Source organism: Toxotes jaculatrix, chromosome 13 (assembly GCF_017976425.1).
Source record: "Toxotes jaculatrix isolate fToxJac2 chromosome 13, fToxJac2.pri, whole genome shotgun sequence".
In the NCBI taxonomy this organism is placed as follows: domain Eukaryota; kingdom Metazoa; phylum Chordata; class Actinopteri; family Toxotidae; genus Toxotes; species Toxotes jaculatrix.
In genome coordinates, this window is record NC_054406.1 from 8311404 (window position 1) to 8433299 (window position 121896).

General features: G+C 40.6%; 5 protein-coding genes across 8 annotated transcripts; 2 read left to right on the forward strand and 3 right to left on the reverse strand.

The window, feature by feature from the left end:
* Window positions 1–31476: 31476 nt before the first annotated feature.
* On the reverse strand, window positions 31477–43840 carry zgc:63863 (uncharacterized protein LOC393372 homolog). 2 transcript variants are annotated; one of them, XM_041052945.1, is made up of 10 exons: window positions 43627–43840; window positions 42454–42508; window positions 41195–41325; window positions 40999–41079; window positions 40360–40546; window positions 40092–40193; window positions 38396–38537; window positions 37283–37467; window positions 36180–36289; window positions 31477–34702 (listed from the first exon to the last, which is right to left on the reverse strand). In XM_041052945.1, the coding sequence occupies exons 1-10, from the start codon at window positions 43694–43696 to the stop codon at window positions 34521–34523; spliced, it is 1245 nt and encodes a 414-aa protein (XP_040908879.1). In that variant the 5' UTR covers window positions 43697–43840; the 3' UTR covers window positions 31477–34520. The 2 variants fall into 2 exon arrangements, with proteins under 2 accessions (XP_040908879.1, XP_040908880.1); XM_041052946.1 differs by lacking the exon at window positions 31477–34702 and adding an exon at window positions 35092–35647.
* Window positions 43841–45393: 1553 nt separating this feature from the next.
* On the forward strand, window positions 45394–57704 carry dgat1a (diacylglycerol O-acyltransferase 1a). The gene is made up of 17 exons (XM_041053595.1): window positions 45394–45921; window positions 47519–47606; window positions 50979–51019; window positions 51406–51491; window positions 51676–51728; window positions 52353–52458; window positions 52763–52891; window positions 53232–53306; window positions 53403–53506; window positions 53635–53673; window positions 53834–53875; window positions 54044–54088; window positions 54242–54354; window positions 54694–54759; window positions 54948–55035; window positions 55325–55387; window positions 55549–57704. Exons 1-17 carry the CDS (start codon window positions 45614–45616, stop codon window positions 55693–55695), a joined length of 1593 nt encoding a protein of 530 aa, XP_040909529.1. The 5' UTR covers window positions 45394–45613; the 3' UTR covers window positions 55696–57704.
* Window positions 57705–58693: 989 nt separating this feature from the next.
* Window positions 58694–61077, reverse strand: cfap20 (cilia and flagella associated protein 20). Its single transcript, XM_041053605.1, has 6 exons — window positions 60897–61077; window positions 59736–59815; window positions 59529–59640; window positions 59206–59394; window positions 58975–59088; window positions 58694–58858 (listed from the first exon to the last, which is right to left on the reverse strand). The coding sequence occupies exons 1-6, from the start codon at window positions 60978–60980 to the stop codon at window positions 58853–58855; spliced, it is 585 nt and encodes a 194-aa protein (XP_040909539.1). The 5' UTR covers window positions 60981–61077; the 3' UTR covers window positions 58694–58852.
* Window positions 61078–66950: 5873 nt separating this feature from the next.
* LOC121192247 (G-protein coupled receptor 20) lies at window positions 66951–69118 on the forward strand. Its single transcript, XM_041053839.1, has 4 exons — window positions 66951–67136; window positions 67405–67661; window positions 67770–67902; window positions 68531–69118. Exons 1-4 carry the CDS (start codon window positions 66951–66953, stop codon window positions 69116–69118), a joined length of 1164 nt encoding a protein of 387 aa, XP_040909773.1.
* Window positions 69119–73179: 4061 nt separating this feature from the next.
* Window positions 73180–121488, reverse strand: LOC121191566 (solute carrier family 45 member 4). 3 transcript variants are annotated; one of them, XM_041052754.1, is made up of 16 exons: window positions 121358–121488; window positions 120090–120171; window positions 102537–103971; window positions 84823–85011; window positions 81704–81883; window positions 81253–81443; window positions 80959–81145; window positions 80362–80823; window positions 79948–80219; window positions 79456–79617; window positions 78880–78979; window positions 78655–78735; window positions 78434–78564; window positions 78218–78286; window positions 77950–78104; window positions 73180–77714 (listed from the first exon to the last, which is right to left on the reverse strand). In XM_041052754.1, exons 3-16 carry the CDS (start codon window positions 102865–102867, stop codon window positions 77534–77536), a joined length of 2691 nt encoding a protein of 896 aa, XP_040908688.1. In that variant the 5' UTR covers window positions 102868–103971; window positions 120090–120171; window positions 121358–121488; the 3' UTR covers window positions 73180–77533. The 3 variants fall into 3 exon arrangements, with proteins under 3 accessions (XP_040908688.1, XP_040908689.1, XP_040908690.1); XM_041052755.1 differs by having other exon boundaries at window positions 121342–121476; XM_041052756.1 differs by lacking the exon at window positions 121358–121488 and adding an exon at window positions 121124–121334.
* Window positions 121489–121896: the final 408 nt, after the last annotated feature.

The window sequence follows — 121896 nt, forward strand, 5'->3', positions numbered from 1 at the left end:
GTTGTGACCTGTGTGACACCTTTGTGTGAGGAACAGCCTGAAGCCAGACTTGACTCTTTGTCTGTCGGTAACAAAGTCCATTTTAAAAAGAATCACAGTCGAACATGTTGCCCCATATTTGAAAGAATGTAAAGTCACATAAGGTCGTGTATAAACAGCAGCAAAAAAAGATTGCTGGAGGAAGCTGAGATTTAGCAACACTGTAAGTTATGAAAAAATAGATTTCCTCTGACAAACTCGAGAGGATGAGCTCTACGACAATTTGTCCTCCCAAGAAAATCAACAGCATCAGTCGTTTCAGCAAATATCTCTGAACAGCAAGTGAGCGCTCAAGAGGCAAAGACTTCTAGCAGGCCAAGTAATTATGACTCTTGTATGTTTGTATCAAAGAAGTAAATATTGTGATGTTATAATAGAGCCATAAAGCCTGCAGACTTGGCCAAGTATTTTTTTTGTTTGTTTTTTTTAACCATGACAAAACTGATGAACAGTGATTAACCATTTTGGAAGGCACAGATGTTGTCATCCTTCGAACAGGGACATCAGATTGTTCTGGAGGGCAATTACAAATGATTTATTTTGTCATTTCATTTGGCAGACTTGTTCGTTAAACATGAGCTGTTAACAGAGAGAAACAAAAGCACTGAAGAAGGAAATGTGAAGGTAGAACAAACCTAGAAAATTTAGGTTCTCCTTTTTTAAAACAAAGGTAAAGATTTTATTCACCAATGAGTGGAAAGTGCACAGAAAAAAATAGCGATGTCATACTGTCTATGAGTTTCTGTGCTAAGAGCAGTTTCACATGTGTCTAAAAGACGCTGGTGCAATATGCAGGGATATGAGGAGAGTAAAAGTAGGTCTGTAGTGCTGCAATGCCTCTAAAAAAAGAAAGAAAGAAAGAAAAGCTGACAGGGCAGAAAAAGCAGCACTCTGATCCATATTCATATTTCCATTCATTTTACAGAGAACTCTCCGCAACTGTTGATTCACTTTGAAGAATCACTTGTTCGTTTTCAGGAGCGTGCGAACACGCTTTCTTTTGCATAATTATACAGAAACAGGTAAGGTTTGTGTCTGTACTGTACCCCCCCACACACGCGCTCAATGGAAATTACACATTCAGTTTAAGGGCCCGTTTTTCATCAACCTTTATTTGTCTTGGTTAAGCTGGCTGAGCAAACGCGCTGTTTTTTATTACTTTCTGTTCATACACATTCACACGGCTGAGCCCCACTAAAGGAAAACCTCAGATATTTCAAGCAACAGTTAATTTATTTCCAGTTTTAGTCCCTTTAAGAAGTCTAAAACACACAAGACTAGCAGAGGATGAATTTGGTGACTTTAGTAGATGAATTGCAGCTCTGGGTTTTATCTAAAAATACTGAAAGGATCCACACCTCTAGCTCAAAGCTGCCCTTTAAATAATAAAAGATTTAAACATCCGATCAGTGTAAGGAGCTACAATCCTAAAAGTTATTAAAGCAAATTATTGAGGCAACCAGGGAGTTAGCTGTTGCTTTTTAATGCTTTCTGCTGAGTTTAATGAGTTCAGGGTGAATTCCTAACTTTGCAGAAACATTATGAAAGGGCCATAATTTTTCTGTCCTCCATGATTAAAGAAAAGCTCCCTCAGTTACTGTTGTTACACCTGTCAAGCTTTCTGATCTTGCAAGGCACATATGAAGTTTCACAATGATAACAGCAGCAGATTTAGCACAAACAGAGCTGCTAACGTTAGCGTAAACTCTGATAGCATCCAGGAGCAGCTTCCCCAGTGAGGAGATACTACACAGTGGATGTGCTGGTCATGAACAAGCCTTTTTTTAATATAACACAAACATAATCTAGCTTGTTCATGATCTGTTCCTTGGCCCTTAGAAGTAGATCCTGTAGGTTGTAAGCTAGTTAGCTGGACATGCTAACAATTGCATCTTCAGATCAGATAAACACACTCTTTAGTCCTTTTTTTTTTTTACACTTTTGCTCTTGAGGTTTTGGTTCTGGAAAGGATAAAAAGAAAAAGACACCACTATTTTTTAAATGCTTAGAGTCGCTCTCATGCAGTCCCATGCAAACCACAGGAAGATGTAGAAAAATGTAAAACTCAGATAGACAAATACATAGCAAAATATTTGATTCACGTACTTATTATTTGCTTAATTCTACAGTAATGCAGCTTAAAACATACAAAACATATGTTCCTGAAGCTCATAGCCAAATAAAATCCTGCTGACTCATCATAAATTAAAATGCCGTCTTGGCCTCTAAAGGAAACAGTGGCAGCAGAAACCCCAGAGCTTTTTCCTCCAAGAAGATCGATATCACTGTAATGAATTGCACTCAAACACACACAGGTATTTTTCATTATTTCCGCTCTGTCTTGCTTTTTGAAGTGTAACAGAGTCTACCAGAAAGCTAATTTAGCCACACTGATGAGAAGAAAAACCCAACAACAAACATTTGTAAATGGTGATCTCTACTGATTTGAGTCCAGGGTTGTGCAAGGTTAAAAGGAAAGAGTCAAAGAGGCTGAGGAGTGTGTGTGTGTGTGTGTGTAGAGAGTGTGTGTCTCTCATGTGCACAGTCAGCAAAGTGTGTATGTGCAGGTGTGTTCTCACAGGTGTGTGTGTGTGTGTGTGTGTGTCAGAGGAGGCTCGAGGGGATGGAGCAGCAGTCTCCTGCTTCTCTCCGTCGCTCCCTGAGAAATCAATTCCAGCTGTAGCAGAGTCTCTCTCCTCCTTATGTCCTTTCTCTTTTGCCCTCTTTCTCTCCCTCCTTTCCTCTATCTCATCTCTCTTCTCTCATCCACTTTGCTCTTCACCATCTCCCTCTTGTATATAAGAGAAAAAGCCATAACGCTTAGAAAGATAATCTAACATTACATAATGTGCTCTCCTACAAACAAAAAGCGGATCAGATAGAGTTTTAGCTATTGATCCCAAAAGCAGCAGAGCAACAGGAAGCATTTTTATAGTGATCATGTGTATTGAAAATGGCACAGCTCATATCCACACCTCAGGAAAACTGCATTTGGACCTGTTGGTTTTCTTTCAAAGGTTAGAAACACATTGGAAGAAAAGACCTGGTAGGCTTTTCACAGTTTTTGCAGTCATGGGGAAGGAAAAATTTCTATTTAGAATTTTTGGTTATTTACCAGCTCAGACTGCTGAATCACATTCAGATTTGTCCACATTTCAGTTACAATAATCAATGTGTTTAAGCTCAGGGATCGCCTGAAAAGAATTGACAGGCTGGGAAAAGGCATTTAACAGCCCACTTTTGCTCATCACAGACACTTCTCTTCAGATTTTTGTCATTGCTTTGATCACAGCATGATCACATCCAGATCTCAGTCATAAAAATACAAAGTTTTTTAGCCAAAAACCCACTAGAAGACTTAAGATGTGGCAGGCAAGGAAAAGACATCCAACAAATATTTTCCCACTAGATTAATAGATTTATCATTTACCAGTTCAGGCTACAGGATCAAATTCAGATTTGGACAAATACCAGTTTTTAAAGATTGTTTTATGTTTACTATAACAGGTCAAAAGTGTTTTCTGGGCAAAAAAAAAAAAAAAAAAAAAAAAACCCAAAAGCTACAAAACCACAAGCATATTTTTTGGAACAATTGAGAGTTCAAGATTGTTTTACTTTTGTCCCTTCAAACATTTAACAGATTTTATGTTACTTAAATCAAGGTTTGTGATTCCAGTCACTACAAGCAGTTGAGCAGATGATGAAACTAACGCTGAAAAACTACAATAAATAAGAGGATGAGAAGAGAAAGCTCTTATAGAAAACAACAATTTAATAAGCAATATAAACAAGTTTCTAATATTATAGAAAACAACAAAAGCAGGAATGAGAGAGCTCAAGAATGAGGAAACCTAACCTAAACCTGAACTCTCCCTTTAACCTACGTACTGCGTAATGATTTTTCAGTACATCCTGTCCCTAAGCTAACAAACTGTTCCCAAGCCAACTAAGAAACTGTAACTCTGGCTTAACAGGCACAAAACAGCTGACACGACGACACACGCACACGGACGCACACGCACACACACGCAAACACAGCAGTATATTACCTGTCCACCAGGGAACTAAACTGCTTACAGGACACACTAGTAGGAGTCCTTAATGACCCAAGGTGTGTGTGTGTGAGAGAGAGAGTGTGTACACAAACAAACAATTTTTTTTGTATCTGCATTTCCACACGTCGCACACAACGTGGGTGTGCATCATGTGGTGTGTGTCTTTAAGTACACTTTGTCACATGCAGGTGCTGTGTCTCCATGCACAAGTACATACCTGTCAGTGTGTGTTTGTGTGCGCGCGTGTGTGTGTTTGTGGATCAATAAAGCTGTAGCTGTAATAAGCTAGCTAGGCGGTTGTGACAGTACTGCAGCTCTCTGGAGAACAGATATGAGAAACTGTTGTGTAATTTACCTCAACAGCAAAATTCAGAAGTGCTTAATTTACTCACATAACATCTCATACATAAACACACACGCACATTGTTGTCTTAGGACTATGGGATAATGGATCGGATAAATAAGCACCAAAAAGTTGCAATTTAATCTCTTGTCAAGAGAATAGTTGATTGCATCACTTCAAATCGCTAATAGATCATATACAACTGTCCCTCTCCCGAGCACCTCCCTTCAATCTGTCCTTAACAATACCACCAACGTTTTGTATGCTAGGCCACCAACGCTGCTAATAGAGTGGCCAGTTGAGACAGGAGGGAGATGAGTTTCCACTTGCAGCATGGCTGCGCAACCTTGGCTCCTTATATTAGACATCTGAAAGGCAGCCAATCAGCTGCAGGGTCTGGTGTAGTCTGGCAAATAACGTCCTCATTCTGGCGCACTCCTATTAGTATACATGCAAATTCCCTCCTGATGCATGTCATGCAGACACCAGAAGACACATACATACAACCCAAAATGCATCCACAGTTGTAACACAGATGTATGAAGCATTAGGAAATGATTTACTAAGTATTAACAGAACCATTATTACTTTTATAAAGAATGCTTACTACAAAGATGTACCAAAGACCTGAAAAAAAACTCCATCCTGACCAGAAAGGGGATGCCTCAAGGTTCCACACAAGGCCCCATAATGTGCGAGTACAATATAACAGCAAATATACTAAACCGAACATTTCTGATGAGATTATTTGGGGTCCTTGTAAACTCTGTGGGGCCTTAAGCAGCTAATTTATTATGCCTTGTGCCAACTCTGGTTGAACAACAGTATAGTGAAGTCAGGCTCAGCCACGTTATATTTGTTCCAGATACCACAATCAATCTGCAGATTAGATTTCACTTTAATCAAGGTTTGACACAGACAGAAATAACTTGGTTTTTAATAAGTATTTGTCAGTTAAGAGAACAGCCGGAGACTTTTAAGTGAGTTTGCCGGCAAATCCTCTTGAGATTCTGAAATATTAAAAATCAAGCTCGAAACAAAAAAAATCTTCACATTTTCATTCCATCTACTCGAATTTACTGTACCTCATGCAAGGTCAAACCTCCCCTACGGTGTGGGTATGTGTGTGGTTGTGGTCTTGTTTTGCTCTGTGTATAAGTAGATTTGTGCACTTATTCGTCTAGGTTCAGGAGAACCTTGTAAAGTCCAGTTCAGGAAGAAACTCTCGACCATAAAGAGGAGGTAACAGAGAGAGACCACACGCGGATGATCTAAACATTGAATCTAGCTAATTGTTTTCCATCTAAATGAATGTTTTTGGGCAGATGTTTAGCCTACAGCCTCTAATCAAATGCTGTTATTCCTTTTGTCATGCACAGTTATCTCTCCTCTTTGTTGATAATTAATAACATGAAAACCATTAGCCTGCAGACAACATTATAGCGCTTCCAGTTTTAGTGCATGTCTGAGAAAGAATGAAAGAAAACAGACCAAACAAACAAGACCATATATGATCATGGATGATTAAATTGTTTGCTGATAAACTTTTAATGTCATAGTTTAGCTAAAATGAATGAAAAAGCTATTTATACATTTAGCTATTAGGCTAAATATTATTATCATGAAATGTGAATTTTAGTAATGACTGTTACTTATAGTGTATCAGTTGGGTTAACACACCAGTTTGATCATTGAGGTCTGGGGATGCAAGACCTATGCTATCCTCCAATTTAACTATATTAAACTTAAACCTGCAAATGAAAATAAAGGTGAAAATTAAAGTTATTACTCAAAAGTGTAACCATCAGCTAGATTTAGATGCCCATTAAAACTGGCAGTTATTCTCTGGCTCAACTTCAACCCACACTTTCCATGGATACACACGCACACACTCAGTGCATTTCTGTCCATACGTTTTTATGTGCATTTTAACCTGAGTGGAAATGGTAGAAAATCAAAAAGGAAAAGGCAAAATGTTGCTAAAGTTTTTATGCTTGGCTGAGAAAGCTGAAAAAACAAAGTGCAATGGAAACAGACAAAGTGAATAAATCATGACACACATGAATCATTTGACCTAAACATCATTCCTCCCTGAAGGGGAGGAAAAAAGCAGCAGACAAAAACATCAAATTTGTGTGGACCACATGTGCGGACTGTGATGTTCCTCAGATTTAAACCTGAAACATACAGGACTGATGAAAATACGCATTATCGTGAGTGCCTGTCTTTGGCCATTCATGAACACAGAGAGCTCAACACCTGCAACCAGATACTACACAACAGAAATGACAAACCCCTTGTTTCACATTTTCCAGGACAAGTGATGGTTGGAAGGATTGACGAGGAGAAAGAAACCAAGTAGGAAATAATGATGGGGTGTTATGGAAGAGAGAAGGGTGGGGTGGGGGTTGTATGAGAAACAGGTGTGCACAAACTGACACCTGTGAGGAACAAAATATAAAAGTGCTTACACATGCATGGAGAAAAAAAATAAGCTTAAATGTGAGGAGAAAAATAACACAAAGGGAGAGAGAAAGAGATAGAAATGCACACACAGACAGTTCCCTGAACAGTGAACAGGAGAGATGAGTGATGTAAGGATATGAAATTACAGCTCAGGGTATCTGATGGTCTGTCCAGACTCTCCTCTCCTCTATCCTCTCCTCTCTTCCATCCTCTCCTCTCCTCTGTTTACTGTTATGTTTATCCTCAGGCTAATCTTAGTCATGGCTGTCTGTTTGCGTGTGAAGGCGAATCGTCCGAGAGCAGTACAGCGGTTTATTAAAGCAAAACCATTAGCTGTCTGTTTGACTCCATGCTCCTCTCCCTCTCTCTCACTCAGACGCACACACACACACACACACACACACACACACACACACACACACACACACACACACACACACACACACACACACACACACACACACACACACACACAAACAAAACCACTCCAGTTGGCCTACTGTTGCTCCCCTCTGCTTTTATCTCTCATAGAATATACATGATATTACCATTAGTGGAAAAGAGAAGAGAAGAGAAGAGAGGAGAAGAGAAAGATGAGAAATCCTCATCTGATGACTCATTGTTTGATTAGTTAATTTCCCAGAGCATGTGTTATGCGTGTGTGTGTGTGTGAGAGAGAGAGAGAGAGAGAGAGAGAGAGAGAGAGAGAGAGAGAGAGAGAGAGAGAGAGAGAGAGAGAAAGCTGTGTATGTATTTGTTCTTATAGAGTGTAATCCATATAATGTATATGCATGCACTGGTACACAGATGTATGTGTATATGCATGTATGTAAATATTTATGTATTCACATATGTATATACTACAGGTATACTGTACATGCATGTATTCATGTTTCTGTATATGCACTTGTAGATGTTGCTATTCATCAATAACTGCCACAAAGTAGTGATACTAGATCTGAGTCTTCCAGAATCAGTAACACCAGCAACACTACAACACTTCTTAACACGTTTAACTTTACAAAAGCCTTTTACTGATGTCAAGTTTTATTTTGCCCATTTTGCTTGTGTTCCTTTTAATGTCCTTACCCTATTTTATTGTACATTTCATTCAGTTTTATCCACTGTAGTTTTATGTGATTTTTTAAATTGTGGCGCTGATTTCTTTATATTCACTGTTCCATTATCATTATTTTTATTAATATATGGTCACTCTGAGCTGTTGAATTAAAGCCTGTTTGATTAAGAATGAAACTACTGCTTCTTTAAAGGTACATTTAATTACTGAAGTTACTGAATTTCTCCGGTTTTGGCTTAATTAAATTGTACAAAACAAGGCACAAGGGAGTATTGACTCGTGACACTCTGTCATCTCTCCCCTAATAAACACATTTTTCTAACACTGAAAACGCCTTTAGTACCAGCAGTGAGGGTAACTTTGCTGGAAACTGTAACACCTGTCACTTCAGCCTGTGATGCTTCTGTGTTTATCGCTCACTAAGTTCCTGTCTTATTTGACAAATAAAACAAACAAAGCCTTGTACATGCTGAGATTGTGCCTGCAGCATTAACCAGTGAACGTGTCTTTCTCAACATGAATCTGGGAAAGTTCACTACACTGGTGACATCTAACAAGTAGTCATTTAGTGTAAGTTTTAAAGGGTAATCACACCCTCAAATTCTGCTGGAAGCCACACTCCCAGCACATTTAAAGACATACAACAGAAGAGTGATGGAGCAACGACTGTAAGAGACAAGTCAATATAAGTTATAGACCTCAAAGCCTCGGCTATGTCGTCACAGTTAGGGAGAGAAGGGAGAACGTAATTCTTCCAGCATTACGGTTCGTTCAAATCATACTTGCTGTTGCAAATGAGATGTGTATAAAGGTAATTTCCAGGAGACAGGGTTGGTTTTAAAGCTAATTACTGTGTTGCACTTCCAAATAAAATTTTCCTAAAGATGATTTCTGTCATTTTAGAAATTTGACACATGGTCGAGAGTATATTTTTTTCAGAGAAGTCTGGTCGTAGGCATTTGATACTATGACTGACACCTGTGACTGACTCTCGACTGAGTTGGGTTGGAGCTCCATACTGTGGCTACACCCCCCAGTCACTACTGCGCAGGCTGGCTCCAAATGATGTAGAAGATGGTAGCAGCCGTATTCGGGATATTTTGGCTTAAACTTTGTCCAGTACACATTTGTAATGAGACAGTTCAAACCAAACCTTAATACTCCAACTCATAAGACCACAGCAACGAGAAAGCAAAATGAAAATGAATGTGACTGTGACTGTGTGTACTCATCTCATTACCTTAGACTAAAACGCATACGTAGATTTACTTGAAAGACTTTTTAGGTTCTCTGTAGGCAAGGATGTGTGATGCTGTAGTGTTGGAGGTCTTCATCATCTTGGCTGCACACACACACACACACACACACACACACACACACACACACTCACTCACTCACTCACTCACTCACTCACTCACTCTCTGGTGTGTGTTCGGTGCAGAGCACAGGAGACTGTTGCTGTTAAAAAATGCACATCCTGCTCTGTTGCACAAGCTGCTGCCGCTGCTGCATGGCAGACAAAGTGGGTCAGCACTTACGCTCACATACACACACACACATACACACGCACACACACAGATGCACGCAACTACATGCTAACGCACACGCAGATAGAGGGATCTAGGGACATTCACACACTTACATTCATAGGTTCTCACTTAATAAGTCTCTCACTCTTTCTTTTTTTCATCATCTCTCTAACAAACACACACACACATGCACACGCTAAGCAACGCCCTGATGAGAGCTTTTCTCTTGCACTTGGCAATATTTGCTGTGCTCCAGCTGTTCCAGCACTTAGAGCCTGTAGTGATGAAGACTATGTGAGAGGGGAACAGACCTAAGATAGTACTGCAAAGAAACAATAGCAGGGATAATGAGGAGAGAGGAGAGGAGAGGAGAAAAGGAGGAAAGGTGCGCAAAGGAAGGTAAAGGGAAGAAAGACAGAAGAAGGAGAGGAAAGCATAGCACAGCAAAGGAGTGGAGAGAGAAAACTGGTAAATTAAGGAGAAGTAAAGGTGAAAGAAGGACATGAATAGACAGGAAAGAACAAGACAAGATGAGAGAACAACAACAGAGGAAAAAACAAGAGGAGAAATAAAATAGATTCTATTTCTGAATTCTTCCCTGTGTTCAAAGTGTGTTCAAAGGCAAACACTGATTATTTGCCAAATGAGCCTCTTGATTAACTTACCGTTGTGTAACAAAAAGGGCTGATGGCAGTTTCAGCGATGTGTGTCCAGTATGTAATTAGATCACAAAGATGCCTTTTAAAGCTTTAGCACCCTGAGAGTGTTTATTGGACCATAAAAACTAGTGTTGCATCATCTCAGAAGAGCTAAACACGCACACACAAACACTGTTATGTGGTGATCAAAGAGTGTGTGCACCAGAAAAGTCGCTCTATGTCTCTAAGGTCCAGGAGGAGAGAGCGAAACGACTAATACACCAGCTTCCATCCTGAAAGACATAACTGGGTGATGTAGAGGCAGGTGCGATGACACTACACACACAAACACGCTGTTCACACAGTGTCATGTGTACACACGCACAAACACACACACACACACAGGCACGTGTAAATAAACCAGACATGAACACACTTTATCCTGACACATTCAGTCGCACATCTCAACAGCACTCTCATATCCCTCTGTTGCTTTCTCTCTCACTTTCTTTCAAACAAAGACACACACATCCTCACACACACACACACACGCACACACACATTCGAATGGGAGCAGCATGAAAGCCAAAAGTCCCTTGTCCCTCCAGAGCCACCTGTCAGCAAACACCAAAACAATCTGTTTCATATCAATCACGAGATGGATGCACACTGGTGTTTCCACACTTAGCAGGGGACCTAAAACACACACACACACACACACACACACACACACACACACACACACACACACACACACACACACACACACACACACACACACACACACACACACACACACACACACTAGTACTTCCCCAATAAACAATTCTTGGCAGCATCATTTAGGTCTGACTGGTAAAACCTCTCTAAAACTGCAATTTCCTATTTAAACAGAGAGAAAGTTTCCATTGAAAACAGCACTGATGAAACTCTTTGAAACTCCTTGATGAAACAGGTACTTAGTCCGTGTTACAAAACTTCTATCCACTGAATCCAATGCTAATGAAAATCCTCTGGAAACTGTACAGCCACACAGAGTAAGTCACAGACACTGTATAATACATTCATGTATTATGGATTCGGTGTCAGAATTTTCAAAATGCAGGTTATCCATGTTCTCTTAAATAATGGAGTGAGAGTTTTTTTTTCTATCATGTAGTAAAAGTTTCATCAACTTAAAAAAAAAAAGCTGTTTCCATGCAGTTCCTTTGTGTCCCTCAGTGTAAAAACATCATGTAAAATCCCACCCTCTTCTCTACCGGTAAAATGCATTTTTTAAATTTGGTCATGCACTGAGGTGATCTACTTGAAAACTGCTTCCAATAAAATTTGGTCATAGATCATCAGTTTGGGAGCAACTAAATCAGGCCCTTCTGGCAAATCAGATTTTACTAAACAAATATTCAGATGTCAAATCAAGTCACTTTGTTGTGTCCAAAAAAATAAATAATAAATAAATAAATATTCAGATCATTCAGAGACACACCAAGGAACTGATCGTTTGCAGCAAAGAGGAAAAGCTCTGCACCTTGATGGAGCTCTTAAAGAATCGGTGCAGCCATGAGGATGTCAGAACTAAACTACATACATCCTTAGCTTGATGAAATGAGAACAAAAAACAAAAGTATACTGCTAGCATCGGTTTTCCAGCTCGACAGCTACTTAGCTGCTCAGATACAGGACATTAAACAGCAGGTAAACATACCTGCAAATGTCACCTCTGTCCATTCACATGCTGCTGTGGTCCTCACTCTTCGATAACCATGAACGAAACACTGTCTTTAGTTTAGGAGTATTTTGGAAACTCTCAATTCTTTTTTTTAATGCAACAAGGGATGAACAAGGGAATTTAAGAGGAAACATGAAATTTGAACCACAGTTATACCAGTTCTGTGAATGGAAAACAATGTCGTTTTATAAAGAGCTAAAGAAATAATATCACAGAAGTTACTGAAAATCTGATCCTTGAGCCTCCATGAAATGCTTCATTCATGGCTTCACTCTGGTCATACTCTTTCCAAGCGTGATGACAATGTCTTGTGTTTTTCTCTTTTCGTTTGTCCAGTAGGAGCCAGAGCAGACACTTAAACAGGCTCGTCACCATGATACATGCAGGATCTCTGAAGGTCTGAAAGAGAAGGCTGGTATTTCCACCACTCTTTCCCTCTTTTTCTTCCTTGTCATGTCTTCAGAACAGATGGCAATGTGACATCCTGTCCAAGTAGAGAAAAACTGACATTCCCAATTAGAGGCCACCAGCCCTCTATTTCTTTCTCTTCCTTTATTTTATCGCCTCAATTTCTTTAACTCCTTCTTTCATCATTCTGTCACTTCAGCACACATTCTTCATGCCTTTTTACTTCCTTTCTTATTATTTAATTTTATTTCCTTCATCGCACACTTTCTCGGTTTTCTCTGTCCCTCCCTGTGTTACACCCTGTCTGTTTGTCTCTTTCACCCCCATCACCACCCCTCTGTCATCTGATCAGTAGAATTAATGGCTTTATTTCCATCATATCGCCATGGTGATGAATCATGTCATTAATCATCATATCGCCGGGGTGACAGATCATGTCATTAATCAGGATTTTTTTTTCTGGGCTAAAGCAGCATGTTAAAGAAAGCAAAACCACACGTTGGTGATTAGCAATTAACACAACTGCACACACACACGCACCGGAGGCACCCTGCAGAGTTGGAGCATAGCCAGGCAGCAGAATGACTTCATCGCTGTTGGCTTAATCAAACTGTCACTGCTAAGATCAGAGCGTGTACATGCATGTATGTCCATACTACACACAAACACCACAGAGAGAGAGAGAGAGAGAGAGAGAGAGAGAGAGATTGACAGTGTGACTGAAAAAGAAGCAATAACTAAGAACTAAACGAACAGCAGTAGTTAATGGAAACACTTTTTTTCATTACGCTCTGGAACTATTTGGCTCTTATTCTGACAGGTTATGACAACATTTTACTTTCGGCAATTTCGTTACTGACATCTGACGACGCAGCGACGCTGCTTGACACATATTCATAACAGTATTCATTAAGGCAGCATTTCCCAACCTGCCGAACGTTGTACAATTTGTGAGATGAATTAAAGGGTCCACGAGATGATTTCAGAGATAGGATATATGAAAAAGTAAGTTGTGCTACACAAAGTTATGTTTATTTCTAAGTCTCCACCAACTCCTGAGGGAAATATCTGACTCTTCAGCTTCTAAATGCTGCACTGTGTTCACCAGCTGGTCACACACTTTGTCTGTCAGCTGTTGCAGGTAGTGGTCACTGGGATTTTAGAGCTTTTTCAAAGAATCTGCTGCCTGCTCGGGCTATTAAGGCCTTTATTTCTTAGCCAACAGGAGGCAGATGACAGGAAACAAGGAATGGAAAAGATGGCAAAAATACAGTTCATGGTTAGTGCCTTAACTTCTAAGCCACCAGGGTGCCTCACCAAAAACAAAACAATGAGCTGAAAGATATTATAAAGCTCCATAGGTTCCTGATCCCTTTCACACAAAAGTACCTCTCTGCAAAATGTTTATTATATAAATATTCACTATCGCCACTTTAAGGATGATAAATACTCATAAAAGTTCTTACAAGACCCATCTGTGCCCACTAGACAACGGAGCACATGTCACACATGTCACACATGTCACAACACGTGGCATGGCTTATTTGGTTGACCGAGAAAAGTTTTCTGAATTCCCGTGTCAGCAGCATCATTATGGAGCACTGTTGCCCTCCTGCTGTGAGGAGGTCTACACAACCGCCTTTAATTGCCCCTGACCTCGTCTGGGACGTCCCAATTGTTTTAAGACATGTTTGATATTTTCATCAGAGGCCTTCGAATGTGAGCAAACAAGCTGAATTTTCTCTCTGATCAACTTGAAGGAAATTAGGTCAGACAGTGTGAGAGGAAATTATGTCTCTGGGGCGACTTGGGCTTGCAAGGTTTTCACAGACAAACTCACAAAAGAGATACTGACCATTGATGACGAGTGTTTTCTCCTCTGAGAAATTTTCAGAATCATTTTTTTTTTTTTTTTGAAATTACGGATGAAAAGTCAGATCATACCTGCCAGCAGACTGTCTCCCACCTTTCATCTGTCTTTATTTTCTGTATCCTTTAATCCCGTGCTTGCTCTGTCATCCTCTGCAGCTTCTCGTGTCTCACTTCCTCTGAACCAGCCTGCCTGTCTCCCACAAGTCTTCTCTAAAGGTGCACGGATGGGAAAAAGTGCGATCACATCTAAATTGCTGATTAAAATCAAAACAGTCTCATACACATACACACAAACACACACGTTTTACACACACAGACACACACACAGGCTTTCTTTCCCCCAATGATCTCAGATGAATTTCATCTGAGATCATTGCTTCATTAGTGAAGCTCTAGTTGTTCAGATTGATTTAATTATCAAATCATCTCTGCAGCCTGTGTGTGTGTGTGTGTGTGTGTGTGTGTATTATAGAGTGAGAGAGAGATTATGCAGTGATCTTGGCTGACATTGATCAGCCTAGTCTAATTGGGAGCATCTAGCCGTGTAATTGATTCTGCTACACTTCACAACTAGATGAGTTTAGCAACATCAACAACACTGATTCATACAGATGAACAGAACCACGCTGAACCAGACTGATCCAAACCAAACCAAAGCGAACCGAGCTGAACCGAGCTGAGCTGAGTGTCAATCAGATAATGGTGCTTTTTGTGTTTGTTTACCTGTGATCATCCCATGCTAGTAAATATGCATTTATGTTAATAAAATGTGCACAGACTGGCACATGTGATGTTATTTAAATTACTTATGATGTCACAGAAGTTTGTGATATGTGACCCTAACAACATGATGTTTGGGTGGGTCAACGACTCACATGTGACCTAGGTGACTCTTGGTGGTGATGTTTTTGACCCCACAAGAAGTTAAATACCTGGGACTCCCCACCACTCAGTAAGAACTGAAGACACCTTTCTAATGAGAAGTGAAACAAGAACCTCAAGCAAGTCCAGTTGCTTCAGAGTAGCACTTAGAAATACCATAAACTGGACAACTGACAATCCACACAAACAGTTTGCCACCCTCACTGCACTGACATCCATATATCAAATATCCATTTATAATTTCCTTTGATGCAGATTCTAATTGGCTAACATGCACTATTGTCAGATAATTACATGGGTCTGACATACTGTCCACATGCCATTACATATAACTGGAAGACTTCCTGTTTCAGCTGTTACCAGCCAACAGCTTCTCCAGGCTGTTGTAGTAAAAAAGCAGAGGACAGCGTACATACTGTGTAAGGTCTTCCATTTATAGACTGGAATAGCCCTGACATATGAAAAAACAATAATGCTGATTGCTTCTGCCTCCAGCCTTCCTGGTTAGGGAAAAATAATGTATTTGTGGAGGCAAAGACTGGAGGTAAACAGCCTTCATATCATGTTATTCCTTTATAACTGTACATTGTGGTTTATTTAAGGGTGTAGGGAGATTTAAAGGATAAATTTTGCAGTATTCTATATTTTTCTAATTGTCAATAAATCCCATGAAGAGAGAAAAATCAACTGTGGGTTCGTCCATCTCTTCGTACTTTCAGACTTCCCAAGCCTGTCTGTGGCTCTTACCCCGACTTATTCCTCTTGAAGATATAAAACTTTAAGCACAGGACACAAATATAGAGTTGTGTTGGTTTGTATTGACTGAAGAAAATAATTTCCTAAACAGTTGGGAACAGATTTTTTTTTTTTAGCAAATGTTGCTCAAACAGGAGTAAATAATGCATTTGTTGGGGACTACCCTCTGCTCTGGATTACAGCACCATTGGCAGTGTAGTGAGCATCTAAAGCAGCAGGTCGGCGTACGTGAAATGTTGGATTTATGTTTTTAATAGAAAATTACTACAAAAAAAATACAGAATATCACCAGACTTATCCTTTAAGGTTGACAGCGATTGTGCTAACCAAGGAGCTTCCATTTAAAGACCGCACTGCTGCCAAAATGTGAAAAAAATAATCATGTTGATTGCTTGCCAGAGGCCAATCCACTCCAACCCCTGCGGCCATGGAAAAATAATCTACTCTGAGGAGGCAAACCCTGAAGGTAAATAACATCCTAACCAAGCATTATGTTTTATAACTGTTCACTGTGGATTATTTTGGGGATGTAGGGGAGTGAAAGTGTACATGCTCAGTGATTACTCACCTCTCAAATTCTGACATGAACTGCGTAATTTGCAGCCTTGTATAAAGAGCTGAGAATGAGAATTAGCATGTCTGACGTCTTGTACTCTACTATATTGTAAGTAGGCAGGTAGGTTGGTCATATATATTTTCAGTATTTCACATGGCTTTACTGACTGCACCCGTGATGCAGTAGCTGAAATGATCAAGGTTTTATACTTACTTTTATTTCCCCCTACAGACTTGAGGTTATTAATGATACAATATATATATTAGAGATTTCTGTCAACAACAACAACAACAACCAACCAGCAAAAGACACAACAATGACAAAGCAGTTATTGGGAATTTGATGACTGATTTCACAAAAACTCAAAACTGGAATATTTCAAACTGCCAGCTTTCACATCTGCTCTGCACATTTGGACAAAATGCTGGAACGGCATCGTGAGGATGGGAAGGGAGGACTGAAACTGCCTTTTCAAGAGGCTGCCATCTTTATGCACCTGGTCAATTTGAATGAAAAATTACCTGGGCAGGAGCTAAGTACACTGGCAGGTCAGCACAACGCCAGGAAACTGGTGTTTATGCGAGTGCCAACTTCGGTGTGCATATGAGTGTGTGTGTGTGTGTATTTGCATGTGTTAATCTGTGCGTGTGTGTGTCCTGAGGATTAGTCATGCTCACCTGCCTCTGCAGCACTGCCTACTTCCTGCCTTTCTCTCTCTCTCTCTCACACACACACGCACACACGCACAGACACACAGACACACAGACACACAGACACACAGACACACACACACACACACACACACACACACACACACACACACACACACACACACACACCTACACCTGCATCCATCTGGCCGGTCCCCTCTGATAGCAGAGGTGTGAAACAGAGAAAATCAGTCGACTGAGGGGAAGAGAGAGGAACAGAGGGGAGAAAGAGGAGGAAGTGGGAAGAAAGAGGGGACATTAAAGAGAGTGGAGGATTAATGGATGGAGAGGAGGAAGAAAGGGTGAGAGAGGGGGGAAGTGAAAGAGTGGGAGAGTGATATTAAACACCAGGGAGCTAACTGAGCAAATTCACATGCCCACTCTTTCTTTTCTGTGGTCTATCTCTCTCCCATTTCCCCCATTTTACCCCCTCATCTACCTCTCTTTTTTCTTTCTTTTTCTCTGTCTCCCTTGCTCATCTGTTTCTTCTCGCCTGCTACTCCCCTAATTAGCTCCAAATCCTCTTACATATCTCGCTCTGTTCATCTTCCTCCTCCACTTCCTCACCGCCTCTCCCCACTCTTGCCAAAAAATCAGGTTGACCTTAATGAACAGATGAAGAGAGGAGGGGAGCGACTGTATCGAGGGAGTCCAGGAAAGGCTGGATCAGCGCTTTCTGGATCAGCGTTTGTTTACTCAGGACTCCCCCATGTGAAGCTGTCAGTGTATTTTTTTTTTTTTTTTTTTGCTTCTGAAGCAAAACTATTAGTCTTTAGGATCATTTGGATGTTTTTAATGTTCCTCTGCTTTATTTAGAAGAAAGAGTGGGAGGGGTGTCGCTATTGTTTATGGTATTTCCTCAGTGTTTGACCGTGAACAGTGACAGGAAAGATGACAGAAGGAGGGGTGGAGACAGTAAAGATTACAAAAACACTTGAATCCACAGTTTATATTAAGAACTGTAAATTAAACAGAACCAGCCTCATGTGCTACTGAGACGCTTAAACATAAAACATGTTACTGCAGCAAAACACCTGAGAGCTCTCACGTTGGAATTCACCTTTACGGAAAAATTCACACACCTGTGCCCAAAGTAGAAAGTGCATGTATGATATATTAGACATAGATATAGATGTTCTATAAATATGTAGATTTTTTTTGAGCTCTGCACATCAAGCCCAACTATTTGAGCACATCACCCTGTTATGTGAAATAATGAAACAAACAATGAGCTGACCAAAATTACATGTAATGTAAAAATCTTTAACAAAAGAACTTAAGAATTACTTAAGAATTTGGCAAGCAACAGGCTATGGTACAATCGTCCAAAAATGGACACAGGAAAGCTAACTTAAAGCATATCACAAAAGAAAATAAACAGCTTCTAGTAAGTGAATAGGTCTGCATTTGTTAGTCCATTTTGTTCCTTAGATGTGTTTTTCTGCTTTCTGTCGACAGCAGCCTACAGCAGATGATGTGACACAATATGGAGACACCTCCAGCACAGCTGCAAAGAATTTAATGGCCAAAACATTTTTCCATTTCCACTGTATCCTCAGCAAACATCACCTGTGTATCAGTTCCTCAGAAAGAGAGAACAAAGATTTCTCTCTGGATTCAAGACTGTTACCAACATTCACCAATTACAGGGAGAAATCTGTTGCAGAACCAGCAGAAATAACTCAACATTTTGCCTAAAATAGACGAGAACACAGTGCACAGGCAGCTTGTATCTTTGTGGATCCTTCATGTCTGTAACATGTGAGAAACAACACAGTGTGGCAGCATTTTTGTACAGTAATTTGGGGCAACCAGGGATGGCATCACTACCTCATCACTCTTACTTTTCTTAGCTCAAAACACAAAGTCTTTCTTGGCTAATGGGAACTGCAGTCACTGGCTCAGCTTTCTCTCCACTAACACATAAACAGAAATCTGCTTTTGTTGTTTCAAGTCTTTGTGGAAATACTTGAAATCACTGACTTGAAGTAGAAGTGGACGAGGCAGGTTGACAGAGATAGTGGGCAAACCAAAACAGAACCAGGAGTTTTCATTTATGAAATAGAGCCAGTGCATCACAAACTTGGGGCGATCTAGGGCAAGTTAGTCATCTCATGTTCAACAAGTCCTCCAACCTCAAGGAATTCTGATCTTGTGCCTTAATCTGCAGGATCATATGAGTTTTTATTGCTCTCTGAAACAATAACAAATGATCATTACAAAAATATTTAATGTGAAAGTTCTCTGATCTGCCACTGCTATAGTTATGGTTTGGTTTGGGCTAAACTAAAACTACTTGGTTAAGATTAGGTAAAGGTTGAGTAAAACTGTGTAATACAGCCCAACATTTAGACACTTGTTCCCCATAACTGTGGGGAACAACTGGACATTTCAGATCAAAGGAGAAATAACCTCTACTCAAAGTATTTTTGTAGATACCAGGTATCATCAGAGTGCACTGGGTAAAGTTTGGTGTAAACAACCTGGTTATTAACATGCAATTAAAGATTTGATTTGTTCATGTCATATTTATGTCTTCTACTTTACTGTACGATTGGAAATAAGTGGGGTTGAGGTTTTGGTAAGATTAGCCAATTAAAACGCCTCAGTCGCTTAAGGTTAAGATTAGGGAAAGGTTATCATGGCTAAAAGAATTCAGTGTTGATAGCTTGCAGGAGAAGGGATGAGAGACATCAGGGTCAAGGTCAGATTCTTTGTATGCTCAGCCATTTACTCTGACCTGAACAGTCATTACCAACACAGCCCCCAGAGGTCACTTATCAGGGAAGAAACAGGTTGTTTGCAGTAACAACCAATGCTGCCTTTTCCCCTTTACAGACAGTCGCTTTATGTTGTTTTGAACACTTCTTGATCTTTAGGCTATAAATTAGCATTCAACCTAATACAACCTTTGTTGCAGAGTATCTACCTCAGTCTTTTTTTTTTTTTTTTGATAATTTTTGGAATTTTTTTTAACGCTCACTTTCTCTGTCTTCTGAGTCATTCTGTAAAGTGACTATACCGCCTTCTTCTGTACATCCTCCATCCTCAGTCGATGTGCAGAGTGACCTCGCTGAAGCCTGGCCAGTGAGATAAGCTTGCACCTTTCTCTCTTGTCCAGCTCGCCTGCTCTCCCCCTTCCTTCCCTCGTTCTTGCCTCCTCTTCTTTCCTTCAGCCTACAAGATTGCTCTGCTCTGTCTCTCTCTCCTCAGCATTTCGTGTTTAATTTTTCACTCCCTCTATCCATCTCTGTCTTTCTTCTCTCTTCTCTTTTCTGACGTTTTATCTTTCGAGCTCCCTCGTTCTCTATTTGTCTTTTTACAAGCCTCTCTAATAAAGTTAACATATAGGATCACCAAAGGGAAAGTGCACCTCCAGGAGCTGTTTTTCTTGCTAGGGTGTGTGTGCATGCATGTGTGTCTGTCAGAGGGGGGGATTTGTGCTGACTGGTAAAGGTAAAAGATTCATGACCCAACAAAGCTCGTCAGGGCCACACATGCACGCACGCACACACACACACACACTCAATTTCGAGACCAGGTGAGTCGGCAGATTTTGCTCTTGGGGAGAGACAAATGGAGAGAGAGGTTTAAAGAAAATGTGAGACTAGTGAGCTAGAGGAAAAACAAAGACCGACCTAGGTAAACAAAAAGGTAAGAGGAAGAAGAGGAGGAGGAGGAGGAGGAGGAAGAGAGACGCAGGAAAAGGAGGCAGCTCATGAAGCAGAAAGGTCTTTCAACCATTTAATACATGAGGGATTTCTTGGCTGTGGTGACTCATCAGAAGAAATAAACAGAGGCTGCAGAGGGACGGAGGAAGCACAGCAGCAGAAGAAGACTGACTCACCTTTCTAATCACGACTCTGTGGGGTGCCTTCAGGTGGTGAAATTTGGGAAATCCAATGTTAATTTCTTGGCAAATCCTGGTTGACTAATAGACCATCAGCAGTATCAAGGTCAGAGCCGGGATGTCAGTAACTTTCAACAACCAACACAAGGCATCACATGTAGAGCTTCCTTTATCTTCCTAACAGCACATACAGTAAAGTTCATGTGGAGCCATGTTATGGTCTAGTTTAATAAACTCTTTGATGTAGCTTGTATGTAGCTGTGTGTTCATACTGAATGCAAAATGAAAATTAGAAACATTGCAAATGCATAAAAAAGTCAATAGAAAGACTGTGACAAATGGATGCAATTTGTCACAGATTCATCCGAGGCATTATAAAATGGAATCCATTTAAGATGAAAATATTTCAACATGAGCAAACTCTTTGCACTTGACTTTTCTTCATGAATATACAAAGAAAAAGCAGAAAAAGGAGGAAATCTGGTGAAAACACTAGTGCAGAGCAATGTTTGAGCAGACTCAGCAAAAATCAGCAGAATAAAATATAATTCAGAGGATGTTTCCGCCAGTTCCCATCTCTATGTACAAAGACAACAAGAGACTCAGCTTTTTGAGCATCAGTGTCTTTGATACATCATAGCTCATTGAAGATGTGTTTTGCATTTGTGTCTTTTGTTGTTTTTAATGACAAAATGTGACTCTTTCTGTGACTTTTTTATCAGCTGCCATGGTGACAGACATGCAACAATGGCCCTGGGTACACAGTGGTTACAAACACCACCTCACTCTTTTTTTTTGTTTTTAGAGAAGAGATGAGAAGTGACACAGACTGGGAATCTTCAAGGACGAGAAAGCCACGCTGTCCTTCACAGCTGGATCTCATGAGTCCATGTTCAGTGCAAATGGCGTTTGGTTTTTATACCTCAGCCAAGTGTAAAAAAATTTTTTTGCAATATTTGGCCTTTTTATTCAATTTTTTTTTTTTTTACAGAGAGGTACAAAAGTCTGAGATCAATTTCCCATTCAAGGGGTGTACCAGCACACCAGTTGCATGTTGTTATTTTGTGTTGTGTGCGTGTTGTGTGAGTTGTTTGCCCTTTGCGCACCTGTACGCATGTACATGCAAAGCGTGGCTGTGTGCGTACGCACTTGAGATGCACATCCAGCCCTTGTCTGCTTCACCTGGCGACGGCAGCGGAGAAGCTCAGTGTAGCGTGAGAGAGCAAAGCATTATTTTATCTAAATACATTCAACTCCCTCTCTGTCTCTCTGCTCCTACAGAATCAATAGTCATTACACTCAGAGTGAATTGATCTCTCAGCGCTGTTTGCCAATTCCTGGGGCTAAACTAACAACAAATGAATCCTGGGTCCTCTGCATGGGCTGATAGTATCAGGTGAATGAATGTGAGGTGGTCGGCAGGGGAAGTCAGAGAGGAGCGGAGGTCACATGTAACAGGATCTGCTTCATTTCAAGCCACAGCATCAGTTTACTGAGATCTTTATATGTTTACCTGGTAAACCAGCATGTTGAAATCAGGTAGGACTAAACGACTGCTGGATTCCTCTGTGTTATGTGATAGTGACGGAGGAGTGAGTGGTGGGTCAGAGAGGAAGAGATACAGATGAAAGGGAATAAGACGGAGAGGAGGTGTGAGTGAGTGGGAGAGTGAATACGTGTAATTGAGAAAAGACATCAAAAGAAATCCAAGCATGGCACTTGAAAATGATCATATTATTTTCAAAAGTGTAGATTCTTGCTAAGGTCCAGAAAGCTCGCTTTAAAGTCTCTAATGTGTAATTACTGTCTGTGTCTTTCTGTTTGTTTCCTTTGTTTAATTTGAATAAATAAACCTGTAGAGTCCTCCATATAGAAAATCAGCTTTCACAGAAGATCTCTTTTCATAGTTTAATATTAGAATTTTGGTAATAAAACAATATTTCACACTTTCCTTCAATAAAGTCCAATGAAACAAAAACTGTCTTAAAAGAATAGTTTGGTATTCAGATAAATATACTTTTAGACCTGTTTCTGACAGTTACATCAGACAATCAATACCTTTCTCATGTTTCTGTGTTTAATATGAAACTAGAGTAGGGCTTTGATTAGCTTAGCTTAGCATAAAGCCTGGAGGCAGAGGGGAGAAAGGTAGCCTGGCACTCTCCGGAGTAAACAAAATACACCCACTAACACTTCTAAAGCTCATTTGTTTCACATGTATCTCATTTGTTTCATCCATACACAAACAGTAATGTAAACATAAATTTTAAACAGTTTATCCATTTTCTACATAATTCTGTGCACCCTCTCCAGTTACTGTATAGAGCTGGTTGCCAGACATACTGTTAGCGAGCACCAGTTTTGGTATATGTCTTTGTTTTCGGCATGATGGTACCAAAACTGTAAACATCATTCTGCCAAGAAATGTTTAAACTGGGCGACGTCTCTCAAAATCACATATTGTCATGGTTACACTTCTGTTTGTTTACAGATTAAACGAGAAAGATACAACATGTTAATTAGTGAGCTTCAGAGGTGTTGGTAGGTGTTATTTTCAATTAGGAGAGAGCCTTGATAGTTATTTTTATTGTGATTAATGATTATTTTTTTGTGTATTTGTTTATTTTTATGCAAAGGCATGAAGGAGAAGAAGAGAAATTTACATGAATAGTTAGATACAGTAGATCCACCCATCTCCGTAGTAGGAGGAAGGAAATAGGGAATTAACTGTGTATGCGTTCTTGGGTTTCTGGCTTCCAACAAGAAGATATTTTGTCAGTTTTCATTTTCAAACAGCCGTAAACAGGAACATTTAAATTTATGGTGGAAGGCAACTTAAGCTGATAGTCAATTCCAACTGTGAGAGGATCTGCAGTGGAATGAGATTGAAACAGGGTTTCAAGTAATGTCACGTCCAAAGTTGTGACAGCGTAATCAAACATCAACATGCAGTCGCTCAAACACACTTATTTATAACATAATCTGTGGTCATGGATATGGGTTTAGAACTTTGGATCGCTCTCTCTCTCACAGACACACGCAGACACACACACACGTGCACAATCCTATTAGGACAAGGATAACAGTGACTTTTTTTTGCATGTGAAGAATAATTTGCATTTTTCCTCTTGGTGACCAGCCTGCTGCTAGCAAAAAAAAAAAAAACCCAATCCTTGATAGATCTTATCCCTGCCTCTTCCTCTCTCTCTCAAGGCGGTTTAATGTCCTTTTATCCTCCACCAACTCCTGTCTGTGTTCTTGACAGGACTGACACCAAAAACTGGAGCTTTAAATTGCTCCTTGCAGCATTATTTCTGTTCTGCCGGCCCTGATGGTGCAGACAGGAGAAAAGGACGAGACTCGACGCATCCTAGTGTCATGCACCTACATGGCCAGCGTGGCATACCACTGAACCAAGAGATTAGATTACCCTCTCACAAAACACATTATATGTTTTGCGGTCGAGCTGAATGTGGTTTGTAAAGGAGTAAATGTGTTGAAACTGGAGGCACTGAGACACCCAAAGGCTTTTCTAGGCCATGTATAAAGGACTACAACCCTTTGCTTGGTAACCGGAGCAGTGAATAATGTTGAGCTCTCAGACTTGACATATTTCCTGTTGATGTCTTTTGATAGATGAATTTATAGCCCCCTGTGTCCAAAAGTGCTCCACCGTGGTCATCCATTTGATGTCTAATGGAGTGTGGACCTCATTTTAAAAGTTTAGGAAGTAGATCGCAGCTCTTGTCCTCGCACTAACAGCAAAGGTGTAATTTGTTCACATTTTTCAGAGGCTGTTTCCATGCTAAGTTCTACTGTGCTTAAAAAGAGGCTAAATCTCTCAGGGTCGCCACAGCAGAGTCCCCCTGATTTTGGTGTTATCTTGCCATGTACATTGGTTCTAGCAAGGTTTATAATGATAAACAAAACCAGGTTAACTTTACCTTAACTAACTATGAGTATGGTTCTATGAACATTAAGTAGAAGTTAAGATAATAGTCACCTTCAGACGCAACATTTTTCCCCTGTGGTGTGATATTTTAAGGTTTTAAAACAAAGCTTTTCCATGTGCACAACAGAAATCAGTTCATACAAACTTTTTCTTGAAACAAGGCAAGGCTCAAGGACAAAGTTCAGCTGGAGGGACACGCTCCTAAAAGCTTTTCAGAAATCCTCGGGTGTAACAGAAGTTTCTGTGAAGAACTCAGAGATTAAGTGACAGTCAAGTACGCAACAAGCAAGTCCACTCTGGATGCAACTGCTACGACACTACTGCACTGCTTTGCTCTATATGTTACACAAACTACACATACACACACAGACACACACTTCTTCACCATGACAGTTGCATTAGAATGAATGAGAATCGCCGAACCAATCACTTTATAGCTTTATGGATCATCTGTCAGCCCGACCATTAGACTGACAACTTCTTGACATTTACCAACAAATTCATATTTCTCACACACACACTCAAACACACACAGAAAAAGACGCACACTCAGTCACCCTGACGGTCCTCACTGAGGTAGAAGTACACTCACAAAACACCCACACTGACACACACTGCACGCTTGTTGACATTTGCCAGCTCTACACATTTTTCTGCCAGGCATTTTCAAATGAAGGACATGAGATAGATCCCTGTGACTTAAGACAGATTGATCCGTTCCCGCCATAAAACTTGTTTCACTGCCTCCGAAGATGCGCTCCTTTGCAGCGTGCACACACTTGACACCGACAGATCCAATTTGAGCGTAAAATTTACTCGTCGTCTCTTGTTAGCCTCTTCTCTACAGAGTGTGCGTGTGTAAATTAGATTATGTGAGGCTGATATAATGGATGGAGGCTGAGCAGGCCTCAACCACTGAGAGCTAGTCTGAAAGATTAACAAGACATCACAACTTAGTTATGACACATCTTAAATTAGTCAGTGGAGAAAGGGGGAAGAAACTTTTAGCCAAATGCCAAACTGTGAAATCGGTCAGCAAAGATCGGCTGCTGTGAAACACCATGAAACCTCGAGGAAAATAACTATTACACAACAGCCATTTTGAACCCTGAGGACAGGGAAATACCCTCAAGTGTGAGTGCGCGTTTCTTCAGCATTAGAGAAGATCAGATGTACATTTCATCGGGAAAACTGTTTTAAACTTTTATAGGACGTTCATCTAGGCCTATAAAAGCATACAGTCAATTAAGGTCATAAAAGATGTGTGTAAACAGGCATATTGATAAAATTGGGTAACACAATATCAGACATATTGTAAGGATTTTTTGTTTTTACCACTTTACCACGAAAGGAGTACGTAAAGGCCCTTAAACCCAGAGAGAGAAACTATCTCAACCCATTCAGAAAGACACAAGACTCTTTGGGGCACTTCCTAATTCCTCTGGTGTCCATAGAAGCAGAGGTGAGGTCAGTAGAGGTTGGGACCAATGGGAGGCGGGAAACGGGAGGACGAGAGGTCATGTGTGAAAGGCACAGGAGGTCAGTCCCAAGTGTCCACGCAGACACACACCAAACGCACATACAGAGTAATGAGTATTAGGTATTAATAGAGCTGTATGGACCAGGCCTGGTTTCAGCTAATGAGACCCCAGGGTTATCACAGATTCACAGTAATATGACACTTTCTTTGCTGTGTTAGAGAGTGAAAGTCATAAGAGACGTTCATGTTTAAAAGTTTGACTTTGCAGAATCACACCTTTGCAGATGCTTGTAATACCTTTAATCCAGTTAATTTCAACTTTGGTCTTAGTTTTGTACTTTTGGCCATTGTTTTGGCCACTCACAATATGTAATACACTACAGTATTTTTATATTTATATTCTCATATTTACATTTACATACTTGTTGAATCTTAGTCCTATCAGTTATAATAACAATGCACTCACAAAGTTAACTGCTGAGATCTGGCAACATTTCTAAAAAAAAAAAAAAGCAGCTTATCCAGGTTTTAAACAAACCCAAACATTTGATATTTTGGTCAATGAATCATTTCCATTGCCAGTGACATTCATGACAGGCTGCCAGTTTAGTTTTTGTGCCACAATGTTGCATTTCCTTGTGTGAAATTAAAACAACAAGGATTTAAATGAGGTCCATTCTTTAAATTTGGGGAAAAGAGAGCAATAGTATCAGATTTATTCTTGGTTTTAACAGATACCCTGAGATAAGGTTCAGGAAACTGTATCAGGGGAGAAAAAGTTAGTTCTGTGACAGTTCTGCAGACTTCAGGTTTACTTTAGCGACTACAATGTTATCGCACAATGTTATCAACACTGGAAACAAAGGCCAAAATGCAAAAATAAGAGACAGGTTGTAATAAACCACAAAGGAGATTTGATTCTCGAGATTATGATGCCTGAACTTTCATTACTGTTGTCTACGATTGCTGAGCCAATAAATCATTGTTATGAAAAAAAGATTTATATATAATTTCACTCTCTGCATCCTTTTTCCCCCCCCCCCATTATGCAGCATATAAATCTAAAAGCATCGGTTCATACGCCTCAAGTTGTTTCAAGGTAACATGAGAGGTTACTCTGTTCGAAACATTCGCCCACAGTGTCAGAGCCTGGAGGACCACACATCTCCTGGTGGGCCATCACAAAGCCTGTGAAGTCACTGCTGAATGATCTCTCTCTCTCACACAGACACACAGACACAGACACAGACACAGACACAGACACAGACACACACACAGACACACACACACACAGATCTCTTGTACAAGGTTGGAGCTGTAAAGTCACATGAGCATGCGGGGGACATGCTGCACGTGTGTTGCCTGTAAAGCACTTTGGGACATGTTCTCTGATCCATGACAGAGTGAAGGGCTGAGTGGGAGGGAGGTGGTGAGGATAGAACAGGAAAAAGAGCTGCAGACAAAGAGAGTTTGTGTGTTGGATGCATGTGTGTGTCTGACTGTGGCTTCACATACTTTAATGTGTGATTGGTTTGTGATTGATCTGGTGAAAATGTTTAACTATATCAGAGTACTGCCATTCTTTGATTTATTGATCTGAGAAATTAAGGCAAAAACACTTTCTCATGGCCAAGTATTTATTCACAATAAAAAGCAACCTTCATGAGATTTGTTAAAAATACTTAGAGCTGCTATAATCAATGTTTTTTATATTTACAATGGATCAAATGAGTACGGGTCCACGGGGAATTATCTCCCAGCTCACTGTTTTGGTTTTAAGGCCTACAAATGCACCGTTTTGAACTGATCTTGCAGCGCTACAGTCAAAATGATATGTGTGCTAATTGACCAAACAGCAGACAGGCAAAGTTTTCAACTATCTGGAGAACATAGTCAAACAGGAGTTGGTGGAGACCAAAAAAAGAGCTAAAAGAAGAGTGAACGTTGGATTTACATTCATCAGGTGACCAGAAACACATTTATAAATGAGTGATGACGTTGATCCATATCTGCTGGATGTGTAAATATGCAACATGTACAAACGCAGCTTATGACAGACGACTTATGACTGACAGTTTACAGCTTGTTTCCTCTGCTTGACAACATACTGTAGCTATAGGTCGCTGATGTGAACACAAAGTTGGAAACTGATCATTTGATAACTTCAAGGTGAAGCAAAAACTGTTTTTCCAGTGTCAGGCATTAAAGTACCTGCTCACTCTCTCTTTCTTATCTGTTTTATAATCTGCATTAGAAAAGTTTATGTGATAAATTTCTGGTCATCAGGGTCTAGTTTTAGCACATGCTGCGATCATCCCAAATGTCACTTTTCTCAAAATAATTACTGTTGATTTTCATGCATTTTTAAACACTGCCATGTTACCAAATTAATTTAAGACTTGGCACAGCTCCAGGGTTACAAACCAGAGGGACTAGATCAACTCAATCAATTCAAAAAACACAAATAAACACAGGCAACATGGGGCTCGCTTTGTTTTTGCAACTAAGTCCAGTGGATGAATTAAAATAAAAGTCATTTTGTTACGGCTCAGCAGTGAAAGTCGAGGTGCTGCTGCTTCTGTTATTGGTGGCACTGAGGCTTTGTGAGTGCACGCATGTGTGTGTGTTGTGTCACCAGGGAAAAAAAACATCATAAACATCAGACAGACCCCTGGAGCAGCTGTTGTCCCCAGCATGCCCAATGTTTCTCTCTCTCTCTCTCTCTCTCTCTCTCACACACACACACACACACACACACACACACACACACACACACACACACACACACACACACACACACACACAGTACCTACTTTTACCAACCTCCACTCTCTGTTCCTTTGTGTTCCTCAATTGTGTGCTCTAAGCTAAAGTACACACATGCAGTTCATGAATACACACATACCCACAGATCGTCACCAGGCTTATGTAACCTCACAGAAAACCAGAATTAAAGCCTTCATTTACCAACAGAGATGTGAAAATCTTGAGCGCTGTTTAGGGCGAGCACCTACAATCAGAAATGGAGGTTCAGAGAGAAAAGTATACGTGCCAGTGTGTGTGTCTGTGTGTGTGTCTGTGTGTGTGTGTGTGTGTGTGTGTGTGTGTGTGTGTGTGTGTGTGTGTGTGTGTGTGTGTGTGTGTGTAGGGGCCCTGGTCATCATTTAGTGTTGATATTAGGGCCACAGCACCTCCAGATGGTTTTGAGTATAAATTCAAACCATCCTTCTCCACATCTGCTCTCAACTCTGATCAGACCCACGCTCACCTCCACTCCAGCTCATTAGAAATCCTCAAGGGACTGCTTTTAAATACACGTTCTCAAAGACCCCAGCTACCTCGAACACGTCCACCAGATGTCTTTTTCTACAGCATTAATCTTTACTCCTTCTCACCCCTTGCTCCTCTTTAACCATTGCCTCTCTGACTCACCTCATGTCTCTGATTTGCTCTCTATCTCTAGTTGTCTCCCTGGGGGTCAGACGGACAGATGCGCAGCCTTGTCCTACACACACACACACACACACACACACACACACACACACACACACACACATACTTCTGACCTCATTTCTCCAAGGAGGCCAGTTTAACAGAGCCTATGAAAAGACAACAGCTGTACAGTACAAACACAAACAAAGAAAGGTTACAGGAGAACCTACTTTCTTCTTTCAGACAGTTGTTGGGTTCTTAAGATTGCTCTACGTACTGCTTCATCCTGCTTACTATTGTCACAAGCGTTTAATAATAATAATGGCAATAATAGAAATCATATTAGGTAAAAGTAATGGTAAGTGGACAACAAACCATGGACAGAAACCATTTTTTGTCAAACTACTGTTTCCAAAGTCAAGAATGAAATTTCACACTGCAGCCAGAAGAGCTTCCTTTGTCATTTATTCACTGCTTCATCTATATGTGAAACACACATTTCAGTACAGTAAGTACAAGGTGCAAAAAACCTGATATGTTCAAAGATACCGTGCGTATCTCTTAATAACCGTCATGAGAAACATGCACTAAAATGCCCACAGAAATCATATACACCCACGCAACTAAACGCTTGAATTTGCATCTGCATTTGTAAAAAAAAAACATTTGGTGCAATCAAGTCTTTTGGGAAATTTTGGACCTGAGGGGAGGACAGACCTTCATCAGAGACTCGACACAAGCTCACTGGGAGTTCAACATCAGGCTCTTCATTACACCACAGTGAATTCATAATTTGGTGTAAAATCCAGGAATTGTTTGATTTGAAGAAAATGCTGTTTTGTTTTTTTTATCTAATTTAAATCAAACCATTTGTGTAAACAACTTCTGGAAGTTGTTCAGAAGTTCAGATCTGGTCAATTTGCTAAAACATTTTCCAGTAAATCATCTAAGGGATTTTGCTTTGTTTGGCAAATGATTTTAATAGAGGGGTTAGTAGGTGTAGTGCAAAATAGCCTCAAAGTCTTAGCTGATATCAAGTGAGACAAACCAGATAAAATGTTGAACAAAAAAAAGGCAATGATTAAATTAAGATAAATTAAGATATTTAACTACTCTCAAGCAAATCAGTAAATCCTTGTACTACAGTCAAATGAAACTATGTATCCTCTATTTTCTATATTTACTTCCTCTGTCATAAAGTTTACACGGCGTTTCACTGGTTTTATTTGTTATGGCTCTGAAACTTGAAAAAAAAAAAAAAATTAAGCCAACTTTGTAAACGCAATCTACACCTGCAACAACTTTTACATTCTGCATTGGTTTCACTCAGACCAAGCAACATGCTTCAATCATTTTTCATCTCAGGCTTCTGCCAGACTAAGACCAGTGCAGGTGCTGGTGTAGGTGTTTGAGTGCGAATGTGAGGAAAAAACAAAAGACAAGGAGAAAGTGTTTTAAGCATGCCAAGAGCCAGGGGCAGGAATTAAATCCTCATTAGGATCTGGCACCACCATCCCTCTCTCCCTGTATGTGAGTATGTGAGTATGTGAGTGTGTGTGTGTGTGTGTATGTGTAAGACTACATGGCACTGATACAACTACACATTAGCATGTAGACTGATGTCTGAAGATCACAGACCCTGGTCAAAGGGTTTTTTTCCCTGCACATTTATGAATTAGGCAGCCAAGTGTAAACTAAAAAAACATGCAACTATTCCTTTTATTGATAAAGCAGTTTTATATGAAACACCTGTAACCAAGTCATAGATGCACAATTTTTCACAATCACTTTAAAAGTACAGCCAGTGGTGAATTAACTTCACTGCAGAATGAGCTGCTTGTGTAATAGAGCAGGGTACAAATTAATGCCAACCATTCACCGTACGACAATAAATGTTCCCTTTGCAAAGTCATTTGTTTGTTATATTTGTTTGTTGTTACAATCTGAACCGTTACACGAGTCAAACATTTAAAAGGACAATTTGAGCAGCGTGGGAAATATGCCTTCAATGGTGGAAGCAGCCTTCTCATCTAACTCTCTGTAATAAAGTGAATAAATGTATTTCCCAAAAAACTATTCCTTTAACTTCTAGCCAGATTCTTAATGACTGAACAGACTCCGTATTTTATATGCAAAATAACTCAATCACCATTAAGGATATAAACCCTCAAATTTCTGATATTTACAGACCATAATAGTTAGAATTCAGTTCAGTTCAATTAAACATTCAATCCTATTAAACAAACAATCCTATTACTATTTAACCATTAAATAAATAGCCAATCAGATTGTTGCTCTTGAAATAAATATTTTTTTTTACATTTAATAAAGAGGCAGAAAGAGCAGCAAAATGATGAATAAATAAAAACATAGAAGATGCCCAGAAAGCAAATAAAGAAAGCAATACCGACCTGACACACACACACACACACACACACACAGCTTGTGGTATACAACTTGCCAGACACGGGTTCTTAACTGACTGGATATTGAATTTCTTACTTATCCACGAGCGAAGTGGTTTACAGGCCAGCTGACTACCTGAGTTACAGGCCCCTGATTGATTTATTGACCGTCTATTAAAAGGACTGACTGATTATCACCAATCAAGTTCACAAATATGGACATTCTCTCAACTATTCCTGACTGACCGACTGATTAACCGCTCAGCTCTGCAATCCCCCACAGATGCTGCTAAAAACACCATTTTCTGGAGCACTCTCGATTCACACAACTCAACCGCCATTAACCTAAACCGCTAAACAGTCTTGCCAATTAATTTCCTTCAAGTCATTTCCCGCCTTGCTTTTCATCTACTGCTCTTCTGCATACCGTACTTTTGTACACAACAGACTACGCACCAGTTGAATTTGTTTGCTCTGTAGCAGCTAAAATCAACAGGGCAGACTGCACATCCAGCTGTGTAAAGATGTGACACGTTTATATGTGATAACGGAGGAAGCGGAGGAAGGAGAGTGTTGTGACTCCAGTGAAACTGTGTTAACAGATGCAGCAGCTTAGCTACATGCTAGTAAAAGCTGATAAATATTTCAGAACATAAGTTGACAACCAGAGCATGCATTGCCGTTTGGAGAAACCCCCATGCTCTGTACATATGTATGTACCTCAGGTGGAAACAGCATGTATTATTAATACTCACTTTTCAGGTTATGAAACTCTGTGATTACATTTGGTCCAACAACATCTACAGTGTGTGTGATGCCTTTTGAGGAGATGGATGCAGTTAACTTCCTCCGCTACTTAAAAAAACAATTCCTTTGGTCACACTAATCACTCGGACCAACCTCAAATTGTAGCTGTAAAAACATTTCAAAGCACAACAGCAAAATTTTGAAGAGAAATTTGATGTTGAAGAAGAACTGAGCCCATGTACTGTAGCGCTGTTGACGTCTGTTCAGGGTGGTTGTTGGCGCAAACCTGCTAAATATTTTAAGAATGTAAAAGTACTGGTGTCTTTTCCATATTCATTCAGCAGCGGTGGGCCAGGCAGCAGGAAAACTGCTCGGGAAAATATAAAAATAACATTAAAAAATATGGATTTCAAAACCTCCCCTTGCAAAATGCATCTGCAAAAGGCCCCGCTGCTTGCGTTTAGGGACAAGTGCTAACTGTGTGTGACGTTCACATTTTGGGGGCAGCAACAGCTCGTTTTGTGTGTCAAACTCTACTGTAAATGTAACTCACTGACACCTGGAGTAAAACCAATTAATAAAAGGCTCACAGGCAAAATCTCTCCTTCCATCACTCCCTCCTTCTCTGCCGCTCTCCTTCTTCGCTCATAACTGGAAGCTTTCAGCAGAAAACGCAGCTCTTTAATAATTTGTATTCATGTGTCATCGTGCTGGCTAACGGCACTATTGGCTCTCAGATATGGCTGCTGATCCGACAAGCGCACTAAAACGCTTTCAACAGAAATGCGAGGAAACAAGCGTGATAGTCTAAAAATGAATTATCAGCAAAACAATCAGCTAACAGGAAACACACAGGGACGCGTGTAAAATGGTACAACAGCGGTAACATGTGAGCAACAGCCTGAAAGAGCAAGATGTGTTAGTGTCTCACATGCATGGACGGATCATGAGACAACGGCCCTCTGGGCACAAACCTATAAAAGGTCTTTTCCCATCCAACATGGGAGTAACACCCCACAACATGTCTCTTTGTGGTTGCTTTGCATCTCTTTGAGGCTGTTTTGTGTCTTTTTGTAGTTGTTTTGTGTCTTTTTGTAGTTGTTTTGTGTATTTTTGTAGTTGTGTCTCTTTGCAGTTTGTTTGCATCCCTTTGTTGTCATTTTGTATCTCTTTGAGGTCATTTTGTGGTCACTTTTCTGTCATTTTGCAACTACTTCTAGTCATTTTGTGCCCAAAAGGCCCATCATTCATCCATACTGACATGTGGTATGAGGTCTGCCATGCCATGCCATGCTCAGAAACATGTAACACACACACACATGCACGCACACACGCACACACACATCCTGAGGCAGACTAGTGGTTAACATATGTTCATTGTGGTTGAGTAGCAACAACCTGTTTGGCACCAAGATAACTGACCTCCTGCTTTTCTCTACCATCGCCTCCTGAGCACGAGACCAGCTTCAAGTCTTAAATGTCTGTGTTTGTGTGTATGCTTGTATGTTGCTGTTCCATCGCGAGAACAGACGTGCGTCTGCTGTCACCATGTGTCACTGTGTGTGTCTAACAGTCTATATTCCCAATGCCACGTCAGAACAGTTGTAGTAACACCTCAGGTCCCCAGTCCATGGCCGTCTGAGCCACGGCAAACACAGCAGCCCCGAGCGTAGCGGATAGCCCCCACACTGCCATCTTCACCATCCTGTTCCCCTTCCCCCACAGCTGGCCTCGGGCTTGGGGCAAAGCTGCTTCCAGGCCTGAGTGTCGCGAGGCTACGAGCACAAAACAAGGAGGAGGGGGCACACAGCGGGGGATCAAGGGGTTTCACAATGCTCGAAGTTGAACCAAAGGAGGATCAAGCTGCATTTTGGTGGTGGTAACAAAAAGCGGGTCAAATAATGTGAAAACACTTGGAGGAGAGACAAGGGGCGGGGTGGGGGTGGGGGTGGGGTGTCAAAATATCACAACATAAAGTCGTACTTTACTAGAAGCAAACAAGTCTTAATCTGTCAATAAAGAACCAGTTCTCTGAAGTTTAATAAAGAGGACTATAACATTAAGCCTATAATGTTATGCGACACAGTAATACTGAACTCCAACTCAAATGTTGCCCTTAACAATGTGTGTATATGCAACATAAATCAGTTTCCAAATTGGCCAAACCCTCAGAATAGTTTGCCTCCTAGCTCAGTGCTTCCTTTTGTCAATGCCAGTATGTTTTTCTGACAGGTGTGGACTGCAAAACAATGACATCAAACTCATGCGTCTATGCTGCTGGAAACTTATAGCAAGGAGGAGTCAAGATGGAGAGGAAGAAACCGTCCAAAGCGTGGGAAGCGTGTTTCCCATACATAGGCTCTACTTGGGAGGCCCATTCAGGTGGATTAAAAACAGGTACAATACAGGTAGATAAAATCACTCAGTTCCAAACTAACGTCTTATTTTACTTTTTCAAACTAATTTTTGGCCACACAGCCAAGTAACTGAGTGGGTATAAGAGGCTTCTCTGTGCGCAACCACCGAGCTAGCATCTACCGAATAGGGAAAAATCAGTGAATTATAACGTCTACAGATAGTCTACATGTGAAGCTGTCCATGAGGCTGGCTGACTCCAGTTTATTGTCTGCCACAGTGAAATCAGGAGGTGCTGTACATCGGCCCTCTGTCTGTCCTTTATGTATTTCATCTTGGATGGTGTTAATTGAATTTTGATGAAACTGCAGGGAACAATGTGCATCAATTTTAATATTACAGTGTTTAGCCTGAGGGGAATGCTACAACATATTTATGATTGCCTGTACATCACAGACAATGTGTCAGATGCTGCTGATCAGATTTTCACAAAACCTACGGGAATAATGCATCTCTTTGTTCTGTTCTGGCATATTTAAATCTACACTTGATTGGTCTGATGGGGGTTCTACAACATTTGTTTACTTGTTGATTGGCCCAAAGGGGGGCAGCGTTTGTGGGGGATGACATATTTACTGTTGCCTTGTTTTGAAGATTTGTGTTCCCATGTACAGCGCAAAAAAAAAATGAAGAAGTCTGGATCCATCAAATGATTTTGGTTGGGTAGAAATGTTTGTTCTTAAAATCTCACAGTCGATATTCATCTATTCCCTAACTTCAAAGAGTATACAACTAGAATTCACATTTTCTTCACTCGTCTACAGCAGTTCCTGGACTGTCTGTATGCACTGAGTCCTTCTTCAGAGTCAGTAATAAGATTACAGTAACTATTTTTACCGTGTCTGGAGGTGGTGGAGCCCTGGGTCTTGGTGAGGCGTTGGAGAACAGAGTCTGGTCTCTGGTGGAGGGTGGAGAGCTGAAACGCCTGGAAGGTGCTGATGGACAGGCTGGAGGAAGAAAAAAAAAACAGAAGAGGAAGAAAGGGATGAAAAAGAGAGGGAGAACGGAGTCAGGTATAAGGTGAAGCATGAATGGTGGGAATGACACGAAGAGATGGATGGAGGATTGGGTCAGTAAACTGATGGATCACGACAGGAGAGGCAGAGAGTTAAGAGACGATTTGAGAGAACTGCTAACTCAGTAGCTCTTGTGCACTGGAAGCTATGCATTATGGGGCATCAGTGTCTTTACATATCAGTCAGCCAAGGCCTCATGTCAGTGATGTCACTTCCTGCCCTGAACAATGACTGTTAAGTAAGGCTGAAGGACACTGACAGGTAGAGAGAGACAGTGATAGACTATGGGTATAGAGTGTAGCTGTGCCACTAATGTTCCCTCCTCGGTAAAAGAATATGGAAAAATACACATAGTCACACTAATGCACCTACACACACACACAGACACACACTAAATGACCTGTGTGTGTCAGCAAAATCACTGAGTCCTGATGTGTTTTTATAGCACCCCCTCTTGGTTACAAAGGGAATTACAGCACACTACCTACGGCCAACATACATTTAGAGATCAATTCTGATTAAATTCTTGATCACAAATGCATGAAAGCGCAGGGGCAGTTAGGCAAATAATTGATTAGTTGACTGACAGAATAGATGACACCTTTGATGAATGATTACTCATTTGATTATCACTTTCTGTTTTGTCCACTCGCTTGGGTTGTTTGATATGAATCAGACTGCAACAAGTACATTTTTATTTATATAGCCAAAATTGCACACAATCTGTGTAACACAAGACCCCTCCTATCTCAATTTTCTCTCAGGTTAGAGATGGAAAAACTCAATTACATTAAATTACTGTGTTCATTTAACCCCTTTAATTGCACTAATTTTAACCCTGGAGTCATCGTATGGGGCCTAGCAATTAATTAGTAGTATTACCATTATTATTCAGCATATTTATTTCACTTTTTGTTTCCTCACCTCTTGCGAGATTGCAGTGCTGCCCGCTTGGCAAGTACCGATGGAGGGTACTGGTTGAACAGGTCCTGGGACTGAGCGATGAGAAGTTCATATGGGAGGTCCTGAGGGATGCGAGAGAGGAGGTGGTGGACCATGGCCATGTCACACTCTGTCTGCTTCACCTCCTTCTCTCTGTACAACACAATCTGAGGGGGAAGGGGGTTAAAAGTTTTAAACCTGAAGTAAACCACTGTGGTAAAATATGAATTAGACTCAACATATTGCACATTAGCTGCCGTCAGTTCTACTTGTGAGGCAAAATGAGTGCACAGAAGTGAAGCAGGCAGATGAAGAGTTAACCCCTGCTGTGTGCTGCACTCAGCCTTGGAGGAAACATGAACTACATTCTGCTTTGTTGTTTCACACACTTCAAACAGAGCTCTCCCTCTGCCCAGCCCCTGCACACGCACACATTTACATACACACACACATTTACACACACACAAAAACATCCATCACTGCAAACAAGCACAATGTGCACAACTGTACACAACAGTAAACATGCACAAAGTCCTTCAGTTAAAAAAATGACCTTTTCACTCACAAATAAAGACCAAAGAAAACACCACACCAAAACAAAAGGGCACATGAACACACACAAAATAAATTACGTCCACAAGCGCACGTCAACACATACATGTTCCAGCAGGAAACATTTGTGCCAAGCAGTAATTATGAGAGCAGCCAGAAAACTGAAGAGGCTACTCCAGAGTGGAACAACTGAAAAAGTCAGAAATTTAAAAACATGGTTTCCCTTTGTGATCTGTTTCTCTCCCTCCTTCGCTGTCAAACATCAGCCAGCTTGCCTTGTAATTCTGTTTCCTGATGCAGTCCTCATCCTTTTCCTTCTCTTTGTATCCCTCCCTCTACCCCCCCTTTTTCCCTGTACCCGTCTCTCCCTCTCTCTCTCATCTGTTCATTAGGAGGTATCTAATTAACTAGTCCAGTGACTTCACAGTGCTCTGCCTGACTGTGTGAATGAATGTCTTTGTGTGTGTGTGAGTGTATTTGTGTGTGAGCATCCTGGATTACTGGCCTCTTGCTCACTTCCTGTTAGCTTCGACGTCCTCTTACCGTAGCAGCAAGGTAGATGGGCATTAGTGGATGCGAAGCCAGGAAGAAGTCGTAGAGTCGGAGGGTGTGTTTAAACTCTGACAGGACGTGGCCATACCATGTGATGAGCCAGGACAGTGCAAAGATGGTTCCCACCTCCGCTCTAAAAGAAAAGGCAAATATATAAAGAACAGTCAACAAAAATGAACACATGGGCCACTACTGTTTAAGAACAGTCTTTAAAACCCTTTATAAAATACTGTCTCATGTTTTGCTTTTATATCTAGTCTTAATACATTTTTATTTTAATTTTTATCTAACCTTTATTTAATCCCAAAAGCCTCATGAGATTAAGAGTCCCCTTTTAAGAGTGTTTTGGCCAAGAAAGACAACATTGGCACAGAGTTGAAAAGTAAACCATATAAGAATAAATGTGCATATTTCCTTGTCTATATCTAATTTCAAGCTCAAGAATGAGCTCAAGATGATTCTCATCCCCTGTAATAGTTTCTCTTAATCCCAGGGTCATGAAACATTGGGGCTACAAGATTCTGTGACAACCCCACCAACTTCTGAAGTACTGACACTGGAAAAATATGTTTTGTTTTTTGTTTGTTTTTTTCACATACTGTGCTTACAAAAATACATAGTTATTTTAAACAGAGTCTCAAGTAAATTGGAGAATCTGATGATAAATTTTAGATAGGAGCATTCAGGGAGAAAGAGGGGAAGGGAGAGACAAGTAAAAAGATGTCTGTTGGATTGATGGACAGGGGGAGGAGTAAAGAGAAGGAGCAAAGGGCGAGGAGCAGAAAGATAAAATGCATTGGGAGAGAGAGAGAGAGAGACAAATAAAACAAAGGGAGTGAGATAAAGGGGAGAGAATAAAAGAGGCAGAGATAAGAAGGTAAGGGGAAGAGGAACTGTGAACCAAAAACAAAAAGAGAGTTCCAAACTTTGAAGTGTGATGTTGTTTATCCTGCCGTTTTACTGCGAGTGCAATGTCTTGTTTTTTATTTTTTGGGGTTTTTTTGGGTGCTTTTTGTGTTTGTGTGAGCTTGTATGTGAGTCGACGGGAAGTTTGCAAAAATGGAGGTTGTCAGCACAGCATCAATTATGAACAGGCAACACGACAGCAAAGGGTCCTGTAGATGCAGGCATGCACACGCAACACACAAGCACACACGGTAAAATACCTTAGAGGACAATTCATTGACTTGCCACTATTATAATATTAACCCCTTTATTAATCTACAGTAACTGACTGGATCTTAAAATGCTTTTTTTATCTCTGTTGTTGCCTTGTAAATGGATCATGTATCATTTTTGTTTAATTACACTGCAGGAAATAAAGGTGATGGTGCACACCTTGGTGGGATTTAAAGTCCTCCGAAACAGCTGTTGGACCATCTGACACCAGAACTCCCCAAAGAGACCACTACAGATGCATTTTCAGTTTTTTCCACAAAACACACTGCAATTTGCCCCACTGTGAATCTTCCACATGAAAATCAAAACTTTGATGCCCTCTAGTGGTTGTTATAAACAATACTCAAAATAAACAAAATAAAACAATTTAAAGTATGTTCAGTACAACAGTAAGTGCTTAGTGTGTTTTTTTTTATGCTTGTTTTAAGAAATAAGACATATGCAAGTGCTGGTATCATATGGCAGCAGCAACAGCTTTTTTTAAAACTGTCTGTTTGCCTGTGTGTACCTGATCATGAAGTCATGTAGTTCTGTATCGACTTGTTCCAGAATAGGCATCAGGTAGTTTAAAATGTGTTTAGTGCTGTCCATGGTAGGATCCATGAAATCCCTGCAGACAAAGATGACAGACAGAATTTATATAAATATTACTGCTAAATAATTTGGAATATGACTGGTTAGTTGGATCCATTTAAAAAAAAGTCATAACTAAAGTGATTAAAAGTGCAAAAACAAAAAATTCTAGATCAGTGGATTTTTCAGGAAAAACATACAACCTGAGGTGATAACTGGAGAGAGTGTCCAACATGGCGATGGCCATTCGCTCCCCAACGACCAGCAGCAGCGTGACGGCCACATCATGGTAGCCCTGGTAGTAATGGAGCTGAGGGTTGCGTTTCAAAACCTCCAGTATGATGTCAATCAGCTGCTCCTGAAGCACAGCTCTCTCTGTGGCTGGCATACCTGAGAGAGAGCACAAGAATCAGCACATTATACAATTTTTTGAAACATGGAGATGGCTGTCAGTATTATCCCATTCATGTTCTTATAACTCATGTTCTCATGTTCAAAATTAAGGTGGTGAGTCCAGCTTTCCCTGCTGTTTTTTTTTTTCAGTTAGTTTTTCTAAAATGTTTTCGTTTACTGCTTCCTCTGGGCATAAAAGTTTATATAATCAACACCACTGTCTCTCAGCTAGATAAGACACTTTCCTCTGTTGCTTTTCTAACTTTGTGATTTTGCCTGACAGCACAGGCTGTCTTGAGACACAAAACTCTTCCCTGGTGCAGTTTTTAGTTCATTAATTATTCAGCCCTGCCAGATATCTGCATATTGTTCTAAGTACAGGGTTACAGTATGATAAGTGGCACAGAGAGTTATGCTGCTATCTTTAAAGATAACACGCACACACAGACCTTTAGGGAACCTCTTCATGGACCTCCTGACATCCAGGAGTACCTGATTGTAGTCCTTGTGGTTCTCCCTGACATCTCGACCTGTAACAGACGAAATGTTGTTATTGTAACTGTTTTCACTATCAGCAGTAATAATAGTATTGTATTATAAAGTATTCATTTAACCGTTAAATATTAACATCAATCAACCACTGACCAGGTTTATATGGTAGATCATACACATTGATGTTCAGTAGTTTGGGCCAAACTTTCCTTCTCAGTTCATCAGTGAGCAGTCCACCTTTACTAGCTGCTGCTCTCCTCAGGGTCTCGATGTCCACTGGATCACTGTACATTGAAAAGGTCAGAATTGGACAATGTTCAGTGTAGTGCACTACTTTAAAGTCTGCCCATACAGTAGAAAGAATCGCTGTCTAAAACCTAGAAACCTAGAGAAAATAATTTTCTCAAAACAAGCGAAAATCAGCTAATGGCTCTAAATAATATCAACTGTGTCTTTTATAAATGAACTTAATTCATGAATGAAGTGTCCTCTTCTTGGTTCTAATACAGTAATGACAATCTTATACTCAGGACAGTCAGATTCAATTGCTATATTCCCTCTTAATCTTCCTGACACTGTGGCATCTGTCTCGAACTGATGGCTGCATGATACGAGTCTACCTGTTGGTGAACTGAAAAAGAAAACTGTTGTTTTGTTTTTGAGAAATTAGTTTAGCTGCTTTTTGGGCATTGTGTGAATATATAAATCTTGTTCAGTTCAGCATGAGCTCTCCTGTGCCATTTCTCATCTAGACCCACATCCCTCCTGACACTGAAGTCCTCATGATCCTCGTCATACTATTCCTCTGGGCACATGTGAGTAATCTTCATGTGTGAAATTAGCTTAGCAGGGAGTGATGAAGGTCACTGTCTGTGGATAAATGTGTGCCATCTAACTGTGGAACAGCGTGTGGGATGTGCAGAGGGAGTGGCATTACCCATTGGGAAAACACACAATGTGGCCTGTGGATGTGGTGCTCATGGAAATGTGAAAGTTTTTTAGGATTCGAGAAACACTGGAATTTTATGGATGATCTTTTTGGGGGGTAAAGCACATCGATCTGTAAGAACATTATATCAACTGGATAAATCTTAATACCCGGTGTCTTGTGTTCACTGAACACATGTTTAAAAGTAACACATTTTTTGTGTTGTAGTTGTGTTGTTATCACACATAATTTAATTTTATACATCAGCACATCAGTGCAACTAAGTCATTCTTCATCAAAAATCAGAAGGCCCCAACTACCATTAAACTAGCTCAACAGTGTGTAACTAAAGCAGTTTTAAATGAGAAAATAAAATTAGCTTTAAAATGGCTCAAACTAATGTGTCTCCTTAGATGCCATTCAAGGCAGAACAAAGAGTAAGCGTGTTTAACAGGAAGACTGTAAATGATAGTATAATTTTAACCTGATCAAAGCCTGATGGATCTCAGCCAACTTCTGCTTCCTCCCACAGTCTGGTTCTGTAAAGGAGGCACAGAGATGAGAGGATGACAGAAACGACATGCAGAGTGAGAGAGGGGAGTGATGGAACAGGGAGGAAGAAAGATCGGGGGGATGAAAGAAAGACAGAAAGGAGAAAGTGGGAGGGAGACAGAGGAGAGGATAAGGGTGGGGGAGAGGGACAGAAAGATGTGGAGAGAGAAAGATGAAAGAGAAGAAAGACACTCAAAGGTCATGTTGAGATTATAAATAGAGACTAGCAATTATCTGAATGAAACACGGACAGACACACATTCAAAAACTAGAATGGCACTCAAGTTTTTAATTAGCTCAGAATTAAATCATGATACATTGTGAACAATGCACTGGCACTCAGCATCACGGTTTGATTACACATCTGAATTGGTAATTTTCTATGTTTGCAGTTCTCTGACGTTTTGATTTTTCGGATCATCATAATCTGTGTGGATAGAAAAGATTTGAGATACTTCATTGATGCCTGAATGATTTTATCTATTGCCCTAACCCCTTTTAAGTCTGTCATGCCATCGGTATCTTTACAATGAATCAATGATTAATCATATAAGTCATAAATACGACCATAGAGTTTGGCTGAAATTAAATATACTATTTAAACTGTCTGAATGTCTTTAAGGGGTTAAACAAAAATCCAGAGTTGAAAGATGAAATGAGTGACACCAGTTCTCTTCTGGCACAGTGAATTAAAGGATAATTTCCAACTCTTTTCTGCCAAGCAGCCAGTTGCTACTTCCCATACTGTCCGTGTTGGCTAACAGGCTGCCACGCAAGCACCACTTGTAGATATGTGGCTAAAGTTGACTCCCACAAAAGCCGTGTAAACAAAACGGCAACAGCGGATTAGCTGTAGGCTGGAAAACAGACGACAACCTGTGACTAATGTCTTACAGTTTGTGTTAGCTGGCCGCAGTAATAGTATTAAGTTCGCTAACATTTCGCGACATTGTCTAGACTGGTCAACTGTCTGTCTGTACGTACAGTCAACCGATATAAGTAAACACACAGGTTGGCGCGACTAGCTTCGTGTGAGTAGTCTGCATTTAAATTTACAGTACGTTTATTTAACACTTCTTAGCAGCTGCATCTGTGCTCGACTTACCTCTTGCGATAGAGCCATTCCCATTTACGGCAACTCCCGCGTTTTGTTTCTTCCTCTTGTGCCTCTTCATCCCTTTTAAAAACCGACAACCGAACGACGAGGTTTGTATTGTGCCATAGGCACGTTAACAAATAAAAAGTGTGGCACTAAACTGGTAAAAACACTGAAAATATCAGCAAACGCGGGAACGTCCCTTTCAGCAGCTGCTTCTGGAGGAAGCAACCTAACCTGTCATCACTGTTGTACTCTGCAATTGGGCAAAAATGACACGTGACACAGCGCACGAATGCTATTGGCTTTCCTTGGACTCGCACCGCAAGCGTACTTGATTGTAGTTTTGTAGGTCTGTGGGTAATGTTTGTTTTACTATGTTATTAATGCATTCGCTCGGTTGAAATGCGGTAAATGACACAGTTACTTTAAATAAGTTTTCCACACAGCAGCTGCAGCAGAAATTAGAACATGGCGAAGGCTCAGCGGACAAGTCGGTAGCCTTGAGGTGCATGTAGTGTTTGCACTACTTTTTTCCTGTAGTGTTTTTCAGAATGTATAATCACAACAATGAGGAAAGAAATAACACCGATACTGAGCACAAGCAGAATCCATGCAAATAAAACAAAAACACAATACTAGTTGAAACATGGAATATAAATATGCATAAGTAAGTTTTTAACATTCGTTTAATATTGTTTAATAAGCGGGTCTATTTTCATGAACTTAAATTCTTTGAAAATGATTGAAGTGCAAATGTTGGGACCGGAAGCACATAAATAGAGGCACCGATTTGTTTCTTGCTTCTGCAGACTGGTTCCCTGAATGTAAGGAGAAGGTTCATTTTGGGACACACAGGAGAGGGACTAAAACCGCCCTGCCCTGAGTTTTGCCCCTCAGGCAGCGCTTCCTAGCGTACAAACTACAAACTGTTCATAGTGGCACATCCAAACTCCAGATATAACACTGATCCCAACCAAAAACATCACATTTTAGACATTCAAAATATTCTTCTCTAGACTGCAAGGTGACCAAGACTGGACTGAGTGTGACTGTGGAGGAAACACAAATAGCAAAAGTATATGCTAAAAGTGCAGGGTGGGTTTGACATGAATCATGGGAACCATAGTTGAAACACTGTGACTCCCACACTCTTCCAACCTAACCACCACCCTGAGTCAGGGTGCCGTTTCTACATGCATATGCTGGTGGTGCATGCTGAGAGATGGGGACGACACCAATTTGCTAATTCCCCACACAGTAATATAGATAATAAAAAAACAGCTTAGCAGCGCAGATGATTTTTATTTCCACGCGGTTGTGCCGCCCCCCCCCCCCGTGTGATACCGCCCCGGGCGGCTGCCCGGTTCGGCCGTGCCAAAAACCGCCACTGTTATTCGGAACAACATAATAAGATGCCCATTAGAGCCTGTTGGGAAGATTACTGCCTGTGAGGCTTAACTCAGGGCATATTACCATAGTAAATACTCCTCTACTTTAAACAACCACTTTATATATTTAAAATGTAACGTTCGCTAATGAATGATTAAATTAATTACTAACAATAAAAACTGCTTAACAATCTGCGGATTTTAAAGGTTAATAAATGTATGTCTTTTATCTTCTGTTGCTTTGTTATGGCAAGGAGTTCCGATTTTGCAACGGTATATATGCCCATTTAAGAAGAAATTAACAGGAAACCACAGTATGAGGTTGCAATTCCGGAAGTGGGTTGGCACTTCAGCTCGATAGGGGGATCTCAGCTGAAAACACAAACCTGGCAACCCTTACCGACGAGTGCACCTTGAGCCTTCGCGGCGCTGAACTACCCTCTTCAGTGCCACCGCTGACACGACACGGGACGCTGTACAGTAAGGAGTTATTGTGAAGCCACGGAGAGAAGCGGAAAGAAACGGGTGGAAGCAATCTGACCCGCAATGGCAGGCAGGTAAAAAAAAAGAAAAAAGAAAAGAACTGGGAGACTGAAGCCGCCGAGATGAGCGACAGAGCCGAGATGAGAGGGCCCGTAACCCGCCGGAGGAGGACGACCATCTCCGGCGCTGGCGGCGGAGCGGTCAGCTTGAAGCAGCAAGCCAACGGCAGCAAGTGGCACGATGCAGAGGCGAAACCTCCACAGTGTCCCGCTAAAACCAAAACAGAAAACGAGGTGCAAAGGCATGCAAGTAACAACGGGAAGATGGGGAGAGAGATGGGGATGTCAGGACAGCAGCAGCCACAGCAGCAGCTCACAAACAGTCAGAGGAAACAGAGGAGCGCAGTGGAAGATATCAACGAGAGACTCAGGTAACCGCAGATTTAAATGGAAATACAACGCTGAAGTTATCTGCCCGTTCTCAGATTCCTTAAATCACAAACTGATTTAAGCAGTCTTTTGATTCACTGGACGCACGACAAGTCTAGGTGTTGTGGTTTTTGATCCAGACCCAGTATGATGTGATCTAAATATGTGTGTGTGAGGGGGGGGCAGTAAAGGCTCCCCTGTGTTTTCATAAGTAGAGGAAAGGTTGCACAAGTCTGGAATCGTGTTGTGAGCAGGTTTTACACTGTCCTCAGTACTTTAGTCCAGCCCTGGAGAGAACAGGTATGAGTGGGAACAGATATTGTGAGAGAAGACACAATAGCCCGACCTTTAACCCTGAAAACACAACCATTCATTTTATGGTTGCACACATATCTTCTGCTTTGAAAGCATGCAACTCTATAGGGGTGAGGTCTCCTCTCCTCTACTTGTTGCTGTAAGCTGTGAAGAGTCTGGCTGGGATTCCCACATAACATTTTAGACTTTAACTAAAATGATGTCAAGAACAGCATTCAGCTCAGTGCATGTGCCACTGCAACCAGAATGCTGAAGTAAAGTGATTGTAGTACGTTTACTGGAGTCTTGCCAGCTACATGAGGTGTCTAATGTATGCGGGTAGTGTCACTTTCCTGTGTTACAGCAACTGAGAAACAACAATGGCATGAGCTTTTGCAATACTGTGCCTGATGACTACCTCTATGTCTGCACGTACTTCTGGTCTGGTCTTGCCACGTGTGTCCTGGCACTCATTCAGGAGCCCTTCAACTCTGTCCTCTTTTTAAAAGGTCCCTCCATTTCGACTTCTGCTGACTTTCTGTTATTTCTTCTTTGCCTGTCTTCTCACTTCTTTTCAAATTCTCCCTCCTTCTTGCTATATATTCCTTCCTTCCTGCTCCTTGCTCTCCCCTCCCTTCTCTTTCATCTGTGTTATCTCTGTCATATATAGCTGTGTAAAAATTCTTGCCTATTGAGTAACCTCAGTTTTTACAATGTAAAATACTTTTAACCTAAATTTTCGCAAGCTTTTCCTTGCCTGCTGAGTTGTAGAAGCAAAATTCATTCATTCATGTGAAAGCCAAATGTATGACCCTTATTGGAAATTTCTTATTGGCAATGCTGCCAGGGAGGTAAAAGTAAATGTATCAAACAATCAATAGTTTGGAAAAAATAAGTAATAGTGTAAATATTAAACTTTTTTTTTAAAAGCATGAATATGTGAGTGAGTGGTGGGCCGTCAGGTCTGTCATGTCTAACACGTTAAATGTTTTAAATTTGTGAAAGTATAATTACAAAAAAACATTTCTGGCTAATAATGAATTGACTTACTATGAGTTGAAACCAAATAAACATGCATACGTTCACTAAAAGTTCAGATCAGTGCTTCTATTTGTATTTCTGGTCATGTTTAATTTCAACAAGCAGTTCAGTGTTTCTTAACTGTGGTGTGAGTGTGACCAGGAGATGTTTGCAAAGTGATTTATTCACTGACTTCATAATTATGCAAAAGGAAATGAGGACGATAGAGAGCTTGAGCTACCAAAAAGTCATCAATAAAATTATTGGCCCCATGTTTTCTTGCAGCTGTCACGTCCTCCAGGAGTCTCTCTTAAGCTCGGCCAGCGGCTACAGCAACTACAGAGGAATCCTCAACTGGTGTGTTGTCATGCTGGTGAGTAAAGCCACATGTGCACTTAGTGCTGAACATGTGCTGGACTGTGACTTTCAAAACTGTATACCATTAGCAATACAGACCCTGACAGCTAAATATTAATAGTTTTACACACTGTCACACTGTATCTCCCTCTCTTTGTCTCTCACACTCTCTCTCACACACACCCACACTTTCACACACATACCTATGGTATATAATACTGCTACCATAGCATATTTGAACTTGCAGGAGTTTTTTTTTTGGTAGTTGCTTCAACAACAAAAGCAGAAGTGCCAGCCCACATTTACATACTAAACATCCTTCTGTGACTTGGAATGGGGTCCTGTTACTGTGGCTTTCTGTTACATGTGACAGGTGTTGTGTGTCTGTGTGTGTTGTCTGTGAGGAGTCTGATAAGTGGCCTTTTTGTTATCTCTGTTCACACGAGTAGATTCACAGCATATGCATGCGAGTTAGATCAGTTGGTTTTTGACTTGGTTTGCCATTTCCTGTATTTCCTCATTTCTACAAGTTAGGTTAAAGGGGTTGATTAGTTACAGTTTAAAGTTGGGCTTTGTAAGTTGAACTTTCACTTTCATCATAAGTAGACTTGATTTCGGTTGATTCAGATTCAGAAATTCTAAAGTAAAACATTTAACCAAAAGATAAATCTTTTTGCAGGGACAGTTTTAATTATAGCCCTGAGATAAGCCCTTGTGTGCACGACAGTTCATTCTCACAAATCTTTGCCTGTACAAAGAGGGATCGCTTGAAAGCACCATTAGAAGATGCAAAAACACAGGAGAGAAGAAAATAAATGACAAGAAAATAAACTTGCAGGAGTGTGTAAACATCCACACCAGCAGCTACTCTTTTGAAGATGCTGTGGGAAATAGGCCAGTTTCAGGATGCACTGTGGTTGCCACAATGAGTGACATGTCAGAATGTCAGATTCTGGTTATGGATCTGGCTTTTCAAAATACTGCAGCCTGAACATCCAGATTCCAACATGACCCTCACAAAACGTGAAAAGATCTCCTTAACCTGCCCGAAAACATTTCATTTCTTACAGCAAAAAATAAGTTAGTGAATTATCAATCTGTTAAGATGCAGAGCCACAGAATCTCGGCTGAAGTTCCAATACTGTTCACAGATGTGTCACAGTTAATTATGTCCCCTTTGGCTAAGGTCACTTAAGGACAACAAGGCCTTCTTCAGAGAAATGAACTTTCTGCCCTGTTCCAATGGCTAAATTGAAGTGTGTGTGTGTTTGACTCTCCAGAGACACCCTGCAGTGCATCTGAAAATCCACTTGCTGTTAGTATTTTGATAGGCATGGAGGATACAAATATCCAGTCAGCTGTAATCCTAATGAAACTGAAATGGCCCCAGACTGTAAACATGTGTGCAAGTATGTATGCACATGTTTCTGCCAAGGTGCATACACAAACATGAATATTTTTGCATTTGTGGATGTATATGTACTTTCATGGTTGCATGGACAACAGTGTGCTTGCAGTTTTTTTTGTTGGTTTTTCTAAATCAAGCCAAATTTTGCAGTTCTCTGACAGGATTAATCCCAGCTTTGAAAGTTTATATTGCTGTGACGGCCACGTCCTCAACTCTGTGGTCACCAGAGACAGCTGACGCTGCTTGGTTCAGACTGTTTTGAGGAAGCCTTTCAGGATTAGGCTGTAAGAGTGTGAGGTGGAACGCGTGTGTGTGTGTCTGAACATTTAGAAGCTTAGTTGTGTAATTTGTCCTCGATAACCAGGACCAAAATGTCAGCCTCAGAGCATGTTTCTAGATATTATTTTACCTCCTCCATCTTTACACTCTGTATGCCTAAGCAAAGTGTTTTACAATTAATCCACCACCTTAATGCATAGGTAGCGGACAAAAATAGCAGAAATTCCTGCTTGGTGAATTTGTGATGTTTCCATCTAGTGACCAGGGAATCCATGAAAAGTGACTTGATCGTGATCTGATGTTAATGAAAACACTTTTTAAGCTGCTTGTCTGAAATGACCCCATATTTTCTGGTTGTAACGTGACAAACTATCATCGTAATGACGCAACAACTCCCAAGAGATAGTTACTCATTCCAATAAAGATCGATCAGCTTGGCAAATAGCTGCCAAGCTGTCCTTGCTCTCCAGGCTTTCTTTGTCTATTTTAAATCAGAGGTTTAAAACTCTCTCTGACAAGACATTAAGATGTTGAGTAGATATAGAATTGGTGCTAGTGAATTAGCCTTGTTCGGTTAGCCAAGACAATAAGTTATTTGGTGCACTGGACAGAAATAATTTTTCAACCAGGCAGCCTCAGTTCGGTTAATTTACCCCCTGCTGAAGTATCTTTGAGCAAGTAACTGAATTCCTGCCAACTCCCAGGGGATTGCACTTTATCTTAGTTTGAACACTGACCCATCTGTGGACAGGGATGAGAGAAACGACACAATGTACAGTTAAAATATTGCAAAATCAGATTTCGCAATGTTCACTATAAATGCTCTGTACAGGCCACTGTCCCATTAACCGTGTTATACGTTCATGGTGCTCTCTTGTCCATGCTGAAGGTTACTGAGGCAAAGGTTAGTGGTCTGGACAAAATGCATAGCTGAATCAAAACCACATTGCTCCCGGGTCTTGGCAGACCAGCGCGCTGAGATGTACAATGCCACATAATCACTGCTGAGTGACCTTATCAAATATCATACCCTCACTGTCCTCATATACAGAATATTACTGCCATAAAAATTATCTAAAATATATATTTATATACCATACTGCCTCTTTGTCTTGAGCGGGTGTTTAGTTTTATCTCAAAGACGCCCAGATAACTGATGACTGAGATAAAGCTGGACTCTGACCTCGTACTTTAGCACACAATATGGCAATAAACTTAACTTTTTAACAGTGAGGAGCAACAGGTTGTGATGGCAACATGAACTTGTTGCTAAATTTAGGAATGAAATCTGATCTCTGCAGTTGTAAACAGATGTGGCTCAGAAAGTAGCTTCTATCACTAATCTCCCTTCCTCAGCTTTCACATAGCAGAGGTGTGTATACCTGTTCATCGACTAAAGTCAGAGTTATCTCTGAAAGACACCAGCCTGTTCCTGTTTCTCTTCCTGTTCTGAACAGAAACTGACTCAACCTGAACAAACACATTTAAATCTGCAGACAAATCGTGTGCAGAGCTGTGCGCAAAGAAAATGATAAGCCAGATTTATAGCTAAGTATTTTTAGCTTATAAACAAAGTCCAGATTCAGTGAAAGGCCAGAAACAAAACAACCTTCAAAACTAGAGTATTTTTAAATCTGTCTTTTGTTGATACTGTGAACGATACTCATTATCTCCTGTGGGCTCTTTTGTCCTGTCGCTCAGGTGTTGAGTAATGCACGTCTCTTCCTGGAGAACATTATAAAGTGAGTATGCACTTACACATACACACTTACATGGAACAACTCAAGCCTGACCTCTTCCTTGCATTCCACATGTCACCACAACTTGACATAAGTAAGAAATAAGACATGCTGGGCTGGGGTTGTTTAAAAATTTTCAAATTTTATTTTAAATGTAATTAAAAAAAACACACCTTCTTAGCCAACAATTATGGGCACAGACAACCAACTTTCTTATCATAACCACACTAAACCTTTACCCCTTTACCTGACCCCTGACCCCACCACTCTCTAACCTTAGCCATATACTTCTAACCTCCCATCACTTATGCTGTGCCTAATCATAGCCATTCTTTAAAAATCAATCCAGGTGGGATCAATACTTTCACTCTCTCTCTTTTCTCATCAAGGTATGGTATCTTGGTCGACCCTATCCAAGTGGTGTCCCTCTTCTTAAAGGACCCCTATAGCTGGCCAGCAGCTTGCCTCATCCTCGGTATGGAGCCTTTATTTTTCTGCCTTAACATCATCCAACTAGCATTAGTCTCAGCAAAACCAGTATTCACCAACAGTCACTGGTTTCTCCATCTCTCTGTCAGTGTTAAATGGTTTGGCACAGGGAAATAAATCAGAGTTAGTTACTATAGTTGATAAATCTTTTTCTCTGTTCTGTGTTTCAGCGTCTAATGTGTTCATCTTAGCAGCCTTATACACAGAGAGACGTCTGGCTGTGGTGAGTCTTCACAACAAGTTTCTCCTAGACTACACAAATTCTCATTTACACCTTGTGACCCAAATTTCAACTATTACAGACACTGCAGATTTGGCCTATTTCTTTAGTTTAATTCATTTCATTTTTTCCCCCTTTTTGACCTTTTCTGATAAATCACTCAAACTTTGACTCCACCTTTTGTTTGGGTCCCAAAGACCTAACGTTGACATTACGAATTTGTTTAGGGTTTTTGTACAAAATTATTGCTGCACTGTTAGATGAGCTGTAAACATTCATGTTTCCTCCATGAAGGATGTTTGCTTGAAGCCTTGAAGGTCCTTGACACTTCCTGGAGTCAACACAGTAAATTCAACATTACAGCACCTGCCTTCTTTATACCTGCTGTTTGCTCCGATAAGAGCACCACTTCAGATCCAGATTAGATTACATATGATCCAAAACATCTTTATCGGACAGATAAAGTATTTTATTTATAAAAAAAAAAAATCACATCAGCTCTAGTGTTGCACAGTGGATAACCTTCGCTTTTCTTTACATAAAGGAAAAAAATGTGAAAACATATCTACAGTCACTGATGTTTCACAGTGACAAGACTCCTTTCTGTTCTTCTTTTCATCTTTTTAGGGTACCATTTCCAAAACTACAGGACAAATCCTTCACATTTTTAACCTGACATCCATGTTGATCTTTCCTTCAGCCACAGTACTCACTGTGACCTCCATCACCCCAGGTACATGTAAATACATACAACAATGAACAGGTTACATTTATGTGACATATATATGTAAAGCATTTTGAATAAGAGTTAATTAATGTATATATTTTGATTCTAACACGAAAAATATGGGTCAGCTGCTTCAGAAACGACAATGAAATGATAACTGATGTCAGGAATTATAATGTGAAAACTGAGCCAGTTAAATGTTCAGTTAGAGTTCAGTTTCGATCTCTGCACACACACACACACCCCCTGCAGTGCCCGTTTCATCTAAGTGTGTGTGGGTTGCGTGTGTGTGTGCTCGTGCGTGTGTTAGTGGGTGGTGTGCTCTCCCTAGGTGTCTACACAGTACTGTTTCTCAAGCTGTACTCCTACCAAGATACCAACAGGTGGTGTAGAGAAATCAGACAAGCCAAAGCCAAAAGAATGACACGATCGTATTCATGTGAGTTTATCAACACACACACACACACACACACACACACACATACACGAACACTCACAGCAACTGTTGACTCATGTTGATTGAGGCCAAGAAACTGCTCATAATTCTGTGAATAAATTAAGGAATGGATTCACAAACACGAATGTCTCTGCACACTAAATACATTGTGTACTGCTACTACCATCTAGTGGTGCCATGGTAAACTGACTAACACACACACAGATATAGATCATAGTTATCTGTCTTTAACACCATTAACACTCTGTGTGATTTCGAGTGTTTTAATCCTGAAATCTGAATGCTACCAGTCCTTTACCATCTGCTCTTGTGTGTTTTTCAGGTCCGTCTGTGGCTCAGTCCAATGGTTCAGCAGTTCATACTCATGTCTCCTACCCAGGCAACCTCACTCACAGAGGTAACCGTGAATCTTGCATAGAGATGAACTGCGTGGTTTAAAATGAAACATTTTAAATTATAAATATTAAGAGACCGTTTCTTTGTTTGTCTTTAGACATGTACTACTTTGTCTTTGCCCCAACTCTCTGCTACCAGCTAAACTTCCCACGGTCACCGCGAATACGTAAAAGGTTCCTGATGAGAAGACTTTTTGAAATGGTGAGAGGGAACACACACACACAAGAACAATGTCACACCATCACAACGAATGCTGTTATTTACAACACATTGACAGGGCCAACATGTATATATGTTTACTTCTAATTAAAACTTGGCCTTTCTTGCAGCTTTTCTTCATGCAGCTACTGGTGGGATTAATACAGCAGGTATGTAGAGTATTTTTGTGACACACAACACAGAGCTTTCAGAGCATACACTGCACATACACATTACAACATAATGTTCTGCTGTATCATTTGTTGCAAAAATATTTGCCTTCTGTGTCAAACTGCACAAAATAAAGTGATTAAAATCTGTGTCTTTCAGTGGATGGTTCCCACTATACAGAACTCAATGAAACCCTTCCAGGTGCGTAAAGTGTATGTATACACACACACACACACACACACATACTCTATAAATCTTAAACCAGTTGTGTCTCAGTATCTACAACAAATGAACATGAAAGCTTTGGTGTTTTCTTAAAGATAAAAACACAGCAAATAATTAACATTTTATTCCTTGTGTCTCTCACAGGAAATGGACTTTTCTAGGATGGTGGAGCGCCTGTTGAAACTAGCTGTGAGTATCATGACAAAGCTACACAGGATGCACAACAATTACCTATAAGGAGTAGCAATATGGCAGCCATTGTGTAATATTACCAACCCATACACCCTTCCTCACCTTCTCCCTTGAAATTCTCCTCTCCCCTCCTCTCCTCTCCCCTCCCAGGTCCCTAACCATCTGATATGGTTAATATTCTTCTATTGGTTTTTCCATTCCTCTATGAACTTTGTGGCAGAGCTGCTGCAGTTTGGAGACAGAGAGTTCTACAGGGACTGGTGGTGAGTTTAGAAATCATACAGTAGTTCACATACAAATATTCACACATTTAAAGACTCTCTGACCAAAAAGACATGTTAACATGTGCACAGTGCTCAGTGTGGCCCATTTAATCTCCGAGGTAATTTGGTAGATTTTGTGCTGTTTGCAGGTTTAAGGCATTTAAGGCTAAGTCACATACTTGATTGATTCATATTGTTGTGTCCAAACTCAAATATGCACATAAAGTTCTGCATGTGCTTAAACCGACCATATGCCACACATCACATAAGAATAAAAGTATATGTATTAAAATGTGTAGCCATCATTTATAGTCAAATACTGTGCAAATTCCATTTCAGGAACTCTGAGACTGTCACTTATTTCTGGGCCAACTGGAATATCCCAGTACACAAGTGGTGCCTCAGGTGAGCACGTTTTGGCTTCACATTCTCATTGTAGTCTGTGTGAGATTAAATCCAAAATACAATAATAAAGAAATCAAGATGAGGACTGCCATTTCCTCGAGGGTGTTTTCAGCCAGATATAGTTGGTAAAGATCGATGTTATTTGTCAAGTGTCTGTGTATGAGCTCATTCATGTGTCTGTGTTACAGACACTTCTACAAGCCAATGTTGAGAAAGGGGATCAACAAGTTTCTGGCTCAAACCGCTGTGTTTCTGGTGTCTGCTTTCTTCCACGAGGTAAACCAGCAGCATTCAGTCTTCCTCTGTGACACAAAACACGACTAATGTCCACATATTTGTTAATGCAACCTCAAAACAGTTTGGTTTTAAATTATTCTTAATGTCTGTACATTAAATGGCCTGTTTTGGACCAATGACAGCAACAACTTAGAAAATATTAAAACAGTATAACGAACCAAAGGAAATGCATACCTATTGACTCCTAAAGCATAAAAGAAAAAGATTTGTATCACATTTTAATACGTTTGAAAAAAAAAATCTGTAAGGCTCTTGCTTTCTTCTTCAGTATCTGGTGAGTGTTCCTCTGAAGATGTTCAGACTCTGGGCCTTTATGGGAATGATGGCTCAGGTGAGACACATTGAACTGTCCTTCTCTTTCACTCTGTCACAAATAACATTTTCTCCTCTAGCTGCTGTCTTTGGTGACTCTCTTTCATCTACACCCTGTCCACACTTTTTCACAGACCTCCACACAAGCACTTTTTAACCTCTCATTTTTGATCTATGCAGGTTCCTCTAGCTTGGTTTGTGGGTCGCTTCCTGAATGGAAACTATGGAAACGCTGCCGTGTGGATCTCACTCATCATCGGCCAGCCTGTCGCTGTGTTGATGTACGTCCATGACTACTATGTCATTCATTACGGGAGCACCACATAGTACTGGACAAATTCACACACACTCCTACAGTTACATGCACACAGAGAGACACATATACACCAGCCTGCAGTGAGTGAATGTGGAGGAAGTTAAGGCGACAATAATGGAAAGTCCTGCTAATATGAACCTGCCAGTAAACAGCAGCAACAGCAGGAAAATTGTCTTGAATTTTTCATTTTTGCACTTGAGGGAAATGGACCACGGTATGTCAGGAACTTATTCTAACAGGAGGAGTGCTTGATTGAAAGCGATATTCCACTTTGGTAAGACATAGTCCTTTGTGGTCAGCCACCAGTATTTGCAAATCTAGGAAGCCACCATCGCTACTAGCTCTGCTGAAACTCTAAACATTTTGTCCAGGATCAATTATTATTGGAATTGATCCCTAATACTTTATCAAAAACATAAATGTGTGGTGCTAAAGTTTCCCAGATTGGCTGATATTGGTGGTAGACAATTCATGAGCTTGTACAGAGGCTAAGCGCCGTGAATGAAACTATGCTGTTTAAGCTTTAAAAACATGTTCAAGAGCACTTCAGTGCATTAAAAAGTGGAAACATGGCTTCCAACCGAGCACTGCTCCTGGGTTGTGTATATTTAAAAATGCACACTCCGTCCTGTGCAGCAAGTATAAGCCACTGCCGAGCCAGCACAAACCAGAACAGGATCCTGCCTCCATAGAGCCAGTGTGAAAATGTTGTTTCTATATCAGTGGCTGAGAAATTGTTGCTCCTTTCTTATATCCAAAGGCAACAGGGAATTTTTGAATCCAGTTTCTTTCTATAAGCAAAGGCTTAAAAATTCTATTACCCCATTTAGGATGTCTTCAGGTCCACAAATTGACCACAGTAACAGTTTTTACATGTATTCTGTATATATACATATGTGTATATATATATATATTTATATATATATGTATTCTATATCCCCCTCTCTTTGATGCAAGTATTACAGACATTTAAGTTCAAACAATTTGCAAAGAAAGGACCTCTCTCCAATAAGAAAGGGGTAACAGGATGTTTTTGTGACGGTACTGTTGTGGACCTACAGACAGCCTCCTCTCTCCTGTTTCTCAATTACAAACAACATCAATGCAAGCTCTTAGTGTAACAGTACATGCTACAGGTGTGTTATTAGTATTGGTCTCCTTAGCGTTTTTGTGTTGCACTAGAGTTATCAGATGGTTCATTTTATTTTTTGGATCATTTTATTTGCTGATGTAACTGCAGTTATGTTGTGCCATCTTGAACTTATTATTTATGTTGAATTTGATGTTAAATGAACCATTTAATGCAGTAGCTGATTTACTGATTTGAACCAATGAATGTTTTTTTGCACTTTAAAGAGATGCATGTTGTTAAAGCAATAGATTTCTATGAATGTACTCTTTAAGTTGTATCAATTGTGAAAGGAAAATGTTTTGTTGGAATAATTTATATTTTCCGTAATTTGCTTGTTGGAATTTTGTTGTATGTGGTTGGCTCAGTTTCAGTTTCTTTGAAAGTAAAAGAGCAGATGCATTAGTAATGTTTGCAGTTTCAAACTGCCTTTTCATGCCAGAGTTTTTTTTTTCAGTATTCACATCCTGAGGAGAGTTTTCTTCTTAATTTCATGTTAAAGTTATTAAAGCCCGACACTGTTGCCAACGTGGATATTGCCATATAAAAGTTAATACAGGCTTTATTATTTTACTTTATGTTTTAGTCTGTTTTCTCAATACACAGTGAGAGTTGAGTGAGCAGAGCTTTTCAATTTTGAAAAATGTGTCCCGTATTCTTTCCTCACTGATCACATTCAGGGAAAACACTGTTGTTAAATCTTAACACCAGTTATCAAAAACACTGCGTGTTGACATTCCTTGTTGAAAATTATAAGTGCCTGCTGTACAAATGTGCTTAAACTCCAAATGTAAAAAAAAATATACGAATAGTTTGCAGAAAATGCACAAAGGCAAAATACTTAGAAACGAAAGGTAATTTCCTTGACCTCATTCTCAGTAGGAGAATGAGAAGCATGGAATTCAGTGTTTATTGATAACTCAGTGCTAAGAGCTGTTTTCTGGGAAGTGTCTCTGCAAAACACAAAATGCATGATTCAGTGGCTTCTGGTTAGATGGGTGGAAAGACTAAAACACTGAACAATGCCAATATTAAAGTTGGTCAGTGTCAAAAAATGCTGGAAAATAACTGGCAACTAAACAGAACTTCACATTAAATTTATCCAACTTAGAGAAGTTGATGTTCATTGGAAAATAGAATTCAAACAAATTGTGTGGATGGAAATTTAGAATAAACGATTCTTTTTTTTTAAATTTATTTGCATAACACTTATGTGTAAAATGTATTTCCTGAATTGTTCTTTTTTTTTACTTTTAACCCTGCCTTTTTGTTTTTCGTGAGATTTCTTGAAAATGGAAAATATGTAGTGGCAGGATGCTGACATCTGAGTTTAACGTAAAAAAATGTCTCGAGATTAGGTTAACAAAATTCTTATGAGAATAAGTGTTATAGTGTTATTTTATTTGCATGAAGCCCTCCACTTCCTGTTTCTACATCACTACTGTGCTGTGTCTGCTTTTGGAAAAATTAGTTGAAAATGCAGATTTAGGTTGAACTGTCTTTCAAGGGTTGAGTTTGTGACTTATTACATCTTGCAACACGAAGAATCAATGTATTGCTAATTTGTTCATACTGTAAACTGAAATCCAAAGTGAAACAATATGTTTTGGGAATGAAAATCATTTTCATAACCTTTCACTTGAAATTATTTGTGTTATTTGATAAAGATTGTTTATATTTGATGAATGGATTCATCTGTTTTTCTTTGTATTTTTACTTTCTTCAGTCTGTTGGCAAGTAACTGAAATTTTCTGGTTATTTATCAACACACAGAAGATGGTTGTTGTAGAATCTGTCTCAAACTATTGTGCCTATTGCAAAAGCATCATCAGATATCATCATCTTTTAAGACCTATGCACTGAAAACAAATAACAGGTCAGTCCATAAAAAAAACTTTATTGTGCAGAGCAACTCAAGACGGCACTCAAAACTCCAAAGTTCCAATATTACAAGGTTTTAAAGTTCACCATATATCTACACAGAAAATTTTACAGCTAAATATCACATCAGGTCTGGGGAAACAGTGCAGGTTGAAGCTCTACTGCTGCAAGAAACAAACAGGCAACTGTTAGACCAACACTGTCCATTATCTGCATAAGTATTATACTATATGAACCGTATATCAAGTCAGTGCACATTTGTCAGGACATTACATCTCACCTTGGCCTTCTGATTCTGGACGGGCAGATACAGTTTAAACTCTGCTGGAAGCTCATCCTCAGAGTACAGTCTGTCTGAGAAATACACCCTCCTTATTCGACAGTTAGCGTGGATCTGAGAGAATAACAGATTAGACATTAACCAGTTAGAGAGAATACATTTACAATAAAGACCACCAGTGAAAGTAGCGTCTGAAGACAGCTGGTTTCTGGTCTGTGTCTGTGCACTGACCTGTACCCGCAGCGTCTCAATATAATTAGTTCCATAGGCCCTCCTGGTGAAGTCTGACAGGTTGAACTGTATCTGATTCCAGCCGTCATCCAGCCTCATGGGCATGGTGCAGATGAACGGCTTCACTCGTGTCGTGCTCTGATAGTTACTTGCCCGAAACCGTCGCCTAACGTTTTTATCATCTAACACCTGAGGGTTGCAAAGATGTGGAGAAAGCATGAGTGACCATGAATCCCACCACTACAAGTTACGTTAAAGAACAAAACCCCAAAAAAGAGATTTGTTATGTGCATATATGCAAGACTATGCATTTGCTTTCCCACCTGGACTTCAAAGGTGAAATACTTCTTTAGGTTCTTGATGATCATGACCAAAAAAGGAAGCTTGATGCCCAATGTCTTCTTGGGGTCTGCAGGACATGTTATATAGGTGGTACTGCAGGAGTCACAGGAAAGAAGATGAGAGAGGGGAAATAATGAGTGTGTTTGCACAAGCTGACCGGAGCAGAAGGATGAGTTAAACACACCCACCTTACGTTTGTACCTTCAACCTCCAACACCAATGAGTGGATGTCATTGTCTGTGATTCTCTTGATGTGGCCATTTCTCACCTGTGAACACAGAAATATATGAAATTTTCTGGCTTTATATGGAGAAATCACCTGTTTCTTTCTGGTAAAGGAGCGGTATCAAGATCATACAATTTGACAGGTATTAGTTTGTTGCAGAACTATCTGAACTGGTGTATATAATGGTCAAGGGAAACCACAAGACAGAAATGATAAGGACATTTTAAAGGTATGATTGAGGTCATTTGCAAACAGTGTCACAGTTACATAGTTTGTCAACCAGAGAGAGCAATGTCATACTCAGTACATAAGGTGACATGGTCTATAAAAGGGAAAAAAAAACATTTACAGTTATTTATGTCACGTTAATGTTACAAATAGCAATCAGCTGACCATATTTTCTAACCTCTCAAATCTGAATATCAGTATTTGCCTCTAATGTCCTGTATCAGTCAGGCTAAAAAACGAACGATCAAGTCACTGAATATTGTAAAGTCCTTTCACATATCCAAGGTATTGTGATATAACCTCAAACTGTCTCAAACAAGTGACATCCTCCACGGTTTCTATTATTAACAGTTGCTTAGCAACAGCGCCTTCTGCCCACCTCGTACCCTGCAACACACACACTAACGATCAGTGAGAACAGGGGCCTCTCTGAATTGAAATAAAGAGCATTGCGTGCTCAGATTTCCGTATTTTACTAGCGCCACAAGTTCCCGAAATTCTATCTATCGCGATACTGGTGCTTCGAACCTCGAATAAACTGTGTTTAGTTCCAAAATATCGAACACGTGAAATACCAACTGGGAGGGAAACTGAGAGTATTTCAGAGCAACAGCAATAGCTAAATATATCCGGATGTGTATTTCTTACTTTTGTTCTTGGAGCAGAAGAGCCAAACTCCGGAAATTTACAGCTGTTAAAATTCATAAATTCAACCTTACTCAGCTGGCTGAATACTGGATCCAAAATATATTTCACAAGACATTATAATTAATTGTAATATAACCAAGCATTAACACCAGGATATGCATCGCTAGTTAGCTTTAGCACGACAAGCTATATAAGCTAAGGAAGCTAGAGGTAGGTTCAAGGCGTTTCACTGTGAGTCGCTGCTTACCTTCTTTTCCCATATCTGAAGAGGTTTGCTGCCGATGCTGTATAAGATAGATAAAAATCCGCTTTGGAATGTGTTTTTAAACATCTTCTGTTTTTAGCCCGCTGTCTCTTTGCACATGTGTCTACTACGACTGTTGCTAGTAGGCGATACGTTTGTTTACAGATTTGGTTTCCGTTCCCAAAGCTACCGCTTCCGTGAGATACTAGATATTCCGTTCCGCTGCCGAAAATTAAAAAGAAATTTCAGTTCAATAAAAATCAAACCGATTGTCTGTGTCTGTTAAATTTGTCGTGTATTGAGATGTCTTTACATTTCTGTTTTATGGAGGCGTTAAATGAAAAGAGAGGAGTGGTTACTCCATTATTTTGGTGTTGCTATGGGACATAATCGCTTGGCCTTGTTTACACCGGCTCTTAAAAAGTGACACATCTCGGTCGCTGTGGCAACAGAATGCTGGAGTGTCAGCCACATTCAACAAGTTGAATTAATTTCTAAATAATTTCATTCAATCTCAATTAAAACTCACTGGCAATGATTTAAGTATTCAAACAGCGCTTGGAAGTACGGACAAATTTAACGACAATGAATTGTTACGGGTAACGTACACATTCCATTTTAAAAAATGCAGTTCAAGCGCTGTTACAAGCAGTTTTATTAGATACGAAAATAAATTGTAATAAAGTTATGTGCTTAAAAGGACAGGATAAAAACAAAGGCGACAGTCAGAAGAGGCAAAACTACAAGAGAAATTCACCATTCACCCAACCTATGGGTGGCCACACCCAAGTATTCACCACACACCTGTCCATTTCCAGTCCAGTTGCCACACCAAACAAACTTATCCCAAGTACAACCACTGGAAATCAGAAGGACGACAGAAGGACCAACATTTGATGGGCTGTGTTGAAGCAGCTTTCCACAGGTTTCAGCCTGTGTGCCTCACACTAGAGCATGATAAAGAGGCTCACACGCTTGGCCTGCTTATTACCTAACCACCCCCACTAACACACCTGTTTCCCCGTTAACCCACTGGATCTCCTGGATCCTAAAGTGTAACACCCTGAAGACTACTAAAACTACTATAGGCCTATTTTGCCGTTTATAATGATCAGATAATATGTAATCGATTGTCAAGTAATCAAATTGATTGACTTTTGCTTTGTGACTTAGCACATTATCATGCTGGAAGTAGCCATTGGAAGATGGTAAATTGTGGCCATGAAGGGATGCACATGGTGAACAACAGCACTCAATCTGTGGCATTCAAATCATGATTGATTGCCATTAAGGGGCATGAAGTGTGCTAAGAAAACATTCCCAAAACCATAACACCACCACCTGCAGCCAGGACTGCTGACACAAGACAGGTTGGGTCCATGCCCATCAGCAGAAATCCAGGTTAATCAGACCAGGATATGCATTCTGAGTTTATTCTAACCCTTCTCAGAGTGGTTTTAAATAGGGGTTATCAAAGGTACCCTGACCTTTCTGTCAGCGCTAACCAGTGTGACCATTCTTCTCTGACATCTGAGCTCCTGTCGTGTCTCCCTGACTTTATGCACTGCACTGCTGCCACATGATTGGCTGAACGGATAATTGCATGGCACAGTTGCGCAGGTGTTCCTAATAAAGTACTCTAGCCAAGTGCATGTAATCTAAAATCCTTAAGATAGATCAGCTTCATTTCCCTGGATTAAGATGCATTACAAAAAGATCAGTGAAAACTGGAAAATATTAGAAGGGGTACTCCAGTGGTTTGGTATCGCACTTTCATTAAGTTGTGGAGACACAGATTTGAAACGAACTATCTAAACTGATGCAGCAGAAGCACAAATATTATGACTTTTAATCTCTAGTACATGGATAGCTTCTTTCTCTGCTCCCAGTTTGTAAGACAGACTTGCTGTTTAAAGTCCAAGCCATGAAAATCGATCGAAAATTGTTGGAGTTCCCCTTTAAGTTCCAAATACAATAATAGCAATGGTCTCTAGAAATAGATTTCCCACACAGAGCTGTATTTCTGCACTTCTTTCACCTAGTAAATCTCACTAAAGTGTCAAGTGGGACATCCTTCCTCTCTGTCTCCAGCACTTTAAACAATCTGGGCCGGGACAGATCTGACAATGTTTCAAATATTTGAACAAGCTGAGAAACATTTGATCAAACATTAGCCAGGCACTTTGCACCATGACATCACTAACAGGGGGGGAAATAAATCAAAAGTCCACCATTAGTTTCATAAGGACTGACGCTGAGTTGTTTGACATTTTATCATGTACTGTACACAGATGCAAGCACACAAATGCACCTGGATATATATATTAAAACACATTTTGGAGTGGTGGTCACCTCTCCAGTTGTTTATGTTACTGTGGTTTATGAGGTGCTGCTTGTCTCCAATAGTAAACCTGTGTTCAAATGAATGTAAAAGACCTCTGCGTTTTCCACTCCATTTCTTTTTCTACACGTGCTCTTTCTGCCTCTCTCAGTTGTCTGTGTGTAAATTTTATGTAACTGGTTCACAGGCTGGCAGCGTAGTAAAAACATCTACATAAACAGTTTACACTTCTTTGTCTGTTTCTCACTTTTATTTTCCCCTCCTCTCTTCTCTAATTGAGTCAGGTATTTACACAGAAACAAACAGAGGTGGAACAGAATAGATATAATTTTTTTTCCCTTCAGACCCTTCCAGTGTTGGACCACCCCAGAGACAGCTTTAAATAAATTTTCTTGAAAACCCTCTTGAATGAAATAGCCCATTCCGGCCTCTCTTTTCTTTTGTCTCACAGAGACTAGAAAGTCTTTCTGGCTCATGGTAATGCAGATTTTTTTCTTTGTCTGTTTTGCCTGGCAGTCACTTACTCACCTCTCATTTCAAATCCTGTTGCTCCCAGTTCAACCAGCAGCTGCCTTCAGTGTATATATCCTATCCTAACATACCTGCTGATTTCCTTCTGCTCCTTTCAAGGCTGTTTTTGACCCATCCAAGCATTTTTGCAGCCCTCCGTCTAAGGCCCCAAGACTTGGTTGTGCATTTTGTCTGCCTCTGCCTTGTTTGTGATTCATGCTTTTGGGCCCAAATCTTGTTTTACTGAACCAATATGTTCTGCTCTTCTGTTTCCCTTCCTAATCCTTCCTTCCATCTTTTCCAACTCACTATTTCAGTTATTCAAAGGGCAACGAAGAAGACAATGAGATCAGGGCAAAGCAGGGATAAAGGAGGTGAGAATGGGAAAAGGGAGTTATTATGAGGGGAAGAGAGATAGCGAAAGAATTAAGTTTGATAAAAGAAGCAGAAGAGGGTTGTAGAGGAGAAAGAAGTTGAGGATGTAAAGGAACAAAAGAGGAGAAATCCTTTTCTATATTTTCTATGATGTGTGGCATGAGAGAGAAATGAGGAGGAGGTCCTGCTGCCTAACTCTACTCTCTCCCTCCTCAGAGAGGTTCACATCCAAACTCTCTACTCTCTCTCTCCTGTCTGTCTACTGACCAAAAGGAGGCACAAAAATAGAAGGAGAAATAAAAGGGGAAGACGTACAGCAACTTTACCACTCCAATGTACGGGCCTAAACATCATAACCACTAAGAAATTGTGGGTGGATCTAGTACATGATTTTTTCAACCGTTACTTGTCTTCACCAGGTATGTTTCAGGCACGTTTTTTAATCTGTTGACTTTTATTGTTTGACCTTTGTTTTTCTTTTTTTTTTTCAGATAAGATCAGATTATATTATAAATTTTAGCTCACCGTAAATAATGAGCACATACTGACCACACAGTCTGCGTCACTCTGCCCCATTTACTTAGTTACGAGTATTCACATTTAGGATCTACACAGTTTTAAACTGCTGAATGCCGAGCAACTCCAACTTGATGTTTTGCATCTAAGGGTGAATTTTCAGTGGGATGTTGTGCGAAAACAGGAGCTGTTATTTATTTAAGATTACACAGAGAGATATTTCACTGTCTTGTCTGAAAGTGATGGGATTTATTTACTCAAGGTTTATTTTAAACTAAGTGATAGATTTGATGGTAAATATGATTCAATCTTAGCATTCAAATATGAATCCAGAACCCAGGCAATCACGAGGAGGTACACTTACATCCATAAATTATTTGCAGATTTGTTGTTTACCGTTTATTTTATTGGATCCACTTTAGCTGCTGCCATAAATTGCTAATCTTCCGTCCATACATTAAAATATTGCTAAGTCTAAGGTGTTAATAATCTTCACAAAAGGGCAGAAAAATGGCTGCATACTGATATCTTGTTCCCAATTCTTTGTTTATTTTACATGGATATAAAAAAAAAAAGGTAGAATAAGAACAGAATTGGTCATGAGATAGCAGTGTGCAGGTATTTTTCTGTCTTTTAATCCAGGCCCTTAGCCATATTTTATCCAACTGTCTGTACGATGATGAAGAGTGGAAAGACCTTCCTCAGCAGTACATGTTAACAGATAGGAACTCATCTGTCTCTGGTATTTATAAGGAAAGGAAGGACATTTCTGGCCATAACCAGTGGTTCTGTCAAGTAACTTTTTACAGTAAGCTTTGATTCAAGCTAAATCCATCTGGTTTTCTGTCCAGGTTTTCAGGTAGAAACTGTCTGGCTTAAGAATGAAAAACAGGGTTCACTCAGATGTCAAACTCATAAAAGTTTCATTCAAACCCTTCAAATGCGTTAGCTCATTTAGACAATTTTGACATAAAGGCAATTTTGGTACAGATGCAAATTTGTACAATTTGACTTTTGAAATGAATTTTTTGCCATAAAGGTTAACTTTGAACTTTAGTCGTCATATTCAATCAGATATCCAAGGGATGTCAAAACATTTAGATGAGAAAGTAACAGTTGGATCTACAAACACAACAAACAAGTAAGGAAGAGGAAACAATAGGTAAAAAAAAATGTAAAAACTAATACAGATACAGAAATCTTTAAACACAGACACACAGCCAAGAAGTCCTAAAAGTGTTAAAGTGGATAAAATTATAACTGCTATGGCACTGCCAGCTTTGATTTTACACCATGTTATCTATTCTCATCCTCTGAGCTAAACCAGAGATTGCTTAAAATTCTTAGTCTATGTTTAGTTCATGTTATAGTTACACTCTTCTGAAACCTCTTCTGGGTGAGCAGCGTCTGCATGTTGAGTATTTTAAAGCCTCCACTCCTTTAAACAGGAAGCCTCACATTCATCAAATTTATGTGACTCGTTCGAAATAAACGTATATCTTGCGTTCAACTCAAAATGTGCCAGAGGTGTGCTGAAACACAGCACACACTGACATGTTTCATATTAATACCATACACTGTGTTTAAAGTAACACCTCAGGTCATGTACTTAACTTTGCTGAAAGTGTCACATCCTTTTAGAGAGCATATGAAGATGGATTCAGTTATCTCTACAGTACAAGAGGATGTTGTTTATAAGAAAAGTCTCCCTCTGGATTAACTTCTGCAAATGTTGATTACTTTTCATCCCTAGACGTCATTACTCTTTTAGTTTTTAGTGTGTGTGTGTGTGTGTGTGTGTGTGTGTGTGTGTGTGTGTGTGTGTGTGTGTGTGTGTGTGTGTCTTGTAGATTCAAACTGTTCAACTCTTTTTAAAATACAATATAACATGGCTGACTCCAGGGTAAAAGGTTGAGGCATTTGTCTCCAGCAAACATTATAGGAGTCTTGAGTTTAAATTCCTGCTGGGAGTGTGTACCACAGAAGCCTGAATATTATAGAATAATTTGAGCAAAAATGGTTCAAAGTAGAAAGCAACAGTACAAGTTTGGAAACAATCCCAACATGCTTTTGGCCTTTAAACTAAAAACAAATGAGTCGGAAAGAACTATTAAGCCGTTTCACCACAATGACCAAGTCATCATTGATTCAAAAGTGGTTTTATTGCTATCATGCTTTCTGTAGTTGCCTGTCAAGAAAAGCTAATAATGACATCAAAGGAAAAAATAAAGATGATGCTGATTTCTCCGCTTACTTCTTGATTTCCCTTGTGCCACTCAGAACCCAACCAACTGCTCATTCATACTTTTCAACCAATGGAGAGTCTTCCTGCCAACATCAGCTCCTCTCCCACCACTGAGCCCCTCTTGCCCCTCCTGACTGCAGGCCCGGCTAACTGCAGCACCTCGGACCAGCGGTGGGGGGCTCCGCATTTGCACAGGTTAGCCCACCTGGATGTGCAGCTGTACCAAGACTTCTACGCTGTATGGGTCTCTCTCATGGTGAGACATTCCATTTTAACTATATCAAAAGGATACATGTAGTTTTTAAAAGATTTCTTTCAGTGAACGGTATATCGTTTTATCAAGAAAAAAGTTACTTACCAAGAATTACTGTAACAAATATGATGGCATTCATCCAAAACTCTCCTCCAGAATTCTCCTGAGCAAGGCAATAAAACCCTCAAATAATCACTTGACTCTTCTTGACTATTAGTCATGCACATCCACAAGTATGGGAGTGCTAACAGTCCATTACTCCCTGCTGCAGGTGTGTAACTGTCTCATGCTGGTGGTCGGCGTGGTCCTCAACAGTTTGGCTCTCTATGTCTTCTGTGGGGCCTCCACCCACTCATCAGCCTCTGTGGTTTACACCATAAACCTGGCTGTAGCTGACCTGCTGGTGGCGCTGTCACTGCCCGCTCGTATTGCCCTGTACCACAGTGGAGGGAGCTGTGTGGCTTGCTCCTACGTTCATACCTTCAGCTACTTTGTCAACATGTACTGTAGTATCCTGTTTCTCACCAGGTGGGTGGGTCGCTCCATTATTCAGCTTATGATGTGAATGTTGTTTGTACAGAAAAACTGTTTTACCTTTTCTTTTCTCTGTGACTCCCCTTCTTCCCCTCCTCTCAGTATCTGTATAGATCGGTACCTTGCTGTCGTCCATGCGTCCAGCACTCTCCATCGATGGAGGACCACAGGAGCAGCCAAGTGTGTCAGTGCCACAGTGTGGTTCATTGCAATTGTGGTCACCTACTCTTTCCAGGTGAAGATGTGTGCACTACAAACACACTGAGACAAACAAAAAACGCACTGAGACAGAGATTTAAAAAAAAAATTAATCAATCTCAGTCGACAAAATCAGCCATGCAATAAACTGGTGGACATGCAAAATGAAAATCCCTCAAATCCAGTCGCCGCTTGACAGAGTCCAGAATTACATAACAATTTCTTCTGTTGAAAAGTTTAAGCTTTTGTTGGTGGCACTTAACTTTGTTATCTGAAAAGGTAATCACTGTTAATGCCAGTTTCCTATTAATTCAGTCTAATCCAAACAAAAAGGTTTATGCCTCACTAGAAACGCACGCTACATCACTTGACCAAAGGATTTTTTAAAAGTAAAGACCTGTTCAGTGGAATTTGCTAAGACTGGTCCTAAACTTCTAGTCATGGCTTAAACAGAATAAACTTAGCCATGAGACCTGTTTATAACATTTGGTACAGCTTGTTGGGAGGGGGGTGCAGCCTGGGAGGCCCACTTCAGGTGCAAATATTCCCCACTTAATGGGTCACTGTGTGTTTAGAATAGTGAATGTGATCTTAAATCTTAAAATTTAGAGAAAAGGTTGAATCCTTGTATATCCCCCTCCCTTATTCTCTCCTCCTCTTTCTAGACCACAGCGTTGGAGTTTAGCACCTCCTGCGTGCTCCTCCCTGCCCTCTTCTACCTCACTATCCTGGAGTTCCTCATCCCCCTGCTCGCTGTGGTGGGCTTCACCCTTCGCGTTGCCTGTTTTCTCTCCTCCAGCCAAGGCCTGATGCCCCAGCAGAGCAGAGCGAGGAGGGCTCGTGCCATCAGGCTTTTGGCCACAGTCCTAGTGGTCTTCACTGTTTGTTTCACGCCCTTCCACATCCGCCAGGTGCTGGTTTACTTCCGGGTCAAAGTTGGAGGGGAGGGGCTGGGCCAGGGGGCGGGCCACGTGCTGGCCTATCACATCACAGTGACCTTGAGCAGCCTCAACAGTTGCATGGATCCAGTGGTTTACTGCTTTGTGACGGACAGCTTCAAGAGAGTATGGAGGACCAGGAGGAGGGGAGGCAGGGAGGGGGACGGGGAGGCTGGGCACACAAGTGGGGGAGAAGGGGACAGGAACTCAGTGAATAAATGTTCGGGTACGGCGCTGGCGATAGCTCACAGCGTGGCCACTCTCACTCTTACTAGCACACCCCTCTCTGCAGCCAGCATGGACCAGTCTGCATAGACAGGTGGCCACCCCTCGTCACCTGTGGATGGAACAGTCTGGAGAGACAGTTGGACTCACCAGCAGTGATGGATGGAAAATAGAAATATAATATCTCCTCAAGATGAACAAAATAAACCACTTTGTAAACAATACTACAGTGGCTGTGTCCCTCCATCCATCTTCCTCCCTTTATCTCTCCATGTTTTCACCCGATCATCCCTTTGACCTTGTTGGGGTGTTGTCCTGAGACGGGTGAGAACAAATACTGGACCACAAAAGGACGCTTTTGCTGTGAAATTGATAAACTTATATTAACGGTAGGTATTACTTGTGATCTTGAGGGTTGCCCCTGCAAAATCCCTGGTTAAAGTCTGACTGGGGACTGTTGTTGTCCTTCCCCATCTCCTGCTCCCTCATCTCCTGTCATCTCTAACTAAGGCCTAAAGTTTCCTGTCTGTATCCTCAATGCTACCCATCCAATTAAAGTGAAAATGTCAAAATGCAAAAGCAGCAGTTTCAACAAAGTCTTCTGGCCAAACTATGACCTTTTAAATGGAAACAGTTTGTTGTGTGCTGTCCAACATTTCTGTCATTGTGTTTGACCAGTATTCCTGAGTAAAACCAAAGTGGAGGTTAAAAACATTCAGAAAAGATGACATCAACAACATTAAACCGCATAATGACGTAAAAAAAAGAGAGAGCAAAGCAATGGGACAGAGTCTTGAGTCGACACATTAAATAAGCTGGAAGAAAAGTTCTCCTCAGAAGTATAAACACTTGTAGCAGTCTCTCGAGTACATAGTGTGGCTCTGTTTAATGCCTTTGTTTATCATTTTACAAGTGTGCAAATGGAAGAGTGTCGTCAACGTCATACAGAAAACTTACATCAACAGCACCAGCTTTAAAGGAAATTATGAAAAACAAAACTGCAATTTGAGTTCCAACAAATGTTTTATGTTCTACTTTATTTTTCTGACTTTTCAGAGGCCATGATGGTGTGGCTCATAAAACATCTGGCAGACAGGAACATAGTTTGATTCTTAAAGTGCTTTCTGTTGACCCATATGGGTTGTTTTAGTTTTTAATTTGTTTCATAATTTTTCGATCTGTGGAAATTTGGGAAAGCACTGAACTGAGTCAAAGGACTGAAAAACAACACAGTGACTTCACCAAGTTTAGTTGACACTGTACATGTATATTAAAGATTTAACAATATCCTCAACATTATTTGCTCATAGCTTAGCATTTCTCAGTGACTTATTCTTTTGGTTGCTTTTCTTTGAGTTTCTGTTCTAAGTGTTACATGTACAAATCTCCTATAAACCTGTGTACATAAGCACATGCTTATTCTCTGTAGAAGTGCACATACAGGTATTTCTGCAGCTGCTGTTGACGAGCTTTAATATCGCTTTTCCTGTTCTACAATGATATTAAAAAATACTAAACTACATTGAATTATGCGATCAGTTACTGGAACATTTAATTAAGATATGCATGAAAATCTAAAATAAAATAAAAATAACGAATCAGTTAATCATCAGCTTCAGTCTGATTTGCTCCACCAGAGGACAGTGTCTCACCACAGCAGCAGGTTGCGTTGTCTGCAATAAGTTAGTACGCAGACTCACAGTGAACGTAATGAAAACAGACAGTGAAAGCAAACCAAATGATAATTAGATAAGGAATTAGATAATGATTAGACAGATGATAAATATGTTAAAAATATATGTATAACTACAAGTTTTGCTCCACACAGACTTCAGCCATACTCATTTGAAATAAAGTGGTGAACCTGTTAGAAAGGGCTGGTTCGTAATGATTACAAATGAGAGAAGAGCTGTTCACGGTTAATCATTTTCAAGTGAAGAGTCAGTTATAACAGGCATGTGAGTCACTAAATTTAGTGGAATTTCCCTTTAATTCCTCCAGAGGGGCAGCAGGTCACTACAGTTCACTTCTGGGCCTGTAAGTTTATACCTCTACATAAGTGCATAACACACACACACACACACACACACACACACACACACACACACACACACACACACACACACACACACACACACACACATATATACTTACCATCAGCTGGTCCTGCTGTCAGATGATGAGTCTGGACGCATGCACACACACAACAGTTTCAGGTTCCTCTTCTGGTTTCTTTGTATGCAAAGAGAGAGGGACTGTGACCCTGTGTGTGAGAGAGTAATTGGATTCTGCAGGAACAAAGTTTTCTGATCTTCCTCTCTTTCCTCAGCAGCCTGACCACATTGCATCATGGGAAACCATTTGGCTGCTTTGAAGATTGCCGAGCTAAGATGTTTTGTCCGGAAAAAAAAAGGGTCCTGAAACTGCAGACCAGCAGGTTATTTCACCAGCAGTCACACAGATAATAATGCATAACATACAATTCCTCCCTAGATATGAATATAGAGTTTATACTGCATGTGCATAATCTCAACCTCTTATAAATTTTTTAATTCACCTTTTTTGAGACAAAAGACAAACTGAACAAACCCGCCTGTATACATGACTAGACATTTATGTCACACACATGACTTACTGACTCAGTTTTGTAAATAAATGTGAATTATAAAAAAGAAAATAAGACGTTTTCTTCTTTTTGTGTGTAAAATCTACAAGGGGCTTTCTTGTCAGCTGCTTGTGTAAATCAAAATAAGCTTCAATCATTTCTCATGGTAAACACTCCTAAAACACTTAAGAATACCCATCTTGCTAAGCAGTGATTAATACCTCTTAATTGTCTTCTCTTGTCTTGACATTCCCTGGTACACACTATGGTGCAGATCACTAGTTAAATCAGCTGAATTAAATATATGTCTTTAGGGGTAAATGACCAATTAATTACTTCCACTCATGATAAATTCTTAAAAAAAAAAAAAAAAAACTCCTTTTAACCATTCAATAAATCTTGTGTGGTAATAACCACATGAAGCAAACACAAAACACTCTCCTCACTCTGGTCTGGAGAAGAATGTTTTCACTCTTTCTTATATTTTGACTTTTGAGTGAAAAATGATAAATAATGAAATGAGTCATTGTTGGTTAACTTCTGAACAGATTTTAAAGGTGCGTTCCATACAGTGTTCATCCAGAGTCCTACATATGAAGGCTCAAGCATATTTACAGAACACAGAGATATATACACAGTCTTTATATATATAGAAAACAAAACTACTAACAAAAATAATCATCTTTTTTATAGCAGCAAAAAGAAGAAACTAAAAGAGAAATATGTATATTTACATCTTTTTTTCAAATAACAAGGCATATTATATATAGTACACTGCGCATACTTGCTTTCCCATTCTTTAAGTATTTTTCTTGATTTAATCTCTGTGAAGATCAAAGTATATAGGCATCTCTCTCCTCTGTCATTAACACACAGTTTACTAGAGGCAGAGCCACACACACACACACAGTTCGGCCAGGTTGGACTAACTGCATGGCTGCCATGCTGCCGCCACTGTCAGCTGCTGGTTGGAAATATGAAACAGCACTACCACGACGCCACATTCAATCAGTGATTAGGACAGTGGAGCCAACATGGCTGCCACTGAAAAAGTGCAAAGGCCAAACTATTGTGTGTGGCCCTGCCTGAAAAAAAAAAAAGAAAAAACAGAAAAGAGACATTTTCTAGTTGAGTTAAAACACCAGAACAGAGACAAAAAGACTCGTAAATAACCTCCGGTATTGCAGCCATCGATTCCAGAGTTAAGTGTAAACCAGGTGATTGCAAAGAACAGAGAACACGAACCAAAATACAAACACTGAGATGACATTTTTTTAACACAATCTTGCTTTTTGCTTTACATGTGAGCAGCTGTGAGACGACTGCTCACACACACACACACACGCACACACACAATCCAGTCCGCTTCTGCAACATCTCCCGTAACAGCAAATAGAATAACTTTAATTTACTCTTTTGGAAACTAAGTGAAAAGTGTCCTTTATAGATAAGAAAACTCAATAAAATAAAATTACTGAGTACTCAAAATAAATATCCACAGTTATTTTTTCTTTCTTTTGCAACACAATTCTACTGAATTTGTTTCTTTTTTTTTTTTTTTTTTTTTTTACTTATGTGCAAGTTCTGTGCATGTCAGACACCCCTGGCTTGTCAAACATCAAAACAAAAATGATTTCGGCTGAAATCAACTCACATTCATTGACTTTTTTCTTAACATTTAAGTCACCAGATGGAATCAAAGGTAAGAACTCAATTTCCCAGCAGGCTGAGCAAGAGGCCATGCTGTCTGAACATTCCGGAGTCAACAGTAAAAAGGCTTGGGACATTAAGAACAATCCCCTCCCATCCAAAGAAATCAAAGACTTTCCACTGCATTGGAACAGAAACACTCAAGTTGCACTTCAAGTATTCACGGCTTGGAGTTTCTCGCCTACACTTTTAACAAGGAGTGTTGCTCGGGACGACAAACATCTCGTCTTTTTTACACATTTCAACACCTTCCATCCGCAAATATATTGTGTTGAAAAGCGACAAGGTGAGTGCTGTCTGAAACTTTGCTCATAAATGTGCAAAAATGTAAAAAGTCACATGCTTGTTAAGAGTGTACTGACCCAGACCGAGCACAATGCTTCAGCTTAAAGAGTACATGTTGGTTTTGTTTGTTTTTTGTTTTTTTAAACACATTTAAGTTCAAACAAAAAGACACAAACGTCCAGCCATGCATTAGAAAATACATCCCTGACCTATTAGGACAATAAAGAAAACAGCTTGAGTGATTTGTACAGAGTCATACTTTGGTGTTCCACACATGCATTATCGCTGTTGTCGCATGCAAACCTCCCAAACCCAAAGTTGTTGGTTTTTTTTTTTTTTTTTTTTTTTTTTTTTTTAAATCTTCATGTTCGTCCTTAAACTGAAGTTGTGTGTCCATTTTTATCCAGAATATTTGATTGCCCTAGTGGTTACAGAAGCCATGCAAAACTCTGGCACCTGTACCTCCTCGTCTTTTGTCATAGTCCCATCCCTGCTTTATGTTTTTTTGTCCCAGCACCATAGCCAGAGCAGGGTCAAACCAGGAAGCAAAACACTCCTTGTCTTCTCTACTCTGCTCTGGGACTGGCTGAATGTACCTGAAATTATGGAAGGAATCTAATTTGTTAAAAACAGGGTTAAACTCTGCAACAACGCCCACCCAAGTGGAAAAAACAACAACCACATCATCAGTGAGTAAATTCTCTTCTAAAAACCCACAAAATTAAAATAAGCTTCTGCACTATATTCTTTAATACACGCTCAAATAAAATGTTCTCTCATTAGTAAATGAACCCACTGCAATTTACATTTTGATTGCATGTTTCAGCTGATTAAGCTGAGAGGAAAACTGACCCAAATCCACGACTGTTCGCCTTGACAGACACAGGAAAAACACCTGGAACAAACAACCCTGCTCCGTCCGCTCAAAACTCACACAATGCCCCCCCCACCCCCTGCCAGGGATTAACAGAGGCCGTTATTGCAAAAAAACGATCTGATTTGTCAGAAAACAACAATAAATTTCATTTTGCCTTTCTAACTTCAAGTTTGTTTTTACAGGTCCAGCATCATCGGCTAAGGAAACATTCCAAAGATTAAGATTATTTAACCTTCATGGTCTACACTCAATATCAGTAAGCGCTATTAAGAGATCAGCTTTACACAACTTGCATTTATCCAATCTGTGTTTTAAATCTGATATTTGTGTGATTAGCCTGTTAGTCGCACCATTGTGTATGGATGTAGGCAGGGTCAAAGTAAAGCTAAACTCAGCAGTTTAACTTCCTCATCCAGCATCACGTTGCCGCCGCTGCTTGCCCTCAGCAAACAGCAGATGCAGCCATTTTGCAAAAGCAATTACACTGTGTTGTTAAATTGGAGTTAGGGACGTAAAATGGATCAGAGCCATCTTCAGTGAAACTAACTGAAGGTATTGGGGTCATCAAATAATATTTTCTCATTAAGGGCAAATTTAGTGATTTGTTCTTGGTGTAAATTTTGCAAATTTTCTGGAGGCAAAGTTAACCATTAAGTTGTGACTCTCAAAACTGGCAGTTTCACTTAATAATTGGGTTTCTGGGTCTGCAGGGACTCAAAAAATTGAAAATCTGCCTCAATTGTCTTATTGTGAATCAACCCTAAGTTAAGACATAAATTTCCAAATTTGTGACAATTCAAATCTTGCTTAAGTTTGAACACTTAAAGCAATAGTTTAACATTTTGGGAAATGAGCTTATTGGTTTTCTTGACCAGAGCTGGATGAAAAAAGCTTTATTGTCTACAATGAATGTGTAGCTAAAACCAGCAGCTGACTTTACTTAGCATAAAGACTGGAAATAAAGGGAAACAGCTAACTAGCTTAACACATAATTATATTTTGTGGATTTTATGCCCACAAAAACAAAATAGGCAAACTTTGTTACAACTGGACAGAGCAAGCTAACCAGCTGCTGACTATAGATTCATATTTAGTGATATCAATCTTATCATCAAACTCTCAACAACAAAGCGAATAAGAACATCTCATAAAATGTCAACCTATTTTTTTAAGCAAAAATATTTCTCCAGTCCTCCCCTAATCTTGCTCCTAACCCCTCTCTCCTCTGTTAAATATCAATTTACCATACCACTTACAGAAGTAATTAGCAGCTAGCTTCTTTCTACTGATTATATTTGGCCCTTTAAATTGGAACCGACGCACCTAAAACAGGACCACAATCCTCTATTGAGGCTTGAACAACAAGCCTAACCCTGAACGCAAGAGGGATTTATTTTGTTTTTCTTTCTTCTTTCTTTTTTCTATCACAGAAACCTGAAGTTTCCTAAATTCTTTTCCTTCAAATTAACCAGGTTCCGTTCTAATATGCTTGTGTCCCATTCCAGACATTGGACATTACTACTTCAGCCACTGGATCAACTGGAACAGAAGAGTGTCAGGAAGCTCCGTCCATCTGGAAACCTAATCCAACAGCTCAAAAATCTGAGAGAGGATTTTAAACAAACAACACTTTTCTATCTGAACGCTGCAGCACTGTTTTTCGACAATGGCTCAGCTAATGTGCAGTTACTGACAAATGTGGTGTTTACAGCATTTTCTAGAAAAATAATCAGGCAAAATAAAAAAAGGAGAGAGAAAGGACTCCACATCTCTCTTCCCTTCTCCTCTGCTGTTTGGTTTGTCTCTTCTCCGCTCCTCTAACATGCAGCATGTAGGTTAGTCTGATCATTCAAAACAAACAGAAGCATCACCATCATAATTTTCTCTGGGTCCTCAATAAATCATGAAAATAGTATTTTGGATTGTAATGCCCTGTATGCTGCACATATTGCATCTTTACTTTCCTGGAATTTCACTCGATAAACATCTGTACTGTTTTACTCTGTTTTTAACTCTCAATATACAGCCAAGTTCACACTCACGCTCTATACTTTTGAGCACAGCCTATTATATAATATTGTCATCTTTGCCCTGGAGTGAAAGCTAAATTAAAGATTTTAGCACTTCTGCCATGTGGCGGAGGGCAAAGACAAGACACCTGCAATCAATTCAGGGGCTCAAGATCAATAAATTCCCCCAGGAACCAGGCTTCGGGCTCTTAGTTTCAGAAATGCCACTTCCAAAAGTCTTAAAGCTACTGACGCAGTACTGCTGTGCTGTAAAAGTCCCACAAAGCCCAATGTGTTAGGTGTATTTTGGTGGACACTGCCTCCACTGGAGACGCAAAGTCAGCAGATGCACACACACGCTCTTGTTGATCAGTGTCCACATCACAGAGCAAAGATTCGATCAAGCCGATTCCACGGCGAGGAAGAACGATTTTCAGCATTTTTTTAAATGATTGCAGCTTCGAGGACTAAAGTTCATCAACAGCGTTCATTATTCAGGATTTCATTCGATCCAGATGAGGAGGTGTGTGTGTGCGTGAGGGTTTTTATGTATGTATGTGAATCCCCTGAAGTTTCCTGTCCAGGCGGCTGCTCAGTAGCACCTCCTAGAGGCCCTGAGAGACAGAGACAACCTCTCTTTAAAACCAAGACTTGTGAATTTCTCACTTCTGGACGACCCTGACGGATCAGTCAAATGTCCGTGAGGGTTAAGTGGAAGGAATTTCGGTAACAGCTGAAACAGCACTGGGACCAGAATGATTTTTTTGTAGGGTAAGTCGGTCTGGTATGTCACTGGTCCCCACGTCAGATTGATTTGTTTTCTGCAGCAAAGACACAACGAATCAGAAAAAGCAAGAACAGACACCAAGAGTGCACCAGCCGCCCTCCTCTCTCTTCTTTGTCTGTAAACTCCAGCACATGTGAGGACGGTGGTGACACCTTAAGTCTTTTCCAACAGCATTGATGATACAAGTGAATTCTGTGTCTTCAGCCTCATGTCTGTCAATTTAGCCAGCCAATCACAGAGCAGACTCATTCGCCGTGTGACAAGAAGTGGTAGTGGTGGTGGCCTTGCCCTCCTTGTTGAGTTTCAGGAAGCTGGGTTTCTCTATCACTACAGTTACAGCTGCTTCATTGCCACGGGGATTTTCCAGCGTCGTCAAGGCCCGTTTCTCCGAAGCTTTGGCTGACTCCCCTTCCCTGACAATCATGATTTAAAATAACAACTGTTAGGACTGACTTTGAGGCTTCAAGAAAGAGTTTGACAATTTGAGAAATGTGTTTATTCACTGCTGTGCTAAGATAACGGGCTTCCCATTGTAGCTTCATACGCAGCATACATGCTCTAAGCAAGAATGTGAATAAACATTTTTCGTAGAGTGTCAAACTTCTCCTTTAATGACAGCAAATGACTAAGACCAGGTACTTTTCTTACCCGTTGTTTGGAGATGGGTAAATGACCAAAAAACAGGCAGTGAAGAATCCAAGGAGGGAGCCCCCAGAGGCCACCAGGGGAATGACACGGACACTGCCGACGGCTTCCACCACTGCACCCAGAGCTGAGGCCACCAAGATCTGACTGATGTACACCTGCAAAATCCCATTTCAATTATATAACAAGACAGCCTTTTTATGGTACTATAACATGCAGTACGCATATGACTGTGCCACACAGATTTTATAAACACAATGTGAACACATACCTGGCAAGATAAGATCGCACAGTCAATGCCAAAGCCTCTCCGGGAGTTACCAGGACTGTGCTGGATGTACTGCAGGAGGCAGAGAGAGTTACAGTTATCTAGTGAGCGAAAATGTATATTCATTATCATCATTTTGATACAGATTTAGCCAAAACAAAGAAATCCCTGGTCAGGTTGATGTTACACATTAAAAGAAAAACAAGGGTAAGTCTGTACCTCTTTCATTTCGTGATACTGTCCTAGCAGAGCATAAGGACAGTAGGAGATACTCATGGAGATGATGCCCATGCTACTGATCATCACCATGGCGACATACACGTTCGGGAAGATTGCCATGATGGCAGTTCCTACGGAGGGAAAAACACAGATCAGTTCCAAAGTTACTTATTGGCTGCTCACATTTATTTTTGCTCTTGTCACTGTACTGAGGTTCATACCTATGGAGAATCCAAGTGTCCCCAGGATGTAGATGACCTTAATGCTCAGGTCAAAGTTGTCAAGATACTTCTGAAGAACAGCTGTAAAAGTAAAATTAGCCGACTGTTTAGTCCAGAGATGAATGTCCAGTTATTGTGTTATTAAAAACTCCACTTTGCAGCTCATAAACACGATAATGTGCAAAATGTGCATTTGAAGTAAGAAGTGTGCTTGTGTGTTGTTACCTGAGCATGTAGCAGCAGTCATGGCATATATAACCAGTCCCCAACATCCCATCTGAACTCCTCTGTGATAATCATCCAGCAAAGTAGAGTTAACAGGAGCCTGAGAGAGAGAAAAAACAGGCAAAGTTTCTACCTGAGCTGTGGTGTGGCCAGAACAAAGACCAGAAAGAGCCCGACTCAAGTGTGAACTCCTCTATACACATTCTTTTAGGATATGCACCAAACTTAAGTTCAGTGTGGGAGAAGTGCACCTGTTTCTTCTTCTGGACACAGACACATTTACATGATGACATGGCATGATGATCTCTTACTGGCTTCTGAATAATTTGGTTATGTTCATGTTCTCAATTTTTAAACCATTTTCCATTGATTTAAATACTGGGATTAAATATCATGAGATTATGGGATTACGCATGCAGAGCACATGTAATCTCGTTAAATAATACTTAATTCCACTATGTTGCACATTCAAATTTGTCTCTTTCTGAAATGTCACCACTCTGGTAATATTAGTTTTGACAAGTGGTCATGTGTACATCTACTACTGCGTGCATGTTTAGCTGCTAATGCTCGTACGGTAGGATCTCCATTGTAGATGACTTGTCCCATGAAGTCAGTGAAAAAGACGGCCTCAGCGATGATGGAGAACCAGGTGAGCAGGTGGCAGGCGCAGAGTCGCAGCAGTTCTGGAGGCATCTTCAGCATGGACAGCCATAGCAGCCGCACAGTGGTCTCAACCTGGAGCGAGCAGGAGGGCAGAATTTATAACAACATTTTACAATAATCCACCAAATAGAGACACTTAACATAGTGGAAAGAAATAGCAGGGCTGTCTTGTTGCCATGGTTACAGGTCACTTTTTTATTAAGTAAAAAATGAAAATGTATTAAATAACTCTACTGATTGGATTCCTAATGTTACTTACATGTATTGGTAAAAATGTGTATTTGTATTTATCCGATGTCCATTTTGATCTTACTTTTTGGCTACCAGTACATGAGAAGTAGTGATGGCAGTATTAACAGAATCACAGTCTATTATATGACTTGTACATTTCTCCGTCCTCACCTCGCCCTCTTCGCTCTCTGTATCTCCGCTGGAAGAGTTAGTGTTTCCGCTCCTGTGTCTGTTTCTCTGTTTGTTCCTCCTCCTGTGTCTGGCCTCCACTTCGTACAGGTCGTTCATGCTGCGAGACGGCTTGATGAGAAAAGCGGCGTTGGCCCGGCGGTAACGGTAACGGTGGCTCCCTACTCTACCGTAGTAGGAAAAAGTGCAGGACGGCTGGCGGTAGAAGGTGTGACGGTGACGTGACTGCCTCATGGGAGCTCCAGTGCTGGCAGCTGGAATAAGAGACAGATCACTACGGTGAGTTTCTTCTTCGTAACTGGTTTGGAAACCTTAAAATTAATGTCACCATTTTCTTAATTTTAATTTTTATGTATTCTAGAACTGCACCGCATTATATTACATTAAGATACCAACCTTTGACCATACCAGCGCGATGGGCCTGTCCTTTAGAGCTCAGTCTGTTAGTGGTACCTCTATCAGGATTAGTTACACTGGCTAACAGCCGCCCATTCAGAGTCCGCTGTTCGTTGAGTTGGTTGTTGAGCAGCGCCTCCTGTCCATCATCATTTTCCATTTCTTGTAAGAAAGCAGAGAGGCGAGAGATCCTGGGCGTGGTAGAGTGTGTTTGGTTGTTGCTGTTTTGTGGGCGGAGCAAGTCCTGGCTTCCTGTGCTGCTGCTGCGTCTGATGCTGGCGAGCCGGGGAGGGGGAGTGCTGTGACTGGGGTTGAAGAACATAGAGGTTGTAGGCGGCGAGCCGTGGTAGGGTGAAAGGCGGTCAGCGAAGATGGACGGTTCTATGTGGCACAAGAACAATGCATCGTGGTCCAGGTGGTCGAGAGTGCCGTCTGCCATGGCGAGAACGCTGTCGCTTTTACCTGAAGACAGACGAGGAGAGGGTCAGATGTGAGGAATTCAGAGAAAATGACAAAATGTCCCATCCCACAGTTGACCTCCCTACCCAAATTTCTTTGGATTTGAAGAGGAAAAGATGTAATTTAGATTAGACTTACTTCTCACAAGCTCCACCTCTAGAAAGTCCATGTCCATATCTCCACGCTCTGACTGGTCATCTCCATAGGGGTCGTAGAGGTCGTAACTGTCCATCGTTTCATCCTCTCCGATCATTTCCAACTTGGGAGCGAGAAGTCCAGTCCTGCCATTGGCTGACGGGTGTGGGTTGGTGGGATCTGGACTCTCCTGGTGAACGAACAGTGAGAGGAGCAATGTTTTGTGACATACTGGTAAACTGAGGTCTTTATTTTGTTTTCATTTATTTAGTTTGAATTTTACAGTACAGGCCATACCTGATCCAGCCTGTCATGTTGGGGCGAGTACTGCTGTTCCTCGATGCTGAAGAGATGCAACACCACAGAGACGGAGAAGAGGATGGCGGCGAAGAAGAACAGGATCTGCTCCTGAGACTTGAAGGCTAATCCGAGGAAGGTGTGTGTCCAGTCTAAACCTCCGAGAGCGTAGCCAACTGCACCGCCAAGACCTGCACACATGGTCACACGAATAGGTTTAGACTTATAAGCAGATGAAGGAGACATGAGAAAAGGTGCCCAGTATCATTTTCTTACTTTGTGTGTTTGTGCCCATCCAGTTCAGTGAATTCTTTTTCACATTTTGTTTTCAATCGACATATGACTGTGAATTGTGTTATTTTTTGGCACTGAAAGGAAGTATATTTATGTGCAATAAACATATAAAAATCCTGTGAAATTTATGTGTGTGTGTGTCATACATTAGCCATACCTGCTGAGGCGGCATGGATGTTGAGTGCCATGTCTTGTTCCTCTGTGTCTGCCACGTCTAGCAAGTACGCTCTGATTGGTCCCTCCGTGGCGTCTGCACAGAAGTCCAACACCACGACTCCCAGCACGGTGAGAACGATGCCTATCGGTTGTCTCCCCTGCTCGTCACCTAGCGACAGACCTGATGGAGAAAGATGGAGATTATTTAAACTGTGTTTTTTCTTGTTACACAACAAGCAAACCAACAGAAGAGATTTTTTCAAACAAAATCAATTCCATGCAGTTCTACTACTTTATTAACTGATTAACAATAATGACCGTAAATACTAAGTGTGGAGGTTTTCCTGTTTTGTAATACTAATGTAACCCTGGTCAGAGCTGATCAATAGCTCATAAGTGAATTACAACTGCCGTGCAACACAAACACACACATAAAGGGGTCACTGCACATTTCCCATATTGCTTTGCATGATGTGTGTGACCTTGTGTGTGACATTGTCTCATTACATTTGTGACCCAGTCTTCCCCTCGAGCTGCTCAGTGTGTGTTTGTGTCTGCGGGGCCTGAGTGAGAAAATGTATGGGAAAGCTTTAGTAACCGGTATATAAATGTGTCCGTGTGTAAGAGGGAGAAAGAGAAATATCAGAGGCAGTGTGACGCAGCATGACTTCACAATCTGAAATCCATTAATGTCGGGGAAACAAAAACCTTCACAGAAGGTTGTGTGTGTGTGTGTGTGTGTGAGTTTGTGGACAATGGAGCCACACTACTCACTAGCCAGGCAGACAGACAGGAAGTGAATTGTGATTGGTGGAAAGGGAGAAGCAAACAGGAAGCATTTCCCTGTGAACTGCCTGCTTCTATGTTCCCATGTCAACACACGCACACACACACACATACATACACACACACATACACACACATACACACACTCCTATACAGGTTACTACAGTTTTCCCATGTCACCCGGTGTTGTTCACACACATTTATATATACACAACCATGGAAACGTACACTTTCTTTTATTTTCTCATTCACTCATACAGATACAGGTCACACTGGTCACACACACACACACGTTCCCTGGTGCCCTAACACGACCTGAGTGCCAACCTCTGGGCAAAAGAATGGAGGCAGAACAGAACAGTATTGAATAGAACTGAATAGAACCTGCTGACAGAAAACGGTTCACACAGCTCTCGTTCTTGTTATTTATAACTCCTTTGACAATTCATTTTTCTTTGTTCTATTTAGAGACATTTAAAAGGCCCAGTCTTATTGTTGTACTCTACATTTGGTCCATATTTGAATGTGGAGCATACACTCTATTATATAACGCAATTTGAACTTGAGGACAATACTACTACTATAACCGATTATCAAAATAGCTGCTGATTATTTTCTTTGGATCAAATTATTGATTGATTGCCTATCTGTTTCAGCTCTATAACCAATAAAATTACTCCTGCTATTTCAGAGATGTAAAGAGGACAAAAGCACGTTGGCCAATTCATTTTTCATTTTCAACACAACGTCTACAAACAAGTTGTAGTTAATACAAGAAAAGTCATTGTCATGACATTCTTCATCTTTCTCGATTTTCTGACATTTTATAGCCTAAAAAATTCTATTAAACAAATTACAGAGCAATCTATCAATAATGAACAGTGTACCAGTGTGAACCAATGTGTAACAAATGGGAACTTCAGAACTGATAGAAATGAAAAAATTGGCTGAAGCTCACAGAATGAGGGTGGAAGAAAAGCTACAGTAGAAAACATATTGTATCTGATGGTTTAACATCACAATAAGTTCCTCCAGTGGTTCAGAGTTTTCTCTCTCTCTCTATGGCTTATTGCTCTTATTGATCCAACATCGCAGGCTATTTCTGGGTAATACAAATAGATAATGTCAGAGTTTGAGTGTGTACAGGAAGAGTGTGATGATATGAGTTCACTACTTAGCTTCCATCTGTAAATTCAATGATCCACTGACTACACAAACTTCACAACACTGTCTCCTTTTAGTGTGTGTGTGTGTGTTTACATGTGTGCAGGGACAATATATGGTTAATGATGTTGCAACCGGAACTACGCTGATATAGTTAGCCTGAGATCGATATCTGTGTGGTATGATTGACGGCTGATCAATTAGTTCGATTGGATTGAACGAATGTGACCTTGTAATGACATTTGAGTGACGTAATAAACGGAGGACGTGGCCGAGGAGGACATCACTACATGACATGACTCTCAGCGGCTGAAGTTTGCGGTAAGTGATGCTGGGAAGGAAGCCGAGCTGTTCTTTTATTTCCTCTGTGGCCAAGTGCGTGTCGAGTAAAGCTACAGTGCAGCTGTTACTGTCAGGAGTTTGGAGTTTATTTCCCACCGGAGCTGTGATACTCTCAGGTGGTTTAGACAACAACGTTCAGCAGATGGCACAAAGTAAACTTCAGGCCAACATGTAGCAACAGCATGGATGGCCTCATGGATTTTTATTTGCTATTAAATCAACTGGTCTTTTTTGACGTGTAAACTGGCGCGGCATAGACTGGTCCATTAGTCTCTGAAAATCTCAGAAAATCATATTTCAAGAAAAAATGGCAAATACTGACTGGTTCAAGCTTCTCATCTTGTGTTCTAGGATATTTTTCACAGTTTTTTTATCTTTTACAGACCAAATTATTAATTGGTTACTTAAGAAAATAATTGTCAGATTAATCATTAATGAAAAGTAGTTAATTGCAAAAATGTAGTTTGGAAAAAAGTGCACTAATGCGAAATTATGACAATGTATTTTCACACCTAAACTTCAGCTTCAACATTTGATATTGCCCTTAATCCTTCTAAACCTCACAAATATATATAGACATCTTCAGTCATATGATACAGATTCCTGCATTTTATAATACAAAAAGTGCTTCTGTGTGTCATCTGTGCGCATGAAGTTTATCTGTTATTTGATCTAGATTACCAAGTTAGTGCTATGACTTTTCTCAATCAACAGGCAGAAGAATCATCTAAGTACAGCATGAAGAAGGGACACACACACCTGACACACACGCTTTTTAACGCTGTTATTTAAGTTCACACAGATAAATATTGTGTGACACACACTCACCTATCAATGATCCATTCAGAAACAGAGCCACTCCGATCAGTGTTCCTATACACAGAGCCAGGATGAACGGTCTCCTCCTGCCCCATCGCAGAGTGCAGCGGTCGCTGGCCGAGCCGATCAGAGGAGTAAACATGAGGCCGAGGACCGGACTGAGGAACCACGTCAGACTGTAGTACTGCTCTGGAAGACCTGGAGACACACAGACAAAGGACAGACATAAGCTATAGACAGAGATGTAAACAGGTAGAGAGACAAGTGAAAAACTAGACTTTTCAGAAAAAGATATAAAAAAATAACCAATGAACTAGGGTTGGGTTTGTCTGTCATCCACCAGGGGGTGCAATTAACATCCTAACTGTAGAAATGAGAGTCATCATTTTCATTTGATTGGCTTGAATTAAATGAAATATTTTTTGATTGGAATTAACCTTTAAGGAAAAAAAGGCTATTCATTTGATTTATGCATCAGAAAAACTGCAATTAAGTCACTTTATATGAAAAGATAAATGGGGTGATGGTGATTTGCAAGATAAGAAACTTTATTATCCCCTTGGGCTCAGGACCACTGCATTAAAGAGCATTAATGTCCAGACTTACTTAGCAGAATCCTTACAATTATTCAAACCACAAAACACATTAAAAAAAAAAGCCATAAAAGCCAACTCATGCATTAATCAATAAAACCCAAATCATTAAAACCAGTTCAACCACAATACTGCACAAGTATTACACATTATACCATAATAGTGCACATTCAACAGTAAAACCAACAACTATTGCTAATAAGTAATAATATGCCAATTGGTACCTATATATTATTTTTATCTAATTGCTACATGTGGTACCAGTGTTGCCGCAGTCACAGGTGAAGTATACAGCAACATAAACTGGCTACTGTGTTTGCGTTGCCGCCTCCGTTACCTAAGAGCTGACCTGCGGCTGACTTTTTCAACACCTCCTGTTAAAATCCTACACAAAGGGAAAAGGAGAAAAAGCCACAGCAACCATGCACGACAGGGGGATTTATCTCAGGTCTATTGAGTGTCTCTGTGTGAATGTTCAGCCTGGATTATCACACAAAGGGCCGCAACATCGGCGCCTGTGTACTGGTTAATGCAGGGAAAATAAGCAGGAGAGTGGACACTCACTGATCAAGTTTCTCGGGCTTTTGTGAGCCACAGACACCACAGAAACATCGCAGAGAGAATTTGGATTCTGAGTGCATAAATGGAAGAAACACTTATCTTTGTGTTGCTTCTGTTGAAACATACCAAAGGCTAAAAAGTCTTGCTATCGTTATCCTGTCATTTTTAACTACAGGTACATAAATAAAGCTCATCAAGCTTATGAACCTGAAACCAGGAGATCATAAAACTTAACTATAAGTAATGCTGGCTAATAGAAAACCCAGATGCAAAGAAACTAAAGCCTCTTTTTTTTGTCTTGATGCAAAATCTTTCTTTGTTGGGCCGAGTATTTTACATTTTAAATGAATATCAATTCCACGCGTCCTTGTCACTGAACCCACACCTAATTATTTTTGTGCTTGATCTTTCCACTTCCACAAATCAGGTGAGGATAACAAACACACACGCTGCACGACAGATTAGGATCGGTCAGTGGAAATAACTAATAACTAAATAGACACACACACATACACACAGGATGCAGCAACATAATGGAAACACATACTGCGCACTGTAGAGTACACATGCTTTCAATACCCTTGAATAATATCCGACAGCACCTTGCAAACCCATCACAGACACACACACACACTCCATCACTAACATAACCGGATCTTAATTAACTCCTCATAAAACCTCATAAAAGTGGCTGTCAGGGCAAGGAGCACGCCATCAGAATACACAATCATACACACAGGTTCATTTACAGTACATTAAACATTAGTTCACTGATCACATTGTGACCTGAGATTACAACTGAGGTAAAGTTGGCATATTTGCTAAATATGTTGAAAGACTGAAATACAGTTTTAATTATTCTCTTCCATTATCACCTTTACGATATGAGCATTCTGCGCTGCCCAGCGTTAGAGAATATTTTACAACAGAGATTAGAAAACTGATCACTCAAGATGTTTTTTAGCCTCATCTCGCCCATTGAATTCCCAATTAAAACATTATTCATAATGAAAATAATAAAAATTTGGCATTTCAGATTTTTATTATTCAGAAAAGTCTAATCTCACACTGTGTTTACATAATAATAAAATCAGTCATCACTGACTCATTACATACCCACGCATTATCAATACCCAAATAACAAAGACTACGCCCCTTAGAAACAGACTTGGACAAAAAACCATGACTTCACTGAGCTGCTGAGAGGAGGAAGAGGAGGCAGACAGTCCTTCAGCTAAGTGAAGTCAGCTGAATCCCAAATAATTAAATCAGAACTTTATCATCGACTCACTGTCAAACTGCAACTTAATGCAGCTCACTGAAAATACATTAATTGCCATTTGGCTGCCACACAATCCTTCCCATAAAGAGACAAGAGAAGGAGATAGGAAGAGCGGCAGACACTAAAAATGTCTTACTTAGGGAGTCCGTCCCACTAATGTCTCTGCTTGCAGTTTGAAAGTATGCCAGCATGAGTTGGCTCAAATAATGATAAAATATCTCTGCTTAAAGTTTGGGATATACACCTCTGAACTTCGCAAACTTTAGAGGTTAGTATCCTTCAAACCGTGTGGTTCTCTGAACGTCAAAACAGCAGCTGAAACCTGGACACCGCCTTCAAATGTCAGAATTTGAAGGTGGTGTCCAAAACACTTACACTTTGGGGAACGTGTCTTTCTCCCTCTTTGATCATCTCAGAAGCAAGAACTATACAAGAAAACAGGCTAACCTCACTGCTCGGAAACTGCACACAGACACACACAAAAAGATATTTGTGAGATTGTGAGACTCTATTAAAGAACGAAAAGCCATAATACCCTCTTATTTCTTATTAAATCTAGAGTTATCTCAAAGGAAGGGAGACAATGGAGATGTGGAAATGATGTAAATCATTCCCCAGTGAACAAATAAGATGGAGAGAGGGATGAAAGCTGCAGAGCTGATGGCAACTAATTTAATAGAGAGGACATTAGGCTCTTATGAGTTCAAAATGCACTTTAATGACACAAACATCAGTGACTGAGTGCTATGATATCTAATTATAGGGTGCTTGTCTAAAATGTCCCCACCTCCTGAGCAGGTCAACTAACAGCATTTTATCAGTAGAGTTACTCATTAGTCTGAGGTGCGACCCAGTCCGTCCGGATAGTTTACCTGCTGACTGATGCAGTGCATCCAGTATCAATATCTGACTGGCTCTTGTCCAACAAGACAGGACACAAAAAAGCACGCCCCGTGTGACGTCTTGAGCCTTGAGCTTGATGTTGATGAAGCTGTTGTTGTTGTTGTTGTCAGATTTTCTGGAAGCCTGGAGGTTTGTAAGGGGAGTGGTTTGTTTGCAAAATGCTGCTGTCATGTGAAAACCGAGCTGCTGCAATCATGGTAATTTTCATGTTTTCTGTTCTGTTGATGAATCACATGTCTCTCTGTGACAGGAGTTACGGTCTGTCGTCTCCTCACAGTCTGAGCCACAAAGTCAACAACATGATTTCTAATGATCGTCATCATTACAATGTGCCAAGTTGAGTGCCCAGTTGAAGCTGGGCTTAAATGATGTTGGACAGTCCAAAATAGGGGACGGGGGGGACAATGTGAGTTACTGAAAATGTGTCTGGTGCAATCACATCTCCGCAAACCATATTGAACAAAACAATTTAGAGCGCCTGGCCTGAATGCAACGCTGACAAGCAGCAGCACTTCACACCTTTTGCCACAAGTGTTTCAACTTTCATGTGTGGTTAAAAATCTGACAGAAATGCATGTGCATGAAGCGTTTACAGGCATTGTGTTGATCCTCCATCTGTTTCTCGACAGCAGTGAGAGACAAGAAGTGTCCCCAGCAGGAACTGAACCGAGGGGCACTGCAAATACACGGTATGTACCTTAAACCACTAGACCACATGGACAGCCAAGCTTTGTGGGTTATTTTGTAACACGCCTTTGTCTGATCGACGCTCAGCTGAACAAAAAAGAGGGCAGCAAGGATAGACTGCTGCAGAAGCATGAGACTGAGACTAAGTGGAGTGTTTTGGGCTTGTTAGTGTTTTGGTGAGTGCAAAGTAAAGATCATTCTGCAAAACAAATGGATTGTAATGCCTTTCACTGTGATGTAGCTGCAGGCTGCGGCGAGATAGTTGGACGTTAGGAGCTTGTCTGAATCGACACTTGGGGAAATTTCTCACCACATTTTTGTCAGCAAACCGAGTAAACCACAGGTGGTTTTAGGGATAGCCTTAAACCTCCCTAACATATCATCACGATGATCAACACACCCCCCACTCGCTAGCACCCACAAACAGGTTAGTCACAGTCACATCCTAATGAGCGGCTCAGTAAAAGCTTTTTAAGCTTTGATATTTCATATCAAAAACTGATATCACTGCGGCGCATCTCATCACTGCAACGACTGTTGCTTTTATGAATCACTCAGATCGGGTGCACTGAACGCTGAACACTGCCTGCGGTCAGTAAAACTGTCAGTCTGCTAAATTAGTTACTGTAAGTTCAGTATTATTGATAACAACATGCCTCATCTATCTTGCAAGTAAAATAAGGTAAAGCCAGCCACATTACTGATTTCTTGACTGATTGAGAAAATGAGATCGACCATACACTTGTTTTGGGTAGAAGATGTGGAATACTTGGAATGGAATACTGAATGACTTCAAACTGCATGTTTTATCCATCTAATCCAACTATACCACGAGTTCTTACGTGGCACAGGAGTGTCACATTAACACAACACCCTTTCTTCAAACAGTCCATGTTCCTGTTGACCTCTGTGTTTCTCATGAGACGGTCAAAAACAGGGCTTGACCCTTTGTCGCCTGGGTGACCAGGTCTTGGGAACCCTGACACCACGGAGACTCCATCACCTTCGCTTCCTGGCTCCTAATATGGCTGTGTCATTCACAGAGGGTTTCCTGTTGTGCGGTATGCTCGGACGAAGGAAAACTTTGTTTCTCTCTGTTTGTCTCACATTTATTATTTTTTTTCTGCCCCTTCAGTCTATGTATTAATTTGTACCCAGAAAAACAAGACACAGAGTAGACAGAAAACACACATACGGACACAAAAGGCACATACACAATACCTGTTTAAACAGAGGCACAGCCATAAAGTGGGAAACAAAGCAGCAGATAGGAATCTGTCTGTCTGTAAGTTTTGTCAACATCAAAACAGGAAAACAGTTTCTAGTAAACACTCCCCGCCACACATACACACACACGCACACAAATGATACAGAAAAACACAGTCAACACCTAGTAAATAAAGACATGTCTCTGTTCCCACACACACACAAACACCTATAAAAAAAAAAATAAAAAAAACAAAACACACACAGCTGAGTTCCCACACACTCCTGGTACTGTATACGCAAACACACACATACACAGGGAACAATGCTGAGAGAATTAAGATGCAGGAAGTATTTTAGAAAGAGAGAAAAAGAAATGAGTGCAGCAACAGACAAGGGAGGGAGAACGCAGAGAGAGAGAAGGAGTGTGAGAAAGGATTAAGATCAAAGAAGAGAGAGAGAATGAGAGAGGGAGGATAAGGTGAGAGAAATAGGAGGAAATGTGGAGGACAGAGAGGGAGAAAGCCGACAGGATGCAGAGACCGACAGAAAAAGTTCATATTCAGGTTGTCAGACAGCAGTGAGTGTCGTTGATTGATCGTGGGAAAGAAAAATTTACAGTCTGCTCCATCTATCATCAAAGCATTCATTTTTACTATGGACATTTCCTACAGACACACACACACACACACACACACACACCCACAAGCACACACACACGCAAGCACACAGATACTAAAAATGGACCTCAATGTGTGACTGTTGGGAGCACAGACTGCCCATTCATCACAACTTCTGCGTAGACTCTGTGTGTTTCTCCACGTCGTCCTCGCACGTACAAATACACGGACAGTAAAACTTTCTGGTTCCAATTGTTTGTCCAACTGTTTTAAATCTTGGATTAGACACAGCTCGTTGGACGTGAGGGGATGTTTTACTACAAATATAACTGAACAAGAAAAAATAAAAATCTGGAAAGAACAGGAAAGCAATTAACTATTGTGTTACTAAAATACTTCAGTGAAGGAAAACGATGAATCACATGACCCAGAATTTAACATTGAACCCAAAAGGACAACAGCACTTCCCCCTAACTACAGCATCACTTAAGCTTCCATGTATCTACAGGATTTAATTTAAAACATAATATATTTTGAACAAATGAAGCCCACTGTTTTCCTCTTCAAAGGGAAGTTTGAGATCAGTTGATATGAATACTATGAGTCCTCCCATCTTAGCTGCAAATTTTCACAACAGTCCTCTCCTTGTTTTCAGGCAGAACCCGAACAAGTATGTACTGTTACTGTATGTCTCTTTTTGCACTTGTATGATTTGTTTTGAAATTGTTTCCCGCAGCTACATGAAGTTTGGGGGAAAAAAAAACATTCTGCTGCTCTGGAAATGATTTAGCCCCTGAAATCATAGAAAAACAAAAAAATGCAGATTTAAAAATAAATAAATAAATAAATCTAATCTGCATAAGGAAGGGCATGGCCATCAGCTGACTCGACAAGAGGATACTGTAAACATTATTTCGTGTATGGCGGCTTATTAGTGCCCTGCTGGAATTTACATAGCTTTTCTAGGAGATGTTCAATTAATAATCAATAACAGCTGTCTGTTGTCTGTGCAGAGCAACTGATAAGATCAGCTGTCAAGCTGATGTGACCAGTTCAGCTATTTTTTCTGGACTTTGAGGTGATCATGTTAAACTGGTGAGATTTCTCTTGGTTAAAAAATGTGGGGGTGACTGTGATTAATGCAGTGTACCCAGTGCACTCAGTGTTTAATCAAATAAAGGGAGACCGTGGGTTTACAAAACTAAATCTTTTTCTGGGTTTTTCTTACTTTCAAAAAAATCCCTGGAAACTAAAATCACTAATGAATTGATCTCAGTAATGAACACTGTGTGTATATCCAAAGACTGATCTATCTTCTTCCTCTGTGCCACAGTTCTCCATTGTTGTCTAAAAGCTATTAAAATGACATTAATGAATCACACCATTGCACTGGGTGACATGTTCATTTATTTCCATGAACATGGACACTTTATTTTCAGTCCCACACCATCCTGCTGCTGTTTTGCTGCATAACCCCTGAATGTGTATTCATCCACCTCTGAAAGTAGTTTCCTACAAATGCATTATTTACTCCTGTTTGCTAATGTTTGCTAAACCCTACAGTGCCCTGAACATTTAGGAAATCGTTTTTTGTTATGGAACTATATATTTGTGAGCCATTTTTAAAATTTTGCATTTCTTTAGGAATAAATGGGTGCAGGGCTAAAAGGCATAGAGAGACGAGAGAAGGACTAATGCACTATTGATTTTGGTATTTGAGATTTGGGATTTGTTGCCAGGGAAATAAATGCATAATACTGCCAGTCTTAAGCTTTAGTCCATTTTCTTCGTGATTTTTCTCCTTACTTTGTACAACTGCTAGACTTAAAAAAAACATTTCAACCCACTGTGGTCTAACTGGTAAAACGTCTGTCAGTGGGGCCACACCCTTTTCGACTTTATCGGAAAACCCATCAAGTTTTATTTTGGGTAGTTTTAATTACACAGGCTATGATCAAGCTTTGATCATGTGTCATGAGGCAACTGTGGCTCCCAGAAATTACGTTTATTTACAACTGAACTGTAAAGACAAATATGTTTTGTAGGAACCGTAATCACTGGCTGAGTCATGTTCAGAGGCAACATGGTTCTTGAATGAATGAAGTGTTGTATTTATTAATGGCAGCAGAGTCACAAGGAGGTGGTCAGGGTGGATGGTGGGTGTACAAAGCACAGGACTGTTACACCTGAGACCAGGGTTCACATCATGCCACAATTCTCTTTTCAGCAAAATGTATTTGCTGTTGTAATTTAGTTGTGTATAAACATAATTTTTTGACAGACAGGGTTGCATGAGGGACAGATCTTATTTTTTCTCCAGCCTCTGAATCCTCTACTTTACCTCTCAGGGCCGTAGTGATGTTGTGTCTTTGCCACCATTGCCCTATTCTTACGTCTACATCTCTCCATCCCTCTCTCCACCTCCCCCATCACCACTCACCCTTCTTCTCTCACACAATAAACTAAAAGTAAGCATCTCCTACATAAAACCCAAATATCTCCTCCTCAGCTCTCATAAACTCTGAACTGAAATCGAACCATCTGACTTTTTCCTGAAGAATCAACAAACATCAGCCTCATTCACTCTCTTTCAACTCTCCTCTCTTTCCCTCTCTGTTCCCATCCTACCCACAAACACAAAACAATCCTTTCATATCCTGCGCTGGCGTGAGAAAACCGCAAGAAAAATGACAAGCGTCCCCGAAAAGAGCCAGAGAAATGGTGTGAAAGTGAGAGTAGGGCAGAGGTCACGGAGGGAGAAAGTGGGCAGGAAGGAAGGAGGGTGAAAGCGAGCAAATGAGACACAGAGAGCACGAGGAAAGGAAAGGAGGAAGCAGGTGTTTTTGAATAAACAAAACATATGAACTGAGTCAGGTGTATTATTCAGAGAAGAAGAAAGAAAGGAAAGGAAAGGAAAGAACGAAATGGGGTTTGTGACAGATGGTCTGTGAGACCAGATTTAAAATATTAACATCAATATTTTATTATTGATAAGCATCTGGTTGTAGATTTTATGCCAACACTGAGGACTGCACAGTTTTTCTTAGCACACACAGGCCCATCTCCTTACTGTACTGCAGCTAACTGGATCGCTTTTGTATTTTGTTTTATATAAATGGACAATCCGTCTTCTAAAATTCAAGCAAACGTGTAGCTGTTCAACCACCAAAAATCAATACCTTGAGCAGATGTCTGAGACAACAATTAAATCCAAGTTATTGATTTCTGGTGCTGCTAAAGGTTTGTTTACATCAGCAATATTGGTGTTCATATTTGTAGTGAACATTTTTGTTCTAGTTTATAGTTAAGGCGTGCCTATCCTCTTTGGACAACACTCATTGCGCTGTGTACAGCACAAAGATTTTTGTCAAATAACGTTTGTTCAGCATCATTTAAAGGAACATATTTATTTGACAAAGTATAGCTGAAATATTAAAACAAGACTTATTTTAACTTCGGCACTCTTTATTTATTATTACAGCTAAAACAATTAGTCAACTAATCAATTAGCTGAATGTAGAGAAATCTTAATTAATCCACTGTGATTGTAAAACAAACATTAGTTCATGTTTATGGAGGGCGCAAGCATTTTATTGGCACTGCATTGTAAATGTTAGACTAACAGCTTTGTTGCCAACACAGAACATCCTGCAGATATTTGTGAAACCTAGTGACTAAAACACTGCTGAAATAAGAGCAAATAAAATAAAAAAAAGTAAAAGATTGTGATACCTGGTTAACTGCTACTTCAGCCAACATTTACACTCATAAGGATAATGAAGTGAGGCAGAAAAGAAAAAAGGACAGAGACAGTAGGAGAGAAAGGAGTGAGTCATAGCACTTCCCAGCAGCAAGAGACGTGTGAACATCAATCACACAACAGGCACACACAGTCTCCAGTATCCAGACTCACTCCAGCAAATGCAGACACAAGGTACACAAGCTACCCTGCCAAGGTCATCATTAACAAAGTGCCTAGCTGAGTGAAATGCTGAGTGATGTATGTGTGTGTGTGTGTTCGCGCACGTGCGTGTGTGTGTGTGTGTGTGTGTGTCGCAAAGCTGACGACAACAAACTGCTAATCCCATCACAGCAGAACAATGGTGGTAAAACACTTCAAGATAATTGTAAAAGCATAAAGAGAATAAGTGTAGCTTCAAGCACATTGTTGTTATATATATTTGCAAATTATTGCACTGAATAAAACCGGAGCCTCGGTGTGTGTCTATCCTCACAGACTGTTAATATCATTCTTTAGAGGACACGGAGGATGGGCTTTACTTTGCACATACACACACAAAACACACACAATCCGGTTTTACGTTAAGTGGAAACTGGTTTTGGACTCATCCTTTCAGCTAATTTAACACAAAACAAGATGAGCAATATCAACTAAATTTATGTGTCTGTGCACTGGGGTAAAAAAAAAAGAAAAAGAAAGAAAGAAAAGAAAGACACCACCAACCGTTCCTCTCTATGTAAAAGGTGGCATTAAAATTGCATGAAGCCCGCATGTATGCACACGCAGCTGCTGCTAGTCGGCAGAGTTATGTAACACCACTGCAGTAAACTGACCTCCTACTGGGAGAGAGAAAGAGAGATGGACAGAAGGAGAAACTGATACAGAGAAAGAAGTTTTAAGTGGGAAATCTGCTGAATGCTTGTTTAAATAGTAGAAAATATGCACTGTTTTAATGCCCCTGCCATCTGCCATTTACATTATTATACAGCCATATGTGACTGACAGCAGGGAGGCGGGCCTCTCTCTGTGGCTGACCTATCACACACAGGAAGCTCACACCAGCATCGCTGACTGCCCTTTCACTACCAAAGAAGTGATCAATAAAGCCAATCAGCAGTGATCAGTCAGTAATCTTATGTAACCGCAAGTACAGTAGGTCAGCAAAAATTAGAAGGGTGCATCCAGGTGTTCATTCAAAGTGTCAGAAGAGATGGCACATTTGGTTGGTAAGACTCAAAGTCACGAGTTAGGATGTTTCCCTTCCACACGCAGACACAGAAAAATATATAAAGTCAAGTCAATTTTATTTCTATAGCGTAACACAAGTTACCAGCTCCTTAAACCACACTGATACAGATCATGTGTGGTTTCTGTTCGAGGAGAACAAGGCAGCAACATTGGCTTTTCTACAATTACACTACCTACCCTTACAAGTAAAGCTAAAGTGACACAACCAAAGAATTTCTGGTAAACAGTGTAAATATTAAACAGTGTATAATATAATATTGCTCTGCAGCTATAACCCTAACATTTACATTTATGTCCTTTTATAAAGTGTTTATTAATGTGAATAGTCTCTTAAGTAAACAAATAAAATTATTAAATATGGCTAAAAATTGTTGAGGTAATAATTGCCACTACCTAACCATGTATTTACTTTGTTGGGCTATAGCTAACTTACTGTAGCAGAGATGTTTATATGTCACTATTTGTCACCAGAGGGACAAGATACTTCATATTGATTTCTACTACATATCTTATGGACAGTTCAAGTGCTGCCTGCTAGAAGTAATGTTTTGAAAACTATGGGACCTTCTGCAATTCCATTTTATCTCAACTCAGACATGCAAATGGAAAATATATATTGCTGACAGTAAAAACAGCACTAGGAGCACCACAAAACTGACCGCTTAAACTCTAAAAAAAAGCCCATAACAACATTACTATTTTTTGTACTTAAATGACTCTCAACTTCACCTTTTTAACTAGATATATGACTGTACAAGATTAATCTGTCAGTATTCATCCATCTGTCTCAGCATTTATATACTGTCAAAATAAACGAGTGCCAGTGAGAGAGAGCAGATGTTTTTATACTGCCCCTTTTTAAAATGCACAGACAAACACACACACACGCACACAAAAAAACCCTGGGGCCAGCCAATTACTGGCGTGCTGGCTTGCTGCTATTAGGCCTGTTGTGTGTGTTTATGTGTGTGAGTGCGTGCGTGCGTGCGTGTGCATGTGTGTGGCTTTATAGATTTTCTAGTCACTTTGAGTGACTGACTTTGCCCGTAGTGTAGTGTGGTCCAACTCGTTCTGTATTTTAGATTTTAAAAAATAATAATGTCAAATGGAAAAAGTGTCGCAGGCGCAGGCATAACAATTAATATCAGAGCATTATAGTGAAAATAACTGTTAGTTGTAGCCCTCCTCTAAAGAGTTTGTTTCCCCTCTTGTTTCTTTGTCTCTCATCATCATCACCTGAGAGCTCTGGTGGTGGTTTGTTTTTGATGACTTCAACCTCCCTGGGGGGTGGGAGGTGGGGGCAGGGGTGGTAGGGGAGCAATGTGCTGACAAACAAATACACACACACACACACACACACACATTCAGTTCTGCATTCTTCACATATCTCACACTAATAGCCCTCACATACCTAACTTATTGCCTGTTGCGTGGAAAAATATGCACACCCATATAGCTTTATCTTAAAGACTAAAGTATCTGCTGACTCCGCATGTACTGAACATCACACACACAAACACACACACAGGGATGTAATCCGTACCACAGTTCTGATAATAGTAGAATGACCCCCCCCCCCCCCGCGCCCATAGTCCACAGACCGCATTTTGGTAACCACTGGCATCAGTTGTCGCATACTAGTGTTGCTGTTTGTCTTGTCTTTCACAGCAACAATATTACACCCATAACCCTGCCCTGTAATGCTGGTGATGTTAGCAAATAGCCCTCTCTAAAACCCTTTTGTGTCTGCGTGTGTGTACAGCGATAACATTAATAAATGAAAGAAGTTACTGCAGCGATTATATAAAGCGTTATAAATAGGAAGGCTTTAAATAACTGACTAGACTGGTGTGTTTGTCTCTCACTGTCTCTCTCTCTCTCTTTCTCTGTGGAGACACAGGCAGAAGTGTAAAAAGGTAACCAAAGACTGAAAATTGTGGTTAAAAGGCCTCGCAGACTGGCAAGAATACAATTCACACCATCAGTGGCTCCTATTTCTCACTTGTTCTCACTTTTTCTCTACATAGGTGTTTTTCTCATTCCCACATATTTCATCTGTCCCTTGATAAATGCCCATTACTTCTACCTGCCTCAGCCATGAGACAATTTCAAAACACATTTCATCCATTCATCCACCTGCTCTGTCCTCTATCTAGATTGTCTCATGAATGACTGGGTCAGATTATGGTGATTAGTCACTGTGTGACATGAAGCCAGCCATTTATATAACCCCCTATTACACTGTCTGCAAGGTCATCTGCGAGATTAGACCAGCTAGCATGATGGGATCACTCAGTGGATTAGGCTACCTGGCATGCTAGCATAAACAATGCAAGATCAAGCTGGCTTGTTGTACAATAAATAGCTTTCTACGTGGGATTCTTCACTCTGTTGTAGTATGATACAATAAATAGCATGTAGCTAAAAATTTAAAGAAAGAGAAGTCAGTTTAGTTATAGATGTTAGCTTAGCAAGCCCATTGTGAAAGCACAAGATTCTGACAACTGAGTGCCACCTGTACACTTCAGGCCATGTCTGAACATGCTACAAGCTACCATTTAGCCATCTTAGCGATACAGGTCCTCCATCTCACAAAACCTAATTCAAATTACAGTGCTGCAGGGCTCTCGCATGCTCCTGAGTGGGTTATAAGAATGGTGTTTTGACCTGCGAATGTTCAGTCGTGGTATGCAAATATTTATGCAGTGTGGTGTTTCAGAACAATGAAACGTTCACCCAAGAAAATCAAATGAAGTAAAGGTCAAGACACTAATACAGTGAGCCGAGGATTTGAGCCACAGAACCTGCATGAATAGAGGGACATTTCCTGTTGGATTGTAGTAATCTCCTTTAGTAAAGCCAAGAAGGCCTCCAAAGAAGGATAGCAATGTCGCAGAGCTGCCAGCCTTGGACTGTTTTGGGCACCACATTGGTGGCATAGCTGCTGCTCCTGCATGCACAGCTAGTTAGTCAAGCAAGCCAATTAACACATTAAGAATGAACAAGACCCATGGTGAAAAAGCAAGCCTTGGGTCACCCTCAGATTATGCTGCTCCTGGTACCCAAGCCGACTAACGTGGTCACATTTCACTCTGCACCCTGAGGTACTGCCTAGTTTCTGCAGGTATTCTTCTATGTCTGATACCATCCCTAATCTGATACTGACACTGGCACTAAATGAATTTTAAGAGACAACCCCAGTGTTCCAGCTGTTAATATGGAGCTGTTGGTACTTCATTAGTCAGTGAAGAAGAAGAAGGTTTTGTCGGTTTGTTGATAGCTTTTTTTCCCCTCTGATTTATCTTCAGTCAGTTCTGAGAAAGCTCGTTATGTAATGCACCATGTTCCAAACCAAAAAGAGTGACGCAGCACGTCATCATCTCCTCTCCTCCTCCTCCTCCTCGCTCCACTCTCTCCTTTCAAAGGCTCTCCTCTCCCTCCCTCCCTCCCTCCCACTCCATTCACTCCTTTTTTTTCGCCCCATCATCTCTCTTAATCCCTTTCCTATCACTGACTCGATCTCTTTCTCACTCTTATCTCAGTGTTAGCTGCATTAAGTCATTAGGTGATGCTCTTACTGAGGGCAACTTTCAGTGAAAGCAAACAGTACATATAGAGGACAGGCAGAATAAATCAAAGGCACTGCACAGGGTGTAAAATCATTACAAAATGCCCCCGAGCTGACTGTGTGGCAACTGCAGCTGGGAACAGACCTTACACGCCCTGAAAACTTATTATCACAATCATCTTCTTCTCATGGGTGATTGGTTCATACTTAAAAACACAATTTTCTGCCAAAGTTAGAGCAGTTTTTGGTTATTATTACACCACAGATTTCTATTTTTCTTTCTTTTTTTTCTGTGCTTATCTCACTGGTCACAAAATCCACCTACAAGCACCTTTTAAGGCCAGAACTGAATTATACTTCTTCAGGCTGCTCATAGCCAAGTTCTGATACGTGTGTGGTGGTTTCCTTTATACTTGTATGTTTACGTTTGTTTTCATTTGCGTTTGGACCCAGAGTCATGACAAGAGCTGAATCAACCAATCGGCTTGCTTGCCTTAAAGGTCTGTATTTGAACCTATTTAAATTTCTGAACAAAGTGGGCGATGATTCAGAGGTCAAGACACAGGCTGATAGAACAATTTTACATAAACCCAAAACAGCTGCCTTGCTAGTTAACGCTGCTAAGAAGAGGAAATAAATACAGGGATTATACTAAATTTGGATGAGATGGTAGATGGGGAAACAAGAGCAGCAAGGACTATAAATTTTGAGCCACCTGGCCCAAGTCTTGAACATAGACTTGGTCTACCTTGGTGTGTAGCAAGTGTCCCTGCCTTTAGAGGGAAAGCCTGTGTCCTAATATGAGTGACTGCTGCCAGGAGGTCAGAGTCAGAACAGAAGAGCTCTGCCTGCTCTCCACAGAAGACCTTGTAAGGTAGAAGTTTCTTATCCTTTCTCTGGGTTGTGTAAATATGGGCTCCTTCACCAAACTGTGTCTGCTGAGCACACACACTCAGACACATACACTCTCTCTCTCTTTCTCTGACCCTAGTGTTGTGAGGTTTCACACACAATGGTTTCACTCAGGGTGAGCCAGCCAGCCAGCTTACCAGCTATCCAGCTAATTCCAGTAGCTACAGTCCAGCATGTGTGGAGCATTAACTACATATGGGGGTGGGGTCGATATTTGTTATTCCCAAAACTTGGAGCTCTGCCCAAAGAGTTGGAGGGGGGTTTTGTTTTCAGCTCACCATGTCTGTTAGCAGGCTAAAAACATGAATGAATCTGCACAAACCAATCTTTGTGGAAAAAGTTGGTCATGATAGGGGAAAGAGGTGGGGGGTGGGGCAGTGGGGCAGTGGATTTTGCTTCACATGTGAAGGCATATATCTTCGATTGTTGCTCATCCAGCAAGTTTTTTTCTTTGTTGTTACATTACAGGTCAAATCAGACATGGATCAGTAATGAACTCCTTTCCACACTGACCTACCAGTGTAGGAGCCTCAGCTCCACAGGGCATTTTAACCTCTTTCAGTACACTGTTTTGGTTTTACAGCCCGTAATTTTACAATTAACTCTCATTAACATTATCATGTTTGAGATCTGGGCGCCGCTGAGTGCCATCTACTTCATAATTCATTTGGATGGATGGCAATCCTCTCTACCTATGATCAGTATAAAAGGTCAAAATGAAAGGCAGTCAATTAGCCTGACACAAAAAGACCGACACGACAGGATTAACTCTCCAAATCAGTAATGAAGCTCAGCTAGTCACACCAGTCACCACTCTGTCTGCTTGGGTTTTATTTATTTCAGCAGCTCCAAAATCTACTAAGAGGGGCTCAGACATGTCCTGGTGTAAAAAAATAAAATAGGCCAGGGCAGCTAAATCAGGGATAAAATTAGACCAAAAAAGCACACGGCCACTTCCCTGGTCTGATACTACCACAGGAGACAAGCCTGATTTATGGTTTCAGTGATTGTGGTAAAAAGGTACAGTCTGTTCTCATGAACCTCACCATTACTTTTAAGGATTATGGTGGCTTTTGCTACTGCTGTAACATCTTAGATAATTAGATTCTGAATAAAGCTGAAACCTTTTTAACTTCCAGCACTTGGCAGATGTTAGAGTCGGCATTTTGAAATAACAGAAAATTGGAAGCGAGTCTCTCAAAGCCCGGTTCCCTGCGGTGGCTCATCCTGGATGAGCCAGCCAGGAGTCACGGTGGCCACAGAGCGACCTGCCACTCATGTCGCCTTGGTTATGTAAGATAGGAGCTCATACATCATCACTGAGGGGGAAGGAGGGATTTCGAGAGAAAAGGAAGCAAGAGAGAAGGAGGCGAGGTTTGCATGGAAAGTGACTATAAATTATAAATAAGGCTTTATCTCCCTCTTTCTCCCTCTCATGTTCTTCCCCCCGTTCCCCTCTTCCTGTCCTCCTTTTCACTCTTCACACCCTCTGTGCATCCCCTGTGGACTGCAGTAAACTCCAGACGAAACTGGACGTGGCATATTCCCAAAGGCTGTCAAAGACGACCCTGGGTGCAAATGACAGTACACTCAGTGCGACTAGAGGTTTGCCTGCATGTGTGTGCGTGTGCGTGTGTGTGTGTGTATGGTGAGTCACAGTTCAAGCTAGCTAATCTCCTGGCAGATCCGGTGAAAAGTCCATCCGAACAAGGTGACCAGGAGGTGGCATACACTTTAGGTGCCAAGGTGTCTCCTTAAATGCCAGAACAACAGGACAAACAAGAAGACTCCCTGTTCCCACACACAAACTACACTGCGTTTACAGCTTCTTTTTATACTAAATATTATTTCTTACTCCTCAGATCCTGGACAAACATATTCTTGAACATAATAGAATAGAATATATTTGGCCTTTCAACTGTTGGTCGGAGAAAACCAGATATCTGAAGACATCAGCGTGGGCTGTAGGAAGTTGTGATGGGCATGATATAATTGAATATTTCCAGAGATTCTACAAACTAAACGCTAATCGCTTAATTAAAAAACTTACAAAAAGATTGTTCAACAATGAAAATTATGATTAGTTGTAGTAACTTTGGCCACCACAGCTAAAAGCTGAAATGAAACATCTGACAGGAGCACGGCCGTGAATTAATGTGTCTGTGCAAATATTCATGTGTAACAAAACAAGATTTAAAGGTTTAAATATTTCTCCCCAAAAGTGATTTCAATATGGAACAAGCTAAAGAAAATTTTCTTCTGGCATTTAGGTCTCAGCAGATGCTGTTTTCAAACTGACTTCATATGTTGTACAAGTCTTTGTTTTAATGTAGTGCAACTAGTTTTTAATGTAAATACAGAATGTGTGCTGCAGATTTGTGTTTGTGGACTCTTTGCTCACCTATCTGCAGCAGCACGGGCGTCACCAACGCCGTCTCCATGGCGTAGCAGAACTCCCGGCCGAACATCACAGCCCCGTGCATGACCCATCTCTTCACAGAAATGCCTTCTATCGATCCTTCGCTCGCTGACTCCTCCCCACCCCGACCTCTTCCTCCTCCGCCACCTCCTCCTCCGCCGCCTCCTCCCAATCCATCCGTCTCGCCTCCTGCTCCTCCTTTCTCCTCATCCGAGCCTGATGCCGTGGAGTTTTTGTTGTTAACCCCGCCCGCCAGAGATCCGACCTGCATCGCGTCAGCCTCTGTGTTCTGGGGAGGCATGGTGGAGGGCATGCACGCGACAAAAAAAAAAGCGCACCCCTTCTAACACCCTGACAAATCTTAGAACAATTAGCTGTAGCTAACCAAGAAAAAACAATACCACCTCCCTGCTTCCACAAACTACTTGTATCAAGTTACTTGTAGTTACTTTAAAAACTAGTAATGACTTCCTAGAAGTAACTTAATTACAATCCTCACAAGCTACAAACTGTTGTAGTTGTAACTTGCTAGTTATGTTGTGGTTACAACTATTAATGTTTTAAAAGAATAATTACCTGTTAAAGGTGTTCAAGAAGTGATGGCGTGCTAATACCAATAGAATAAAAACAAATAGACTGTAACAGATAGTGTCCCAGTACGCGAGGTAATAAAATTTAATCTAAAACTGGGTCCTGCTAAAATTAAAAAGCCTGTGGACACTAAATAAATGAAGAAATACTCATCTATTATCTATAGATCTATCATAAATCTCAATTTCAAGATCCGCTAGAGAAAACAAAACAAAAAAGCCAGTCCACTAAACAAGTTGTCCAAAAACACTGCAGCTTCAAATTCAACACGTTTTTAATCCTCTTCTTGTCGCCTTGTTCCCCTCCAACAGAGTGGGAAAAAAAGAACAAAATCAGCTTTCCAAATGCTTGTAGAAAATCCCAAAAATAAAGGAAGCAGTTGAATTTTCACAGGAAGAGTGTGCGGTACATTCCAAAAGCGAGTTTGTGCGTTTTGCTTCTTTGTGTGTGTTTGTCAGGTGTGTGAGATTTTGCCTGGAAAACTATGTCAGCTTTATTTGGTATGTTGGTATGTCAGTGTTTACATGCCTGTTTGTGTGTGAAAGTGGTGTGTTAGTGTGTGTATGTGTGTGTATGTGGTGTGTGTGTTTATGGCTTTTTTGTCATTGAGGTGTCTCCCTCTTTTTTTTACTGTCTATTACAAGCAGTAAAAATCCATATAGAAGACCATTCAGTGAGTTCCAGAGTCATTTTGTGTATGGAGGGCTGGATGGAAGGCTGGATGATGGAGTGGGTGAGGGTGCGGGGGGAGGGGGAAGGAGGAGGTGGGCAGGCGGCGACGGTGGGTGGAGCTCCTCTGAAAATCCCCATCGATTGGCTGATCAATCTGGAGAGAGATGAACATTGAGAAGACAGAGAGAAGGAAAATAAGAATAAAAAAAACACCAGTGAGTCACAGCAATTTAACTTTCAAACATGTTTTGATGAGTGCATGGAAGCTTTGTAGCACATAAACAAAGCAATCCTGTCGTGTCAGAGCCACAGGTATGTCAGAACGAGCATTCTAGGCGAAGGCAGAGCATCATGACATTTAATGAACATCAGGTGAGACAAGAAGAGGCGGAAACAAGACATGCCTGAAGTACAGGATGTGCTGAACCTGGGAACAAAAACACCTTCTTGTCCAAAGAGTTGATATATGTAAATTCTGCAACTGACAACTGGGTGTGAGTGTTTTGGTTCTTTTTTTTTTTTTTTTTTTTACCCTTAATCACTTAATCAGGAAGATTGCCAAGCTAGAAACACACTGCAGTCTAGAGCAGTTGTCAGTTCAAATCTTTTCTGTGTTGTCCGTGGCGTTAGGTGTTTTGCCCCTACTTAGATTTTTCTGCACTTTTCTGCATTCAGTGGCTTTCATCCTTTTTGTGTATATTACCAACACGATTAAGCTGCGTTTTTGTTTTTCACCTCAGAGCCCAATACACAATGGAGGAAAATAGACTTATAAAATGTACACCATTATACAGCCTGTGTAGACAGCTGGGCTGATTAAATGTGATCAGATGTGTGTGAGACAGATGACAGAATAAAAAAAAAAAAAACATGGCAGCTGAAGTTCTTCCAGAGTAGACACCTCATTAGAATCACTAGCAGAATTTTTGTTGTATTGTGTAAAAATACATATTTTGGCATCACAGCTGTTTTGTTTTTCCTTGCTGTTGTGTGAGAAAAGGGATCATTCACACAAATTAGAAAAAAATTCTTCTCTCACATGCCTCTTATATTATCCCTCCATGCAGAAAGCTTTGGCTGAATTTGCCCTGGTTTTCAAATGTGAAAAGCAGATTTTTTTTTCTCTAAACTCTAAAAAACAATTGAGGTGCTGTTCACAACGGTAAAATACTTTTTAAAAACAAAACTTTTCTTTCCAGAAACAAAGCTATGGTAATACTGTTAACAGTTTGGGGAATGGGAATGTGTATGTGTGTGTGTCTGTGGTGAGAAGAAACAAGAGATATTATGTGGACTGAAAAAAGAAAGAGACAGACAGAGGAATACAAGTAGCTAAGACCTTCAGCTAATAACACGCCTCCTACAGACAGAGAAAAACAGACTGTGTGGATGTTCAATACGATTTCCCACAGAGTTAAATTCCAAAGTGTGTGTTTTTGTGTGCAGCTGCCCACTGCATTATAACCCGTGGAGACGGCACATTTCGTCACCCAGAACACACTAATGCTAGCCACGTGAACGGCACACACAAACATCATAACAGTGCTAAGACCCTCATCAAGCCTCTTAGGGAGAGATTGAGAAAGAAAACAAAATAAGAGAAGGGGGGAGGAGGGAGAGAAAGGGGGAAAGGAGGGAGGTAAGGAAGGACAGATGGAGGGTTTGAACAGGTGGAAAGTGGAAGGAATAAGAAATGGAGCGAGGGGAGAGTTTGGAGAGGAAGAGAGGGAAAGATGACAAGAGACAGACAGACAGACAAGACAGATGGACGGGGGCAGAGGTCAAAAATATTTGTCTCTCTCCCTGGTTCCTCTCTCTCTTTATCTCGCCTCTCCATTTCCAGTGCTCTCACGTCTCCATTAACATTCATGATGCATTCAAGATATCCACAGACACACACACACACACACACACACACACACACACACACACACACACACACACACACACACACACACACACACACACACACACACACACACAGTCCTCTCCTCACCTGACCTCACACACTGCAGCAGATTACATAACAGCCACTCTCCTCTACAGGCACACACATATATACATAACAAATAAATAATTATCTTTTAAATTCTGCTCAAATTAGAGGACGACCACGAAGAGAACACCACAACCTCCACCGACAGAGAGAGAACACAGTGTGCCGCAACACTTAAAACTTCTACGGCCAGACATGTGACAGCACGCTTACACCACCACCAACAACAACAACAACAACAAAATGATCAGATCTGGTGGGTTTGATGGGAACAGAAGTTAAGGTTAAGTTTGGAATGATGGGAATATCCAAGCAGGGTGGAGTTGCTGAAATTATGGTCTTGGTTAACGACGCCTTTTCAAACGGTACACACATTGATGTGATGTTTAACAAAAAGCATGCAGAAGGCATGCAAAACACACAAAACGTAAAAGGATCAGTTGCCAAGTACACAAGTGATAGCTAATCGGTGTAAATGTTCCAAATAACCGAAATAAGTAAATGATAAACATAGCATGCGCTCATAGGATGCTGGTTTCACTGCCCTTCGTTCAAGTCACATTATTGCGACATGGCAATGCAGCTGCAAGCCAACAGGGTTTCCCCCATTGGTTAGTGGAGATGGTAAAAGAGATGATACACATCTAGCTGGTAAACACAAACTTTAATCTAATGTGAACTCAGTGCAGACTCTGTTGGGTAAAACATTTATGGCAGCCCAGGCTGAGCATCTCCACCATAAGAAGCTGTGAGTAACATTTCAGAAAATCAATAAGCAAACTTGGACATAGTGCAGAGGACTAACAAAAATTTGGTTGTTTCTTTCTCTAAAACGTTTGCTGTTAAGCAGCTGGTTACCCCATGTAGAAAGAAATAAAAAATAGTCCCAAGCAATGGGCAGAGCATAAACAGCAAATTCCATCAAGCAAACATGTTTTGAGTAAAGCTTGGGGAGTGTTTGCGTCAGATTGACAGACAATCATACACCACTGTGATGGCTGCACCTTGCTTGTCCCTACTTCATCTTCCTCCCACTCTTTCTCCTCTTTGACCAGATTTGATTTTTCTGGTGCCAGTAACTGCCAAGATTTAGCTGAGAAACATTTTGGTGACAGCACTGATGCTACACCCATGTTGTGATACAATCTGTTCCCCCAACTGCATTACCACACATTCACTGAATAAAATGGACCAAAATGTTTACTGTGGTTTCAAGAAAGTTTCACTTCTCTGCTGCTTTATTTTTAAACTTTCAACTGATGGGAATTAATGGCCTAAACTACAAAAAGCCATCGGTGTGGTCTTTTAAAATATTTCACAACATAATATAAAGCTTTTTTCGCATCAGGAGTCCAGTATGTTGTGCTCTGAACGTGGCTCATTTTTGTGAGTCTCAAATTACCATGAGAGACTAAAGAGAGGACACCTGCCAGCCACAATGAGCCAGAAGACTCAATAAACCAAAGACATGGAAAACAGCACAAGCTGTCAGGGTTCAGACTGAGATGAAACAGGAGCTAAATCCATTTGAATACCTCTGTAAACACGAGGAGTGATTAATTCATCTGCTCTGACAGTCAAATTAGTCTGAGGCTGTTTTGAAAGTTTGTCAGTAAAGCAAAGAGTAACCCATCAACTTCAAGTATTTGGGTTCAGATGTATTTTTGGAAGGGCTTAAAGTTTATGTGCTATACATCATGTAAATATGTGGCTCTGTGCCTAAAACATGTGACTTGTGTGATTTTAAAACTGAAAAAACAGGTCAAACACACTCACACACACGACTAAAAAAAGTAAGAGAGGTTGCTGCTATCCATCCACACACCTCGTTCTCTCAGCTGACAGCACTATCTGGCCTGCATCTGTAATTCTCAGCCCTACAAAACACACACACACACACACACACACACACACACACACACACACACACACACACACACACACACACAAAAAGCTGTGAATGCTATCTGATTATAGGTCCATACACATGTAGCACCAGTCAGCTGTACTATTGTTTCTATGTGTTTGTGCAAGTGTGTGTGTCCGTAACATGAGCTCAGCTTATATAGAATTACACCTCAGCTTTTCTGGGAGCCAACATAAACAAAATACAGTCTCACGTGAGAGAGGAGAGGGAGGAAAGGTATGGTAAAGAAAAGATGGAGACCATGGGGCTGAAGCAGAGGAAAAAAAAGGGGAAAGTGAGGGAATAAGAATGCAGACAAAAAAACAAGAAAGAGTGATGGAGGTAGGTCAAGAGGAGACATGAAAGACACAATGGAAAGAGCTGGAAAACAGTCAAATATTTGGGTTTTTTTTTATCTTCACACAGATAGAGCCAAAAAAAAAAAAAAACAAGGGGGAGACAGAAGACGAGAGGAAAACAAGATCAGGAGGGAGGGAAAGGAGATGCCTGTAAAGTTCAAGGTCAGAGACAAATTAAGAGTCGTCTCCTGTGCTTCTCAGAACAACACACACACACAGGCTTTCTGAATCTGCAGACACACACACACTAAACACACTCACTAAAATAGACCTCTATTTTAGCAAGTGTTTATTCCTGTGCCACAGGCCAGATTACCTGTGACACTGGCATGAAAATAGAGCAAGTCTGGTGCTGCTTCTTCTTCTTCCTCCTCTTTAGCACATTATTTGCATGTGTCTCCTTCATGCAGGTAACACAAGAAAAAACAAGTCTGATCATGTATGGAGCATACTGTCAATGGGCAAGTAAGCAGTGGCTTGAACTGCTTTGCATGTTCTGGTTGCTCTGGTGCAACCCCTCTTCCACCCCTATAGGTGACATGACTCATTTCTGCAGAGCAGGCTGACACTGCAGACTATAGAAAAACATAGGCATAGCTGTCTTGTCGTATTATTTAAAGCCAAGAAATCCCAGTTTGGGTGATGAGTCAGGTGCAATTACAAGGATTGAAGCCAACTGCCTCACATATCTGTCAATCAAAGGACACACCTCCCAAATAAGGCCTTATTTAACCATTAAGGAGTGTTCCACTGAAAATCTACCTTTCATGTTTTTATTCTATGTTTCCCCTAAAACCTTTCTGTGTCGCACTATTGCCTCCCCACAGCTCCAAAGCTCTGCTGGGAGGCATTTTTTTACAGACAAAAAATAAATATATATATATATATATATATATATATATATATATATATATATATATATAAAACAACACTGATGTGTGCATCTTTGTGCACTTTGTGCATCTTAGTGTTTCTCAAGACCCCATTACTATTCCACTGGGTTCTATCTGGACAAGAGTTGCTGGTGTCACACAACAGCGAGGCACGTGAACACACTGCAAACATGACGCACAACATAGCAATGACCCATATAGAGCTGGATATAGATTACAAGGCTGAAGACCTTTGGATCAAGTTCACATTCTGTTGGGACCGATGGATGTGCATCTGTGGTGTGTGGTGTGTGTGTGTGTGTGTGTGTGTGTGTGTGTGTGTGTGTGTGTGTGTGTGTGTGTGTGTGTGTGTGTGTGTGTGTGTGTGTGCGTGCGTGCGTGCGTGCGTGTGTATGTGTGTGTGTGCGTGTGAAAGGGAGAGAAAAGGCAAGAGACAGTGAGTGAAAATAAAGACAGAAGTATTTTGTTACTGAGAGAGAGAAACTGGACTACAAACTGGACTACAGGCAAAGACAGACCCAATGACCTGATCTGGTATTTTATTTGGTTTTACCTTATTTTACCTCATTAATATGCCAATTTATGCAGTAAAACACACCAAAATCTAATCAGATCGTCTGCTCCATTTGGGTACATGTGGTGTAAGTTCAAAGTTTCTACTGTGTACTGTTCTTGAGTAACTTGGTGGAGGGACACTGAGATGAGTTTCTGACTTTAACTGAACATGAAAATAGGCTCAACACAGAGCACACAGGACATCTGATGTCTGGCAAAACCACAAACGCACTTTTGTTGGCGGCAGAGGATGTTGTTTTAAAGTTTTATGCTTGCATGTGTGTGTGTGTGTGTGCGTGTGAGATGAAATTCAGTTAAATGTCACTGACAGATGTTAAGTCTTCTGTGTCTTTCTGAGCCTTCGTCTGTCTTTTACTGAGATATTGTGACTGGAATACAGAGACTCTTCAGTCTTTATTAACACAGTGTCTCCCTCTGCCTTTTACTCATATTCACTCACACACACACACACACACACACACACACACACACACACACACACACACACACACGTTTGGAAGAGCACACAGTTTTAGGACACCTACACTCACAGAGGGAAGACATGCAAACACACAGGCAGCTTTACAAAGCCACATTTTCACACAAGCATTTCAACATTCCCATGCATTTGACAATATTCCCGTGAAAAATAATAAAATAATAATAAAATAATTCCAAGCTTTGGGGAGCAGATGGCAGAGATAAGCATCAGAGAGAGAGAGAGAGACAGGATGAGAGAGAGGGGGTGGGGGTGGGCCGGGAGGAGGTAAACAGGGACTGGATGTGTGCATTATGGTGCAGAGCTGCTGCAGTGCAGAGTACAGGGGGGGCACATGTGTATCAACGTGCACCAGCGTCAATGACAAATCCCTTACTCATAACATGGGGCTTATATCACTATACTGGCTGGTATGAATATGACGTAATATACCTGCTGTTCACATACATGCACTCTCTCTTACACACACACACACACGCACATACACACACATACAACATTTATGAAAGCCTCCCGCTGACTTGGTTCTCTGACCCTGACGTCCGAACAGATCTAAATTAATCTCCAATCTCAGCCTCACCTGAACTTCACAGCTGCCTCTTCTCAAAATAGATGTTATATGTCTTCGCTCACTTTCACCCTTGGCCATCAACAAGATGAAATGACAAGAAGTAACACACACACACACAACATTGTTTCTGAGTCGTTTCTGAGTTCAGTCAAGGTCAACAAATCTACTGATAGGGTGATCAAGTTAAGTAATCGTAAAACAAGCTGGACTGACTCAAAATTTCTTTCTTTTCTTTTACGTTAATATATAATCACTGTAACAATTTAGCCACCTAATTTTCAAGGAAATATGGTCACTGAGCTTTTTTGTGTGAAACGATCACAGCAAATTCACTGCTTTGTTCACACGTATTGTAGTGGAGACAATTATAAATTAAATAATAATTTAAATGTATTTTTTAAAAGGTTCAAATGTTTTCTGAATGCCTTATGGTCCCAAAATACAAGTTATTACCGTCAATACTTTCAATACACTTTCTGAGAAACTAAGACTAAAGTTGCAGGAAGCCAACGTTAGCATAACATTAGGAAGTTATTTAAGTTATTTAAAGGAGAGGAGTCTGCTGTGTGTTGTGTCAGCTAGCTTAGAAGCCAGTAATAGCCCAGTCATCCTAGTGTTTATTTTTAGCCTAGGTGGCTAATTAGCTAGTTAGCCCTCTGACTGGCCCACATACTCTCTGCAATCAGTTCACACCCAGAGCAGTTAGCACAACACAACTTTCAACAGGAAAACCCGTCGATGGCTTTTAGCTTTCTTCAGCTCATAGTAGCTGATTCTTTAGCTAGCTGGCCAAATTTTTTAGCTACATTATTCTTCCACAAGCTACTGTAGGTTTTAGGCTAAAGTTATATCTGTGCTAAAGTAGCACAAAACAGTCTGAAGGTGACCAGACCTTCATACAAATCCTGCAGTATTTACAGTTTGTAACACATTATTATTGGTATAAGCTGCAGCAGACTACACACACAAACATACACATGGTTATTTTAATCTGCCAGGCCTGCAGATCTAAGCCTGTCTAGACAGTTGATGTCAACGTAGTGTCTGCTATCTCATAAATTTAGCATCATTTTATGTAATATAACTGAGCAAGAGGATTTTTTTCCACAACTACCATGTTAACAAATGATTATCAAGGACCCCCAATGTTAAAAGCTGCGTTAACTCTTGCAGGTCTGAATGTTTGAAGCGGGATACTGTGAGGTTTTGACGAGCTGCTGACAGCAGCTTTGGCCTACTTCTACACCGGAGTCACATTGCTGGCTGTATGTAACCCTCACCACAAAACCACACACACACACACACACACGCAGAGAGAGAGAGAGAGAGAAAGAGAAAGAGAGGACTGTAATTTGCCATCTCAAACCCCTTCTGTGCCCCCTCTGACTACAGTACCCCCTACCCAACATCACATTACTGCACCCCCCACCTGCATCCTGTCTTTCTGACCTCAGGGGGGGCCTGCCCCCTTTTGGAGGGATAGTATGTGTGTGTGCATTTGTCCATTTATGTGTGCGTGTGGGTATCCTCCCCCCTTACAGTCCCCTGAGGCTTTTACCCACCCCCAGGGAGCTGCAAGCCAAAGAAGAGAAAATAAAATGCAACGGCAAACAAAAAAGAAGAAAAAGAGCGTGTGAGGAGGTGATATAAATCTGCTTCATGTATCTCACCATTTCTGTGTGTCTCACCAGTTCTCCCTCTCTCTTACCAAAACAAAACCACAGTCCCAACAGTTCTAACCCCAGTAAAGGGGTACACCCCAGCTTACCACATGAGCCTACTTAAAACAGCAGAACACTCATGCAACAATAAAAAAGCAGTGTTGTGCATCACTGCTTCACACCAGCACGTCTGACAGTGAGCCAAAAGAATTATAACTGCCTGCACAAACCTGTTCAGGATCGCACGAGACCTCAAGATGGTAAGTTTTAACCCCGCCCACACATCTAATGGAATATTCCACTGCAGAGCTAACACAAGAGCATGCACACACACACACACGAGCACGCACACACAGACACACACTCCCCTTCAACCATGCACACATGCTTGATGCTGATAAAGGCCAACTGAAATCAGCAGCACCGAACTGCTTGACCTGCACCTCTCTTGCAAACACACATAGGTTTAGCTGTCAACAGTAAAGTCAAACAGTCATAATCTGCCAAACAACCGTGTGCAAACACAAGTTACTTGTCATGCAAACAAACGTGCTCTGCAGCAGGGATGATGTGGTACAGAAATAAATCTTTATGTTATTGCCAGAGCAATATTTTGACGAACATTTTGCTGCAACATTGCTGCAGGTTGGCACTGGTTTGATCACAGTGAAACATCTTGTTCTCTATAATTTCCTGTTGTCTAGCTGGTGAAAAAAAATGCTATTATATATGAAGATGTTAATGGTGAAACAAGAGATGGAAGTCAAGTTTTCTCCCTTCTTCTCTGTGTTGTTGTTTCTCTCTCCCTTTTGTCACACCAGGACAAGAATGAGAACTGGCACATGGAACAAATTTAGTTTGGGTTGCATACAAACCAAACTGTGTTCGACAGTCTCACCAAACCTGCAAACACTGTCTGCAGAGCTGCAAACAAACACAGCCTATTTAGAAACATGTAGCATGTCAGTAGATGTGTGCCAGCAGATTCTTTACCATACTAATTTAGAAAAGCTGACTCTATAAATCATCATCGGCATCTCATGGTGTCAACATCCTGTTTTGATGCAATAAAAAAAAGAGGCAAACTTCCTGTAGTCATGGCATATGGGCTGTGTCAAAAATGATTCACTATTCAATGCTGTGTATAGTTCACTATTTAACATTTTAGAACTCACTACTCCATCAGTTAGACACAACCACTATGAAGAATTTTCACTGGTGGTGCTCATTTCATTACATATTGTTTTGTCATTTCCATACATATTCCAACATAATTTTAAAAACAATCCAGGCACAATGAAGAGTAGTACCTAGCCCAGAATCATAGATGCATTTTATCATTATATGCAGCTATATGTATATAGTTTTTGCACAACCAGCAACAGCAAAGTCCTCCACAGAGAGTAAAATTCCCTGTATTGTTGATTGTAAATGATTTAAAATGTAATTAAATCAAACATTACAGAATGAGAAACAAATGAGTTGTGACTGAAAATGAAACACCTACAACTTAAACAGAAAAATCAGATGAGTCTACCCACTGACTTTCCTTTCATCTCAGAGTCTGCAACATTATTCCAGCAATGTTTTAATCTGCAGCATCAGGTCGGGCACCACACAGGCTCAAAATCATGCCCGACCATACCAAAAAACTTCATCAAAGGCTCAGAGTAACCTTCAAACTTCCTCCGAGGACATCTTCATAAACATCCACAAGGACACAGAGTACAAAAACAATACAAATATCAAATTACAAATCAATCACTGGGCCGCACAAACATGCAGAGCTGATTAAACAATTTGGTGGAGTGTTTAATCCAAAGCTCTTCAAAGTACCACGAGGGAGCACATTTTTTATATTACAATAAAACCTGTCGCTCTGGCTGCGCTTAACCCGCTGAGTGACGCAAGAACAGAAGAACCACATAGCATGACAACCTCAGAGACAGAGGAAATATGAAAGAGGAACAAATTAAACAAACCAAAGTACCTCTTTGGCCAAATGAAACACTAACACTGCTGTTAAATATTACAGACAACCAACCTACTGCTTGCTTAACTGATATGTGATATATATGTGACATTGAGTTGTGTAATAAAATATTAGTTTGTGTAATATTTCAAGGTCTGCTGGCTGCTACCATAAAATCAGCTTTTATTTTGTAAAAAGGTATAAAAAGATGCCCTGCTGAACCTTTGTTCTTCTACGGCTGCAGGAAAATCAGCTCAGAAGTGAACAAAAATGTGTGTGTGTTTGCACGAGTGTGTGTCCATTACTTTGAGTGCAGCATTACTAACAGTGTTAATGACATTACTGGCACACAGCCAGTTATCTTCTCTCCTCTTTCAACCTAGATACCTGACTACTTGTCTGTGTGCACAGACACCACTTTGTGCTCTGGGAAACAGTGATGGATATTTTCCCCTTATATTCAGCATACCAATCAGTAATGAAAACAATCATTTGGTTGCAGCACTGTTCACATCAAACTGGAAAAGGGCAACTGGAAAATGGTATTATATGATCGTATATACTGTTCGGGCAACATTGCAGATCAATGATGAGGACTTGTTTACTTTGATTTCTCAGATATTTGCTGGATTAATTACCATTTCTCTACTGATTTTCCAGAGATCATGATACAAAATTACTTGTGAAAATCTTGTGATGTTAGGATTTCATCCATATTACCCATCCTGTCAAGATCATTTTTGAAGTGGGAGATTTGACTGAGAGAGTTTTTCTGTGAGCTGCTCAAGATAAACCACTTCTGTAAAACCTGACAGAAATTTAAGGTCTCTAATGCAAAAATTAGACAACTGCATTCTCTTCAGGCCAAAACAAGATAACAATGCAGGTTAGCAGCATGCTGCAGTAATCTACTAAGCTGCCTTGCACATCAGCTTCCTATGCTGCCTACTCACGGTGCCAGATGTCAAAATCCCACAAGAATTGCAACTTTATTTGTAACACGACAAAGTCAACTTCAAACTACAGACACGTGATTCAGTAACTTCAGACTCCATGTTTAAAAGTTGACATAGTGCGTGTGAGTGTGTGTTTGACCTTCTGGCAAAGAAGATCATAGATCACCAGTTTATCAGCTTAACAACCAGTTTGACAACAACATTCCAGACACAGGAAAATCAGAGGTCTTAGGCTCTGCACCCTACCTTTCACAACATCAACATCAACACAACACTAAAATTATTCAACATGCCGTATGGGATATATAATGCGAACCATACTCTAACATTAACTGTGACACAGCAAATACAAGAAAGATAAGTATGTGAGAAGAGGGTGTGGAGTGCGCCTCACCAACAAAGACCTAAAGGCGACCAAGATACGCCAAACAAAGTGATTCTGAGTCACTGCCAGTCATCTCTGGCATCAGGTCAGATCTCTGGTAAATCTAATTGGAGGACAGGACATCAGTTTGTCCAAGGACATTTTTTGCTCAGGATGAGTTAGTGAAGATGGGAACTGTGACTGGAGGAAACCCAAAAAGACGCCTTCAGAGTGAAGTTTCATTACCTGATTTAAAACTGCGGAATAAAATGACTTTGGGAAAAACTTTGGTAAGCGAAACTTGAAAGACATGAAAGTTTTAGCTGAAACTGCAGATTTTTCATCGCAGCTCACTGATAGGAGTATTCAAATTAACCCCAGGCAGCTCCGGAACATTGTTAAGCCAAACTTGATGACACTTTTTGTGCCATCTGAGTTGAAACTTAGTCCATCCTGAAAGAAAAAAAATCTGACATTCACCTTAACTTTTGGTGCATTTTGTGGTTAAAAAACTGCAACGGGAAAGATTTTTGCAGGTATGCAGAAACATCAATGTGAGAAATATTTGTGAATGGCACCTCTTGATGCACTAAAGGTTTTAACACTGATCTGGATTAGTATCCAGCCCAGATAACAGAGAAGCAGGCTGCTGGTCCAAATCACCAAATGGCTAGAAGGTTGTGCATTGTGTGTCAGCATTTGCTTCATGCTGGTGCTGGGCCTTGCAGATCTGGCTGCATTTGCACTTTGGAGGAGAGCAACACTCTTCACACTTGATCTTTCACACTTGAAATTTCTAAACATGATTTCACACCACCTACAACTGCTGAAAAACACCGGGTCAAAAGCTAGCTCATTGTTCTGCTCTGAAAGCAGTGGCTGCAGGTACAAGAGGGTAAAAACCTCTGATTTAGTCCCGCTGTTTTATACTGGACATAAAGAACTGTGACCAAAGGTGACCTTTAACAGTACATTTAAAAGTGAAAGACTGGGAGGACACCAGTGGGAATAAGGAAGTGGGTTCTGTTTTTTTTTTTTTTTTTTTTTTGACATAAAAGGTTTTATCAAAATAATTTTCTAATTCACTTGAGTAATGTTACACATTATTTGGTCAAATAGAAAAAAAACATGTTGTAATCCTCTTTAACACTAACAGCTTCCTCTCTGTCACTTAAATTGATAATTGTAATGTTCCCAGGTGTTTTGAAATTGACAAAAATGCCTCTAAACTTTTAACAGAACAATCTCATCATAAGGTCCATATAGTGGCCATTCTGGATCTTTTATTTTTTTGTTTCACATCAACTTCCTCAGGAGATGGAGTTTGCCCAGCTGTCACATTTAGATTTTCCTTCTTATCCATTTTGGCTCACATTTAAGATTGAAGCGTCATTCTTGACCGTGAAAAAAAAAAAAAAGCTGACAAAAAATGACAACCCTGCCTGCTGAAAGAAGATCAAGTGACAGGACTGAGAGCGCCTTAGCAGGTACTAAAATGAAACACATCTCTGCACACAGGCTGATTTCTTTCGATTGTGAGTGATAAGTTTAACCACCTGGAACAAAACACAAGCTCAAGATGTGTAACAATGTAAACCAAAAAAAAAAAAAAAAAAAAAAACACATGGAAGAATAGACAGATTAAAAAAAACAAGTCAGAAAGAAAGAGAGAGAGGAGGAGAGACGACAGGAGAGCAAGCAAACAAAGTGGAAAGTCTCTATTCTTAGAAAACGTTTTGTATTATTGACAATCTCTCTGGCTGCAGAGTCTGCAGTATCTGTGTGTGTGTGTGTCCTCTAACTCAAAGCCAGGGCTAAATACAGTACAGCCATCTGATATTGACTTTGATAACAGTCCTCCACCTCTAGAAAACAACCAGCCTTGCATGCAGTGCTGCTGATAGTCTCCACACACACACACAGCTCTGACACACAGACACCAACTGCAGATTCCCATCAACACAGATCTGTCAGACTGATGAATCTAGCTGTAATATCTACTCTCTTTTTTTCAGCGAGATCCACGTCACTTTCTCCTCATCTCTGCTGCATGAAACAAGAAGTTCAGAGAGGGTAACTTTGCACAGCTAAGAGCCCAAATTAAGTCACAGAGTAGTTTTTACCCACCTAGAAAGTGAACACCACACCAGACTTGTGAAAAGCCATGCCAGATCTTTACACAAATCACACTTCTATTTGCCTGTTGTGTCAAAAAAGAAAAAAACAAGACCTCCAAACAGACCAGGACTGGTCCTGTTTTCCCTCAGCTGCTGAATACTGTGACTCAAACTGGCTTCAGACAACACAACAGCATTTATAGCTTCAACAAGTGTGTGTCTGTGTGAGTGTGTGTAAGATCTGGTAGAGATAAGGGGGGCTATTGATGGCATTGATGTAAGTGAGACGACAAACACACACAAGCATAAACACACAGTCTTGTGCTGTGATCAGAGGTGGGAAAACATCCTCGCTCGCTCTTTTCTTTCCTCTAACGCTCTCTCTCAGGTTTGTGTACAAAAACAGTAGGAAATGGGTTATCTACACACAGAATCAAGGCTCGGGATACAAAGCCAGATCTGCTGTGTGTGTGAGAGTGTGTGAGAGTGTATGTGTGTATATGTGATGTACAGAGACTTGGGGGGGGGGGCAGTATGCGGTAGACAAGATTACTTAGAAATTTGGGTAAATGGTGAGTTTTGGACCAAAAAGAAGAAGAGCTGCATTACATTTTGTTCACTTAAAAAAAAAAAAAAAAAGGTTGCCATGATAACTTTCCATTGTCGTGAAATCGTGTCAGAGTATGATAAACCGCTGAGATAGGCCTTCAAACTCATGGGCATTTCATGGATATTTCAATCCGGCCTCGATGGATCCGATTTCACTGAGTCACTGGTATCGGAAAAAAGACATGCCCGACCAACACTTATTTCTTTTTTTAAAAATGCAATAGTTCAACAGTTTTGGAGAAAAAAAAACACATTTGCTTTCCTGCAGGGAGTTAGCTGAAAAGATTGGTACCACCTTTGTGTCTGTACAACATTACCTTTGGACAGAGTCAAAGAGTTTCCCCCTGTTTCAATCCTTACGATAAGCAAACCGGCAACTAGGTGTAGTTTCATACTTAGTGCACAGAGATTACAGTGGTACTGATCTTCTCATCTAACTCTCAGCAAGAAAGCAAACAAGCATATTTCCCAAAATGCTAAATCTCCTTTAAATGCAGCATTGCTTCTATAAATCCACAGTAAGCATTTAACAATTTTTCCCTGCTACTTTTCAGTTTACTTCACCCGACTAGTTTTAATATAACTGCATGTTTACTTACTGTATGTTTAGTAAATTTAGTTAGTCTTCATTGAACAGATTTGTCAGGAAACCATGAGAACAGGAAGAAAGGACCTGAAACCAGTGGTGTTGAGGTTACATGATAAGCCTCTAAATCCTCTTTGCAGCAGGACACCTTGTTGTTTTGAGGAATATACAAGTTTTGCCTGCTCCTACTGAGACTCTCAAGCTTCTACGTGTGATGTGGAAACCGTTAACCAAACAGATCTGGAGTCGCGGTGAGTGTACTGGTGTTGACTGACTGGCCATGGTGGGTGAATGAATGTGTGTGTTTTTGTGTATTTGGGCCACAATTCAACCCTAAGCATCCCCCTTTTAAAGTGAAGATCCCCCACAAAAGTCTTTTATTTCAGTTCCAAACCTCAATCTTGTCCCCACTTGTCCGTTATAACATGTAAAACAGAGTAACATGTGCAAACATGTAAAGAACAATACAGTATGTAGTGTATCCAGACTGACTGCTGGTGATTCTAACTAAGACAGTGTTTATATGTTGTTTATGGAAATATGAACCAGTTTGCCATGCAAAGTATCAAAGATTTGTATGTGGGCAGATGTGTAAAAGCCTCTCTGTGCATATGTACACATGCAGGGGTGTTTGCTCTGTGGGCAGGACACTTGTGCAAATGTACATTTTATGTGCATGAGTGTGTTAGTGTGTGTGCATGTGTGTGTTCATGTGACTGTCTGCATGTGATCCCTTGTGTCTGGCTACATTTATGCGGTTGACTTTGTGTGTGTGTGTGTGTGTGTGTGTGTGTGTGTTGGTCAGTAATAACTCAATGCTGACTCAGCACCAGTTGATAGTCAGCAAACATTTCATCAAGAGGAAGTCAATTGCTTTCACTTCAGCTGAGCCGGCTGGTCTCTGGCATGCAATGTGAAACCAAACGCTCAAGCACCTACTGCACATCTATTCAGTATTGTTCTGCTCATGTTGGTTGTGGTTTTCAGAACAGAACAGAAACACATCAAGACTTCAAAGACAACGGAGGGAGCACATCTGTTGGCCATTTACATCTTTCTTTGGAACATTTGTTATGTTTTTGTACAGATTTACTCGACCAAACAGCAAAATAACACACACATAAGGACTTTAAAAATGCAGTGATGAAAGTCAATAAAACAATAAAACAAATGGGTGCTACACCTCAGTGTGTGTGTGTGCGTGTGTATGTGTGTATTTTTGACTCACCAAAAGGCCTTGAAAGCTTCATAAATGTCGTTGAGACGTTGTTGTTTGGTCCAGGCTGCAATCTTAAGCCCTGAAGTCGTACCTGAACACACACACACACACACACAACAAGGATTTAAGATGCAGCAAATTAGCAAAGTGCACACTGACACACAAACACATACACAGTAAGTCACTTTATACATGTACATTAAATCAATACAGCACATGCGCTCTTATGCTCTCACGCACACAAGCATAAAAATAAATCAGATGTTGCCAACTCATCGGAACAAACCAGCAAAATATTTAACACAAATTCTCTCTGGGCTCTCTCCTTCATTAGCCTCCTGCAAATTGACAGAGCTGCAGCTGTCAAACACATACAGTATATTTTGACACATTTGTACACTCGAAGGCAGAAATGTGTGTAGTATCGTGCATAACTGTTTTGTCTAAAAGCCAAAGATGATCAATTTATTACCATAAAACTATAAAATATTCCCATTTGAACTGGCAGAGCCAGAGATTGGGTTTTTATTTTTTATTTTTTTGGTACTTTTGCTAAAGAAGCAACTGATTGATTGACTGCTTTATAAAATGGTTGCTGACTAATTGTCTTTCAATTTCATTTCACTGGCTAACCTTTCAAGTCAAGTTGCAAACTGGTGGTAAATACCCACATCTCATGACATTTAAACGCACCAGAAGCCACTTTTAAAGGAAACACACATGAACAGTTGTTTACAAGGAAGAACGCCTCTTAGATTTTCTTTATTTTTAATTGACATGCCCAGCAGGCAAGAATCCAAACATACCGGTAGCTCTTCTAGCTTTCCCCAAGTCACACAGGTGTGTTATTCGCTGCACTGAGCTGGTGAACTACAAAGATGCAGGGATGAAGGAAATGAAGCTCAGGGTTCCAGTGTCCAAACTGAAACCCTGCGCCCCTTCTGTTTTTAAGCCCTCTTTGCGTGCCTGACGTGCAACACCATTCACTAAACCCCTAATTATACACACTTTATAATTAGAGCAACCTAATTATGCAACCTGACCTGTCCCAGGCTGTGTGCGCCTCCAGCCTCTCTTCTCTTTTTGTTTTTGACACAGGCCTACAGAAACTACTGTAAATGCCTCCTCCTTCTCCTCCTCCTCCTCCTCCTTCTCTCTCTGCAGCAGCAACCTGAGATGCTGTGTATTCCGCCCGCCGGAGCCGAATAACAGCGGCTACAAAATGTTTAATATCGTCCCCTCTAGTCGCCGGCGTTCTCACCGGACACCGCGCTCACCTCGCCGGGTCGTGTCAGCCGCTGGCTCCGTGTTTTTGTCCGCTGAGCGCTCGGACGGTCGCTCGGCTCTGCCGCAGCTTTTGTTGCATAGGTTCTCCGCTACTCCTGCAACTGAAGCCAGGGCTTTAAATACGCCTTTAAAGGAATATCTGTCGGAAGAAGAGACGTAGCGCTGGCTTCCGCCGACGACACGTCTCATTTGCATAAAGAGGCGGGGTCGTGGCGGTGGTATACAAAGAAGCGAGGAGGCTGAATCTTTAAAGGGGAATACCGTAAGGTTTTTGTCACTGGGACACTGGCGTAAAATTTTGAGGTTTTGAACATTTTAGGCTTCTTTATACTTGTATTCCACTACATTCCACTACATTCCAGGGGGAAATAATATACTTTTCAACCCACGAAATTTTATCTGGCAGCTATACAACACAGTGCAAAAGTTTTAGACAGAAAAAAGAGTTCTTCTGAAGATTTAGGCTGCCTCGGTGTATTCATGTAATCCCAAACTGACTCCATGATGTTGAGATCAGATCAGGGCTCTG

Bases quoted from the DNA above. Each gene is read 5' to 3' on its own strand.
- zgc:63863 (XM_041052945.1), bottom strand. From the start codon at position 43,696: ATGAAGAGGCACAAGAGGAAGAAACAAAACGCGGGAGTTGCCGTAAAT. The intron at 38,538-40,091 runs GTACACACAGGC...CTTTTCTTTTAG, and splicing joins CTACATGACTTCATGATCAG to AGCGGAGGTGGGAACCATCT. The intron at 34,703-36,179 runs GTAAAAATAGTT...TTGTGCTCGTAG, and splicing joins CTCCACCACCTCCAGACACG to CCTCGCGACACTCAGGCCTG.
- dgat1a (XM_041053595.1), top strand. From the start codon at position 45,614: ATGAGCGACAGAGCCGAGATGAGAGGGCCCGTAACCCGCCGGAGGAGG. The intron at 53,876-54,043 runs GTGCGTAAAGTG...TGTCTCTCACAG, and splicing joins ACTCAATGAAACCCTTCCAG to GAAATGGACTTTTCTAGGAT. The intron at 54,355-54,693 runs GTGAGTTTAGAA...ATTCCATTTCAG, and splicing joins GAGTTCTACAGGGACTGGTG to GAACTCTGAGACTGTCACTT.
- cfap20 (XM_041053605.1), bottom strand. From the start codon at position 60,980: ATGTTTAAAAACACATTCCAAAGCGGATTTTTATCTATCTTATACAGC. The intron at 59,395-59,528 runs GTGGGAAAGCAA...TGCAACCCTCAG, and splicing joins ATTTCACCTTTGAAGTCCAG to GTGTTAGATGATAAAAACGT. The intron at 59,089-59,205 runs GTCAGTGCACAG...TTATTCTCTCAG, and splicing joins TTGAGACGCTGCGGGTACAG to ATCCACGCTAACTGTCGAAT.
- LOC121192247 (XM_041053839.1), top strand. From the start codon at position 66,951: ATGGAGAGTCTTCCTGCCAACATCAGCTCCTCTCCCACCACTGAGCCC. The intron at 67,662-67,769 runs GTGGGTGGGTCG...CCCTCCTCTCAG, and splicing joins AGTATCCTGTTTCTCACCAG to TATCTGTATAGATCGGTACC. The intron at 67,903-68,530 runs GTGAAGATGTGT...TCCTCTTTCTAG, and splicing joins TGGTCACCTACTCTTTCCAG to ACCACAGCGTTGGAGTTTAG.
- LOC121191566 (XM_041052754.1), bottom strand. From the start codon at position 102,867: ATGCCCTCCACCATGCCTCCCCAGAACACAGAGGCTGACGCGATGCAG. The intron at 81,146-81,252 runs GTATGGCCTGTA...TTCGTTCACCAG, and splicing joins AACATGACAGGCTGGATCAG to GAGAGTCCAGATCCCACCAA. The intron at 79,618-79,947 runs GTGAGGACGGAG...TGCTCGCTCCAG, and splicing joins CAGAGAGCGAAGAGGGCGAG to GTTGAGACCACTGTGCGGCT.